Source organism: Gorilla gorilla, chromosome 9 (assembly GCF_029281585.2).
Source record: "Gorilla gorilla gorilla isolate KB3781 chromosome 9, NHGRI_mGorGor1-v2.1_pri, whole genome shotgun sequence".
Lineage (NCBI taxonomy): Eukaryota > Metazoa > Chordata > Mammalia > Primates > Hominidae > Gorilla > Gorilla gorilla.
The window spans coordinates 66,373,399-66,475,638 of NC_073233.2; the positions used below are offsets into that span (position 1 = coordinate 66,373,399).

Genomic DNA, 102,240 nt, shown 5'->3' on the forward strand with positions numbered 1-102,240 from the left:
GAAAAGTGGGAAAGGGTAAGATACTGCAGAGTAAAAAAAGATATTTGGAGCAGGGACTAGCATGAATAAAGGCACAAGGAATGAGCAAGCTTAAAGGGCATATAAAGTGGAGTTGAACACCTGGAAACAACCAAAATGCCCATCAGTAGCAGAGTGAGTTAATTTTATATGTCAACCTGACTGGATCACAGGGTGCCTAGATGTTCAGTGAAACATTCTGGATGTGTCTGTGAAGGTGCTTCTGGATAAGATTGACATTTTAATCAGCAGACTGAGTAAAGCGGATTGCTCTCCCGAATGTGGGTGGACCTCATTCCGTCAACTGAACGTCTGAATAGAGCAAAAAGGCTAAGTAAGAGGGAAACTTCTCCTGCCTCACAGCTTGAGCTGGGACATCAATCTTCTCAGGACCTTGGATTGGAGCTTACACCATTGGCTTTCCTTGTTTGGCTTTCCTGTTTCCAGCTTGCTAACTGCAGATCTTGGAAATTTTCAGCTTCCATAGTTACATGAGCCAATTCTTTATTATGAATCTATACAAAACTACATCTATATCTTTATGATGATATAAATAAAGACATAGATGTAGGTATGTATAGATTTATAATAAAGAATTATCTTTCTTCTATTGCTTTTTTTCCTTTGGGGAATCCTAATACAATAGATAACTGGTTGAATAAATTCTGGCACATACTTATGATGGGATATAAAAAGAAAAGGAAATGAGAAATATGTTTACTGTTAAGACATATTTCAGGGATGTATGTTTCAGGAACAAAACAAGTACAGAGCAGCGTGTATATTTTGCTTCATCTTAGCATCATATTAAAAAGTGGAAGGATAAGCCAAAACTCATAAAAATGCTTAATATAGGGGGAGAGAGAATAAGGATAAAAGCGATAGGTATAAGCGCTAGATTTCTTTGGCTATACCTTGTCTTATAGATTTGACTTTGAAACAATATAAATGTTTTTCTTAAATATAAAATAAAATTAGATGAGATATTAATGGGTATAAAAATACCATTAGAAAGAACAAGATCTAGTGTTCAGAGGCACAATAGGGTAACTATAGTTAACAACAATTCATTGTATATTTTAAAACACGTAAGAAAAGTAGAACTCGGATGTTCCTAACACAAAGAAATGATAAATGGTTGAGGTGATGGATATCCCAATTACCCTAATATGATCATTACATATGGTATGCTTGTATCAAAATATCACATGTACCCTGTAAATATATACAACTATCAGGTTTCCATTATAATTAAAAATTAAGAATAATAAATTAAAAATCAATCTCTTCAAGTCTAAAACAAAATGAAACATAAATAAATTGTGTTTTAATACAGAAGGAGCAGGATTAAAAAATTGTTTTAAGTTGATGACTGAATGATACAGAAATAAATTATTACAATTGAATTTAAAGCACAAAAATTTAATATATGTCACTAGTGTGATATATCTTAAGGATAAAAATAAATAAAAAGAAAACTAAAATATTATTGTCAGTAATAACACTTAATAATAATTTTGTTATTGTTGTTTGGAAATACTCTCTGTATAATACTATGTATTTATACACATGATTAGGTAATTAAGCAAAAATGTTAATAATTTAAACAATTGTATTAATGTCATTAGGAACCAAGATTTTTACTGTAAAATAGAAAAATTATACATAAAAAACAAAGAAATTAAGTAAAAGTTATATAATCTGAAACTTGAATTAAAAAGATCAGTATATAAACTCATTATGAATTTTTTTTTCTTTTTTTAAATTTTATTATTATTATACTTTAAGTTTTAGGGTACATGTGCACAATGTGCAGGTTAGTTACATATGTATACATGTGCCATGCTGGTGTGCTGCACCCATTAACTCGTCATTTAGCATTAGGTATATCTCCTAATGCTATCCCTCCTCACTCCCCCCACCCCACAACAGTCCCAAAAGTGTGATGTTCCCCTTCCTGTGTCCATGTGTTCGCATTGTTCAATTCCCACCTATGAGTGAGAACATGCGGTGTTTGGTTTTTTGTCCTTGTGATAGTTTACTGAGAATGATGATTTCCAATTTCATCCATGTCCCTACAAAGGACATGAACTCACCATTTTTTATGGCTGCATAGTATTCCATGGTGTATATGTGCCACATTTTCTTAATCCAGTCTATCATTGTTGGACATTTGGGTTGGTTCCAAGTCTTTGCTATTGTGAATAGTGCCGCAATAAACATATGTGTGCATGTGTCTTTATAGCAGTATGATTTATAGTCCTTTGGGTATATACCCAGTAATGGGATGGCTGGGTCAAATGGTATTTCTAGTTCTAGATCCCTGAGGAATCGCCACACTGACTTCCACAATGGTTGAACTAGTTTACAGTCCCACCAACAGTGTAAAAGTGTTCCTATTTCTCCACATCCTCTCCAGCACCTGTTGTTTCCTGACTTTTTAATGATTTCCATTCTAACTGGTGTGAGATGCTATCTCATAGTGGTTTTGATTTGCATTTCTCTGATGGCCAGTGATGGTGAGCATTTTTTCATGTGTTTTTTTGGCTGTATAAATGTCTTCTTTTGAGAAGTGTCTGTTCATGTCCTTCACCCACTTTTTGATGGGGTTGTTTGTTTTTTTCTTGTAAATTTGTTTGAGTTCATTGTAGATTCTGGATATTAGCCCTTTGTCACATGAGTAGGTTGTGAAAATTTTCTCCCATTTTGTAGGTTGCCTGTTCACTCTGATGGTAGTTTCTTTTGCTGTGCAGAAGCTCTTTAGTTTAATTAGATCCCATTTGTCAATTTTGTCTTTTGTTTCCATTGCTTTTGGTGTTTTAGACATGAAGTCCTTGCCCATGCCTATGTCCTGAATGGTAACGCCTAGGTTTTCTTCTAGGGTTTTTATCATTTTAGGTCTAACGTTTAAGTCTTGAATCCATCTTGAATTAATTTTTGTATAAGGTGTAAGGAAGGGATCCAGTTTCAGCTTTCCACATATGGCTAGCCAGTTTTCCCAGCACCATTTATTAAATAGGGAATTCTTTCCCCATTGCTTGTTCTCGTCAGGTTTGTCAAAGATCAGATAGTTGTAGATATGCGTCATTATTTCTGAGGGCTCTGTTCTGTTCCATTGATCTATATCTCTGTTTTGGTACGAGTACCATGCTGTTTTGGTTACTGTAGCCTTGTAGTTTAGTTTGAAGTCAGGTAGCGTGATGCCTCCAGCTTTGTTCTTTTGGCTTAGGATTGACTTGGCCATACGGGCTCTTTTTTGGTTCCATATGAACTTTCAAGTAGTTTTTTCCAATTCTGTTAAGAAAGGCATTGGTAGCTTGATGGGGATGTCATTGAATCTATAAATTACCTTGGGCAGTATGGCCATTTTCACGATATTGATTCTTCCTACCCATGAGCATGGAATGTTCTTCCATTTGTTTGTATCCTCTTTTATTTCATTGAGTAGTGGTTTGTAGTTCTCCTTGAAGAGGTCCTTCACATCCCTTGTAAGTTGGATTCCTTGGTATTTAATTCTCTTTGAAGCAATTGTGAATGGGAGTTCACTCATGATTTGGCTCTCTGTCTGTTATTGGTGTATAAGAATGCTTGTGATTTTTGTACATTGATTTTGTATCCTGAGACTTTGCTGAATTTGCTTATCAGCTTAAGGAGATTTTGGGCTGAGACAATGGGGTTTTCTAGATATACAATCATGTCATCTGCAAACAGGGACAATTTGACTTCCTCTTTTCCTAATTGAATACCCTTTATTTCCTTCTCTTGCCTAATTGCCCTGGCCAGAACTTCCAACACTATGTTGAATAGGAGTGGTGAGAGAGGGCATCCCTGTCTTGTGCCAGTTTTCAAAGGGAATGCTTCCAGTTTTTGCCCATTCAGTATGATATTGGCTGTGGGTTTGTCATAGATAGCTCTTATTATTTTGAGATACATCCCATCAATACCTAATTTATTGAGAGTTTTTAGCATGAAGGGCTGTTGAATTTTGTCAAAGGCCTTTTCTGCATCTATTGAGATAACCATGTGGTTTTTTGTCTTTGGTTCTCTTTATATGCTGGATTACATTTATTGATTTGTGTACATTGAACCAGCCTTGCATCCCAGGGATGAAGCCCACTTGATCATGGTGGATAAGCTTTTTGATGTGCTGCTGGATTCGGTTTGCCAGTATTTTATTGAGGATTTTTGCATCAATGTTCATCAAAAATATTGGTCTAAAATTCTCTTTTTTGGTTGTGTCTCTGCCAGGCTTTGGTATCGGGATGATGCTGGCCTCACAAAATGAGTTAGGGAGGATTCCCTCTTTTTCTATTGATTGGAATAGTTTCAGAAGGAATGGTACCAGTTCCTCCTTGTACCTCTGGTAGAAATCGGCTGTGAATCCATCTGGTCCTGGACTCTTTTTGGTTGGTAAGCTATTGATTATTGCCACAATTTCAGAGTCTGTTATTGGTCTATTCAGAGAATCAACTTCTTCCTGGTTTAGTCTTGGGAGAGTGTATGTGTTGGGGAATTTATCCATTTCTTCTAGATTTTCTAGTTTATTTGCGTAGAGGTGTTTGTAGTATTCTCTGATGGTAGTTTGTATTTCTGTGGGATCGGTGGTGATATCCCCTTTATCATTTTTGATTGCGTCTATTTGATTCTTCTCTCCTTTTTTCTTTATTAGTCTTGCTAGCGGTCTATCAATTTTGTTGATCCTTTCAAAAAACCAGCTCCTGGATTCATTAATTTTTTGAAGGGTTTTTTGTGTCTCTATTTCCTTCAGTTCTGCTCTGATTTTAGTTATTCCTTGCCTTCTGCTAGCTTTTGAATGTGTTTGCTCTTGCTTTTCTAGTTCTTTTAATTGTGATGTTAGGGTGTCAATTTTGGATCTTTCCTGCTTTCTCTTGTGGGCATTTAGTGCTATAAATTTCCCTCTACATGCTGCTTTGAATGTGTCCCAGAGATTCTGGTATGTTGTGTCTTTGTTCTCATTGGTTTCAAAGAACATCTTTATTTCTGCCTTCATTTCGTTATGAACCCGGTAGTCATTCAGGAGCAGGTTGTTCAGTTTCCATGTAGTTGAGCAGTTTTGAGTGAGTTTCTTAATCCTGAGTTCTAGTTTAATTGCACTGTTGTCTGAGAGACAGTTTGTTATAATTTCTTTTCTTTTACATTTGCTGAGGCGAGCTTTACTTCCAATTATGTGGTCAATTTTGGAATAGGTGTGGTGTGGTGCTGAAGAAAATGTATATTCTGTTGATTTGAGGTGGAGAGTTCTGTAGATTTCTATTAGGTCTACTTGGTGCAAAGCTGAGTTCAATTCCTGGGTATCCTTTTTAACTTTCTGTCTCGTTGATCTGCCTAATGTTGACAGTGGGGTGTTAAAGTCTCCCATTATTATTGTGTGGGAGTCTAAGTCTCTTTGTAGGTCACTCAGGACTTGCTTTATGAATCTGGGTGCTCCTGTATTGGGTGCATATATATTTAGGATAGTTAGCTCTTCTTGTGAATTGATCCCTTTACCATTATGTAATGGCCTTCTTTATCTCTTTTGATCTTTGTTGGTTTAAAGTCTGTTTTGTCAGAGACTAGGATTGCAACCCGTGCCTTTTTTTGTTTTCCATTTGCCTGGTAGATCTTCCTCCATCCTTTTATTTTGAGCCTATGTGTGTCTCTGCACGTGAGATGGGTTTCCTGAATACAGCACACTGATGGGACTTGACTCTTTATCCAATTTGCCAGTCTGTGTCTTTTAATTGGAGCATTTAGTCCATTTACATTTAAAGTTAATATTGTTCTGTGTGAATTTGATCCTATCGTTATGATGTTAGCTGGTTATTTTGCTCGTTAGTTGATGCAGTTTCTTCCTAGTCTCGATGGTCTTTACATTTTGGCATGATTTTGCAGTGGCTGGTACTGGTTTTTCCTTTCCATGTTTAGTGCTTCCTTCAGGAGCTCTTTTAGGGCGGGCCTGGTGGTGACAAAATCTCTCAGCATTTGTTTGTCTGTAAAGTATTTTATTTCTCCTTCACTTATGAAGCTTAGTTTGGCTGGATATGAAATTCTGGATTGAAAATTCTTTTCTTGAAGAATGTTGAATATTGGTCCCCACTCTCTTCTGTCTTGTAGAGTTTCTGCTGAGAGATCCGCTGTTAGTCTGATGGGCTTCACTTTGAGGCTAACCTGACCTTTCTCTCTGGCTGCCCTTAACATTTTTTCCTTCATTTCAACTTTGGTCAATCTGACAATTATGTGTGTTGGAGTTGCTCTTCTCGAGGAGTATCTTTGTGGCATTGTCTGTATTTCCTTAATCTGGATGTTGGCCTGCCTTGCTAGATTGGGGAAGTTCTCCTGGATAATATCCTGAAGAGTGTTTTCCAACTTGGTTCCATTCTCCCTGTCACTTTCAGGTTCACCAAACAGATGTAGATTTGGTCTTTTCACATAGTCCCATATTTCTGGGAGGCTTTGTTTTTTTCTTTTTATTCTTTTTTCTCTAAACTCCCCTTCTCACTGCATTTCATTCATTTCATCTTCCATCACTGATATCCTTTCTTCCAGTTGATCGCATTGGCTCCTGAGGCTTCTGCATTCTTCACGTAGTTCTCGAGCCTTGGCTTTCAGCTCCATCAGCTCCTTTAAGCACTTCTCTGTATTGGTTATTCTAGTTATACATTCGTCTAAATTTTTTTCAAAGTTTTTAACTTCTTTGCCTTTGGTTTGAATTTCCTCCTGTAGTTCGGAGTAGTTTGATCGTCTGAAGCCTTCTTCTCTCAACTCGTCAAAGTCATTCTCCGTCCAGCTTTGTTCTGTTGCTGTGAGGAACTGCGTTCCTTTGGAGGAGGAGAGGCTCTCTGCTTTTTAGAGTTTCCAGTTTTTCTGCTCTGTTTTTTCCCCATCTTTGTGGTTTTATCTACTTTTGGTCTTTGATGATGGTGATGTACAGATGGGTTTTTGGTGTGGATGTCCTTTCTGTTTGTTAGTTTTCCTTCTAACAGACAGGACCCTCAGCTGCAGGTCTGTTGGAGTTTGCTAGAGGTCCACTCCAGACCCTGTTTGCCTGGGTGTCAGGAGCGGTGGCTCAGATGGAATGCAGAAATCACCCGTCTTCTCCGTCGGTCATGCTGGGAGCTGTAGACTGGAGCTGTTCCTATTCGGCCATCTTGGCTCCACCCCCGGGAATAAAGCACTTTTTAAAAAGTTTCCTCTTTTAAAAGTGTGGGTATTGGGTTGTATTTTATCTATCTTAGATACAGATTGTTCCAACTTACCACTGGTGTTAATCCAGGTACATTACGATGTGTTTGCAATTGCTCAGATTTCCAGCACTTGGCTGAAGAAAATGCAAGACTGCTACATAATGACCAAATGTGCAAGTCAAAGAATATAACCTGGTTTGATGTGGCTATGCAACTTGAAGTATGTTATTTATTGTGGTAGCCAATATGAAGGACAATGAGACATGACCATCTTGTGGTGTCCAATTTCAGTTCTCAGGAGGTATTCTATTGGCTACCAGGTATAACTCCAGGTGTAGAAGACACTTTCCGACTTTGAAAGGACACATAGTCCACTGAGGGAGTTGGAGAATACCACTGGAATGGCCTAAGTAAGAGCCGTATGGTTCTGGTTGGTGAAGAAGAACCTGCTCCCCTCATAGCATAGGAAGCCTGGAGCTTCTCATGAGGTGTACCTAAATTTACTGATGCTGTAGGTTCTTTATATGTGGTCTTGTCATGAAAAACAATTCTTGATTCCCAGGAATATTTGCATCTCTACCATTACAGAACAAGGACAGTTTTCTTCTTTGATTTAGTGTCTAGAAAAAATATTATTTATTGGTAAGATCAGTGTAAAACCACTTTGATACCACCCCTGCTTTTCTCTATGCCTAAGATTTTTGGATCATATACAATTTTATTGGAATAACTTGAGGTTTGAAATGTCTGAGACTTTGGGATTTGATTTGTAGTATTATAAAGGATATACCTCTGAATACTGACAAAGTGCTAGAGAATCACTGAGAGTTGGAGTGATTTGTAGGATTAGGTTGAGTGATAAGATTTTACATCAAATTCAGTCAATTCTCATTAACAAGGCACTACAAAAGTATTGTTTCATCAAATACTTCATGTGTATTTACCACAATAATATCCAGTTTTCCTAAAAGCCAGTTGTTGAGAAAATATCATTGTTCGCAATTAACTTTAATAGCATCAATTAAATGTGTGACCGTTATTTCTGTTTCCCCCCTGCCCAGGAGTTGACACAACCAGAAATTCTGTATATTGGCTGCACTAGTAATAGCTTGGAAAAAGTAAATTATAGAAGTAAGGTAGAATTATCCCTAGAACCTAAACAAGTTATTGGAAATATTTTATGAAAAGTCAGAATTGTATAATCTTAAACTGGAAAAAAGAATAATACAATCAAAGCAATAAAAACAAAAACGTGTAAAAGAGAATGTGACCATTGTTAGTTGGAAATACCGGGAGAATCTTGTTTCGATATTCCTTAGTGGAAGCTAACTGATTTATGCAGGTTTTTTGTTTTTGTTTTATTTGTTTATTTTGAGGCAGTCAACCTCTGTGGACTCTCTATATTTAGAAATTTTCTGAAAACTGACTTTTAAGTTTTTTTATGGGTATCTTGTCTTCTAGGGCTAAGTCTGCAAGTTTACACCTGTTCTGGCAGTGAGGAGTACCTGGTAGGATCCTTTCCAGCATGGCTCCTGAGCAATCTGTCTCAGATTTCTTTCCTAGAATTACCTACTTTTAGGTTATGTGGGAACTAATCCTCTGTCTGATGGGACAAGACAGGCTGTACTTAATGAAAAATAATAGAGTGCAGTGGGTTAGTCTTTTACAATATTTATCTACATCAGATTATAAGATGTTGGAATACAGCATTGGTGGAGCTGTCACTTGTGATGTGGGCCTGCTGGTGAGCAGATCACAGGTGTATTCATGTAATGGCATAAGACTCAGAAAAAAATTGAATGAAAGACTGATATATATTGAACAGCATGGATGTGTTTCACAGGTATTTTAATGAATAGAAATATCAGACACTAAAAAGAATACCCACTATAAGATGCTAATCACAAAATAAATCTTAACTGTTGTAGGGATGTGAATTGATTGAAGTAAGTTTCAGAGATTATGTTGTTGTAATTTTTAGAGTAATGCAAATTACATAAATGCAAGCTTGTTTTAATCCCATGGAACTGTAAATTAAGATCTCTGTGTCTATAAAATATATCTCATTAAAGAGAGAAAGAAAAAGAAAGATTCTCACCGGGCACGTTGGCTCACACTTGTAATCCCAGCCCTTTGGGAGGCCGAGGCGGGCTGATCACTTGAGGCCAGGAGTTCAAGATGAGCCTGGCCACCACAGTGAAACCCCATCTCTACTAAAAATACAAAAAAATTAGCCGGGCGTGGTAGCGAGCACCTGTAATTCCAGCTACTTGGGAGGCTGAGGCAGGAGAATCACTTGAACCTGGGAGGCGGAGGTTGCAGTGAGCTAAGATTGCACCATTGCACTCTAGCCTGGGCAACAAGAGTGAAACTCTCTCAAAAAGGAAAAAAAAAAAAAGAAAGAAAAGAAAAAGATTCTCTATGAAACTTTTGAGTTATTGGATGTCCACAAATTTATTTAATTTGTCCTTCTAATTAAAGGCTATTTTACTATGCTTGTTATTCTAGATCCAAGAACACTTCTCGCACCTCTAGTACATTACTTCTCTGTCTGCTAAGTATGTGAGGTTGCTAATGAGAAGCTTGAATCAATGTGGTTCTTAGTTTTCTGGTCAAAACCAGTGACTCTGAAACCTTGTAAATGCTTGTCTTCACCATTGGTGGTCTAAAATTTCAACATGAAATATTGAATGAGTGATTTCTCCATTCAGTCTTAAGTTGGTTTTTTGAAGCATAAGTCACTCTTCAGATCTACTGTTTCCTTCACCTCTTTTTTCTTTTCCTTCCTTTAAATTGTTTTCATCTCTCTGCTTGCCCTGTTCTCCTATTTTTGGAATGCCATTTAAATGGGCATTCAACCTTGTCAATCTGTTACTCATTTATCTTATCTTTTCCGTCATATTTTCCAACCTTTCTTCATTTTGTGTTGTGTTCACAGCATACTTTCTGCTAGATCTTCTAGCTTTCTTTTCTTTTTTTTCTTTGTTTGAGACGGAGTCTTGCAGTCTTGCTCTAACACCAGGCTGGAGTGCAGTGGCACAATCTCGGCTCACTGCAACCTCCGCCTCCTGCGTTCAAGCAATTCCCCTACCTCAGCCTCCCGAGTAGCTAGGACTACAGTCATGTGCCACCACACCCGGCTAATTTTTTGTATTTTAGTAGAGATGGGGTTTCACCATGTTGGCCAGGATTGACCTTGTGATCTTCCTGCCTCGGCCTCCCAAAGTGCTGGGATTACAGGTGTGAGCCATGGCACTCTGCCTCTAGCTTTCTAATTATCTATGAGCTGTGTCCACTTGGCTATTCAGTTCATATATTAAGATTTTAATTCAGAGTTCTAATATTTAATTTTTAGAATCTCTGTTTGATTCATTTTTATTCAGGTAACACAGGATATCACAGTTATACATATTGAAAGTCTTCTGATTGCTCTCTTCTTTTCAGCAGGTATAAATTCATTCATAAGGCAGGTACAGTGGCTCATGTCTATAATCCCACTACTTTGGGAGACTGAGGTGGGAGGATTTTTTGAGGACAGGAGTTTGACACCAGCCTGAGCAATGTAGCCAGACCTTGTCTCTACAAAAAAATTATTTTTAATTAGCCACTTTTTTTTTCCTTCAAGATGGCTGTCTAGGGACATCACAAGCAAGTTTTCCTCAGAAGGAAGATAAAGTTACCACTGAATCATTAAGATTTGAATGGAAAACAGAGAAAAAGAGAGCCAGGACCAGTCAGGAAGAAGCTGGGATACACAGAAAAAAAAGCAGCAAACGTCTGGATGAGATCAACCTAAAGGAACTCAGAGCCCAGTGGAAAGTATAGATGGGAGGGCTTTTCTGCTCCCCAAACCCCTCTGACAATCTGCTAAATGCTAAATGGTCAGGGAGCTTTTCTCACCTCCCAATACAGGACAACAATATCACTGGTGATTGATGAATTGTGTGGGAATAGAGAACAGGGTGGCCAGCTCACAGAGCCATACCACACCCCACTCAGACACAGGCTGAGACAGTGGGTACCATATGAGTTGTGCACTTGTGGTACCACCCCCTGCCTGGGGATGCTTTGCTTTTGAGCCTCCGCACCACCAGATGACCTGCAGACATTCTCTACAATCCACTCTGACTTTGGCAAGCACAGGGGACTGGTGGGTCCCCTGGGAATTGTGGTACCCTGGAAATGTAACCTTCAGCCCAGATCTCCCCTAAGGGAGGGCGGAGCATGGCCTCCACTTGGGATAAAGAAAACATAGGCATGGTGCCAACTGCTGATGGAACCACTGCCAAAGCCAGAAACAGATGTGGAGAGAGGAGTCATCTCTCTGCCCCTGTCCCTGTACCCAAGTGCACTCTTGTGAATGCAGCAGCAGTTCTTCTCATTGGGGCCTGGTGAGCGTTTGCAGGAAGAACACCATTTTCTGGCAGATCTACTCCCACTGAAAGTGAGCCTGTGCCTACTCAAGCATTCATGAAGGGTAGGATCCAGCTTCCTCTCCCTGTACAGAGCAGCAGCACACTGGCAATGGAGGGAAGTCTATGGAGTTGCCTCACCTGGACTGTGGGAAGAAGCTCTGCCCCAGCCCCCATCCTAGTGGTAGCCATCGGAGAGACAGATCTGTGACCAACGGCTACACATGAGACTTATAAAAATCTCATGACCTTTATAAACAGAAGGTCATGAGACCCAAGACAGGGGTGTAATAAGGAAATGGAGCACAATCCTGTTGGCTTAGGATAAGGAGAGGGTGACCACCCCCTTCCCCTTCCCCTGAGACTTCAGCACTTGCCCATCACAATTTCTTCCTGCTACCCTCAGCAGGGCTGGTGCATACACTGGGCACCAGGCTACCTGCTGGCTCACTATTAAAGAGTGTAGCCTGAATTGCATAAACAAACAAAAAAACATTGCTATTACAAACAACATCTGTGATAGTCACCTCATGAATTTATTTGCCACTGAGGAACATGTACAGAATATTGGCCCTCTGAAAGCCCCCAGAAACAAAGCCAATTGATTATATACAACATACACCAGAGTCATATCCTCAAGGGAAAAAATAAAAAAAAATCCCCATCCAAATGAAGCAAATTCAATAAAAGAAGCATCAGCTTCCTCGGTTAGGAAGGCAGCATAAGAACCCCAGTGGTACAGGAGACAAGAGTGTTCCATCACCTCCAATGGACTGCACTCACTTCCTAGCACTGGATCCTAACCAGATTGAAACGGCTGAGATGACAGATATAGAACTCAGAATATGGATGGCAAGGAAACTCAACAATCTGCCAGAGAAAGTTGAAATCAAATACAAAGAAGACAGAAGAAAGATTCAGAGCATGAAAGACAACATAGCTATATATTAGGAAAGAACCACACAGAACTTCTGGAATAGAAAAATTTACTACAGAAATTTCCAAATACAGTTGTATACTTTAACCATAATGTAGACCAAGCAGAAGAAAGAATTTCAGAGCTTGAAAACAAGGGTTCTCAAGTAATCCAGTCAGACAAAAAATAAAAAATAAAAATGAAAAAGACTTCAAGAACTATGATATTATGTAAAGTGACCAAACCTATGACTTATTGACATTCCTAAGAGAAGAAAACTAGCAACCTGGAAAACATATATGAGGGTTTAATTCAGGAAAATTTCCCCAATCTTGCTGGACAGGTCAATATGCAGATACAAGAAGTTCAGAGAACACCTGTAAGATACTATACAAGACAATCATCCCCAAGGAATATAGTCATAAAGCTATCCAAGGTCAATAGAGCCAGAAGAGATTGGGAGCCTATTTTTAGTCTTCTTAAAGAAAAAAACATGCCAGATAAGAATTTCATTTTCATTTTCCACCAAACCAAGCCTCATAAAGGAAAGAGAAATAAAGCTATTCCAAGACCAGCAAATGTTAAGGGAATTTGTCACTACCAGACTGGACATATAAAGAAATGCTCAAAGGAGTTGTAAACATGGAAATGAATGAACAATACTTGCTACCAGGAAAGCACACATAAGTACAAAACTTACAAACTCAATAAAGCAACTATGCGATCAAGAAATGCAACACAGATAGCTAATAACCACACGGCAAGAAAAAAACCTAACATATCAATATTAATCTTGAATATAAACAGCCTAAACCCTCACTTAAAAGATACAGAATGGCAAGTTGGATAAAAAACAAGACCCAACATTCTCCTGTTTCAAGAAACTCATCTCATATGTAATGACACCCATGGGCTCAAAGTATAGGGATGGAGAATGATCTGTTACACAAATGGAAAACACAAAAGAGCTGGGGTCACTATTCTTGTAGCATATAAAGAGACTTTAAACCAATAACAATAAAAATGGATGATAATAATTAAAAAGGACATAATGATAAAAGGTTCACTTCAGCAAGATTTAACAACATCCTGCACATGTACCCCTGAACTTAAGATAAAAATTAAACATATACATATGTAAATATGTGTATATATATATGCACCCAACACCAGTGCATCCAGTTTTATAAAACAAATACCATTAGGCCTACAAAAAAGTAAGAAAACCATACAATAATAGTGAGGGGACTTCAATACCCCACTGACAGCATTAGACAGATCATTGAGGCAGAAAACTAACAAATTCTGGACTTAAATTGAACACTTGACCAAATGGACCTAATACACAGCTACAGAATACCCCACCCAACAACCACAGAATATACATTATTTTTATCTGCACATGGAATGTACTCTAAGATTGACCACATGTTTAGTCATAAAGTGAATTTAAAAAAACTGAAAGTCATACCAAGCATCTTCTTGGACCACACAGGAATATAAATAAAAATCAATACCAAGAGGAATTCTCAAACCACACAAATACACAGAAATGAAAGAAGTTGTTCCTAAAGAATTTTGGATAAACAATAAAATTAAGGCAGAAATCAAAATATTCTTTGAAACTAATGAAAATAGAGACAAAACATACCAAAACCTCTGGGATACAGCCAAAGCAGTGTTAAGAGGAAAGTTTATAGCACTGACTGCCTACAGCAAAAAGTTAGCAAGATCTCAAATTAACAACCTAGGAATTGAGATTAAGATGGCAGATAGGGGGCAGGACTAGCTTGCAGCTCCCACTCGGATGGACAGAGCCGTGTGTGAAGACTCACATCCTGAAATTCTGCTCCAAGAACTACCGTGGGTACATACCAGGAAAGCTGAGAGAATCCACAGACCATTTGAAGAAACTGGATTACCTCTGCAGGCTCCCTGAGACACTGAAAAACAGTGAGTCTGTTTGCTTTCTCAATGGGGAGGCTTGTGGTCTGAGGCAAGTTCTGAGTCCTGGTAACTGGCTACCTGGAAATAGACTCAGTGCTGTTGGGGGGCATGGTGGGAGTGAGACCAGCCTTTGGGACTGTGGGTTGCAGAGAGTGGGGTGAGGCCTATGACTGCTGGCTTCTTCCCTGGTGACCTGTATGATTCAACAGAGGCAGCCATAATCCTCTTGGTAATATAACTCCATTGGACTGAGAACTACACCTTCATCCCTAGTAGCAGTTACAGCAAGCCCTGCCCAAGGGGAGGCTGAGCTCAGACATGCCTATCCCTGCCTCCACCTGGTGGTCTTTCTCTAACCACACTGGTAGCCAAAGACAAGATTATGAGAGCTCTCATAATCTCTTGAGAGCTCTATGGCCTTGACCACCACTTGAGAAACCTGAATACTTAACCAGGTGTCCCTAGGGCAAGTTTGCATCCTCCCTATAGAACTGCAGCTAATGTGCTCTTGAAAGTGCCACCTCCTGGCTGGAGGCCAACCAACACAAAATGAGTGCACTAAACAAAAACAACCAAGGACCCTCACAGAGTCCACTTCACTACCCTGCTACCTCCACTGAAACAGGTGCTGGTATCTATAGCTGCAAGACTGGAAGACAGTTCACACCAGAGGACTCTTTGCAGACATTCCTCAGTACCAGGCTCGAGCCTGGAAGCTCCCCTGGGTGGCTAGACTCAGAAGAGCAAAAACAATCACTACAGTTTGGCTCTCAGGAAACCCCATTCCCAGGGGAAGGGGGAGAATGCTACATCAAAGGAGCACCCCATGGGACAAAAGAATATGAACAGCAGCTCTTGAATCCCAGATCTTCCCTCTGACATAGTCTACCCAAATGAGAAGGAACCAGAAAAATAATTCTGGTAATATGACAAAACAGGGTTCTTTAACACCCCCAAAAGATTATACCAGCTCACCAGCAATGGATCCAAAGAAAGGCAAAATCCCCAAATTTCCAGAAAAAGAATTCAGAGGTCAATAATTAAGCTAGTCAAGGAGACACCAGAGAAAGAAATAAAAAACACGATACATAATATGAAAGGAAAATTCTTCAGTGAAATAGATAGCATAAATAAAAAACAATCACAACTTCTGGAAATCAGGGACACACTTAGAGAAGTGCAAAATGCACTGGAAAATCTCAGCAATAGAATTGAACAAGCAGAAGAAAGAATTTCAGAGCTTGAAGACAAGGCTTTCGAATAACCCAATATGTCAAAGGCAAAGAACAAAGAATTTTTAACAATGAACAAAGCCTCCAAGATGTCTGGGAATAGGTTAAACATTCAGTGCTGGGTCTGTGGGACAGACAACTGATGGATGAAATGAGTACTCAGACACAGATATGCAGTGTAAGAGCAGCTAGGTAACTGCCTGGCTCAAGTGGCCAGAATGCAGCCCTGAGAAGCTGGAGCTGCTTGCTTTTATTCAGCACAAGCACAATGCCGAAAGCCTGGAGCAAACACAATCTGTAGGTGATTAACATTTATTGTTCTCCTTTCACAGGAGTTCTAGACCAGACTGGCCAACATGGTTAAACCCCATCTCTACTAAAAATACGAAAAATAGCTGGGTACAATAGCACATGCCTGTAATCCCAGCTACCCTGGAGGCTGAAACAGGAGAATCGCTGGAACCTGAGAGGTGGAAGCTGCAGTGAGCCAAAATCATGCCACTGCACTCCAGGCTGGGTGACAGCACGAAACTCTGTCTCAAAAAAAGAAAAAAAAATAGAAAACTGTCCTAACCTGTTGCAACCTGAAAGATTATCTCTCTTGTTCCCCCCAACTGACTCTTGTTTGAGACAATTATCTAAACTTTTAATAGAGTTCAGGCATTCTGAAGTAATGCTATAATTGGAATGTTTGTGTTTCCTCCAAAATTCATGTTGAAACTTAATCCTCAATGTAACAGTATTAAGAGATAGTCTTTAAGAGATAATTAGGCCACAAGAACTTCCACCCTTATGGATGGGATTTGTGCCTGAAGGAAAAAGGACTGGAGGAAATTAGCTGGGCTCCTTTTTGCTCTTCTGTCTTTCTGCCATGTGAGGACACAGTGTTCATCCCCTACAAAGAACACAGCAATAATGCACCACCTTGGAAGCAGGGACTGGATTCTCACAGACACCAAATCTGCTGGCACCATGATTTTAGACTTCTAGCCTCCAGAACTGTGATAAATAAATTTTTAATTATTTTATTATTATTTTAAATAAACAAATAAGTTCAGACTGTTATTTATGAATTACCCAGTCTCAGGTATTTTGTTACAGCAGGAACAAACTGAGATTAGTAATGTGCTGAGGCTAATTGGACAAGCAGGTGTTCATGCTGTCTCCTCTCCCTTCAACTCCTATCTCTCTTCAATAAACCGTCACATCCCTGGGTCAAGGTGCTCCCACCTTCCCCTTTTCATACACTCATTCCTTTCATGCTGTCACCATGATGAACCACTTAGCTTGAACAAACACAATAAAAATTGTATACAGTCAAACACAAAACTTTCTTTATTATTTAGGAGTTGTGGTGGGTTTTGGAAGCTCATTTTTAGAAAAAACATTGGATCTTTTTTCCTGGAATAGGAGCTTGGAGAGGATAGGATATCATCAGTTATTATTTCTTCTAGTAACATTCCCTGCTATACCATGTATACTGTATTTAGCCTAATATCCCATATATATTTGTGTCTAGTATATTTAATGTACCTATAAAGTAGCAATAACAGGAGAGGATAATCTCTAAAGACCTACTGAGGAGAGTCCACTTGTTGATCATAAGGGAAAGGCTTTAGAAAGGGAAAGAAAGAAGTCATAGTGCTCAGAAAATTTAATTCACCTCTTCCTAGCTCCCAGAAAAACTGGCAAGGGTCTTGCAACTGAGGAACCAGGGATTCCAGGAGAAGTAATTTGGAGCAATATGTATCTGATGAAGTGTCATAGAGGTCCTGGAAATGTGGGGAGGTAAATTGCTTATGTCAAATGTAAGAGGACCTGGGCCTGCTTCCCACTGAGAAAGCTGTGAATGCAGGGACCATGGCGATGCTGTTGAACATCACACTGCTTCCCCAGAGTCCAAACAGTGCCCACTCCTTTACTGCTGATTACAATTTATTATTTCTTTTCATCCACCATCCACTCCTCAAATTATATGCCCAGACGTGCCCAACACTGTCTTATGTTCAGGATTGGCATCACAGAGGCACACAGTTCCACTGGTTCCAGCTTCTGGGAATGGGAACATGTTGCAGTGTGTAACTCATTTTTTGCATAGCTTCATTGCTGTAGTCTACATGAGAATAGACAGGAAAGCCAAGTTTGCCCAATTGCTGGGCGTGGGAATAGATGACATACGTCACAAGGCCATGGAGCCGGTATTCAGGCAAGGTGCCTGCCATTCTCATCTCTCCAGTCTGGTCCATTATATCCCAGCACACAGGGGTCCCCTCAGGCCCCAGGAGACAGCAGGTGGGAAAGGTCTGAATGCAGCGCTCAATGAATCTCTGGCTCCTCTCATTACCACCAAAATGCCAGAATTTATTCACCAAGTGAGCATGGGTAACATCCATGGATGAGAGTTTAAACATCTCTTGGTTGCTATGGAGGGTCCAAGAAGAAAACAAAATCCATTAGTATAAAGGTTTGTATTTGCTGTGACCTCTATTGTCTTGAGAGACAGAGTAGACAGAAGAAATAACAAATGTGAAGTCCTGGAATATAGATGAGCTTGTGATGAAAGAGGAACAGAGTGAAGGTCAGAGCTGTTGGAGGAAGAAAGCGGGAAGGGCAATAAAGGTCCAAGTGGTAGCCAGAGGCCTGGTTTATTCTAGATGAGAAGGGAGATGGTGGAGTCTTTTAAGCAGGAGAGAAACATGTTCTGAGTTACATTTTTTAAAAATGTAATTTCTGATTTCTTTGTACAACATTGATTGTAGGAAAGCCAGAGTTAATGCAGGGAGAGAAGTTGGGAGGTTACTTGAGAGGTGTGAGTGGTATAGACTGGATTTTATCAAACTCACATGGCCTTGGGTTTGCCACCACTGGGAGATAAAATCTTTGATTTCAGCAGGAAAGGAGCCAGTTCCTTGGCTGTTTCAGCTGCCATATAGAGAATGCGTTGTGTTTGTTTGACTTTGAAGGACTTAATGGTTGCAAGATTTTGTATAGCCTCATTCAGGCTAGGCTGTGAACCTAGACGGTATAATAAACAGAGATGAAATGGTTTAGGTATATTCTAGAGTGAAGTTCTGCTGTGGAGTAAGAAGTGTCTGGGATTTAGTATCATAAAATCTTGGTCCTGGGCTTGGTGCTACCACTGTGTGACCCATGTCAACAGTAATTTAAAAAGTGAAGATTCCTCTTCAAAAAGACTTCCCTCCCCATCTAATTAAGAATCAATAGTAACTTCCCTCTTAGAAGCAAAATTTATTCAAAGACCTGTGCTAGCATTCTTAGATAACTGCTAGAAGATAATAAAGAAATCAATGTACTTTGTGTTCTTAGCTCCCACAATTTAGCCTAAATATTTACCCTGGCATGCTTATACTGGTCCAAGCAAGCATTAGGCCATAGCCTGTTCCTCTTCCTTACTTGGAGATGTTTTACCTTTCTCAGCATTCCACAAGTTACTTGCCCTTTCCTTTGTTCTCCTCTGCCTTTATCTCTTTTAAAAGGTTTTAAGTTGCTAGCCAGTTGGGACAAATGCAGAATGTGAGGTCCTGTTCCAGCCAATGGAAACCAGACACAACAGTAGGGAGGACATGTCAGGTTATAAATAACCCTGTCTCGTTTGTTCAGTTCTCATGGCAAAATTGCTGGTGAGTGTACCCTTTCTGCAGAAAGTAAAAATGGCCTTACTGAGGAAATTAAATTTATGTTCAAGTGCTATTTCTTTACAGCACTGGGGAAGAAGCATTTCAAACAGTAAGGATTTGTGTAATTTTTTCTGTTTTACCCAAGCAAAAACATGCTTAGGGATGGATTCAGTTATGATTGTGTTATTAACAGCCGTATCTGCACTGGAACCAAGTTTTCTGGGCTGCGTAATTATGTAGTTTTGATAATCCTAGTAGGTAAATTTAAAAAATGGTAGCTAACATCTACTAAGCTACATTCCTAGTGTAATAATATGAGGCAATGACCCATGATTTGCCCATATCTCCTGGAATCCATTCCCCAGGATAGTCCCCTCCTCTGGTGCAACTTACCTTGGCCACATTGACCATCTTTCATCAATGGAAAGAGCAAATTTAATGCAAGGAGAGGCTTAAAAGTGCCTGCCCCATTGGGGCTTTCCCTTTGTTTTTGCTCCTGGTTAAGACCAATTATGTTAAGACCAATACCATTAAGATAGGCCTGGGCCAGCCTGCTAGAGACACATGTTGCCATCATGCTGTCACCAGAGTCACCAGCTGTCATGAACTAACAGCAGAACTCTCATTCAGGCATGTGAGTGAGGCCATGTAAGAGCAATCAGCCATGGTCCACCCATCAACTACAGCTTCATGAGTAAACCCAGATAAGACCAGTGGAAGAACTGCCTTGCAAAGCTCAGCCCAAATGGTTGATTCACAGAATTATTAGGTTTGCTATGGAGCAAACGTTAACTAACATGTCAAAGTATTATGCTAAGCACTTCCTAGTCACTTTCATTTAATCTTTTCAGTGCCTTGTGTTTTAGGTAACATTATTTTCCTCATTTTTATATATGAGGAACATAATCTCAGAGAGATTAAATCACTTAACTAAGATTACACAGCAAGTAATAGGCAAATGCCATCCTAGGGAATCTCCAGAGAGCATAGTTGGAACCATGATAGTTGTTCTTGGTGACCTGGGAAGTATTCTATAGCCAAATAAGCTATCATTTTTATTACAGGAATAGAAGTCCAGAGGGAAGGCTCTTCTTCAGCATCCAATCACCCTAAAAGGTCTGGATACAGCTGCAAAATATGTCATAAATCCTTGGTACCAAGGAATTATACTATGGTTCCCTTTATGAAGCCCATTCTTTGCAAATTTTAGGGTTTCCCACGCTGTCCACCACCTTTTACAGGTATAGTTACCACACAGTAACAAAATTGACAGCAGGCTGGGAGTCTGGAGCTTGGAGGAAGGAGGTATAAGTCATATGAAAACTTGCTCAGGACACATAAGTGAATCAGCACACATCCGATTCCTCTTACTTACTTTGAATCTGTAAATGCTGTTTCCAATTGATGAGTTCTGGTGATCCAAGGAATTCCTGACAGTTTTGGGGATCTTTGGAGTAGATTTGGTAAGTATTGGTATAGTGATCAAGGTCATCTCTCATATCCTGTTATCATTAGGAAAAAGGAAATAAAACACATCCTTATATTTTATGATTACATATAATTTTATACTGTGATATTTCTAAGTAATAAAATATTGGTAGTTTTATTGGTATATCACAATTATTTCTTTTTTATTGATACATAATATTTGTAAAAATTTATGGGGTATGTGTAATATTTTGTTATGTGCATAGAATGTTTAATGATCAAGTCATAGTTTTCATCATCCAGAATATTTACTATTTCCATGTGTTGAGAACATTTCAAGTCCTCCTTCAATCTACTTTGAAATATACAATACATTGCTGTTAACTATAGTCATCCTATGTTAAACATTAGAACTTATTTCCTTTATCTAACTGTGGGTTTGTATGCATATAATTATTTCTGAATTATTTAAATAATGAGATAAAGATCAAAGATTCAAAGATTCAATTTATGTTGGAAAATTCCAGAACAATACTATTCATTATCCACACATCACGTTAAAATTTCAAATAAAAGACATAACCATTTAGAAAGCATTCTTCTTACCACCATCATCCTCAACAGGAAGAGAAAGGCAATTGACAAGGGAAAGCTTATGTCACAAGAATAAATTTTACTACAGTTCAAAGACTTGCAGAATACACAAACTATGACCATGGCAGTATGAAACTTGATATTGATACCAAAGAAGATTAAAAACTAATTCAAAATGCCTTCTTTAAAAAATATGTTGGTTAAAACAATTCCAGAGAAACAAACAATCCACTTAGGCAGAAAGAGCTTCTCAAATTAGTAAATGACAGATACAATTATTTACAGGAAGAAGGTGGATGAAAATATTACCACAACTATTATAGAATTAAAAAACTTTTTAAAAAGTTGGAAAATGTTGCACAAAAAACACACTCACAAGTCAGCAATGATACCACTGACACATTTTGTTGCTTAAGACCACATTTAATAAGATCAAATAATTTTATTTCAGTTTAGTTTTCATACCATAAATTTATTCATTTCATATATTATTTTTTATTTTGATTGGCAAATAAAAGATTGCATATGTTTATTAACAATATGTTGTGTTGAAATATGTATACATTTTGAAATGGCTAAATCAGGGTAATTAGCATACACATTGCTTCCCCTATGTGGAACCTGGAGGACATTATGCTTAGTGAAATAAGCCAAACACAGGCAGATACCTCATGATCTCCTTTGTATGTAGAATGTAAAAATGGTGAACTCATAGAAGTAGAGAGTAGAATGGTAGTTATCAGCAGGTAAGGTGGGGGAAAGTAGAGGAATTGGGTAGTTGTTAGTCAAAAGATATGAAACTTCAGTTATAATAGTTATAATAGGAGGAATAAGTTCAAGAGACATATTGTACAACTCGGTGACTATAGTTAATAACAATGTATTGTATTCTTGAAAATTGCTAAGAGAGTAGATTTTAAGTGTTCTCACAACAAAGTGATTTTTAAATAACCTTATTAGCATTAAAAGTATATTTGTGTTTTCTGATGTTTTGAAATAAGCTTATGCATTTTTATCTTGAAATGTGTTAATTGTTTAGTTTCAATAATTTTTAAGTGTTTCCTCAAGTGTGTTTAGAAGTTCTATCATTATAGTTTTGTTTTTCATAGTTGATATGGTTTGGCTGTGTCCCCACCCAAATCTCACCTTGAATTATAGTTCTCATAATCCCCACGTGTAATGAGAGGGACCAGATGGAGACAATTGAATCATTGGGGTGGTTTCCCCCACCCTGTCTTTGTGATAGTAAGTTTTCATGAGATCTGATGGTTTTATAAGGGGCTTCCCCATTTGTTCGGCTGTCATTCTTTCTCCTGCCACCATGTGAAGAAGGTCGTGTTTGCTTCCCCTTCTGTCAGGACTGTAAGTTTCCCGAGGCCTTCCTAGCCATGCTGAACTATGAGTCAATTAAACGTCTTTCCTTGATAAATTACCCTGTCTCACATATGTCTTTATTAGTAGCATGAGAACGGACTAATAACAATAGTCACTCTAACTCATTGTCCTTTTTTTACAACTTTATATCTGTGCTCTTGCTATTTTCTCTGGTTAGAATGTCCACTTTTCCTTGTAATCCTGACAAAAACATATTTTTCCTACAAAATCCAGTTCAGATGAAATCTCCACCAAGAAGTATACTGAACTTATCGGGTAGCCCCACCTTTGACTTCCATAGTTTAATCAAGTTTTATTTGGCCTATCTCTGTATCCTGTTTATCTTCTGTTCTTGTATACTTCACACTTTATTGGTTGATCTATCTTGTCTTCCAGACTCTGAGCTTCTTGAGGATGGGGACTTGTTGACTATTACTATGATTTACTTCTGCATGCCCTGGCTCTACCATATTGCTAAGAATGTAATAGGCACACAGCTAATATAAATATAGAAGAATATTCACACATGGAAACTTACCTGCTCCTGAGGGCAGACAACCACAGTATTAAAATCAGGCCACTTGTCCACCACAGCCTTCAGATTGAACGGATTTCCATGGTTTATGTGAAAGACAGTTCCATAAACCTGCAGGATCCCAAGAAATTGAGAGGGTTGGTTTATTCAAACAAAACAGTAAAATTTCTTGCTTGATTAGGACAAAAATTATTTCTATAAAATCATGATATTTTATGATACAAAGTAGCCAAATGGAGAATCTAAGTCAAAGAATCTCTGTGTGCTATTTTTTTAATCTGTACACAGAGGGCAGACAACCACTGTATTAAAATCAGGCCACTTGTCCATCAGAGCCTTTAGATTAAACAGATTTTTGTTCAATAATAAAATTACTGACATTTGCTATTTTTCATCATTGAACATATTGTGTACCTATTTCTCTATTCACAAGCATACAAAATAATTTTCAATTACTTTTAATGGCTGAATAAAATTTCATTACATGGATGCATCACAGTTAATTTATTCACTTGCCAGTTGATGACATCTCAGCTGTTTTCAACTTTTCACTCAGATAAATAATTCTTTATAGAATGTTCTTTCACAGGAATCTTTGCATGGGTACCTAACATTTTCTTACAATATCCAGAAGAGTAATTGCTGGTTTAAAGGCTATATACATGTTTAAAACTCTTTAGCATTGTTTCCATATAACTCTCTGGAGAGCTTAACTGAATTCTTATCAGTCAGCAGAGACTGATTGAGTCTATTGCTCAAGAGAATAAGCTTGGGGTCCCCTAGCCTGGGTACAGTCTTAGATCCCCACCCTTGCCCTGTTGGACAAACTAATGAGAGAGAGGGGTGAAAGAGAGGGTAGGAGGTGAGAATGAGTGAGAGTAAACCCCACAGACAGTAAGTGTCCTTATGATTTTGGGGTTGTGGTATGCAGTAGTGGATGTCAGCATAGATCTCGTGACCATTGTGAACACGAAGCTTCAGCTGATACCAGCATGGAAATACACCAAAAAGGTGCTGTGCACTTGAATGCTTTCCATCAAGGATAGATGATAGAACTATACCAATATATTTCCCTCCTGCTGCCCCCTACCCCACATGAAATACTGATGTTAGACTAGGGAATGAAGGTGAAAAAAACTCTAAATTGACTAAGTCTGAGTTTATCTGAATTAATTCTGTTTTCAGCCATGAGTGGAGGCTTAATATAGAAATTTAGTACAGTTTTGGCAAAATATAGTGGTTACATTTTTACACATTTGTACCTGGGGCCTGTTAAAATGTATTTACACTATAATATTATCCATTGCAAAAATGAAAATATGTGAAACTCTTATTTTTTCTTATTGTTGTGGCCTAATTTATTAAAATCCTTTTTAGTCCCACTGAACCCCAAACCTAGTGTGAACCCAGAAAACCTAAGACAGGTCTCAGTTAATTTAGAAAGTTTATTTTGCCAAGATTGAGTGCACACCCGTGAAACAGCCTTGGGAAGTCCTGACGACACATGCCGAAGGTGGCTGGGCACAGCTTGGTTTTCTACATTTTAGGGAGATATGATACCTCAATCAATATATGTAAGAAGCACACTGGTTCAGTTTGGAAAAGTGGGACATCTTGAAGCAAGGGCATGAATACTTGAAGTGGGGAAGAAGCTTTCAGGACACAGATAGGTGAGACACAAATGGTTGCATTCTTTTGAGTTTCTGATTAGCCTTTCCAAAGGAGGCAATCAGATATACATCTATCTTAGTAACTTTGAATAGAATGGGAGACAAGTTTGCCCAAAGCAGTTTCCAGGTTGGGTTTTCTTTAGGGATTTGGGGGGGCCCAAGATATTTTCCTTTCATATGCCCCCCATCCATTTTGTAAAATCTTTTGGAGAAAGCATTTAACAGTAAAATGAGTCTCTGGTCTCAGGTTTCATTTAATGTCTTACGGCTAGTACAGTTTATTTCTAGATGGGTAGGTCCCAAAAGCTCATTTTTAGCATGTTGTGAAGTCTCATGTCCTATGAAGAGAAAATAGGGGTGAAAGGGAGAAAAAACAACAACAAACAAAAGAACAATCCTGGAAAAATAGATATAGGCCACATTACTCTAAAATCCATACATTAATAGGCAGGTATGAAAGTGGCTTATGTATGTAAACAGGTTGCTGTTATTTTTTTCTGAAGTTTAAGTTGTTTGGCTTCAGTTTGCAGGGTTTTAAGAAAGCACAGCTTAGTTTTCAGTTATTTCAAATTAGGAAAAATGAAAAAACAGAAGAAAAATAAATTTAAAACATTATTTTGAAGACTTGTAGCCAAGAAAAATAGAATTCAGTTCAAATTGTAGAAAATAATAAAAATTGAAAAACAACATTAGGCAAGACTAGAATCTAACAACAGGTGTACTATAGTCTTGAAATATAGTTTTTTTCTTTCTCCAGTTTCCCATTTTTACTAAAAACAAATTATGGTAGGACTGGTTTGCTTTATTATACTTGGCCTAATTATTTGTATACAGTGCAGCAAGAATAATTATTTTTTAAATAGGCTTTTAAATTGGCTTTGATGAAACTTTGTTCCATAGGAGGAGTCTCAAATAAGACTTTTTATAGCAAAGCCTAGCCATGAATTTGTGCCATCAAATACCTATGAGTTGGATGAATTTCTTCTCCTCTTGAGGTTCCATGTTAAACCTGGGGCTTCTGTGTCTGTTAGAAAGTTACATTCTTTACTTACCACAGTCAGAAACCCTGTACAGGGACTGTGTACACAAAATATATGGACATTTTTTTTCAAGGGCTTTATTGGCTCCAGAAGTCAAGTTTGATTTCTTAAAGGAAAGCAGTTAAAGGCTTAGTAAAATAACCAGTTTCTCCAATTGTTTCCTGTTCCAAATGAAAACAGATTCTTATTGCACTTATGCAAATAAATGTATTATCATAAGTTAAGAATACTCACAATTTCCAAATTCTGGAGAAGTGAGGTAGAGAGAAACAAATATGCTCCAAAGTTTGTTCATAGGAGTATACTAAATTGTTAAAAGCTGTCAATAGCTCAAAAGAAAAGTTTTAAGACTGAAAAACAAAGGATCAGCAAACATTTTAAGTAAAATGTGAAAGATTGGTTCAGTCCATATAGTTAATTTCTATTTTGCTTGATACTCATTAACATTTTATCTCTCTATGAGTCCTGAAAGTTTTTTCTCTATTCTGATATCACAATCTCCAAAGTTATCAGAAACCTGCATTTAAGAGTACCTGTTGGAGTTTTATAGCTGATTATAAAACCACCTTCTAAAGAGGACCAACACAAGGCAACAATTTTCCATGGATGAAAAAAAGGTTTAAGGCAACCATAGTCAAAAGACACAATTGACAAGAAAATTTATTACTTCTGTGGCACACAGTATCAGAAACCCACATTTAAGAGCACCTGTTGGAGTTTTATAGCTGATTATAAAATCACCTTCTAAAGATGACCAAAACAAGACAATAATTTTCCATGGATGAAAAAAAGGTTTAAGGCAGCCATTGTCAAAAGATACAATTGACAAGAAAATTTATTACCTCTGTGGCACACAATATGATTATTATTGATAATGTATACTAAATTATATTATAATTACAGGAGTTTCCCATAATTTTGGAACACATACCAATAACATAGTTATACAAAGACAGCCCAAAGAAAACCAAACACCAATTCATATTTGGCAATGCCTTCTGTATAATTTTTATACCAAATAAGCCAAATTGTGTCATTTTTGTACTTAGGGGAACCTACTGTCTTAAAGAATTAATCAGGTCAGAAAAAGACATAATTTATAATTCAATTTTGGAAAGTTGTCAAATGTAAGTTTAAAACACTTGAAATTACAAAATAGGATTATAGGTCATTTTAAAGTCATTTATTTAACTAAAGTGAAAGTCAAAGACTTCAAAAAACAGTGAAAACCTTCATTTTTTGAGAAAGGAAATTTAATTTTCTAAACAAGAAGCCCCAATAAAAACAGCATGAAGCCAATTACATTTGTTTTTCAAAATTTGTAAACAATCTATAAAATTTAATCTATATTATAAAATGTAACTTCCTTAAGCCTCTTATAACCTTTATTAAAGAGTTGGTTAATGCTTCAAGAGAGCCTTGTTAATCTGACACAAGGGTCTATATGCTGGTTTTTCATCAGTGTTCCTTTGACATTAATGATTAATTTACGGAGAAACTAAACTTATTTTATCTTTCAAAATCAGGCATTACACTCTTACATGCCCAGCTCCTCCATGATAGTCCCTGGGCCTTGAGGAGTTGAATAGCTTTAATTTATTGCCCTGTGTCTCAGGAAGGCAGTTTATTTTTATTGGCATTTTCTACAGGACCTGAAGATGAGGCTTTAATTGCTGTCAGTGTTTAAAATTTAGCAGGACTTGGTATGCTTTATAGATGCAGGAGTTACAGCTCTGTGATTCAATGTTACAAGGACTTTAAAAGCATATACAGGAAGATACATGGGTGTAATAATCTTAATTAAAAAATTTTATCTCAGTTTTTTTCTAAGCAAATGAAAACTTAATAATATGATAACTTGATTATATAAACTTTTTAAATATAGAAATCCTCTTATTGTGACTTACACCGACTGTTCATGACATGCTTGGAATTTCTGGTTTGTCCTGAACATCCCTCTTTTTTGAACAACCACTTATTTTATTTTAGGATTAAATTTACCACACAAGATTCTGTCTTATATAAAATTATTTCTCTTTAAGCCTTTTTACCTAAAAAAACCTTTGTTAAAAATAGCTTTTTCATGTCTTTTTTTAGTCCTAGTCCCTTTTACCTTGTTTTATACATAACCTTTAAATAAGCTTTGAATTGGAAAAAAACTTGCTCACCTCTTTAAAAAAAACACAAACACTTTTGTTTATTTTTTAGCAAGAATATTTTCCTACAATATATTTTTATGGGAAGATACCCAAATAATGAAATGCCTATTACTTAATTTAATATAATTTCATACTCTAAATTATGACCAATTTGCCTACAAATATTTATCCAATTACATTACCCCAATTATTTAAATTGTTTACCTGGATTATTTATGAAAACTGTGATATTCATGATTTAAAGTTATAAAACTGACATTGCAAGATTATAACTGAGACAGTGAAAACGGATTTGACCTAACTGACTCCATCTTGCTTTTAACGTCCAAGCTGTCCTCATTCATTCCTGGACGTAGGCCTAACTAACTTTGGGAGGAACTTGGTTTATAGTTTAGCTTTGAGACAAAGAGGATAACAGTCTTTTCCCCAAACAAACCTCCTTATTGACTGTGGACCAGACTGCCTAAACCCACAGGATTAGAAGTTATGGTGATCTTACTAAATTAAAGATGCAGCTATTTTCATTAAACCCATATCAATGCCTTATTTATTAAAAATTACACAAGCAATGATTATCCTGTTTGGGGCTGGGTTCATAGTTATGTAACTTGTATGCCAAACATTGACACCTTATAGTATTTGGCAGGGATAAGTATGAAATTTGCTTGATTAATAAATGCAAACAAAATGTATGCTGGTAATTCTTAAGACATTTCTACTACTACTTTACCAAAAATTTTAAAGCTAGCTTATTTATTAAAGATTTTATTTAAGTTACATAAACTTGAAAAAGGATTTGAATAGTCTTTTCTTTTTTAGTATCGCATTTAAGCACTTTTGTTTTTTCTTTAAGTCAATTAATTAGAACACTTTATATATTTTTAGTAGTGAAATATTTTGTATACAATACATAAATACATATAAAGATGAATTAGGCATGCCAACGGAAGTACATTTTATAGATTTATAAAGATCACCCCACTTTTTTTTTCTATCTTAGAATTTCAGATTCTTGGTAACCCATTTCAAAACCCTAGGCAGTTGTCAGAAAAATAGCCTTAAATTTGCACATTAAAGGAAACAACTCAGGTGAAAATCAAATAGTAAAATTTACAACATAAAGTACAGAGAGAAAAAGTCTGGTGATGCTAGAAGGAGATGTTTTTATTTTTCTTTTAGCCAAATTAAAAATAAAATTAAACTTCATTTTTTCTTAAATACTCGAGTAGCCTTTGTTGCAATAACTATTTTAGTTAAAAAAAAATCAGGTGAAAACAGAATTCAGTCAACTGAGAAGGATAACAAAACAAAACAAAAAAACTTTTGCTCGAAAATAGACAAGGTCTTAGGAGAGAAAAAGAAACAAAAATAAAAACATGAAGGCCTTCAAATACAAACATGCACACATGAACACATACACACATACATCTTGGATGTTAGCCTTTTAATTAAGCTGACTTTTAACAATTGAGCTCCTTAAATTTTTTAAAAAAATCTTATTACCATATTTCAGTTAGGACCAAATGCTGCTTTTTCAGAAGTACAGCCATTGCTCTTTCAGTTTGTTCTGGCTGGCAAAAAGGTGGCCTTATAATGTAAATAAAGCCCCTTTAGTAGTTAAAATTCAAAATCTTTTTTTTTCTCTTTTGCTAGCCATTTTCCTCCCACATCAGAGGTCTTGTTCCTCATAATTTAGAGTTCTCCTTTCAATTTGACCAAGAAAAATACAAAGAACAAAAAAGTTAAGCAAAACTATCAATGATCACCCAAATTACATGATTTCTGAGCACCGTAAGTGTAAGCAGAAATTAACACCAGGTAGTTGTTAAATGCTAACTTTAGTTGTGTAAAAAGTAAAGTAGAGGTTCCTCTTCAAAGAGACCTTCCTCCCCATCTAATTAGGAATAAATAAACTTAATAATTTGATCAAATTTGGGGAGATCAGGGATTCTCTGGAGGGGATGCTCACAGACCTCAGCAAATTGTCCTATTAGTTTCAGCCATAAAGTTAGCCATTCTGGTACCAAGCACTGATAGGAGATTTGTCAAAGGTCAGGGGCATCTCCACTCAGAATGCTCCCATGGATACCAAAATCTAAACCCCGAAAATCAGAGACAGGTCTCAGTTAATTTAGAAAGTTCACTTTGCCAAGGTTGAGGATGTGCCACTGACACAGCCTCAGGAAGTTCTGATGCCATGTGCCCAAGGTGGTCAGGGCACACTTGGTTTTATATATTTAAGGGAGACATGAGGCCTCAATCAATATATGTAAGAAGTACTTTGGTTCGGTTTGGAAAGGTGGGACATACTGAAGAAGGGACATTTTGAAGCAATGGCAGGAAGACTTGAAGCAGGGAGAAAGCTTTCAGGTCACAGATACGTGAGACAAACAATTCATTCTTTTGAGTTTCTGATTAGCCTTTCCAAAGAGGCAATCAGATATGCATCTATCTTAGCAACTTTGAATAAATAGAATGGGAGGCAAGTTTGCCCTAAGCGGTTTCCAGCTTGAGTTGTCTTTAGTGATTTTGGGGGCCCAAGATATTTTCCTTTCACACTAGTGAACAGAACATAGTGAGGTAGCTGTTATCAGTTGAATCAGTTGTAGTGGACATCTTTATGCATTTTATATCTAACACTCAGAAGAATGGATGGACATTTTCTTAACTAGGCCTCAAGTAATTGTTGAGTAACAGTGAATTCTAGGTTAGACACCTCCATTAAAAGCAACTGGCATAAAAAATTTTAGAGTTCCATTAGGGAAAATGTATGTCTTTTAGTATGCAACAAAAGAGGAGGAATGCTATTTCCTCATGAAAGGGAGGAGTCATGAGGGCCTCCTTATCTCACCATAGGGGGATTCCAAGAAGGAATCCTTGGGAAACACCTAGAGTTTTCTCAAAATGTTTAGGATCCACTTAACACAAGGAATAAGGAGAAATTTGAAGCACAAAATTCTACATCACAGAGTGTTGAAAAAAATGTTTAGCCTAGAGAATTTTTAAGAAGTTAAACATACCTCAACTAATTATACATACAGTGTCTAACTAATATGCCTTCCAAAAAAATGTTCTGTCTCTCTGGGAGGTTATTTATATCTTAAGGATTGTCATGTGAAGCCACTTAAATATTAGGTAATTTTGATTAATGTTAGTAGGAGCTTCAAGGTGGGTAACTTTAGATTTGGATTAGTTTACTTGAAGCTATAGTGTGTTGTTAATAAATAAAGAATAAAGCTTGTTGTCTCATTAATGCATCTCTGATGAATGAAAATAAAACTATATAATCACAAATAAAAGAATGCTAATATTTTCTCCTTTATACTGAAAGAAGGGAATAACAAATCATTTAGGGAATGGGTAATTTGAATGTATTTACGTGAAATGTATGCACTATATAGGAATGTCTTCTAAAACAATACAAATGTAAAAATAATTGTCCACTAAAGAGATACACACACACATATACATGAACAATTGTACTTGGGTTCCATTGGAGTGAGCCATATCCATTTGGTTGCTAAATATATATATACAGACAAGAATCTGACGCTATCATTGGAAGTGCTCTTGCATAGTTCTGGAAGTAGGCATTTATATATATCCATTTATATATATATTTATATACGTTTTATTTAATTCTTAGACCTCTAATTATTAATACCAGGTTAAGAGAGATACTGGGAGCTAGCCCTAAAGTAACTCGACCTGCCTTAAATTCAGAGCAATTGGGAAATTTACATTAAAATAGAAATTGATCTGTTATTAATTTCAAAGAAGACTCATTCTAGTTAACCTCTCACTGGCAAGTGTCCTTTTGTAATAAACAAGTTAAACATTAATATGCAGCCTCAGCCAACTTTGTAGAACTCTGGGCAAATTTCAAATGTTATTATAAAATGCTTCTTGGAAAGGAGCAAGGAAGTAATTTTTTGAGTTAGCACAGAGCAAAAGGCAGTGTTTAGACTAAGGCATAACTATGTTCATATCATAGCATTGCAACTCAGTATTTGTGATATATTGAGAAAATCAGTTAACTGAGTCTTCATTTTCTTAACAGCAACATAGACATGACAGTAAACATCTTGTAGAGAGGTAAGGCATACTAAATGAGAGAAAACACGAAATAGTGCCTGGCTGAAAATAGGTGCATCATAAATACCAGTCCCTTTCCCTCCTCTTTCACATCAAGTTTGTCTTCTTTACTCCTCTCAGAATTTTCCATTATCACCTTTAAGGATGCTGGGAGGCTCTTCCTCAAGGATTTCTCCAGCATCTGCAGCATCTGGGCACCTTGTAATGGTAACATCATGGAGGATACCTTAGCCTAGAAAGACAACCAAGGAACATACAGGAGTGAGAAAAGCTAGAGGAGATTCTGAAACAAGAGTAGCAAGTTCTTTATTAATGACCAGGTTTTTTTTTTTAGTGCCTTTCAACTGCAGTCCTCAGCAAATCCAAGAGAAAATGAGACTTGTAGAAAACACAAGGAGCTTTCTCTGAGTTTTTCAGCTCTTTTTTCTTACCCTTTGATGAATTCCAGCCATTAATTTCATTTTAGATTTAAAAAGTACATTTTTAAATACACATAATATCTTTTGAATTTTAGTTGCTATTAGTGATTCTCCTGACTCCTCTGAGAATGAGCTGTGTAACCTTGGGAAAGTTATTTAGTCTCTCTGTACCTTGGTTTCCTCAAAGGTAGTTGGGATAATAGCACTATGTCACTCAGAATTTTTGTCAGGATTAAAGGAATGAACACCTGCAATGTGCTTAGTAGATTGTCGGTCTTATAGTAAGCACTGAACATTTGTTATTTATTTGATTACTACCACCACTCCTCTTTTCCTACTCTTCCTTTTCTTCTTTCTCCCCACTTGAGCCAAAGTCCTATATATTGCATGATGTTTTGATATAGGCATTTTAATAAAGGGCATTCTGACATGGTCTAAATATAAACAATTAACCTTTCAAAAATTATTACTGCATCATATTCAAAACTTGTACTCTCACCAAGCCTCACACTTTGAGGCTAATTCCATCTTTAAGCCTTATACTAGGATCTGTGGTACATTTTGTAGAAATTACTAAGTAATACAAAAATAGCATTTTTATATATTTGACTAGCTGCATCAAATTGGGATTACCTAAACACTTCATAACATCACAACTACCTGAAAAATGAAGAAAGATGTTGTGTCACTGTGTTCTATTTTGGAACTGTGATGTTTGGAAGAGAGCAAAGTAACTTCTAAGTGAAGGTAGGGCTATGAGAGAGTGTTGCATTAAAACTGGTCTGATGCAAGATTCCATAACTAGGTAACCTTGTGATTTTAGAACATCAGTGAAAAGACCATTGCCTTTACTGGTGGTGCATCTGTACAGGTCTGTAGCATCCTCAATTCTTGCCTCCTCAACAGAAAGAATTTGACTGAGGGGCAGAAGGCAGACGGAGAGACCAAGGCAAGTTTTGGAGTAGCAGTAAATGTTTGTTAAAAAGCATCAGAGCAGGAAGGAAAAGAAGTAAAGTGCATTTGGAAGGGGGCCAAGTGGGCGACCTGAGAGATCAAGTGTGCAGTTGGACCTTTTGACTGAGTTTTATATGTAGGCATAATTTTGGGGTCTTGTGTCCATTCTCCCCTGGTTCTTCCCATGGGGGTGGGATGTCCACATGTTCAGCAGCCTGCTAGCATGTGGGAGGTGAGCATGTGTAGTGTGAGCATGGAGTTGTATGCATGCTAACTTAAGGCATTCTCCCTTACCAGTCAAATGTCCCTAGAAGTTCATATCGTAATTAAACTCTGTCATTTTGCCTCTGAATGCACATGCTTAAGCCTGCTTGCCCAACTCCTGAGGTCTTGTCAGGAAGCTGCTGATCACCATTTTCAGGTTTGTTTTTTTTTTTGTATTCGGAGACTGAATCTGGCTGGCACTGGCTGTGACCAATTATTATTTTAGAGAGACAGTTAACAACCACTGGACCATCACCTGATGGTTGCCTGACATATCTGGGTGTGGGGTGTGGGGCATGGAGCCTTCTCCCGCCCTACTCATGCCTGACTATCTACCTTGTGTAACATTTCCCCCACCATGAGTTCAAGACCCCAATTATTTGGGGAAAATAGACAAAGGTCAGTCTTCTATAACTGCTTCCTGCTGACAGAGGGGTAGTAGTGGTTGTTCTGTGGATTTGGCCTCTTGCTAGCTGTCAGGGCAGTAGTAGCCAGCCAGGTTCAAGGGGGACAGGGGGAGGATTTCAATTCTGTCATGTCTCACTGATGGGCAGCCTAGGGGTCCCCTGTAGAAGGGTGACTCTTGAGTATTGAGAGGACAATATACCTGCCTCTGGTCCCTGCATTTCTCCTTTTTCTTAGCCCTGTCCTCCTTATTCTGTTCTTCATTATAAAAGACTGAGAAGGCTAATTTGAGAATTTCCTGCATAAGGGCACTGGGTTCCAAGACTGACTTTTGTAATTTTCTCTCATTCCATTCTTAGGCCAAGTATTACAAAGAAAATAACTGCCATAAGGGGGCTGGACTTCCCTCCCTTTAAATATGACCTTGAAGGTCTTGAAGCATATTGAAAAGAGAGTAGGAGTGATTAGAGAAATAGAGACTACAGGAGGAAGTAGGAGGAAGCGAGAAGAACACTCATGAAAAGCCTTCATATGCTTACAAAAACAGCAATGCTTGGATTTGAGAGAGCAATGTTTATTTGCCCTCGACATAAAGGAGGAACCTCTGGAGGCCTTGGGACTTAGGGCAAGAACTTGCTAATGGTAAAGGAAGAATTTCCCCTCCCCTTAAGAAGTGCTGACTCAAAAAAAAAAAAAAAAAAAAAAAAAAGCAAGTAGGTGAGATCCTTAAAGTGTCATAGCCCTATGCAGGAGGGCAAACTGTTTCAAAAACCCCAGAAAATCTTGGCCCTAGGTTGTGACAGGAACAAAAAGCATATGTTAAATCATAAATCACTGGCAGAGCTGGGGTTTCAATTAGTGTCTTTTTTGGCAATGTACCAACAGATAGGGAGAGGATTGGAGGTCATCCAAGCTTGTAGGATAAAAACACCTATAAATTTCGGGGGATGTCTGCAAGGGAGCTCTTATCTTTGCTGCTGCACAAATGCAATAAGAGCCATGGGTGCATGAATAACAGGAAGTGTGTGTTTAAGAAGTCACATGGCATGTGAAGTAAAAGAAGAGGCAGACTTGTCTTCAAGCCAGACAGTTTGGTAGGTGTGCAAGACAATTTCAGATCACACAGAGAAAACAGGAGATACAGGGTGCAGCTTCTTGTGAAAGAGCCATTTTTAGTTGAAAAAGCAGAGGAAATCCCAGGCATTGCAGTTTTAGGCTTTAGCCCTGTCACTCTCATAAACCTCCTGTTCAGGAGGGCCATTAGTTCATTACTTCTGCTTAGTGCAGACCCGAAGGTCCTTCCCACTCCCACAAGCCACCTATCAGGTAGTCTCTCAGTAGACAGAGAACCTAAAACTGGTGATCAGCAGCTTCCTGATAAGATCTCAGGAGCTGGGCAAGTGGGCTCAAGCATGTGCATTCAGAGACAAAAAGGTGAAGTTTAATTGGTATGTGACCTTCTAGGGATATTTGATTGGTAAGGGAAGAACACCTTAAGTGAGCATGCATACAATTCCAGTAAACACACTGCACATGCTCACCTCTCAAGTGCTAGCAGGCCACTGCACATGTGGACAACCCACCACAAGGGAAGAATCAGGGGAGAATGGACACAAGAGCCCAGAAATAAGCCAACATATAAAACCCCAAGGCAAAAGTTCAAACTACTCACTTGGTCTCTCAGGTCACCCACTTTGCCCTCTTCCAAGTGCACTTTAGTTCTTTACCTTCTTGCTCTAAAGCTTTTTTTTTTTTTTTTTTTTGAGTCACAGTCTTGCTCTGTCACCCACACTGGAGTGCAGTGGTGCAATCTCGGCTCACTGCAACCTCCACCTCCCAGGTTCAAGCAATTTTCCTGCCTCAGACTCCTGAGTAGCTGGGATTACAGGCACGCAACACCACACCCAAGTAATTTTTGTATTTTTAGTAGAAATGGGGTTTCACCATGTTTGTCAGGCTGGTCTCGAACCCTTGACCTTGTGATCTGCCCACCTGGGCCTCACAAAGTGCTGGGATTACAGGCGTGAGCCACTGCGCCTGGCTAAAGCTTTTTAAAAAACTTTCACTGTGGCTCTAAAACTTGCCTTGGTCTGTCCTTCCACCTTATGCCCCTCAGTTGAATTCTTTCTTCTAAGGAGAGAATTGAGGTTGCTGCAGACCCATAAGAATTCACTACCAGTAATATTGCTTCCAGCCAAGATAGGATAACAGAACTTGAATTTACCTTTCCACCTAAAACAATAACAATTTTCATATGTTGAACATCAGGATATGCAGAAAGAACTACGATCCCTGAGAAAAGGAAAACAGAAAAGGTGAGTCCTAGAATTGCACCAGCTTACTTACTGATGGAAGTTTTCAGGTTGAAGTTCAGGGATATGGAATCTAACCAGAGCACAAGGACTCTCACTGATTGAGCTTACGGAGGTTTTGGAGTTTAAGGAGGCCAAGGTGGAGCTTTGTTGAGAGAGTAAACAGAGAGATGAGAGAGAGAGAGAGAGAAAGAAAAAGAAAAAGAAAAAAAGGAAAGAAAGAAGAAAGAAAGAAAGAAAAAGAAAGAAAGAAAGAAAGAAAGAGAAAGAAAGAAGGAGAGAATAAAAGAAAAGAAAGGAAGGAAGGAAGAAAGGAAGGAAGGAAGTTCCTAGAGTCTGGCTAATTACTGATCTGAGCATATATAAAAAGAAACTACCTTAATACCTTAGCCCATGGATTCTACCTCTACCATCTGAGTCTAGTCTACCCTTCTAGCCTCTTCTGTTGCTACCATCCACCATGTAAGACCACAGTGGATTTCTTCAACACAGTGTCTGCTTAGCACCTCTGGTCTTTCTACATTTATTCTCAGTTTGAAATTTCCTACTTCAGTTCTGCCTTCTAAATTAAGCTTCCACTTACCCCTTCAAGTTTACCTGAATAGCCTATTATCCCTAGTGCTCTTTTCACTGTCTCTTATGTCCGTCTGAATAAGTCACTTCCTTTTCTGTGCTCTCATAAGTGTTTATGCATATTTCAATTATATAACTTGTTATGTTGGGTTAAAGTTTTCTTCTTTCAATTGATAAATATCGTATATATTTATGCTGTTCAACATGATGTTTTAAAGTTGAATTTCGTTTTCTTTTCTAGATGTTGAATTCTTCTGAGGCAGGATGCTCATATTACTTATTCTTTTATCAGTAATTCTTATCACAGTATTTGGCACAGAGTAGGCCCTCAATACATAAGTAACAAATGATTGAATACATGAAATGCTTGTATTAATTGTCTGTCTAATCACTCCACTTTCCAAAAGTATAGAGACATTAATATATTCATTCAATAAACACATATGTATTAAATGCATAATATATTCTGGACATGAGAAAAGTTTCCAGCTATTTTGTACTACATTATATCTTGAAGAAAACTCCAGACCATATCTCATATCTAAGGGTCTTAGGATGATAAAAGTATAACATTCCTAAAGGCTAATCTTGTCTTTTCTCTAGATGCAACTCAGAAGGAAGTAACAAAGTAGAGTTAAAGTAGAGCTTAATGTCAAGTCTGTGGGGTGTGATATTACTATATTTTCTGAAGAGTAGAGTTTGGAACCACCCTCTAAGGATGTACTTACAAACTAACAACGAGGTATGGCTCTCATGCTTGGTTGGGGTAAACTGAAAGCTACTGACACTGAGGTTCTTCCAAGAAATCTGACACAATCATGGTAGCTGGCAGCACTGCGCAATGAGTAGCATTCCCGGGCATAAACTTCAGAATCTTTGATCCTGGTCCAGTTATTACAGAAATGGAAATTAATCCAAAGAAAACAATTTAAAAGAACAAAACAACTCTAGGCTGAGCATGGTGGCTTGCACCTGTAATTCCAGCACTTTCAGAGGCCAAGGAGGGAGGATTAATTGAGGGCAAAAGCTTGAGACCAGCCTGGTCAACACAGCAAGACCCCAATCTCTACAAAAATAAAAATTAGTTGGGTATGGTGGCATACACCTGTAGCCCTAGCTACTCAGGAGGCTAAGGTGGGACGATTCTAATAGTTTTCATCATGCCATGCAAGTAATTTGCTGTTTTGTGTAAGCAGAAAAAAAGAATACATTCTGCAAATCAAACCTCATTCAGATCTTTCCCACTACCTTGCTTTTACTGCAGCTACTTGAATGGGAAGGAGAGGAAGATTATGCCTACATAATCTGACCACAGTCTCACAGAGTGAGTTTGTTACAACTCTTCCAGAAATTTCTGAGTTGCAGCTTGTAATGCAGACCTTGTACTAAGTTGGCAAAAAATTCTGATGTCAGTTCCAGTGGAATCTAACCCTGGACTCACTTGAGCCCACAGCAAGTTAAAGGTTACAATGAGTTATGTTCATACCACTGCACTCCAGTCTGGGTAACAGAGTGTCTCTAAATACAAAACAAAACAAAAACTCTAAACAGAATTTTATAAAGTCACATGAACATAAGCAAGTCTGAACAAAATCTCTATGTGCCTCAATAGGGGAAGATAACATAAAATATGATCCAACAGAGTGATGCAACCCTAAGGCATTAACATAATGCCTACAGACATAATATATAATATGTATAGACACATGGGAGAGTGTTCAAATAAAATGAGAAAATATAGTACACAAAACAGTTCACATACAACACATAAAGTTCAAATTTAAGAGAGAACAAAGGCAAACAGGAATAAATAAGTAAATGGTGGTAGTACTATTGTAGATTAAATCTTTAGAGTAAAATTTGTTTTCTGTATAATTTAAATAAACAAAAAATCTTGTCTGTAATCTTGTCTTATTGATCTACTTATTTCCTCTCTCACTTTCAGTGCAACAAACTTCTTAGTAGTAGTGTAAGGAAAAAACTGCCTCCCTTATAATGTGACCAGGATTAAAAATAGTATTTTTTCTGGTGTCTCCACACACTCAGTATTCTATTCATCCACCTGCTTCCAAGAAGCTCTCAGATCTTTCTTTATTCATTTATTAGTCCAGAGCACAAACTTCTAAGGATTTTCATGGTAGCTAGCAAATTGCCATTGACAAAATAGTTGTCAGATATGTGTTTCTTAAGTGGAAGTTACTCCTTTTCCTTGAGCATAGTTGTCTGCATATTCTGAGCATAACACAATACGGACACTTTAATTTGACTCACTTAAGTGGAAGAGGTGTCACAAAGCAATAATTACATTAAAAAAATTTTTTATTGTGGATATTTAAAGTATACAATATGATGTTATGAGAGCATACAGATAGTGAAAACATTACCATTATGAAGCAAATTAATATATCTATTACTTCACATAGTTACTTATTTTTTGTTGTTGTTTTTATGTAAAGAGCAGCTAAACTCCACTCATGTAGCATGGATCCCATATACAATGCAATTCTATTAACTATAGTTCTCATGTTGTACATTAGATCTCTAGACTTGTTCATCCTATGTATCTGATACTTTGTAATGAGTCCTCACCTGAAAAGCTAGTCTCTGCAGATGTTTCCGGGAAGAAACGATGAGCAACACCCTTCTGGGAGATGAAATTTCTCCCTGATGCAGCCAGTTCAGCAGAGTCTCGCAGAGTAAATTTTGATACACCACCTCCAGAAATTTCTGAGCTTTGGCTTGTAATGTGGACCTTGTACTAGGCTGGCAAAAGAATCTGGTGTCAGTTCTAGTGGAATTCAGCCCTGCCTCTCACGGGCCCATGTTGAAGTAATTGGCTCTGCATGGTTGAGAGGCTGGCTGTATGCCCCTGAGCTTCTCTTTTTAAAACATCACAATGCTTTTTGTCCTCACAGGTCATGGAAATACCATGAAAACCAAAGCTGTGTGAAACCAACAGGCCAGATACTGCAAGGAGGGTCAGATTATGCAGGCACTACCCTCACCTCTTTCCCATTCAAGTATCTGTAATAGAAGCAAGGCAGTGGGAAAGATATGAATGATATCTGATTTGCAGAATGCAATAAAATAGCAAATTACTTGCATGGAGTGATGAAAGCTGTTAGAATCTTCCTTTTTAAAGACAAGTTGTGCCCCCTCCCACGCCCATTTTGAAGCTGCAGTGAAACATTCTGACAATGATTCAATGTGAGCACTTCTTAGTCTCACTTTTATAGAGAAGGACCATTGAGATCTCAGCATGGTTGAACTGGTTAGATGTTAAGCCCAGAGCTTTTTCACTCCGAAGTCCTAATTACTATACTTTCCACTTGCTCAGAAAAGAAAGGAGGGTTCACAGCAAAGATAATTTGAGCCTCAATTTCACTGTGTAAAACAGCCAAGATGGGGAGTTTGACACTCTCCAGGTCCTTGTTCTCACCACCTCATTCCCAGGTTAGTAAATATCTTTATTGTAGAGGAAGCAACAGACACTCTAATCAGAGGAGCAGGGACACAAGAGGCTAGGTTGAGAAAGAGGGACAAAAAGTGTGTGTGTGTTCCTTCACTTAACGGATCAGCACAGAGCAAGTTTTCACATTTTTCTCTGTACTGTCTAGGAGCCCTGCCACTCCTAGAACATTAATTCTCCATCTTTTCCCCTGAGATTGAAGTCATTATAACCTTCCATTACTCTTTCTTCAAAGCCACTGAGATTGTTCTATCATTTATTAACCCAGTGGATCTCTTGACTCCAATAGGGTTCATATCTCACAAAGGATATATCTAACTGCAACAAAAGAGTGGGGTACTCCTTTATCCCAAGCCCAGAAACCAGACCCCTCCTATTCTGTCACTTTAGCTCCTACACTCACACAGCCAGGCAATAGACCAGGATTCAGTGGTGTCTCTCACCCTCAAATCTTTGACTAGAGTCTCTTAACCTCCCTGGGCTGTTGCCCTAGCTGTAAAAAGTGTGTTGTACTAGGTAACCAAGGATTTTTCTTGCTTTTGTTTGACTCTGTGGTTCTCATTCTTACTATGTTATATGTGATAACAGACATAAACTTCACACATTTTGGGATCAGATACAAGGGAAAAGGTTCGGGAGCTCCAGCATCAGTCTTAGTATTCTAAGTGGTTTTTCTCTGGGGTCTGAATTGAAGTGCTAGCAATGATGACAGAGGTAGCATAGCAGAGTGGCTTGCAGCAAGCATGACCACCCCCAAACTAACAGGCTGACATCTTGATTGTACGACTTACCTATTGTGTGACCTTGAGCAAATGATTTCACCTTTTCTTGCCTCCATTTCTGTATCAATAAAGGGAATTAAATAATTCCCCTTAGGAATCTTTGCAGGTTCTTAAAGAAAAATTAAGTGGTCCTCCTGTGTCCTTTCTTACCTAAGCAGGGCCTATGCTTAATTGGAATTCAGGATACTTGATTGCCCATGCCCTCAGATCCCTAATGAATTTCAGAACGTGAATGATTTTGTAGTTTATTCAGATTTTTCTCATCACTACTGTGGGAGCAATGCTTTTTCCAGCCTTATAAACCCTAAGTAGCATCAGAACTAAGATTGTCTTTTCTTAATTTAGATATGTATAGTCATAATTGCTTAGACAACTTCCCGATATATGGTAAGCACATAGAAATGCTTTATTTAGTAAAGAATTATTTAATACAGTGCATTATGCATATACAAATGCGTGCATGAAATATTTAGTGAATATTTTTTCCCTAAGGTTCTAGGTCAAGTCAGTTTTCATAAGACTCATGAGACAGTGGAGAGAAAAATTTATATTGCAGAAATATATGTACACTGCCCCCTGCCCCTTGCAAAAAGACTCTTAATAACTCCCTTAATTCATTACATGTCAAAAATCTATTTTGGACTTTTTAGACTAGTTTATTCTATATATTAGTGCACACATACTTGCATCACAGTGTCGGATAAGGTTTGCCTCCATATGGAACATCTGTTACTCAGAAATTATACCTGATAACACTATATTAAAATATAGTCAAATGAGCCAGGCATGGTACGGTGGTGCATGCCTGTTAGTCCCAGCCACTCAGGATGGTAAGCAGAAGGATTGCTTGAGCCTGGGAGTTTGAGACCAGGCTGGGCAACATAGCAAGACCCTGTCTCTAAAAATAAAAAATAAACATATAGCCACATAGCCAAATACTAACACATAACTTGATAACTGATCAAAGGAACTGAAGCAAATCACCTCCATCTTCTCAGAAGCTGATTTTGGAGTGTAAAAGAAGAACTTCTATTGTATGAGCTGGTAATCAACATGGAAGTTTCCAGAGATGAGAAAACCCCACCAGGCTTACTTCAAAATGTTCAAAAGTTGTTCCCCTCTTACCCTGGAGAGAAAGAGTTCTAAACTGTGAAAATAACAAAAAATCCCAAAATATATTATTTCTTGAAGACTTGTTGAAGGAAGTGACTGCAACTTAGTATCTAAAAGAGAAGTGCATTACTTAGTGCTTTTCAGGCTGATGGTGTGACAGAAGGGAAAATTCTCTCTTGTCCTGGTTAAACAGGCCCTGTATGCTTGAGGCGGGGCTTTCTCAGCATCCCTATTTCTGATCCCCATGACAACCAATCTCAGCCTTGTCTCTATGGCAGATATCACATAACAGAGTGTTATCTACCCATTTACACAATGCTTGTATAACCATTGCCTCTTGGACTAAATAATTTGTTTTTTATTTCAAAAGTTCGTAAGTGGAAATAGCTTGCCTTGAATCTCAGATGAGACTTTAGACCTTTAGACTTTTGAGTTGGTTCTGGAACAAGTTAGGACTTTTGGAAACTATTGGGATGGAATGATTATATTTTGCAATGTGAAAAGGACGTTTGACTTGGGAGGCCGGAGAAGGAATACTATGGATTAGATATGCTTTGTTTGCTCCCTCCAAATCTCACATTGAAATCTGATCCCCAGTGTTGGAGGTGGGGCCTGGTGAGAGGTGTCTGATCTTGGGGCAGATCCTTCATGAATGGCTTGGTGCCATTTTTGTGGTAACAGGTGAGTTCTCACTCTATTAGTTCCCACAGAACTGATTGTTAAAAACAGCCTGGCACCTCCCCCATCTCTATCTCTTGCTTCCTCACTCCCATGTGATCTCTGCACACACCAGTTCCCTTTCACCTTATGCCATGTGTGGAAGTAGCCTGATGCCCTCACCAGAAGAAGGTGCTGGCACCATACTTCTTGTACAGCCTGCATAACCATGAGACAAGTAAATCTCTTTTATTCCTAAATTATCCAGCCTCCAGCATTCCTTAATAGCAAAGCAAATCGTCTAAGACACTACCACACCCCCATGGTGGCATACACTTACTAATGTTAGAATAGGATCCTGAGCTGAGGACAATCTCCTGCCCCTATAGAGGTAGAAAACCTTTATGCATTTTACCCATCTCTAGCAATACTGGGTCTTTATTTGTGCCTTGAAGGTGGCAGGGTTTGTGGCCCATTCACCAGCAGACTAAGGGTTTTACTTTATAGGAGAAAAGAATCCAGGCAGGAGTTGGGCTTCATGTCTTTTTCTCATGACATTCCCTCCAGAACCAAGGGAGGCACTTTCTGGTTTTCTGCTTGTCTCTAATACTTAATGTTGGCACCTGGGGAAGGTCCATGCAAAAATACATGAGTAGGTGGAATTGCTCTTGTGTCTGAGGCTCCCAGAAGTTCTGTATTCTCATGGTAGCTAAGATTTGGCCTTCAGCAATTGAATAAAATTTTAACTAATTTTAAAAATTTACTTGCATGGAAGCCACCTTCTTCTTGTACTCTACCACAGTTGAGAAAGTACAGGTATCCTTTCTTATTTCAGAAATTCCTGCCTTTTTTTTTTTTGAAATTTAGAAACTTGGTTACCCTGTACCTTCTTATACCTAAAGAGTTTCAGAACATGTGTGGTTTTTGTAGTTTGTCCAGCCTTGTCTTATCATCAGGGTGAAAACAATGCTTTTTCCACCTTTTAAATCCTAGGAAGAAACAGTATTAAGGCTGTATTTTCTTAATTGAGATATGCATTCTTCCATCTTACTGGTGCCATTAATCCAGGTATGACATGAAGGGTTAGCAATGATTGGAAAAAATTGTTCAATTACTCATAACTGGTTAGACTATATAATTTACACTGATTATTCTGATCGGTAAGGGGACAGTTTATGGTCTCAGTTATTTATTTTGTCAACTAAATTAAAGGATAAAATAACATGACCATCCTACATGGGCACTTTCTATGTGTAGGATCATTCATTATCATGAATCCATTCTGCCAGTTATGCTGCATACTTAAAGGTTTTTTCACTTCAGGTTCTTTGTAAGGAGAAAAAATCTATTAAAGATATCGAACAGCCAAACACTCAGAATGGTCTGAGATGCTCAGAGGACAAATAATCATTATCCTTCATTGGCACAGAAGAGCCAGAGTCCCATGACTGTAAAGAAGATCTCAGATGCTTCACAAGAGAGTAATCAACTTTAGTGGGGCTGCAAGATTATTTTCTCTGGGTTTTGACATGACAAACACTCTCAGTTACATCCCAAGAATATTTGTATCTCATTTTCTCGCACAGGGACATTTCCTGTACTTATATTGTTTACAAAAGGTGCATTGTTGGTAAGGTTAATGTAATATACTATTGTCTTGGTCTGTTCAGGCTGCTGTAACAAAAATACTATAAACTGGGTGGCTTAGACAGCAAACATTTGTTTCTCACAGTTCTGGAAACTGAAAAGTTGAAAATCAAAAGGTCACAATACTGACTGTCTGGTGAGGGTTTGCTTCCTGGTTCATAGACTGCCATCCTCTTGATGTGTTCTCCCTTGACAGAAAGAATGAGAGAGAGAGAGAGAGCTCTGGGGTCTCTTTAATAAGTCCACTAATTCCATTCAGAAGGACTCCACCTTCATGACCTAATTACCTCATAAAAGTCCCACCTCCTAATACCAACTTATTGGGGTTTACGATTACAACATATAAATTTTAAGAAAAACAGATATTCAGTCCATAACAGCCATTATTTCATTCTCAGGGATTTCTATGCTTAATATGTTGCACTTCTATTTATTTTGTTAAAAATTATTAATGGTTCATATGTATGAGTTTCTTCATTATTTGACTTACAGTATCTTTAAAAACAAAAATATCATTAAAAACTGACAAAAGAAAAATATCTATTGAGGTTGAAGTGATTCATATGATGAGGTTGAGTCATGTTATTTGCATAAATAGAGTTGTAGCAACCTTACCCTAGATGTTTATCTATAGTTATATTAAGGCAATTTTTGATTAAAATATTCTTAATCAAAATTTATTTTAGAAGCGTCAATTGCAAATATGGCCATTAATTGTTTTTTCCCATTGTTGTCCTATTCCATAATTTTCTAAATTGGCTGTATTTACAATAGTTTGGGATATCTAAATTATAGACTGGTCATATTGAGGTCATTAATATTAGTATGTATAACATTGTAAAAAATAAAAATTGTATGACTTCAAATCAGTAAAAAGTTTAAAAGACTCAAAAAATTAAAAAAATAAACAACAAAGTATGTAAAGGAGAGTGTGACAATCAGTGTTTCTGCACAACTGGAATAATCTGATTCTGGGTGAAATCTGTCAGTTTCAATGAAGGTGTCTTTCTGTTGTTGGACATATTGGGTCTACAGTCAATTTCTATGAACTGTTCTCTTTCAGAGATTCTGTGGAGAATCTTATATTAAGATTTCTAGTTGATGTAACTTTCCAATTACTTTTCATGGAGGATAATGTCATTTTAGTTGAGAAACATGTATTTAGGGATTACTTAATTGCAGTTTAACAGCCATACTTACAGAAAAATTACCCTGATAAGGCCACTTCCATCAAAGCTCAAGGGCTGTCTTTTTCTAATGCATTTTCCACCTGATTTCAGGTGATGTCAGGGCTAAATAAATGGTTAACAAGAAAATCCATCTGATGCCTGTTGATGCTGGGGCCAAGTATATTGGGCTAGTTATCTTACATCAGTTTATGTCATGGGAATTAAGTATGGTTAGAGATATTTCTAGATAAATTGGTTTTTGGTGACTAGCTAATAAGTTGATACTATGTGACTTTGTGAAAGAGAGTAATGAAGGGCCATAGAGCTAAAGGTAGTAGTTTAGGTCAAGGAAATTTACAAATGTCTGATAATTTAATTCCTGTTCTAATATTCAAAAATTCTAAATAAAATAATAATAGACCCCAGCAACACATGAAATTATTTAATTAATATCATCAACATACAGATCCCAAGATATCAACAAATCTTAATCAGAATAAACACAAACCTAGAAATATGCTTTAATTAGCATATTTAATTATTTCTAAAAACCAAAGATAAAATGAAAATCTTAATAACAATCAGAGTTAGCAAGATAGCAGAATAGGATGTCTGTGTCCCCAACATCATAGCACCCAAATATCTGAAGCAAACATTGACAGAACTAAAGGGGGAAATAAATAGCAAAACAATAATAACGGGATTTCAATATCCCACTATCAATAATAAATAGAACATCCAGACAGAAGATTAATAAGAAAATGGAGAACTTCTGAAAACTCCTAGTTCCAAAATTGCAATGTAGAGGCAAGCTGGCTTCTCTACCCTACCCCCCGCCCCCCCACACACACACAAACAAACAAACAAATATACAGCACCAGAAACTACACTAGCAACAACCCAGAGCTCAAGTATGAGGATGAGACAGTTCCTGGGGCAACAGAGAAGTAGAAAGACTTTGAGAAGATGTTAGGAGAATCAGACTTGCACATCCACAATGCCCCTCCCCACCATTCTGCCAGGCACACAGAAAATCTCCTACCAACTCATGGTTTCAGCGCTGGAAATATTAAAACTGAGATGGTAAACCAGCTTCCTCACCTTCTTGGATTCCCTGGAAGCAGGCATGTCCTTCGTTTCAAGTGACAAGTGGCACCATAACTTCCTTAAGGGACAAATATCCATGAGGACAGGCAGAGATGAACAGGGGGTGTCTACCATCCATGGCCCTGGAAACTCTGCTCTGTAACTCAGCCAAAGGAGATGCCAAATCAGAGTGGCCGTAGGAGATTTGTTCCACAAGTCTCCTGAGAGCAAAAGCCTAGCCAGCCTTCCCATACTGCCAGATAATCCGTTTGGAAGGTCTTCTATTTGGGACAGGCAGTGCTTGGGCCAATTATTAATATTAGAGCTGAGGTAAACCTGGACTTAAGGCACCATGTAGAGTTGAAAAGGAGGCAGAGATCTAGTAGTGGAGATTCTGTAAACAAATACATTCAATAAAAACTAAACCAAGCCAGACAGAGAAAACTAATAAATAACTAGTCATTCAATGAAAAGACACAGACTTATAACCACAATAAACAACAGCAAACAAGGAATCATGACTTTCCCAAAAGGGCAGAGCAAAAATCTAGTGACTGACTCTAAGAAAACAGTGATTTGTGAACTCTTTGACTGCGAATTCAAAAGAGCAGTTTTAAAGAAACTCAGTGATCTCCAAGATAGTGATAGAGGCAGGAGGAAGACAAATGCCTAGGCAGATAAGGAGGGTTGCCTGGAGAATCTCCAACCTGCCCTACAAGTATTTACACCAGATGTTTTTGTGCAGATAAGGGAACCCACACAGGGTCTTGCCTGAACATTCCCACAAAAGACAGGAGGTCCACATGCAGTGGGGAAATGGGATGGAGCCACCAGAAATTCACACCTTATGCGGAGGAGGAGCCTGGCTCCTTCAGCTGTTGTGTGGTAGCCTGGTATTCAATTTGTGTGGTGGAAACCTGCATGCAGGACCCCTCTCTTTGCTGAGAGCTTTCCTTTCACTTAATAAATTCCACCCTCCTCACCTTTCAATGTGGCCACATGCCTAATTTTTCCTAGTCATGAGACAAGAACCTGAATTTAGCTGAACTCATGAGCAAAAAATCCTGCAACATTTTTGTGGCCAGTACAGGAATACATCAGAAGAGTGAAAAAAATGCAAACCCAAAAATCTCTTTCACTTTGTTTTCTGAGCTTTCTTGTCCTCAGACTTTTTCTGAAGTCAGGGGAAACTACCCCCACCCCAACCCCTGTCGCTCTCGGGGATCAGGATTGTCAGCCTCAGTGCAACCCAGTGTTTTCTAGGCATCTTCCTTCTGTTTTTCCAGGAGTGTAATGGCACCTATCTTTTCTTTTACAATATTGGGAGTGTTCCACCCCAACCCCAATGGCCACAGGTGCACATGGGAAGAACTGGTGAGTGGCAGCTTCCTGCCCCACTTCCCTTCTGGCTGGGGCACATGGCCATGTCTGCTGCATGTGCATGCGACATCCAACTGTTATGCAGGGCAGGACTGAGCCACAGCTGCTGCCAGAGCCCCAGAGTGGTCTCAGGGGCCAGAAGCCCTGAGCGACCAGCTGGCCATTATTCCCTGTCACGCATCCACAGGAGTCTTCTCCTCCCTGGCTGAGGGGTCCAGCTCAGTTGAAATTTTAATTGAAAGCAATTAAAAGTTTCTCTCCCTGTGGAGAAATCCATTTGCATAAGAATAATAGGCTTCTTCTCCCAGGCATCTTTATCTTTTCTCCAACTTGTCAGCAGTTAACACAGCCCTGCACTTAAGATTTTTTCCTCCGTTCTCTACCCTGCCAGCAGTTTTTTTTTTTTTTTAATTTTCTCCCCTAGGTCAAGAGTTAATGTGTTGGTGTGAAGGTAGTGCAGTTTTTGCCATTACTTAGAACAGTGGGGACCATGATTGCTTTTGCACCAACCTAGTAACACAGCCCTGTGAGTAGAGGAGGCTTCTCTATGCCAGTGTTTTTTGTTTTGTTTTTTTTTTCTTGAAAGGTTTTTTACCAGGTCAGACCCCAATTCACAAGTTTCCCATTTCATGGATAGAGGTCATGCTGGTATCCATGGCATAAATTAGGTTTAAGGACTTGAAGGTTATGGACAGCAGAAGGAAATGCAGTGCATGGGTAAGAGCCCATAATCCCACCTCCTAGGTTCCCTGTTAACATGGGTGAAAGTCACATTGGCACCCATGAGTGGCATCCTGTTGAGGTCACAGGGACTTAGTATATAAGGATGAAAGAAGGAAAGAGGACACGTTTTCCTTCTCTCCCTCACACACTCCAGGTATTTGCTAGGAAGAGTGAGGAATTATGGACAGATGGCTCCCCTCTTTCTAGATGAGTAGCCATTTATCTTCTGTCTGTACCCCTTTCAAATGCATCCTGAGTCCTGGGGCTCTTTTGAAAAAATGTCTTTTTTTTCCTTTTTCCCACTTGGTCCTGTCTTCCCAGATGGGTAATCGTGTTACTGTACTACAGGACATTCCCCTTGAATGCATCCCTCAAACTGGGAAAAGTTAATTTCCCAAATCTTAAACTGGTTGGGTTAGAATTAGGCTCAGAGGAAGGGAACCTAGAAGCCTGACATGCCAGCACAAGGGTAAAAGATTTTTTTACCAGTTGGAATTTTGGCCTGCCTCTTCCTGTGCAAACCAGCAAAAGGAATGGTAAGAATCACTGTTTATATTTGCTGTAAAGTTTTGATTAATGAAAATGGATTTATGAGGTTTGTCTTAAGCTGTAGCCAATCTGGTGTGCTTTGTATGTCCTTCTGTATAGTTCTGTCAGAAAGACTGGTATCTTAGGATAAGATGTGGGCCTAGGACCCTGTAAGCCCACTGCTCAAGTCAGCCTGGCAAAGTGGTCAGCAACAAATTTTGCTGCAGGCCTCCATCTTGTTTTACTTCCTTGGGAGCATGACCTGTAATGACATGGCAGTACTTTGTTTTAGCCTCTGCCATTTTGCAATAGTAGCCTGGGTTCATTCCCGGCTTAGGGAATGAGTACTTACTAGTTAATACCTGTGTGACTTTTGCCATTTGCTGATTCTATTCCCCTCCATGAACCATTTCTAGCTTCCTTTCTTGAATCTTTCCTTCTCTGAGCTACCTTTAAAGCTTCTAGATTTTGTAAAAACTGCTTGCCACCTCTTTGAGAATGTCTTACACACTCGCAGTTAAGTCATAATCTTAGTTGAGGTTTGTTGGTTTTGCCTCTGAGGTTACTTCTGGTAAAGTTCAAAAGCCAAAAATATCGGCTGCTTGGTGTGGCTAAAGTTGGGTAATAAGGAATTTAAAAGGGCTTTCTTAATGAGTGCTCAGTTTAACTAAAAGTGGATACCCAAGTTATGTAAAAATAATTATTCTTGCTGCACTTTATGCAAATAATCAGTCCAAGTATAAGACTAAAATCTCTTTTGCAAACAAGTCAGTCCTATCATAATTTGTTTTTAACAAAAATGAGGACTGGAGAGAGAGAAATTATGTTTCAAAACTTATCATACAGTTTTTATTAAATTCTAGACTCATTGGTTGTTTTTAAGTTCTTGCCCACATTTTAAACTAACCCTGCTTACTCCTGTGAACCAACCAGCAATCTCCAATTTCAGCCCAGAAGAAATGAAAAAGTATGGATAATGTAAAAATCTGGATATTCTAGTTCTGGACAATTATCCTGCAAATCTTGCCAGGTGATGGGAGTAAATAGAATGCCCATAACCCAGAGGTTTCTTTGTTTGGGAAAATAAGACCAAGAGAACTAACCAAAGCTGAGCCCCATGTACCCAAATCTTAGCAGGTGTAACTATAGCCACCAGTTATGTGGACATGTTGATAGCATTGGGATTTTTTAGCTGTCCTTACCCCCTCTCTTGTTTTGTTTTGATACATGTTTTATAATAACCAAGTTTGTTCCCTCTTGCTTCCAGGCCATGACTCCAAATAGTCATGCAACCAGAGCCTCAGATGATGGCCCCTTTTACTGGGGACTCTTAGACAGGTCTCTCAGGGAGATCTGACTGCCTTCTTCCTAAAACAGCGCCCCCTGTCAGCAGGAAGCAGTTAAGATTTGTCTTTATCCGTATTCCAGTAGCAGTTAGATGCACCTCTTTACAGCAGAGAGTGACAGAGGTGGGAAGCAGAAAAATGCTTAGACAGATAAGGAAGGTTCCCTGGAGAATCTCCAACCTGCCCCATATGTATTTACACTGATCCTTTGTGCAGATAAGGGAACCTGCACAGGTTCCTGCCCACATGCAGTGGGGAAATGGGATGCAGCCACCAGAAATTCATGCCTTATGCAGGGGAGAAGCCTGGCCTCTTAAGCTCATGTATGGTGGCCTGGTATTCAATTCGTGAGGTGGAAACCTGTGTGAAATACCCCAGTCTTTGCTAAGAGCTTTCCTTTCACTTAATAAATTCCACCTTTCAATGTGTCCTCATGCCTAATTTTAATTTTAATCTACATCTTTCAATGTGTTCTCATGCCTAATTTTAATTAATTAAATTAATTGAATTAATTAATTATTTAATTGATTATTTGATTATTAAATAATCAATTAAATTAATTAATTTTAATTTTAACTTCAATTTGTCCTCCTAATCTAATTTGTCCTCATGCCTAATTTTTCCTAGTTGTGAGACAAGAACTCAGATTTAGCTGAACCAAGGAGCAAAAAATCCTGCATCAATTACACAAAAAAGCCATTAAGAAATATATCAGATAAATTTGACAGATATTGAAATAATAAAAACAAAATCAAACAGAAATCTTGAAACTGAGAAATACATTTGCTGAACTGAAGAGGTATTTAGAGGCTTTCAACAACAGAATAAACCAAGCACAGGAAAGGATCACTGACCTCAAACACTGGCTATTTGAAAATACACAGTAAGAGAGAAGAAAGAACAAATAAAAAGTAATGAAGACCATCTACAAAATATAGAAATTGACTCAAAAGACCAAATGAAGAATTGCTGGTGTTCAAGAGGGAGTTGAGCAAGAGCAAGGGATAGAAAGCTTATTTAAAGAAATAATAACAAAAATCTTTCCAAAATTGGAGAAAGATATAAATATTTAGGTACAGGAAGATCTTAGAACACCGTATAGATTTAACCCAGATAACACTACCCCAAGTTATCTAGTATTCAAACTCTCAAAGAGCAAGGAAAAAGAGAAGATTCTAAAGCAGTGAAAGATAAGAAGAAAATAACATATTAAGGAACTCCAATTTGCCTGCCAACATAATTCTCAATGGAAATTATACCAGCCAGGATGGAGAGAAATGGCATTTTGAAATGCTCAAAGAAAAACAAACTGCACCCAAGAATATTGTACCTAGAATAACTGTCATTGAAATTTGAAATAGATAAAATTTTTCTCAGACAAACAAAAGCTGGGAGAATTTACCACCACCAGACCTATCTTGCAAGAAATGCTAAAGGGAGTTCTTCAGTCTGAAAGAAAAAAACACTAATATGCAAGAAATCTCTTTAGGGTAAAAAACCCACTGGTAAAATTAAGTACACGAAGAAACCCAGAATACTCAGCTATTTCATGTGTGGTGTGCAATCCACTCATAACTCTAGTATAAAGCCCAAAGGACAAATCTATCTAAAATAATAATAGCTACAGAAACCCATTCAGAAATAGGTAATATAAAAATATGTAAGTTGAAAGAACTAAAAGTTAAAATGTAGGGGAGACAAAGTTAATGTACAGAATTTTTATGTGTGTGTTTTGTCTTTATTTCTATTCTTTTATTTGTGATCTAAGATAAGTTATCTCTGTAAAATAACTTGTTATATCTGTGTTTTCTGTAAGACTCATAGTAACAGCAGTTCAAAAACCTATAATAGATTCACTAAAATAAAAAGCAACAAATTAAAATACAGTATTGCACATAATCACTTAACCACAGAGGAAGACAGTAAGGAAGGAAGAAAAGAAGAGGATCCTCAAAAGCAACCAGAAAACAAGCAACAAAATGGCAACAGTAAGTCATTACTTATCAATAATAACATTAAATGTAAATGGCCTCAGTTCCCCAAATAAAAGTCACAGAGTGGCTGAATGGATAAAGATACAAGACCCAAATATACACTACCTTCATATAGTTGGGTATATATAGTTAAGTATATGAAATTAACATATAGTTGGGTCTTGTATCTTGTATCTTTAGCTATAAAAACACACATAGAATTTTTATTAAACAATGAGCTCGGTACCCAGTGTGCACAGAAGCCATCACTATGACACTGGCTTTTGAGAAAAGAAAGGCTTTATTACAAAGCCATCAATCAAGGAGATAGGAGGTGTGGCTCAAATCTGTCTTCCTGATTTGGGGTCTGGGCATGCTTTAAGGGATGAAAGGGTTTGGGGAATATTAGGAATGTTGGCTTGGCAGGGTCTGAGTGAAAGGCTTCAAATCTGACCATATATGGTAAGGTATGTTGAGGCAGATTTTTGCCCAAGCTTTCTGGCCAATGAACCTCTTGCTTCTTAAAGGCTTCCAGTATTCAGGTTCTGGTCATGTCCTGGTCTTTGTTCCACAGAGAGGAAACACTGGTTCCTGGTGTTGTTAGAGGTCACAGCTTTTTTTTTTTTTTTTTTTTTTCTCAGTTGTGCATGCCTCCTCCGTATGACTTGCAGTTTGGGCTCTGTCATACCTACAAGATAACCTGACATTCTGTTATCAATGGAGTAGGGCCAGTATGGGCTGGTTACAAATCCTTCATTTTTTAATTCATTCCTTAATCTTGAGGGATTTGGGCAACAACCACTGTAGTTATTTCCTGCTGAAAGGAGGTGTGGGTCTGGATCTAAGGAATGAAATTGTTTGCATATAATTGTAAATACTCATAGATCCCAGGTTATAGTCAAACAGATGGGTCAGATAACTCTTTTGCATATCATGCGATATGGTTTGGCTCTGTGTCTCCACTCAAATCTCGTCTCGAATTGTAATCCCCACATGTAGGGGGAGGAAAGTGATTGGGTCATGGGGGCAGTTTCCCCCACACTGTCCTAGTGATAGCGAGTGAATTCTTATGAGATCTGATGAGAAAATGGCAGTTTTTTTCCTGTGTTCTCACTTATCTCTCTGTGTTGCCTGCTGCCATGTAAGACATGACTACTTCCCCTTCCACAATGATTGTAAGTTTTCTGAAGCCTCCTCAGCTATGTGGAACTATGAGTCAATTAAATCTCCTTTGTTTATAAATTACCCAGTCTTGAGTACAATCTTCATAGCAGTGTGTGAAAATGAACTAATAGATCATATAATCATTCCATTAGCAGAGGAAATTGATTTAAAAGTACAAGATAGACAGCAGCTACAGACCTGAAAGAAAAGAAATTTCAATACACATAGAATTGTAATTCCTAGTTTAAGTAGACTCTCTCTATCCAGGTTTGTTATGGGACACTTCCTGGAACCAAGCAGCTTCTTGTCTAATTTTATCTAGATGGGTCTCAACTTCTGCAGAAGTATTAATGTAAACACAGCATGATGTATTAGCCATAACACAAATACTTCCTTGTTCAGCCAGGGTATAGTCTAGAGCAATTCAATTATCTAGTACTGCTCAAGCCAAAGAATCTATCACTCTCTGTTGAGCCACTATGACCAATGCAGTCTCATTGGCAAACCTTCTTAGGGTGATGGAAAGGTTCCTAATCATATGTTCATGCATGGCAAGTCCCCACAAGATAATTCACCACAGGACAAGATAATTCACCCAATGAAATATCCTACACCATATGGTAGGCTGCCTGATAAATATTTATCTTGGAAAAGACCTAATATCAATCTTTTTGTTCTAGCAAAAACTTCTAAAAATCTGGTTCTTTGCCAGGCATCACTAGAGTTATGGACACAGAAATGAGCAACTAAACGCCCAAGAAAACAAGTACTTCCTATGCACCAGCTGTCTATGCAGTTATAGGTTCATGGTTGGCCATTTGCCCCACAGACAAAGGTGTATCCTAAAGGTGGACCCAGAACACTGGATATGTTTTTGAATTTAGGTTTTCTGACTCCAGGATTACAGAACATATACAGCTGGTAGATGATAAATTGGTACAAGACTATTTTGAATCCGATTTGTAAATTATAATCTGGAAATCTTATAGCTTAGTTTGAATTTGTTGACTGCTCCTCTCACGGATACACTATGTAATAATCTTCACTTCATATTGCACCTGTCCTGATGTTTTATAACAAATATTTTAAGTAACATTTTTGGAATGTTTAACATGTGCCAGGCATTGTTGTAAGTTTTTATTTATATTTTCTCATTCATTTGATCCTTTCAATAAATAATACTTCATTTTATACATAAAGAAGCTATGAGCACAGTGATGTTAAATAATTTGCCCAACTTTATAGTTGATAAAAGGAGGATCTGGGATCTTCATCCGGGGAGTTTAGCTCCATCCTAATCACTGTAATATGCTGCCCCATGCCCTCAGTGTTTATATGATATTACTGGTATGTTTTATTTTTATATTAATAGGTGATCACTAGAATGTAAGCCCTGCAAGTGATCTATATTTTGTTCAGTATGTATCCAAAATGCCCAGAACAGTGCTTGGCAATCAGTTAATATTTATTGCTGTTATTGAAACAAGCAAATTGTTGAGAATTTGGTACATGTGTTTGATATTGCCAGTATGCAGAAAGGACATAAAAATGTCATGTCAATAAGCAGAATAATCATGGCTCATTTCAATGTCACTACTTCCAGTCCCTAGAATTTTCCTCAAGAAAATAAATTTTAAAAAAGAAATAACAGAGGATTGAATGAAAAGAAAGAAAAGAAACATAATTATACATAATAATATTTTATTGCATAATTCAAAATAGCTAGAAGAGAGGCATTGTAATGTTCCCAACACAAAGAAAAGATGAATGTTTGAAGTGATGGATATCCGAATTATTGTCATTTGATGATTTCACATTGTATACATTTACCAAATATCACATGTGCCCCCAAAATATATACATTAAATAAAGGTTGTATAAGTGGGCTATATTAGTCTAATTGAATACTTGTCACTAATGATACATATGTATCTCTCTCTTCCCACTATCCCATCTCCATGGCCTCTAACTGATGGACACTCAATCTTAACTTCCACAATCAAACATAAGATTTCTTTATAGTAAGGTGATCATGGGGCTGAAATTTCACCCAACTTTAGAAAGGTAATACCAGTCTCACTTTCCTGGGGTGGCAGTGAGAAAAAATCCTACCAACAGCTAGTCTTTCTCTGAATAACTTCCTCAGGTGTCATATACATCTAATGTCACATATTTTTCATACATGTTAATGTGATTATTAAGCAGATCAAAGGGCTAGCCATAAAATAATCACTTCAAAATACCTCTGAGAGACAAAGGACACACTCTGGCTACTAAATAAAGAGGTCATAGAAAAACAGGGAAAAATTATACTACCCAAAAGATAATACCATATCTCATCAAAACAGGCAAAATCTACTCATTATCAACAATCCACATGTAAGACATGAGTTCCAAGAGAGGCACCAGGGCAGCATGCAGCTGAATAAAAAGTGTCACGGAGATCTAGAGGTATAGGAAATTGAACAAAATCAGAGACCACTACAGGAAGATTTGGCCATACCATGTCTGCTAGATTGGAAGGAGAATTCAAGTGCAGGGACCAAGGAAGACCTATTGACCATTCACACTGCTTTCCCAGAGCCCAAATATCATCCACTCCTTTCCTGTTTATTAAAATTCATCCTTTCTCTCTGTCCACCATACACTCCTCCACTCGCATGCATATTCCACACAACACTGTCTTATGTTCAGGGCTAGCTTCACAGAGAAACACAGCTTCATTGGTTCCGGTCACAGGGCATGAGAATATGATGCAGAGCATGGCTTACACCCTGTACACATTTGTTGGCTCTGTCTGCATGGTAATATAGGGGGAAGCCAAGTTTGTCCAGAATCTGGAACTGGGACCAGATAAGATAGGACTTGAGGCCCTGGCCCTGGGACTCAGGCATGATGGCTGCCATCCACAGCTCTCCAGTATGGTCCATTACAAACCAGGACACCGTGGTCCTTTCAGGCCCCAGCAGACAGCAGAATGGGAGGTTCTGAATACAGCACTCAATGAATCTCTGGTTCCTCTCATTGCCACCAAAATGCCAGAATTTATTCATCAAGGAAGCATGGGTGGTTTTCAGAGATGAGAGTTTAAACATCTCTTGGTTACTATTGATAGAAGGGGAAAAGAAAAGCCCAAAATATCACACATACTGTGATGGATATTTGTATTCCCCTAAATTGCCTTGAAAGGCAAATAGGAACACAGATAAGGTTATAGTCTCTGCAGCCAGACTGCCTGGGTTCATAATCTGACTATCTGTGTGATCTTGAACAGGTAACTTAGTATCTCTCTGCCACCATTTCTTCTGACATAACATGGATATATTAATAACAACTCCATAGAGGTCTGTTTCAAGATGGCCGAATAGGAATATCTCCAGTCTGCAGCTCCCAGTGTGATCGACACAGAAGATGGGTGATTTTGGCATTTCCAACTGAAGTACCTGGTTCATCTCATTAGGGCTGGTTGGACAATGGGTGCAGCCCACAGAGGGCAAACTGAAGCTGGGGAGGGCATCGTCTCACCCTGGAAGCACAAGGTTTCAGGGGATTTCCCTTTCCTAGCCAAGGGAAGCCATGACAGACTCTACCTGAAAAAATGGGACACTTCTGCCCAAATAATGCACTTTTCCCACTGTCTTAGCAACTGTCAGATTCTCTCCTGTGCCTGGCTTAGCAGGTCCCACACCCATGGTGCCTTGTTCACTGCTAGCACAGCAGTCTGAGATCAACCAGTGAGGCTGAAGCCTGGTGGGGAGAGGGTTGTCTGCCATTGCTGAGTCTTGAGTAGATAAAGCAGCCAAGAAGCTCAAACTGGGCAGAGCCCACCACAGCTCAGCAAGGCCTACTGCCTCTATAGACACCACCTCTGTGGGTAGGGCATAGCTGAAAAAAAGGCAACAGAAACTTGTGCAGACTTAAACATCCCTGTCTGACAGCTCTGAAGAGAGCAATGGTTCTCCCAGCATGGAGTTTGAGCTCTGAGAATGGACGGATGGCCTCCTCAAGTGGGTCCCTGACCCCCATGTAGCCTAACTGGGAGACATCTCTCAGTAGGGGCCGACAGACACCTCATACAGGCAAGTGCCCCTCTGGGACAAATCTTCCTGAGGAAGGACCAGGCAGCAATATTTGTTGTTCTGTAATATTTGCTGTTCTGCAGCCTCCACTGGTGATACCCAGGCAAACAGAGCACAGAGTGGACATCCAGCAAACTCCAACAGACCTGCAGCTGAGGGACCTGACTGTTAGAAGGAAAACTAACACACAGAAAGGAAAAGCATCAACATCAACAGAAAGGACATCCACCCAAAAACCCCATCTGTAACAGTTCACCAACATCAAAGACCAAAGGTAGATAAAACCACAAAGACGGGGAGAAATCAGAGCAGAAAAGCTGAAAATTCTAAAAACCAGGGCTCCTCTTCTCCTCCAAAGGATCAAAGCTCCTCACCAGCAACAGAAAAAAGCTGGATGGAGAATGACTTTGATGAGTTGACAGAAGTAGGCTTCAGAAGGTCGGTAATAACAAACTTCTCCAAGCTAAAGGGTCATGTTCTAACCCATCACAAGGAAGCTAAAAGCCTTGAAAAAAGGTTAGGTGAATGGCTAAGTGGAATAAACAGTGTAGAGAAGACCTCAAATGATCATATGGAGCTGAAAACCGTGGCACGAGAACTTCGTGATGCATGCACAAGCTTCAATAGCTGTTTTGATCAAGTGGAAGAAAGAATATCAGTGATTGAAGATCAAATTAATGAAATAAAGCAAGAAGACAAGTTTAGAGAAAAAAGTGAAAAAAAAAATGAACAAAGCTTCCAAAAATATGGGACTATGTGAAAGACCAAATCTACGTTTCATTGGTGTACCTGAAAGTGACAAGGAGAATGGAACCAAGTTGGAAAACACTCTTCAGGATATGATCCAGGAGAACTTCCCCAACCTAGCAAGTCAGGCCAACATTCAAATTCAGGAAATACAGAGAACACCACAAAGATACTCCTTGAGAAGAGCAACCCCAAGGCACATAATTGTCAGATTCACCAAGGTTGAAATGAAGGAAAAAATGTTAAGGGCAGCCAGAGAGAAAGATCAGGTTACCCACAAAGGGAAGCCCATCAGACTAACAGTGGATCTCTCACCAGAAACCTTACTAGCCAGAAGAGAGTGGGAGCCAATATTCAACATTCTTAAAGAAAATAATTTTTAGCCCAGAATTGCATATCCAGCCAAAGTGAGCTTCATAAGTGAAGGAGGAATAAAATCCTTTACAGACAAGCAAATGCTGAGAGGTTTTGTCACCACCAGGTCTGCCTTACAAGAGCTCCTGAAGGAAGCACTAAACATGGAAAGGAACAACCGGGACCAGCCACTGCAAAAACATGCCAAATTGTAAAGACCATCAATGCTATGAAGAAACTGCATCAATTGATGACAAAATAACCAGCTAACCTCATAATGACAGGATCAAATTCACACATAACAATATTAACCTTAAATGTAAATGGGCTAAATGCCCCAATTAAAAGATACAGACTGGCAAATTGGATAGAGTCAAGACCCATCAGTGTGCTGTATTCAGGAGACACAGCTCATGTGCAGAGACACACATAGGCTCAAAATAAAGGGATGGAGGAAGATCTACCAAGCAAATGGAAAGCAAAAAAAAAGCAGAGGTTGCAATCCTAGTCTCTGATAAAACAGACTTTAAACCAACAAAGATCAAAAGAGACAAAGAAGGCCATTACATAATGGTAAAGGGATCAATTCAACGAGAAGAGCTAACTATCATATATATGTATATATACATGCACACAAAAATATGTGTGTATGTATATATACACATACATATATACATATATACACATATATGTTTATATATATACATATACACATATATATGTATGTATATGTATACATATACATACATATATACATATATACACATATATGATAGCTCTTCTTGTTGTACATATATATACATATATATATACACACACACACACACACACACATATATATATATATACCGAATATGGGAACACTCAGATTCATAAAGCAAGTCCTTAGAAACATACAAAGAGATTTAGACTCCCACGCAATAATAATGGGAGACTTTAACACCCCACTGTCAATATTAGACAGATCAATGAAACAGAAAGTTAACATGGATATCCAGGATTTGAACTCAGCTCTGCACCATGTGGACCTAATAGACCTCTACAGAACTCTCCACCCCAAATCAAGAGAATATACATTCTTCTCAGCACCACGTCACACATATTCTAAAATAGACCACATAATTGGAAATAAAACACTCCTCAGCAAATGTAAAAGAACAGAAATCACAACAAACTGTCTCTCAGACCACAATGCAATCAAATTAGAACTCATGATTAAGAAACTGACCCAAAACCAGACAACTACATGGAAACTGAGCGACCTGCTCCTGAATGACTCCTGGGTAAATAACAAAATGAAGGCAAAAATAAAGATGTTATTTGAAACCAATGAGAACAAAGACACAACATACCAATCTCTGGGACACATTTAAAGCAGTGTGTAGAAGGAAATTTATAGCACTAAATGCCCACAAGAGAAAGCAGGAAAGATCTAAAATTGACACCTAACATCACAATGAAAAGAACTAGAGAAGCAAGAGCAAACAAATTCAAATCTAGCAGAAGGCAAGAAATAACTAAGATCAGAGCATAACTGAAGGAGATAGAGACACAAAAAACCCTTTAAAAATCAACGAATCCAGGAGCTGGTGTATTGAAAATATCAACAAAATTGATAGACCACTAGCAAGACCAATAAAGAGAGAGAAGAATCAAATAGACACAATAAAAAATGACAACGTGGATATTACCACTGATCCCACAGAAATACAAACTACCATCAGAGAATACTATAAACACCTCTATGCAAATAAACTAGAAAATCTAGAAGAGATGGATAAATTCCTGGACACATACACCCTCCCAAGACTAAACCAGGAAGAAGTTGAATGTCTGAATAGACCCATAACAGGCTCTGAAATTGAGGCAATAATTTATAGTCTACCAACCAAAAAAGCTGAGGACCAGACAGATTCACAGCTAAATTCTACCAGAAGTACAAAGAGGAGCTGGTACTATTCCTTCTGAAACTATTCCAATCAATAGAAAAAGAGGTACTCCTCCCTAACACATTTTATGAGGCCGGCATCATCCTGACACCAAAGCCTCGCTGAGATACAACAAGAAAGGAGAATTTTAGACCAATATCCCTGATGAACATTGATGCAAAAATCCTCAATAAAATACTGGCAAACCTAATCCAGCAGCACATAAAAAAGCTTATCCACCACGATCAAGTTGGCTTCACCCCTGGGATGCAAGTCTTGTTCAACATATGCAAATAAATAAGCATAGTCCATCACATAAACAGAACCAATGACAAAAACCACATGATTATCTCAATGGATGCAGAAAAGGACTTTGACAAAATTTAACAGCGCTTCATGCTGAAAACTCTCAATAAAATAGGTATTGATAGAATGTATCTCAAAATAATCAGAGCTATTTATGACAAACCCACAGCTAATATTATACTGAATGGGCAAAAAGTTGAAACATTCCCTTTGAAAGCCGGCACAACACAAGGATGCCCTCTCTCACCACTCCTATCCAACATAATGTTGGAAGTTCCTGCCAGGGCAATCAGGCAATATAAAGAAATAAAGGGTATTCAATTAAGAAAAGAGGAATCAAGTTGCCCCTGTTTGTAGATGACATAATTGTATATTTAGAAAATCCCATCATCTCAGCCCAAAATCTCCTTAGGCTGATAAACAACTTCAGCAAAGTCTCAGGATACAAAATCAATATACAAAAATCACAAGCATTCCTATACACCAATAACAGACAAACAGAGAGCCAAATCATGAGTGAACACCCATTCACAATTGCTACAAAGATAATAAAATACCTAGGAATACAACTTACAAGGGATGTGAAGGACCTCTTCAAGGAGAACTACAAATCGCTGCTCAACAAAATAAAAGAGGACACAAAGAAATGGAAGAACATTCCATGCTCATGGATAGAAAGAATTAATATCATGAAAATGACCATACTGCCCAACGTAATGTATATATTCAATGCCATCCACATCAAGCTACCAAGGACTTTCTTCACAGAATTGGAAAAAAACTGCTTAAAAGTTCATATGGAACCAAAATAGAGCCCACATACCCAAGACAATCCTAAGCAAAAAGAACAAAGCTGGAGGCATCATGCTACCTGACTTCAAACTATACTACAAGGCTACAGTAACTGAAACAGCATGGTACTGGTACTGAAACAGATATATAGACAATGGAACAGAACAGAGGCCTCAGAAATAACACCACACATATACAACCAACTGATCTTTGAAAAACCTGATGAACACAAGAAATGGGGAAAAGATTCCCTATTTGATAAGTGGTGCTGGGAAAACTGGCTAGCCATATGTAGAAAGCTGAAACTGGATCCCTTCCTTACATCTTATACAAAAATTAATTCAAGATGGATTAAAGACTTAAATGGCAGACTTAAAACCATAAAAACCCTAGAAGAAAACCTAGGCAATACCATTCAGTACATAGGCATGGGCAAGGACTTCATGACTAAAACCCCAAAAGCAATGGCAACAAAAGCCAAAATTGACAAATGGGATCTAATTAAACTAAAGAGCTTCTGCACAGCAAAAGAAACTACCATCAGAGTGAACAGGCAACCTACAAAATGGGAGAAAATTTTCGCAACCTACTCATCTGACAAAGGGCTAATATCCAGAATCTACAATGAACTCAAACAAATTTACAAGAAAAAAACAAACAACCCCACCAAAAAGTGGGCGAAGGACATGAACAGACACTTCTCAAAAGAAGACATTTATGCAGCCAACAGACACATGAAAAAATGCTCATCACCACTGGTCATCAGAGAAATGCAAATCAAAACCACAATGAGATACCATCTCATGCTAATTAGAATGGCTGTCCTTAAAAAGTCAGAAAACAACAGATGCTGGAGAGGATGTGGAGAAATAGTAATGCTTTTACACTGTTGGTGGGAGTGTAAATTAGTTCAACCACTGCAGAAGACAGTGTGGCGATTCCTCAAGGATCTAGAACTAGAAATACCATTTGACCCAGCCATCCCATTACTGGGTATATACCCAAAGGATTATAAATCATGCTGCTATAAAGACACATGCACATGTGTGTTTATTGTGGCACTATTCACAATAGCAAAGACTTGGAACCAACCCAAATGTCCATCAATGATAGGCTGGATTAAGAAAATGTGGCACATAGACACCATGGAATACTATGCAGCCATAAAAAAGGATGATTTCATGTCCTTTGTAGGGACACAGATGAGGCTGGAAACCGTCATTCTCAGCAAACTATCACAAGGACAGAAAATCAAACACCGCATGTTCTCACTCATAGGTGGGAATTGAACGATGAGAAGACTTGGACACGGGGCGGGGAACATCACACACCAGGGCTTGTCATGGGGTGGGGGGCTTGGGGAGGCATAGCATTAGGAGAAATACCTAACGTAAATGATGAGTTGATGGGTGCAGCAAACAAACATGGCACATGTATACCTATGTAACAAACCAGCACATTGTGTACATGTACCCTATAACTTAAAGTATAATAATAAAAAAAACTCCATCAAAGACAGACATGGATATTATAAGAACTACTGCATGACAAGGAGCTATAACAGTGCCATAAAAATTAAAATTTTATAAAAGTTAAATATTGTTCTTCTTAATGTTTCTGTGGCCTGCTGTGTAAGATGGGGCAGATGATATCAGGCCCATTTTATAGATGAAAAAAATGGGTAAACAGAAAATAAATGATTCCTCAAAGTACATGCTAATAGGCAGTAAAGCCAGAGCTTAGAATCATGAAATCTTAGAATGTTGGTGTCAGAGCATCCTTGGCCACTGTGTTAAACAAGTGGGAAAGCTGAAGTATAGAGAAGGGCAACGATATGGAATGCAGATGACCCGTGTTAAAGAGGACTGAAGTCTGAAGGCTCCTGAAGTGGTGTAAAGGGGATTGGGAGTAGGATTGGGAGTCTTTCTGAAAATAGCCCAAGCTGTGGAACTGGATCTAGACTCAGGCCCCAGTTACACCCTTAATCAAGTACGTGGTTATCAAACCACTTCATCATCAGAGTCTGCTTTCTGTCAGGAAATGGAGAGAATGTCTCCTATCCTATCTATCTCATAGGATGGACAAGAGGATACAGTGATTCTGGATGTAGAGGTGCTTTTCGGGCTGTAAGGTGCTTTACAAAGTGAATAAAGCTCTTCTAGGCACATTAACACACAGAGGACCATGAGATTAATCATCTCTAAATGAAATCTTTGTCAGCAATTTGAAATTCTACTGAGTATTTGACTATAAATCAATGGGGAAAATATAGAATTGGTTTACATTATTTTTACTAAAAACACTTTTTGTTAAAATGAATGTATTAAGTGCATACTTATTAGGCACATACTATGTGTGAGGCACGGTTCTGGCTATGAGGATCTATCGGTAAACAGTATAGAGAGGATCTCTGCTCTCATGGGACTTGAAATATTGTGGAGGAGAATTTACACAACACACAGGTAGATAAATACACAAGTAAGCTGATTTCAGTAATTATAAGTGCAATAAAGAAAATAAAAATTGGGTTTATAATGGCGAATTATGGGAGGGGTAGTTTTAGATAGGGTGCTCTGAAAAGAACTGTCAAAGGAAATGATATTTTTATGAAAGGCAAAGAGAAAAGAAGATCAGAGGGAATAATTTTATAGGCAGATGAAAAACAAATCCAATGGCTCAAAGGTATGTGTGAGTGCATGAGAATCAAGTAGTAGAAAGAAGGTTCAAGCTGCTGGTGAGCATGAGCAATAAGGACAAGATGAAGTTCAAGAGGTGATGGGTGCAGTTCTTGTGGGGCCTTCAAGACCCACAATGGAGTTTGGATTTTATTCAAAGTGAGCTGAGAAACATTGGTGGCTTATAAGCAAGTGAATGACATAATCTACAATACATACTAAAGGAATCACCCTGGAAATGGAATTTAGGAAGGTAAGAGTGAACACAGGAAGAGAATCTTGGAGGCTACTTTAGTAGAAAAAGGTGTGAGTAGTGCAGAGCATCTTTTGTTAAACTTACATGGCCTTAAGTATTCCAGATTTATAACATAAGTTCTTTGTCTCTAGCAGAAAGGGAACCAGTTTCTTTGCTGTCTCAGGCATTTCATAAAGCTGGCATTGTGATCTTTTGACTTTGACCAATTTAGCAGCTACAAGACTCTGTATTACCTCATTCAGTCTGGACTGTGAGCCTAGACAGGAGTGAAGTAAATGCTCATTTAGAAGCTACAGGAAGTTGCCTGATGGAAGTAGATGGAATTTAGAGTGAGACAGTCTTGCTTTGGATGTTGCCACTAACTGTGTGACTATAAGCAAGTGACTCCCTGAGCAAATTTTCTTTTAGGCCAGAGATAGTACTAGAAACCCTGACCGTATCATTGTGAAATCAAAGGAAAAGTAGTATTTTTTAAAGAAAAAACAGTTGCCAACCTTGATTGTGCCCATACTACATGCCCAGGTACTGATCTAATACTTTTATTCCTTACATTGACCCTATGCATTAGGATCTTTTACTATCCTCATGTTTATATGTGAGGAAAGTGAGTAATAGTTAAGACACTTGCAAAGGATCACAAATGAAATAAGAAGAAGAGCAAGGATGCCACCCTGGGGAGTCTGACTCTAGGAGGCATGCTCATAACTGTAACCATCATCGTCCTTGCTGACCTGGGAGGTGCTGTGTGACACAATGAGCTATGGTCCTTACTCCAGCACTGCAAGACCAGAGAAGAAGCTCAGCTCTCAACATCTAATCTCCCTAAAAGATTCTGAATGTGTCTGCAAACTGTATCATGAGTCCTCAGCTAACAAGAAATTATATTAATCATAGTTCCTTATATCAACCCCAAAGTTTGCAATATTTGAATCCTGCTCTACTGAAGAGGTGGTGGCAGCTGATAAAAGGAATGAACATCAAGCTAAGAGTCTGGAGATTGGTAGAAGAAAGTAAAGTTTGTAAGAGAATTCTCTCCAGATGAAAGTGAACCTGCAATGTAGACACAGGTAGTCCCAGAAACCAGAATATATCTTAGTCATCTTACTTTGGATCTGCAAATGTTGTTTCCAGTTGATGATATCTGACATGTCGAGGCATTCTTGACAGTTCTTGGGATCTTTAGAATAGATATGGTAGCTGTCGGTGTAGTGATCAAAGTCATCTGTCATCTCCTGTTTGGGCAACATGGAATAAATCAAATTGCTTATACCAAATTGCTTATACCAAGTGATTGCAATATTTGTATTCAGTATTTTATTATACTTTGCTATTTGCAAACTTAAATATCAATTTTTGATGTGCAATCATTATTTCTGAATTATGTATGTCATGAAACTAAGTTGGGAGATCGATTATTCAACTTATGTGGAAAAAAATCCTGCTGAGTCAAATATTTATAAGTTGGATTACAATTTTAGGTCAACTAAATGTGCACTGGCTTACAAAACGTTATTCTCTAATTCTGTAATCTTCAGGACAAAGAAAAGTATTATTGTCGAAGTCATGCTTCTGTTGCAAGAATAAATTTTACTCTATTTCAAAGAGTTTCAGAACAAATGTATTATTAATGTGACAATATCAAAATTTTCATCTATATGTGATAAAGCTATACAAAAATGAATACACATGATGTCTTTAAAACGTAGACTACGATGCACTATTGTTAAAAAAAATTACATATCCAACAAAATCAAAACATAAAATTTGTTCAAAAAGGTCTTCTCAAAGTTAACAAATATAAGGTAGGATGATTTGAAGATGAAAGAAGACCCAGAGGACAACTACCCAGATAGGGTAGAATAGTGGAAAAATTTTGCACAGATAGGCACTCACGACTCAGCAAGAATACCAGTAACAATTTGTGTTTGTTAAGATCTAATATTATTCCATTTCTAGATTTTAATAATTAATTTGAAATATTTCATTTTTATATTGTTTTATTTGGTGATTTTTTAAAAAATAAATTGTATATATATTTAAGGTATATAACATGATATGGGACATATATGGATAGTAAAATGGTTATTATAGTGAAGTAAATTAATCTATCCATCATCTCACATAGTTAACTTTTGTTTTGTTTTGTTTTTGCGGCAAGAGCAGCTAAAATCTAGTCATTGAGCAGGAATCCCAAATACAGCACAATTTTATTATGCATAGTCTTCATTAGACTTCTAGACATATTTATCCTACATATCTGATACTATGTATCCTTTGACCCAGATTTCTCACATTTCTTCTCCCCTCCCCTACCCCTGGTAACCACTGTTTTATTCTCTATCTCTGTATATTTGACATTTAAAAAAAAAGATTTTACATATAAGTAAGATCACACACTATTTTTCTTTCTGTGTCTGGCTTATTTCACTTAGCATAATGTTCCCCAGTTTCATTTATATTGTGGCAAATGGTAACATCTCTCTTTTTAAGGCTGAAATAATATTCTATTTTTTTATACATATACCACAGTTTCTTTATCCATTCATCCATTGATGGATACTCAGATTGTTTCCATATCATGGCTATTTTTAATAATGCTGCAATAAATATGGGAGTGCAGATATCATTTGTAAGTAATGATTTCATTTTCTTTGCATATATATCCAGAAGAGGGATTGTTGGGTCATGTGGTATTTCTGTTTCTACTTTCTTTAGAAACTTCCATACTGTCTTACATAATGACTGCCCCACATACATTTGTTCCAACAAAGCTTCCATTTTCTTCACACTCTCATTAAACTGTATCTTTTGACTTTTTGATAATAGCCACGCTAATAGCTATGAAGTAGTATCTCATAGTAGGGTTAATTTTCATTGCTCTGAAGATTAATAATGTTGTGTACATTTTCATATACTTCTTGGCAATTTTTATGTCTTCTTTGGAGAAATGTCTGTTCAGGTCCTTTTTATATTTCTTGTTTGCTTTTTTTTTTACTACTAAGTTGTAAGATCATATGAGTACTTCATAACTTTTGGATATTAACCCCATATTAGATTTATAATTTGCAAATATTTTTCCCAATTCATAGGCTGCGGTCTCATTATGATGATTGTTGCAAATGCTGTGCAGATTTTCAGTTCAATATAGTCCCATTTATTTAAATTTTGCTTTTGTAGCCTAAACTTTTGGTGTGATATTCAAAATATCCTTGCCAAAGCCAATGTCCAGGAGGTTTTCTCCTGTGTTCTTTTCTAATAATTTTATAGTTTCAGGTATTAAATTTATATATTTAATTCATTTGAGTTGATTTCTGTATATGGTGTAAGATAAGCATCCAATTTTGTTCTTTTGGGTGTTAAAATCCAGAGTTCTCTCAATGTCATTCATTGAAGAGACTATTTTTTTTCTTTTTGTGTCCTCTTAGTATCCTTGTCAAAAATTTGTTGACAGTATATGTTTGGAATTCAGAATAGGTGCTCAGTGAATGCTTGTTCTCTTTCCCACATTTTTAATAGGTAGTTATTAGTCCTTTTTTCCCTAAAATTGTTCCACTCTCATCTTTAGGGATTCAGGGAGGCACTTCCTCATGGATTTCTCTAGCATCTGCAGTACATGGGGACTCTGCAAATGGAACATCTTGGCAGGTACCTTAACTAAACAGAGGATCAAAAAACATCAAGGAATGAGAAGAGCTGGAAGATACACAGGCACAATAGGCAGTTCTAGTGAATGGCCTGGCCTCCATTCCTACTATTTTATTGGTGCCCTATTCACTAAACTTCTCACAAACTCCAAGAAAAAATAAGACTGGTGGAAAGTACAGGTACCTCTTTCATAAATTATTTTAATATCATTTTTAAAACTTTTAAAAATACTTACAAAATGTTTATATTGCCCAGAATTCCAATAATCAAGGGTGCACTGAGATTAACAAATACATTCTCTATGCATGAGCATCTTTTGAATTAGGTTTCCATCCAAGACAAGTCTGACTGTGCCACTTAGAAGTTGTATGACATTGAGCAAGTTACTTACTTCCTCAGTGCCTTGGTTTCCTCATCTATAAATGGCAATGACTTTAGTATCTGTTGCATAGAGTAGTTGAGACAATTAAATAAATCAAGACCTATAAGGTGCTTGGAATAGCATCTGGGACATAGTAAGCATCCCATGAGTGATTATGATTATTAATACTCTTTATGTTATTGTCATTGGGAAAAGCAGCAGCTAACCCACACCCAAAAAGTCTATTGGGTGACTTTTCTTCTGCACAACAATTTGTTGTAGATTTGAAACAAACTGAAAAATATTAAGTAAGAGTAATCTTTGCAATCTGGCATATGGTAAAGGAGCTAATGTTTCAAGTATTCAGTAGAATGCCTGGCTTGAGTAGTACTCAATATGTGTCAGCTGTTTTAATTATTGTTAGCATTATCCCTTAAATAAATCATATATTTTATTGCTACTAGACTCCCATCCTGCAAGAAAGAAAAACAAAAAAACTTTTCTGATGAGCCCTTATATAGAAGACATTAAAATGATGTAGTGCAAAATTTTCAAATTTGATTATGTGTTAGAACAATCTGAGGATTAAAATATGTGTATTTGTGTGTGTGTATATATATATACACACACACATATGTATATATTTACATATATTTTATAGTTTACATGTATATATATGTGTGTATATATATATATACACACACACACATATATATGTATATATTTTAACCCTGCTTCTACTATTCTTTATTTAGAAGACTTGGTGAGAGGGTATGCAGTCTATAAATCTGTATTCTAAAAAAGCTCTGCAATTTTTTGTGTTATTGTTCAGATTTTTGAGTCATAATTTAGATACAATAAAATTCACTAATTTTAAGTGGATAATTTTATGCGATTTGATAAATGCATATATTTGTGTAACTAGCACCAAAATTATCATATAGACCATTTCCAACGCTCCAAAAACTGTGTGTCCCTTTGTAATCAATCCCCTTTTCTGACATCCAGCCCCGTCTGACTTAGGGCTCACAGACGTCCTCCTTGTTTACTTATGACAAGACCAGGCACAGAAGCTCCAAAATCCCAATTTTGCTTCATAAATGATTAGCTGAACTGCTTATCGCCACTGACAAATGAGAAGTTAAGAAATGTTAACTAAGTTTTGTTTAATTTGGTCAATTTTCTCTTCTTCCCCAAGGCCAAGTCAGCATAGAACCCTTCCTTAAGAGCCCCTACCAAGAATAGATTGAACTCAGGATAAAATATTCATCCCACATCCTCACATGGTGTTCTCTGTAGCCCTGTTTATTCCTCCCTTATAAATGATTAACTAAATTGTTCATCTTCACTGATCCATAAGAACAAAGTGCTTGTTAACCAACTTGACTAAACTTTAGTTAACCTTCTGTCCTCCCTATGGGACCCTGAACTTTGACCCACCCTCAGCCAGAGCCAGAGCCAACAATAGCATGCAGAAAGAGCCTCCTTACTCCAAACAAAAGACACTCCATAGACCTTGCTTACTCTTCACCATATAAGAACAGTTCTTTTCTTCCTGACCTTTTAGATGTTTGATCTTATGGTCTGAGTTCTCCCTGTTGAAATTGTCTCCCTCTTCCTATCGCAGAAGTCTTTTTCTCCCCTCTTGCAACACTCCTTTAAATAAAATTTCTCCTTACCTAAATCTGAAGTTGTTTTTATTTAAAAATACTTTGGTATAGCTTTGTTATAAGTTAAATTGACCTTTGTGACAAACCTGGAAACCTGAGTATCAATCTATTTACTCATGCAATCATATAATAAGTCTTGACTGAGAACTTACTGTGGTGACTTTGTAAGATGTCACCTTGCCAAGACTGAGCAACATTTCTTGAAATTCTCTTCCCTGCACACTTCCAGTTAGGGTGGGCCACAGGAGAGATTTTTATGGGAGATTTGGAGGGCAAAATTGAAGAAGCAGCCATTTTTTTTATAACTCACTTCTTGACATCAAGCAGTGACTGGGCTGGTAGGTGCTTTGGCCAATTTCTCCTGTTCGGAATGGCTGTGCCCCCATTGTATCTACAAAGTAACTAGCTTGCTTTTGATTTTACAAGCTCTCATAGGCAGAAGGGACCTGCCTTGCTTCAGATAAAACTTTGGACTGTGGACTTTTGAATTAAGGCTGAAATGAGTTAAAACTTTGGGGGACTGTTAGGAAGGCATGATTGGTTTTGAAATGTGAGGACATGAGATTTTAAAGGGGCTAGGGATGGAACAATATGGCTTGGCTGTGTCCCCACCCAAATCTCATCTTGAATTGTAACTTCCATAATTACCATGTGTTGTGGGAGAGATCCAGAGGGAGACAATTGAATCATGAGGGCGGTTCCCTCCATATTGTTCTCCTGGTAGTGAATAAATCTAACAAGATCTGATGGTTTTAAAAGGGAAACCTCTTTCACTTGGCTCTCTTATTCTCTCTTGTCTGCCACCATGTAAGACATGCCTTTTGGCTGTGAGCGGTGGCTCACACCTGTTATCCCAGCACTTTGGGAGGCTGAGGTGGGCGGACCACAAGGTCAGGAGATCGAGACCATCCTGGCTAACACGGTGAAACTCCGTCTCTACTAAAAAAAAATTTAAAAAAACTAGCCGGGTGTGGTGGCAAGCACCTGTAGTCCCAGCTACTAAGGAAGCTGAGGCAGGAGAATGGCGTGAACCTGGGAAGCGGAGCTCGCAAGTGAGCCAAGATCGTGCCACTGCACTCCAGCCTGGGCAACAGAGTGAGACTCCATCTCAAAAAACAAAAACAAAAACAAAAGACATGCCTTTCACCTTCTGCCATGATTGTAAGGCCTCCCCAACCAAATGGAATTGTGAGTCCACTAAACCTCTTTTTAAAAATAAATTACCCAGTCCTGTGCATGTCTTTATCAGCAGCATGAGAATAGAGTAACACAACTGGTTAAGTCTTTGTATTAGGAACTATGGGAAGAGGTGTTCTTGTTAGATTCAGATGGTGATTCAATTCAAATTTGGGATTTGCAAAATCCTGCCTATCAGAAAAAAAGTCACTGTTGTCCCAATTCATTTATCTCTTTGCTACTTTCTGCTTTTCTGATCATTTGTTTAAATCATGCCCCATTTATCTTAAGTGTCCATTGACTTAGCTTATCAACTAACTTGGCTGACTTATCTGCTGACTTTTGCTTCCCAACTGCAAAGTCACTGTGTTCAGGGCCTTTTTTCCTATATTTTGACCCTTTAGGAAAACTGGTCCTTCAGGATAATTAAATAGAATCTGTAATTGCAGAAATAGTACTAGTATTAGTTTGTTTCTATTGCCCCCAGATACCAAAGATACCACTATGTTTTTGATCCTGCTATTTTAACATGATGGGGAAGGCTTGGATTAATGAATGCTGTAATTTTTTTCATGCATCTTCCCCTTTGTCCAGGTTTTTTATCTGTCATTTAAGGGCAACAACAGACCTTTCACTTAACCTTGAGTTATCTTTGTGATTTTAGTGGAGGAGAGTCTTTCCCGGAACCACTGAGGCACTGGTTGTATTTTGATTGTAGTTGCTGGAGGGGGGAAGAAGCCTAGATTGGTAGGATTCACTTAGTTTCTACAGATGATTTTTTTTAACAATAAACGTTTGGTCTATCAGCCTCATCTGTCATCTCTCTCTTCCACACAAGATCACAGAACATTTCTTTAACTCAGTATTTGCCTTGGCATTTCTGGCTTTTGTTCATCATACTTATGCCCTACTTCTACACTACTTTCAAAATCCAGTTTTTACTCCTTTGCCAAAGTCTTTATCAAATGTCAGTATTTCTGCAACTGACTCCCTTTGTGATTTTTCGATCCAAGCAGAATTAATCATTCTCTTTTCTGCTCTGCCCTAGAATTGTGTACATATTGCAATCACAAAACCTGTTACAATGGATTACAGTTTGCCTTCTAGGCTGTGAATTCCTCTAGACAAAGCATTAAACTATTTATTCTTTCATTCTTAATGTTTACCACAGTCTGATACACATTAAGAACTCAATAAATATCTGTTTAATAATTGAGTACATGAAGTATTTTTATTAACATAACCATTTATTTAGTCATTCCACTTATTGATTGCAAGGGTTCATTAATTCATTCATTAAGGAAGTGATGGTCCCAATGTTTGTGTTCCTCCAAAATTTATATGTTGAAATTTTAACCCCCAAGGGTTTGGTATTACAAGGTGAAGCATTTGGGGATTAGGTCGTGAGGCTGCCTGTTCTATCATGGGAAGACACAGAAAGACCTAGTTTACGGTATTTTGTTATAGCAGCCCAAATGGACTAAGACAAAGTACCTATTGAAGGCCAATTATATGTTGAGCATGGAAATTTGTACCAGATGTTCCTTTGAAAAAAGGCTCAGACAAAAATACAGACACCCATGTCAAGTCTCAGACAGCCTCAAAATAGCATACATATAACATTTCTGAAGGCATATTTGGCACCTCAGCTAGGCACATCTCAGAAGATTAATGAAAATAAGAAAAGTAAGAGTTTAATGTCACACCAACATCTATTGTTTTTTTTTTTTTGACTTTTTAATTATAGATGTGGTGAAAAGGGAACATGTTTACACTGCTGGTGGGAATGTAAATTAGTACAACCACTATGGAAAACAGTATGGAGATTCCTTAAAGAAGTAAAAGTAGACCTACCATTCAATCCAGCGAACCTACTACTGGTTATCTATCCAAAGCAAAAGAAGTCATTATATGAAAAGGACATTGCACATGCATATTTATAGCAGCACAATTCACAAGTGAAAGGATATGGAACCATCCTAAGTGCCCATCAACCAACAAGTGGATACAGAAAATGTGGTATATATACACCATGAAATATTACTCAGCCATAAAAAAGAATGAAATAATGTCTTTTGCAGAAACTTGGATAGAACTGGAGGCCATTATTTTAAGTGAAGTAACTTGAGAATGGAAAACCAAATACCGTATGTTCTCACTTATAAGTGGTAGTTAATCTATGAGGAAGCAAAAACATACAGAGCAATATATTGGACTATGGGGACTTGTGGGAGAGGTTGGGAAGGCAGTGAGAAATACTGGTGGTGCACACTGGGTGTAGTGTACACTGTTCAGGTGATGGGTGCATGAAAATCTCAGAGTTCGCTACTAAAAAACTCATTCATGTAACCAAAAACCACATGTACTCCAAAAACTACTGAAATAAAAAAAAATAATAAAAATATAGGAAATGAAACAAAAAAATAGTTTAATGCCCAATTACTGGGAATATAATAGTAGTATATTGCCAAGTACATTTGGTACAACCTTCTGCATATGTACACGCACAGACTGAAAACACAAATATGATGTTCAACAAATGCAGTTGATTATAAAATGAGGAGGTTGAAAAAAGCTGGCACACTTTGGGGGATTGCAAACACTGGCAATGGGCAAAGTCTTATAGAGGGCATTTTGAAACCTTCAACACAGCCATTCCAGTACTTGGAGTTTATGCAAAAAAAAAATTTGCTGAAGAAACATGCTTTATAAAAAATTTTGCAAAGCAGTATTAACTATGGGTAAATACTGAACACAATTGCAATGTCTCTCTACAAAGATAATTTACCTAAATAATGATCTATAATTATTTTACTACATTAAACTCATTAATGTGAAAACTATGATATTATATTGACATATGAGAGAGTATTAAAATGAATATAAAGAAGGTGAGAGAAGATAAGACATAAATTTTAATTAGATATGTAGTCGTTTGTATGTCCCTTTATATATATTATATATATAAAGCAAAACTTTAGAAGGAAATACTAAATAATTTTCTGGTCTGTTACAATATTCTAAAATCTGTAATATAGATTAGATTCTTAAAATTATATTCTTATGGTTTTAAATTTATCATTAATTTTCTTTGTATTCTCGTCCCTATACTACAATCTGTGTACTCCCTTTGTGACTTTATGCAGGATACTTAATTTCCCTAAATATCAGTTTTCCAAGGAAAAATCTAACTACCTTAAAAATTTAGCAGAGGACAATGTAAAAGTTCCATAGTCTGTGTACACCTTGAATTGAGCAAATGTCACCTAAACCAGTATACTCCTTTCCAAGGGCAGTCACCCACCTACCAATGGCAAGCTCCCAAGTCTCTTCACATTTATTTATCAATTCAAAGCAAAACCGGGCTGTATTCAGTCAAAAATTTCTCACAGGTCTAGCATACTTCCCTGTATACAGTAGGTGTCTGATACAGGTTTTTCAAAAGCTTCCTTTTCTCCCAGTATAATTCTCAGCCTAAATGGGAATTCTTTTTTTTTTTTTTTTTGAGACGGAGTCTCGCTCTGTCGCCCAGGCTGGAGTGCAGTGGTGCGATCTTGGCTCACTGCAAGCTCCGCCTCCCGGGTTCACGCCATTCTCCTGCCTCAGCCTCCCGCGTAGCTGGGACTACAGGCGCCCGCCACCATGCCCGGCTAATTTTTTGTATTTTTTAGTAGAGACGGGGTTTCACTGTGTTAGCCAGGATGGTCTCGATCTCCTGACCTCGTGATCCGCCCGCCTCAGCCTCCCAGAGTGCTGGGATTACAGGCGTGAGCCACCGCGCCCGGCCAATGGGAATTCTTTAATAAATTCTTATTTACTGATGAAAATTCATGAATGCAAAGAAGGGAACAACAGATGCTGGGGCCTACTTGAGGATGGAGGGTGGGAAGAGGGAGAGAAACAGAAAAAAATGGTTATTGAGTACCAGGGTAATTACCTGCGTATGAAATAATCTGTACAACAAACACCCATGACACAAGTTTACCTATATAGCAAACCTGCACATGTACACCCAAACCTAAAATAAAAGTTTTTTAAAAGGAATTTTTATTTACATCCAACAGGAGTACTTTGATTTATTCTACTTCAGTGGGAGAGCAAAAGGAGATGAGGAGTCCCAGAGCAATAAGTCTCCTTTTTTCTCACCTATCAAGCTCTCTTCTCATGCACCCTCTGCAGAGGTCAAAGGAAAGAAAAGGGGCAGCAGACTATTCCAGAAGATGAAATGTACACTCTGAGTATAGTGGTCTTAAAGTATTTGCTTTGATTTGTTTTCTGCAGAGACTACTGAGCTCATGTTTTTAAGAGAACACATACACCAAGCTCAGAAAACTTCTGGCACAGAGGGAAAACTTCTCCCTCTGTGTCCCACATTCTGGGAGATGGCTCTGTAACATCAACAGCTTGGCAAGGTGCGTTTTGAGGCTCTTTGTCCGGAAGGCTGAACTGCTTTCTACTTCCAAAGGTCCTAACTTTAATCAGAAACTCTGAGCTGTGAAACCAACAGGTCAAGAGCTGGGCTGTGGATGGGTCTCTAAGGCAATATCAATTTTCTTCCCCCTGCTTTTACAGGCACCTGCAGCAGAAGCAAAAATCAGCTATTGTTAAGATTTGATGTTTAGAACTGCAATTCTTTTCTTAAACATTGGTTAAGTATCTATTTAGAGAGACTAAAAAATTGAGGATTCTAAACCTTTAGAATAAACTCAATGAACTCCAAGCAGAAATAAACAAAAAGAGGGTGTGCAGCCTAGGAGTTCCAAGCCAGGATCTATGGACAGCATTCAAGTGGAAGAGGAGTCCATACCTTCAGAGCACTAAGTGGGAGCATGGCTGCAAGCATGAGGAAGTACAGAGGAGACACCAGGCTAACAGCCTGTCTACCAGCCATTACACTTAAGCACATCTGCTAGATTACAGCCCAAACTAGAATACCAAATATACTTTGCTAATATACCCCTCTGTGAAACCAAGGTCAAGAATTCAGCCTCAAATAAGACCCTGCACAAAGCCTTAGCCTGCTGAAAACATTCAAAATCGAAACCAACTGATTACACTCAAATTATGCCACAGGTAAAGGAACTTTAGCCCACAAAAATGAGAAAAAATCAGTGCAAGAACTCTGGCAACTCTAAAAGCCAGAGTTCCTTTTTACTTTTAAATGATGACACTAGATCCCCATCAATGATTCTTAAGCAGAATAAAATAAATGGCTGACTCCAGGCACAGTGGCTCATGACTGTAATCCCAGCATTTTGGGAGGCTGAAGTGGATAGATTGCTTAAGACTAGGAGTTCAAGACCAGCCTGGCCAATATGACAAAACTCCTCTCTACAAAAAATACAAAAATTAGCCAGGTATGTTGTCATATGCCTGTAATCCCAGCTTTTTGGGAGGCTGAGGCACAAGAATTGCTTGAACCCAGGAGGCAAAGGTTGCAGTGAGTTGAGATTGCACCATTGCACCTGACAGAGCAAGACTCTGAAATGGTTAGGCTTTCTGTCCCCACCCAAATCTTACCTTGAATTGTAATCTCCATAATCCCAGTAATCCCCACGTGTCAAGGGAGGGACAAGGTGGAGGTAATTGATTCATGGGGGTGGTTTCCCCCACACTGTTCTCGTGATAGTAAGTGAGTTGTCATTAGTTCTGATGGTTTTATAAAGGACTCTTGCCCCTTCACTCAGCATTTTTCCTTCCTGCTACCTTGTGAAGAAGGTGCCTTGCTTCCCCTTCACCTCCCACCATGATTGCAAGTTTCCTGACACCTCCCAAGTGATGCTGAACTGTGAGTCAATTAAACCTCTTTCCTTTATAAATTACCAATTCTCAGGCAGTTCTTTATAGCAGTATGAAAATGGACTAATACACTCTGTCTCAAAAAAAATGAAAGAAAGAAATGGCTAAAATCACACACATAGAATTTACAATCTACATGGCAATGAAGATCATTGAGATTCAGGAGAAAGTTGAAACCTGATCCAAGGAATCTAAGGAATCCAGTAAAAGAATGCAAGAAATAAAAAATAAAATAGGCATTTTAAGATAAAAACAATTGATCCGATAGAGCTGAAAAACACTACAAGAATTTCATAATATAATTGGAAGTATTAATAGCAGAATTGACCAAGCTGAGGAAAGAATCTCAGAGCTCAAAGTGAAGAAAGAACTAATGAAATCAATTATAACCTAATAGTAGTAGTAATAGAAATTTTAAAATCCTCTGAAAGTTGCTGCAAAGTGTGACCCCCCACCTTACACTCAAGTTAAAAGGGATTATTAAAAGCCTGTCTTCTCTCTGTGGATAGTGGACCTTATCTATGCTCCCCAACTCCACATTCCTCAAAGTTTATTACAGGCCCAGTGAATTCCTGCATGACTGCAGGGTCACAAGACTGATAAGTTTAGGTTGCAAGTCATGTCTTTCTCAAAATGTAAGAAACAGTGCAACGCCACTTTTGTTTCTTGCTTCTGTAACTCGCTTCTTACCTCACATAATTCCTGCCTTAAAATGTTTAAAAGTAGGAAAAGCCCTTTGTTTGGGGCTCAGACTTTCTGGACATATGTCCAGCTGGGCCAGTGATGACCTTAATAGACTCTCCTGAACCTTTTTTGGTCTCTCCAGTCTTTGATTGTCCTGTAACATTTCTGGGGGCTTATCCGGGATTGGAGATGGCAGATTTTCTGTCTTCTTTGCCTGTGGGCTAGAGCCCCAGGATGTGGGAGATCTGGGGTCCTTGGCACCGCTGGGAGAGTTTCAGCCTGGAAGGAGAATGGCCCTCCCGCATTCCAGAGCCTTCCCCTGACAGCACCAAAGGAACCAGTGGAAAGGGTTGCAGGACAGTCACAGGAGCAGTGCACAGACATCTGAACCATGGTAAGGTTTGGGCCCTAAGGCAAGACCTATCCCAAAAGGATGAAAGGGGAGCCTGATCACCTCCCAGGGCGTGATGACTAGTCTGACCCATGAGGGTTGGGAACAACAGGAGAGGCCTGTTGACTCAGACGAATCTCACACCCTAACTGACACCAGACGTGGGTGGGGCTCATGAGTCAGTCAAAAAGGAAAACTGGTTTGGGACGGGGGAGGTATGTGAAAGTGTGTGAAAGAGATGGTCTTGGGAGAGACCAATGCAGGGCATGATGTGGGGAGGGACAGATCTCTTAGTGCGGACTGTGTGCTCCAAAGCAATTGTGGGAAAAACCAGACCTAGGATACTGCATAAAGCCCATAAGACCAACTCCAGGGCTGCAGCTAACTGTGACAGGAATTAAGGCACACTCCTGGCTAAGCAGTGTCTGAACCTCTCGCAACAGGACCCAGTTTGGTGGATGCAAGAGTGAAAGTGAGAGTAAAAGCGTGCCATGAGGGAGGAAACAGGAGGAAAAGCATCAAAGCCTACTCCACTGGAGTGCATGCTGAAAAACTTTTAAAAAGGTTTTAGTGGTGATTATGGGGTTAAGCTAACTCCACAAAAATTGAGAACCCTTTGTAAGATAGACTGGCCATCTTTTAATGTAGGGTGGCCCCACCTGAAGAGTTAGAAAGTCCACCCCCTTATGCACCAATTTATTCATCCCTGGCAAGGCTTAGACAGGAGGCTGCTCTGGCTGCCTCCGGAGGCTCAGACTCAGAAGAAAGCACTCCTCAGGCAATACCATGCAAAGAGGACCCAGAGCCAAAAAGCCAAGGGAGGAATTCCAGGGGAATGAGGTCAGCCACCTTAGCTCAGGCCATGCCTGAGCAATGCAGACGCCCCTCCAAGAAACATGGGGACAAATTTATTTGAATGCACAGAATGAAGTCGAAGGGGGAGAATGGCTCTTCTTTTATCAGCCCTTCTCTACTACTGATCTCTTAAATTGGAGGCAACATACTCCCTCCTATGCAGAGAAGCCTCAGGCTCTTATAGATCTAATGCAGTCCATTTTCCTAACTCACAATCCTACCTGGGCTGATTGCAAAGAACTTCTTCCGTCATTGTTTTATACAGAAGAGCACCATAGAGTTATACAAGCTGCTCTCCAGTGGCTGGAGGACAATGAGCCTGCAGGCACAGGAGATATCAGGCACTATGCACAACAAGCACTCCCAATAGAGGCTAACCCAGGCTGGGACCTTAACCAAGCTCAAGGGCTACAAAATTTGCAGCAGTATTGAGAGGTACTCCTACATGGAATAAAGGCTGGAGGGAAAAAGGCCACCAATATCAGAAATGTCTCAAGAGGTCTGCCAGAAGTCAGATGAAAGTCCCAGTGAATTTTGTGAGAGGCTCTGCAAGGCTTACCAACTTTATATGCCATTTGACCCTGAGGCTGCTGAAAAACAGTGCCTGGTAAATAGGGCATTTGTAGGTCAGGCCCAGGGAAATATCAGACATAAATTGCAGAAGTTAGAAGCTCTGCAGGTGTGAGTGCTACTCAGCTTATTGAAGTGGCTACCAAGGTGTACATTAACCAAGATCAGGAGACAAAGAAGGAAGCTAATCAGAAGCTTAAGGAAAGGCAGATTTGCTAGCAGCAGCCCTAATAGGAAGGGAAGCTGACTTTTCAAAGAGGCATGGGTGGGGTGGTGAAAGAGGCCAGTATGGACAGGGATTTAAGAGCTGGCTGAGTCTAGAAAAAGATTAATGTGTATGGCGCAAAAGGAAAGGACACTGAGAGGATGAATGTCAAGGGACTAAGGAAAATGGTCAGAATCATCGTATAAGAAAGCCACTGGCCAAGGGCTACTGCACCTGGGAAAAACCGAAAACCTTCTGCACCTGCTGTGGAAGGCAAGCTACAAAGTGTCAGGAAAAAGGCTCAAATCTGCTTTAAAAGTTTCCAGTATTTAGGCTTCTATGTAAGCCAAGGGAAAAGATGGCTTGGTGGAGAATGAAAGCAGGCTGTTTGTGCACTTCCTACTCCAACCACCCAGCACCAGATAAGAAAGTTCCTAGAGACAGCAGGGTTCTGCCACATTTGGACCCTAAGTGTCTTGCTCATGGCTAAGCCATTATATAAAGCCACAAAGTGGGGGGAAAGGAACCCCTCCTGTGGGGAAAAGAGCAGGTCATGGCCTTCAAAGAAATCAAGAAGGCTTTGATCCAGGCCCCGGCATTAGGACTGCCAGACACACAAAGCCTTTTTACTGTATGTCCATGCAAGAAAAGGAATAGCTACAGGTGACTTTTGGTACAAACACTAGGATCATGGTATCTGCCCGTGGCATATTTGTCCAAGCGACTAGACTTGGTGGCTATGGGATGGCCACCTGTTTCAAGGCATTGGCAGCCACTGTCACATGTTAGCAGAAGATGCTAACAAGCTCACATTTGGACAAAGGTTAATAATTTGGGTGCCTCACACGGTCATCACCCTGATGGAGCAGAGGGGGCATTGCTGGTTTTCTAACCCTAGGATGTAAAAATTTCAAGGGCTATTGTGTGAAAACCCCTACAGAACCCTGGAGACTGTGAACACTCTAAATCCAGCCATACTGCTGCCAGTAGAATGGGTGGAGCATGGAAAGCCCCCATTGTGAGGCCCAGGGTATCACTGTTGTGTGGAAACAGTGGATGAGGTTTTCTCAAGCCGAAAAGACTTAAAGGACTGGCCCTTAAGAGACCCAGATGTTGAATACCTTACTGATGAAAGCAGTTTCATATCTGAAGGTATCAGATGGGCTGGATATGCAGTGGTAACACTGAATTCAGTAGCTGCAGGCCTCCCTCTGCCAGTCAGAACTTTGGCCCAAAGAGCTGAGCTAATAGCTCTCACTAGAGCACTGCTCTTTGCCAAAGGAAAGTCAGTAAACATCTATACTGTCTCAAGGTATGCTTTTGCCACTTTGCCTGTTCATGGAGCCATATATAAGGAAAGAGCATTATTAACTACTGAAGGAAAGGAAATCAAAAATAAAAAGAAAATAGAGCAGCTCTTAGAAGCTATATGGGCTCCAAAAGAAGTAGCAGTCATCCATTGCAAAATGCATAAAACAGTAGGAGGTGATGAGACTAGAGGAAATGGAAAGGCAGATAGAGAAGCCAAAAGAACTGCAATGGCAGAGGTAACTAAGAAGGAAGAGAAAACACTTACCATGCCCTTACTGGAGCTTCCACTTACAGAACCCCCTAACTACTCCTCTAATGAAAAGGCTTAGTTTGAGAGGAGAGTGGAAGTTACCAGAAAGGAGGTTGGTGGAAGTTCTCAGATGGGAGGCCTGCCATCCCAGAAGCAATAGCCCTCTGGTTCATAAAGCAGTTTTATCAAGGAACACATATGGGAAAAATTGCATTAGAAACTCTTGTAGGATGGCATTTCTACGTGCCACACCTAACTGCCATCACTGGAGCTGTTTCTGAGCAATTCTTGGCTGGTGCCCAAAACAATCCATGGCAGGGGTCAACACGGCCCCCAAGGATTCAAGAAACTGGAGCTACACCCTGTGAAAACCTGCCTGTGGATTTTACCAAGCTGTCTCAAGCCAGAGGCTACCGGTACATGCTAGTATTTGTCTGCACTTTCTTATCAGACAATGGCTCAGCATTTGTGGCAGAAATAGTACAACAGCTAACGCAGATGTTAAAAATCAAATGGAAACTGCATACAGCTTATTGCCAACAGAGTTATGGAAAAGTTGAAAGAATGAACTGGGCACTGAAACAGCTGTTAAAGAAGTTTTGCAAAGAAACTCATCTAAAGTGGGATCAGGTGCTGCCTATGGTCCTTCTCCGAGTCAGGTGCACCCCTATTAAATTAACTGGGTATTCACCCTATGAAATAGTGTTCAGCTGACCCCAATCATAACTGATAAAAGGGGATTTTAAAAAATTGGGGAATTAACCTTAAGAAGGCAAATGCAAGCCTTAGGTGAGGCCATGCAGGAAATACAAGGGTGGGTTAGAGAAAGAATACCTGTTAGCCTCACAGATGCAGTCCATCCCTTCCAACCTGGAGACTCTGTCTGGATCAAACGATGGAACCCAACCACTTTTGGGCCTTTATGGGATGGTCCCCATATTGTGATCTTGCCTACCCCCGCTGCCTTTAAAGTTGCAGGTATCATACCTTGGGTTCTTCATAGCCAGCTGAAACCAACAGCAGCCACTGCCCAGGACCAGTGGACCAGTCAACAATACCCAGACCACCCAACACGGCTGATCCTACAGTGAAATCAAGCCACTGCTGACAAGAACAACTGAACAACTGCCCTGCTCCAACCACACCAGAGGCTGGGTCAGTCCACGCATGGCTGAAGCTTAAAGAAACATCGAGCCCTGTTCTAGTCACACAACTGGAAGCTGACTAGTCTACGCATGGCTGAAGCCTGAGAAAGTCAATGATAGATAAGTAAATGTGGGTTGAATTTACAAACATAGTTATACTCTTACTTGTACTGACTATTTTGCTGTCATGTTATCTTTGCAAATGCTGCCAAGCTTGTTGCCCAGAGGGGTGCCCATGCATAGTATAAGTTTAATCATATTAGTAATACTAAAGCCACTGACACTTTCACCTATGGTTATAAATTGGGACCAAGATGACTGTCATCACTGTATGATAGAAGCCTGGTCCGGAAAAGGTGTGACTAAAACTCTGTTACATCAGACCTACTATGAGTGTACAGGGACTCATACAGGAACTTGTGTCTATAACCAGACTTGTTACTCAGTCTGTGATCCTGGAAACAGGCAACCCTAAGTATGTTATGACCCAGAGTTCTTGCCCTGTGATTTCTCATTTGAAGTCCAAATTGGCAAATCCCTAATGCCATCATATACAAACCCCACAGAAACCGGGGTCAATAAACTTGTAAACAAAACAGAAGTATTCCCTTACTTGCATAAAGGGCCTGTCTCCATATATTTTGATGCCTGCCAAGCTGATGTATGTGGAGGTACTAATATAGAAGATCAATGGCCCTGGAAGCCAGAGAACTGATGCCACAGGACAGTTTTACCTTGCCTGAATTTGAGGAACACCTGCAGGATTATATTGGATCTGTGGAACAAGAGCTTATCAATTGCTATCTGATAAATGGATAGGGGCGAGTGTATTAGGAACAATAAGGCTATCCTTTTTCCTACTCCCACTGCAGCAAGGGAAAGATCTAAGGTATCTGGTCTACGATGAAGGCAGAAAAAGAGTCTGAAGAAATGTGTTTACAAAAATAAGTACTTGGAAAAAATAAATACTACCATTAAAAGGACATTGAAATAGGGAGCTGGAAAGAGAATGAATGGCCCCTTGAAAGAATTAACAAATACTATGTACCAGCCACCTGGGCACAAAATGGGTCATGGAGATACCATATTCCTATTTATATGTTAAATTGCATCACAAGGTTGCAAGCAGTTCTGGAAATTATAGTCATTGAAACAGCCTGAGCCTTAGACTTGCTAGCCATACAGGCGACCCAGATGAGAGATGCCATTTATCAGAACAGGTTAGCCCTGGATTATCTTTTAGCTTCAGAAGGAGGAGTGTGGAAAACTTAATTTAATGAATTGCTTTTTATAAATTGATGACAATGGAAAAGCTGTCATGAAAATCACTGCCAGGATGCTAAAGTTAGCTCATGTTCTGGCCCAGATGTGGTCTGGTTGGTACCCGAGTTCACTCTTTGGAGGATGGTTTTCATGGCTTGGAGGCTTTAAAACTTTAATAATAGGCTTTGTGGCCATAATAGGTGTATGCCTCCTGCTTTCTTGTCTCCTGCCACTTCTCATCAGAAGCATCCAATCCACCATAGAAGCAATAGTAGCCAGACATACCACCACATGAATAGTGGCTCTGCAAAAGTACCAACCAGTATCCCAAGATGAGTATGTACCCACTCAAGAAAAAATAGCTAACTGTGGTTCTCTTTACTAATCTACATTTGTGTCATGCACCAAAAGGGGGGAATGAAGAAGGAATTAATGAAATCAACTATAACCTAATAGTAGTAGTAATAGAAGTTTTAAAATCCTCTTAAAGTTGCTGCAAAGTGTGACCTCCCCTTACACTCAAGTTACAAGGGAATATTAACAGCCTGTCTTCTCTCTGTGGACAGTGGACCTTATCTATGCTCCCCAACTCCACATTCTTCAAAGTCTATTACAGGCCTAGCGAGTTCCTGCACGACTGCAGGGTCACAAGACCGATAAGTTTAGGTTGCAAGTCATGTCTTTCTCAAAATGTAAGAAATGTTGCAATGCCGCCGTTGTTTCTTGCTTCTGTAACTTGCTTCCTGCTTCACGTAGTTCCTGCCTTAAGATATTTAAAAGTAGTAGAAGCTCTTTCTTCGGGGCTCAGGCTTTCTGGACACATGTCCGTCTGGGCTGGTGATCACCTTAATAGACTCTCCTGAACATTTATCAATCTCTTTGGTCTTTGATTGTCTCACAACAAAGATTGGTTCTTTGATTTAACTTCGTCAGACAAAAATAAAAAAGAATGAACAAAACCTTGAGATATATGGGATTATATAAAGAGACCAAACCTATGACTCATTGGCATCCCTAAAAAAGAGAGTAAGCAAGTTGCAAAACATTGTCCATCAAAATCTCCTCAACCTAGTTAAACGGGTTGACAAACAAATTTAGGAAATTCACAGAACCCCTGCAAGATACTATACAAGATGATCATCCTTGAGACACATAGTCATCAGATTCTCCAAGGTCAATGCAAAAGAAAAAATATTAAAGGCAGCTAAAGAGAAGGGGCATGTCACCTACCCACAAGGGGAACATCATCATGCCAGCAGAAAACTTTTCAGCAGAAACTCTACAAGGCAGAAGAGATTGGGGGCCTATATTCAGCATTCTTGAAGAAAAGAAATTCCAATCAAGAAGTTCCTATACAGCTATACTAAACTTCATGAGCAAAAGAGAAATAAAATGCTTTTCAGACAAGCAAATGTTAAGGGAATTTATTACCAGACCTGACTTAAAAGGAGTCCTTAAGGGAGCACTACACATGGAATCAAAAGACCATTACTGGCCACTGCAAAAACGCACTGAAGTACACAGCCCATTGACACTATAAAGGAACTACACAATCAAGCCTACATAACAACTAGTTAACAACACAATAACAGAATCAAATCCACACATATCAGTACTAACCTTGAATACAAACAAGTTAAATGATTCCACTTAAAGGGTGCAGAGTGGCAAATTAGATAAAGAAGTAAGACCCAACTATATGCTCTCTTCAGGAGATCCATGTCACATACAATGACAATCATAGGCTCAAAGTAAAGGGATGGAAGAAGATCTATCAAGCAAACAGAAAACAAAAAAAGGGTTACTATTCTTATCTCAAAGTACATTTTAAACAAACCATGATGAAAAGGATAAAGAAGGACATTACATCATGATAAAGGGTTCAATTCAACAAGAAGACTTAAATAGTATACATATTACATATTATTTATTATTTAAATATATTTAATATTATATACTAAATATTATATATAGATGTATATCTATTCTCTATACATATATATATATATCTAACACTGGAGCACCCAGATTTATGAAACAAGTTCTTAGAGACCTGTGAAGAAACTTAGATAACCACAAAATAATAGTGGGAGATTTCAACACCCCACTGACAGTATTAGACAAATAATTGAGGCAGAAAACTAACAAGAATATTCAGAATCTAAATTCAATGGTTGACCAAATAGACTTCACAGACATCTACAGTACATACCGCTTACCACTCCAAACAAGAGAATATACATTCTCCTACTCTGCACATGGCACATACTCTAAAATCAACCACATTCTCAGCCATAAAGCAATTCTCAACAAATTCAAAAATAACAAAATCATACCAACCACAGTATTAGATCACAGCACAATAAAAATAGAAGTCAATACCAATGAGATATCTCAAAACCATATATTTAAATGCAAATTAAATAACCTGCTCCTGAATGACTTTTGGGTAAACAATAAAATTTAGGCATAAAGCAATTTTTTTGAAACTAATGAAAACAAAGATACAACATATCAGAATCTCTGAGATATAGACAAAGCTGTGGTAAGAGAAATGTTCATAGCACTAATTATCCACATCAAAAAGTCAGAAATGTCTCAAAATAACAGCCTAACATCACACCCAGAGGAACTAGAAAAACAAGGGCAAACCAAACCAAAAGCTAGCAGAAGAAAAGAAATGAACAAAATCCAAGCTGAACTGAACAAAATTGAGATGTGAACAAAATATACAAAAAGATCAGTAAAACCAAAAGTTGGCTCATTGAAAGAATAATAAGATCGATACACCACTATCTAGGATAATAAAAAAAGAGATAAGATCCAAATAAATGCAAGCAGAAATGATGAAGGAGGACATTAGCACTGCTCCCATAGAAACACAAAAACCCTCATAGACTATTATGAACACTTCTATGCATACAGACTAGAAAACATAAAGAAAAAAAAAAGGATAAATTCCTGGAAACATACAACCTCCCAAGATTGTATTAGAAAGAAGTTGAAACCCTTAACCAACCATTAATAAGTTCCCAAACTGAATCAGTAATAAAAAATCTACTGCATTAGTCTGTTCTCATGCTGCTAATAAAGACATACCCAAAACTGCGTAATTTATAAAGAAATTGAGGTCTAATGGACTCACAGTTTCACGTGGCTGAGAGGCCTCACAATCATGGCAGAAAGTGAAGGAGGAGAAAAAAACGTGTCTTACATGGTGGCAGACATGAGTGCATGTGCAGAAGAACTGTCCTGTATAAAACCGTCCCATATCATGAGACTTATTCACTGTCATGAGAACACACATAAGAAACCCACTGCCATGATTCAATTACCTCCTACCAGGTCCCTCCCAGGACAAATCAGGATTATGGGAGCTACAAATCAAGATGAGATTTGGGTGGGTACACAGCCAAACCATATTATTCTGCCCCTGGCCCCTCTCAAATCTCATGTCCTCACATTTCAAAACCAATCATGCCTTCCCAACAGTCCCCCAAAGTCTTAACTCATTTCAGCATTAACTCAAAGTCTGCAGTCCAAAGTCTTATCTGAGACAAGGCAAGAACTTTCTGCCTATGAGCCTATAAAATTGCAAGCAAGTTATTTTCTTTCTACATACAATGGGGACTACAGGCATTGGTTAAATACACCCATTCAAAATGGGAGAAATTGGCCAAAACAAAGGGCCTCAGGCCTCATGCAAGTTCAAAATCCGATAGGGTACTCATTAAACCTTCAAGTTCCAAAATGATCTCCTTTGACACCATGTCTCACATCCAGGTCATGCTGATGCAAGAGGTAGGCTCCCATGGCCTTGGGCAGCTCTGACCCTGTGGCTTTGCAGGGTACAGCTCCCTATCTGCCTCCTTTTACGGGCTGGAGTTGAGTGTCTGCAGCTTTTCCAGGTGTGGGTGCAAGCTGTCAGTGGACCTACCATTTTGGAGTCTGGAGGACAGTGGCCCTCTTCTCACAGCTCCACTAGGCAGTGCCCCAGTGGGAACTCTGTGTGGGGGCTCCAATCTCACATCTCCTCTGCCCTAGCTAAGGTTCTCTATGAGGGCTCTACCCCTGCAGCACGCCTCTGCCTGGACATGCAGGCATTTCCATGAAATCTAGGCAGAGGTTCCTAAACCTCCATCCTTGTCTTCTGTGCACCCACAGGACCAACAACACATGAAAGCTGTTAAGGCTTGGGACTTGCACCCTCTGAAGTCATGGCCCGAGTTGTACATTGGCCCCTTTTAGTCACAGCTGGAGTGGCTGGGATGCAGGGCACCAAGTCCCAAGGCTGCACACAGCAGGGGAGCCATGGACTTGGCCCAGAAACCATTTTCCCTCCTAGGCCTCCGGGCCTGTTGTGGGAGGGGCTGCCATGAAGTTCTCTGACATGCGCTGGAGACATTTTCCCCATTGTCTTGGTGATTAACATTTGGATCCTCATTACTTATGCAAATTTCTGCTGTGGACTTGAATTATTCCCAGAAAATGGGCTCTTCTTTTCTACTGCATCATCAGATTGCACATTTTTCAAACTTGTGTGATCTGCTTCATTTTGAACACTTTACCACTTAGAAATTTCTTCTGCCAGATACCCTAAATTAACTCTCTCAAGTTTAAAGTTTCACTTATCTCTAGGGCAGGGGAAAATGCTACCAGTTTCTTTGCATAGCAAGCGTGACATTTACTCCAGTTCCCAACAAGTTTCTCATCTCCATCTGATACCACCTCAGCCTGAACTTTATTATCCATATCACTTCAGCATTTTTGTCAAAGCCATTCAACAAGCCTCTAGGAAGTTCCAACTTTATCACTTTTTTTTATATTCTTCCACATCCTCTAAATTGTTTCATCCTCTGCCTCTTACCCAGTTTCAAAGTCACTTCCACATTTTCAGGTATCTTTACAGCAGCACTACACTCTACTGCTACCAATTTATTGTATTATTCTGTTTTCATGCTGCTTATAAGGACATACCCAAGACTTGGAAACTTATAAAGAAAAAGAGGTTTCATTGACTTACAATTTTACATGGCTGGGGAGGCCTCACAGGCCTCACAATTATAGCAGAAGGTGAAGGAGCAAAGGCACATCTTACATGGTGGCAGGCAAGAGAGCATGTGCAGGAAAACTGCCTTTTAGAAATCAATCAGGTGTCATGACACTTATTCACTCTCATGAGAACAGCACAGGAAAAACCTGCCCCCATGATTCAATTACCTCCTACTTGGTCCCTCCCATGACACATGGAAATTATGGGAGCTACAATTCAAGATAAAATTTTGGTAGGGACACAGCAAAACCATACCAACTACCATTCAGAAAAAGCCCTGATTCAGATGGATTAATAGCCAAATTTTACCAGACATATGAAGAAGAGCTATAACAACTTAATTGAAATTATTACTGAAAATTTAGTAGGAGGGACTGCTCCCTAAGTCATTCTATGAGGCCAGCATCATTCTGTAACAAAATCTGGCAGAGACATGACAAAAGAGAAAACTAAAGGCTAATATCCCTGATGAACATAGATGAAAAATTCTCAACAAAATACTAGCAAACTGAATCCAGCGGCACATCAAAATATAATCCATCACAATCAAGTATGCTTTATCCCTGTGACTCAAAGTTGGTTCAACATATGCAGATCAAAAGACATAATTTATCACATAAACAGACCTAAAAACAAAAACCACATGACTATCTCAATAGACACAATAGACACAAAAGAGTGTCAATAAAATTTAACATCCTTCATGTTAAATACCCTCAACAAACAAGGCATTGAAGGAACATACTTCTAAATAATAGGAGCTATTTATGACCAACTGACAGCTGAGATCATACTAAATGGGCAAACGCTAGACACATTCCCCTTGAGAACCAGAACAAGACAAGGATGCCCACTCTCACTAATCCTATTCAACATTGTACTGGAATTCCTAGCCAGAGAAATCAGGCCATAGAGAAAGAAATAAAAGGAGGCTGGGTGCAGTGGCTTATACTTGCAATCCCAGCACTTTGGGAGGCTGAAGTGGGAGGATCACTTGAGGTCAGGAGTTTGAGACCAGCCTGGTCAACATGGTGAAAGACCATCTCTCCTGAAAAAATAAAAAAATTATCTGGACATAGTGTACATCTGTAGTCCTAGCTACTCAGGAGGCTGAGGCATAAGAATTACTTGAACCCAGGAGGTGGAGGTTGCAGTGAGCTGAGAATATGCCACTGCACTCCAGCCTGGAGAACAGAGTGAGACTCCATCTCAAAAAAAATTAAAAATTACAAGAAATAAAAGGGGTCCCAATAGGAAAAGAGGAAGTCAAAATATGTCTCTTTAAATATGATATGATTTTATACCTAGAAAACCCCATAGTCCCTGCACAAAACTTCCTAGAACTGATAAACAACTTCAGCAAAGTTTTAGGATAAAAAATCAATGTAAAAAAATAAGTAGCATTTTTGAAAACACCAAAAATGTCCAAGCTGACAGCCAAATCGAGAATGCAATTCCATTCATAATAGCCACAAGAGAACAAAATACCTAGTAATACAGATAACTAGAGAGGTGAAACATCTCTACAATAACAATTACAGAACACTGCTGAAAGAAATCAGAGATGACAAAAAGAACTGCAAAAACATTCCATGATCATGGATAGAAAGAATTAACATTGTTGCAATGGCCGTACTGCCCAAAGCAATTTGCAGATTCAATGCTATTTATATCAAACTACCAATGACACTTTTCACGTGAAGTACCCAGACATATAAGGCAAATGTTACTAGAGTCAAAGAAAGAGATGGACCTCAATACAAAAAAAGTGTTTGTGGACTTTAGTTACCCAAACTTCAGAATTGAATTGATCATCCAGACAGAAAATCAACAGACACATTTGATTTAACCTGCAATATAGACCAAGTGGACCTAATGGTTATTTGTAGATTATTTTATTTAACACTGCAGAATATACATTCTGCTCATTAGCACATGGAACATCCTCCAGGATAGACTATATGTTAGCCTGCAAAACAAGCATCAACAAATTTTTAAAAATAGAAACAGAGGAACAAAATGGAATAAAACTAGAAATTCATAAAAATAGGGACTTTGAAAAGTATACAAAGACATGAAAATTAAACAACATGCTCCTGAATGTCATTTGGGTCAATGAAGAAATTAAGATAAAAACAAAAACATTTGTTGAAACGAATGCAAATGGAATCATAACATACCAAAACCTAGGAATACAGCAGAAGTAGTGCTAAGAGGAAAATTTACAGCAACAAACAATTAGATACAAAAAGCAGAAAGATTTCAAATAAAGAACATGATAATGCACCTTAAAGAATTAGAAAAGCAAGAACAAAGCAAACCCAATAATGAGCAGATTTTTTTTTAAATCAGTTTAAGAACAATACAAAGAATCACCAAAACAAAAATTTGTGTTTTTTGAAAGGATAAACAAAATTTTAAAACTTTTAGCTGGATTAATTTGAAAAACAGAGAAAAAACCAAATAAATACAATCATAAATTTAAAAGGAAGCGTAACAACTGGCACCACAGAGTTACAAAGGATTTTAAAGACTACTATATGCCAGTAAGTTGGAAAACCTGGAGTAAATAGATGAATTTCTGGATGTATACAAGGTACGAAGATTAAACCATTAAGATATAGGATACCTGGAACATACAGGCAACAAATAACAAGATAGAAGCAGTAATAAAAAGTTTCTCATCAAAGAAAAGACCAGGACCTTATGGATTCACTACTAAGTTCTACCAAAAAATTTTAAAATACTAATTTTTAAAATTAGTAATACTACTCAAACTATTCTAAAAAATTGATGGGAAAGAAATACTTCTAAACTCATTCTATGAGGCCAGCATTAACCTGATACAAAAACCACATGAAGAAACACACAAAAAAGAAAACTACAGGCCAATATCCTCATTAATATATATTCAAAAATCTTCAACAAAATACTAGCTAACTGAATTCACTGATACATCGACAAGATTATTCACCATGATCAAGAAGGATTTATCTCAGGGGTGCAAGGATGATTTGACATATAGAAATCACTAAAAGTGATCCATTACATTAATAGAATCAAGAACATAAGCCACATGATCATTTCAATAGATGCCAAAAAATAAATCAAGTTCGACATTTCTTCATGATAAAAACTCAACACGATAGGTATAAAAAGGGACTTCAAAACAGTCCTAGAAATAATGAAATTAAAAGATAAAAATAAAAGTATAAATATCATTTCTCAAAGGTTCTATCAAGTTCAAGACACTTTTATAAGTGATGATGCCAACCATTTTGTTCACCATAAAAGACTGAGAATTTAACCATGTCAATGCAGTCCTTTTTTACATCATTGACTGAAGAAAAATGGGTGTCCTTTAAAGATTTAAGATTAGGAAACAAAAAGAAGTCAGAAGAAGCCAAATCAGGATTGTAAGGTGGATGCCTAATAATATTTCATCAAAACTCTCAGAAAATCGTCTTTGTTAATAAGAAGCATGAGTAGCAATATTGTTGTGTTGTAGAAGGACTCTCTTTCCTGGGCATTTGTTTTATGCTAAAGGTTTGGCTAACTTTCTTAAAACACTCTCATAACAGGCAGATGTTATGATTCTTTGGCCCCCCAGAAATAGAACAAGCAAAATCCCTTAAGCATCCCCCAAACAATTGCCATAACATTTACCCTTGACCAATCTACTTTTGCTTTGACTGGACTACTTCCCCCTGCTGGTAGCCATTGCTTGATTGTACTTTGTCTTTGGGATTGTACTTTGTCTTTGGGATTGTACTTGTAAAGCCATGTTTCATCTTCTATTACAGTTCTTTGAAGAAATGCCTCAGGATGTTGATCCCACTTGTTTAAAATTTCCATTGGAAGCTCTGCTGTTGTCTGCAGCTGAACTGGGAGCAATAATTTTGGCATTCTTGAAGAGAAAAATTTACTCAACTTTAATTTTTCAGTCAGAATCATGAAAGTTGAATCAATTGAGATGTCTATGGTGTTGGCTACTGTTTCTGCTGTGAATTGTTGGTCCTTTTTAGTTCAGGCATGAACAAGATTACTTTTTCCTCACAAATTTATGTGGATGGTCTGCCAGTGTGGGCTTCATCTTTTACATCATCTAATACCTTCTTAAAACAAGTTACCCATTTATAAACTGCTAATTTTGGGATGTCATTATTCTATAAACTTTTCATAAAGCATGAATGATTTAATCATTCTTCCACTCAAGCATCATTTTAAATTTGGTTTTTGTTTTTGCTTCAAATTTACCAAAGTGCATGTTGCTCTGATAGGGGCTGTTTCCAAACTGATGTTTCATCCTACTTAGTGCGTCAAAGTAGATCCTTTTCATACATGTTATAACAAGTTAGTGTAAGTTGATTTTAGTGCCAAGAAAATGTAAGTTCCATGCTTACTTTTTGTTATGTTATGTTTTGTTTTTGAGACAAGGTCTCTCTCTGTCACCCAGGCTGGAGGGCAGTGGCGTGATCACAGTTTACTGCAGCCTCAACCTCCTGGGCTTAAGCAATCCTCCCACTTCAGCCTCCCAAGCAACTGGGGCTACAGGTGCGCACAACCATGCTCAGCTAATTTTCGTATTTTTAGTTCAGATGGGGTTTGGCCATGTTACCTAGGCTGGTCTTGAACTCCTGGGCTCAAGCAATCCTCCAGCCTCAGCTTCCCAAAGTGGGCCACCATACCTGGCCCTGTCATAGTTTTGTTTTTTTGTGTGTGTGTGTATATAACATGCATTTTCTGTGAACTTTTTTGAAGCCCTCCAGTAGAAGGAACAGTGGAGGCAATGTATGACAAGCACAGAGCTAGCATAATCCTGAATAGAAAAAGATTGAAAACCTTTTCTCTAATATCAGGAACCAGACAAGAATGCTACTTTTACCACTTTTTATTTGGCATAGTATAGGAAGTCCCAGCCAGAGCAATTAGGCAAGAAAAAGAACTAAAAGAGGTGGTTTGTTGTTGTTGTTTTTTCCCCCAAGATGGTGAATTAGAAGTTTCTAGCATGCCTCAGCCACTTGGTAATAACAAGATAGTGAATAAAGATAAACTCTGTGAGCTTTAATTCAAGAAGGAATGTGGGACTCCACCAGAATTATGAAGAACACCCCAGATCCTGGAGAGAAGAATGTGGGTGAACAGCCCTTGTTGTGGTGTCCAGCTGAGAAAAGTGAGTAAAGCTTTAGGACATGAGAGAGGTAGAGAGCTTCCCTCCGTGACTCACTACTCTACTGGGACCAAGCAACGCAGGCTGAGGGAGAGCACTTTATTTCTCCCAAGCCCTGGAGATAACTTGGGGAGAAGCTTAGACACAGAGTGAAAGAGACACCAAGAAAAGCTACAGGACTTTTCTCAGACCAAGGACAAAGAGCAGGATGCCATTTTTAACATGGGCGCTTATAAAGTCAGCCATTCTTTGGTGACTCAGCAGTATAGCCACACAGGCATTTTCATTTCTGTCCAGAGATTTAAGAGCCTGCTCTGGAGTGGGTTAGAGGCCTCTACAGCCAGAACTGTGAAAAGTGCCTTAGCAGTAGGCCCTGGAGTTGTGTTCTTCCCCATTGCAGGCCTGGTTTCGCAGGAGAGCTGTCTCATCTGCAGTTTTTCTTGGGTGATGAGATTTGCAGCCAGGGCCAGCTTGGTGACCAGGTGCTGGTCAGCATTTGTCATTCCTTGGTGTCCCAGTCTACTGCCCTGAGATCATGGTGCAGTGAGGCCCTTGCCACCCCATCCCCAGGCAGAAATCTAGGCATTCAGAGCCCCTGTGTTGTGGTCAATACTGAGTGTCAATTTGATTGGATCAGAGGATAGAAAGTATTGATCCTGGGTGTGTCTGTGAGGGTGTTGCCAAAGGAGATTAACATTTGAGTCAGTGGGCTGGGAAATGTAAGAAAGGCAGACCCACCCTTAATGTGGGTGGGCACCTTCTAACCAGCTGCCAGCATGGCCAGGGTAAAGCAGCCAGAGAAAAGTGAAGAGGTTAGCCTGGCCTAGCCTCCCAGCCTACATCTTTCTCCTGTGCTGGACCCTTCCAGTCCTCAAACAATGGACTCTAAGTTCTTCAGTTTTGGGACTCCGACTGGCTTTTTCTTACTCCTCAGCTTGCAGATGGCCTATTGTGGGACCTTGTGATCATGTAATTAATACTTAATAAACTCCTCATTATAAATATAAAGAACAGGTTATTAATTATATAGTCAATATATATAGAGTTTATTATATATAAAATACTATATATATAATTGGATATATATATCTCCAATTAGTTCTATCTATATAGAGAACCCAAATACAACCTGATTGCATGGACCCACAGCCTGAGCCACCACACTCTTCATGAATATAGATCGTGGGTCAGTGGGGTTATTTCTGCTCCACACTCAGGCAGATCTCCAGGAATTCAAAACACCTCCTTGCCTGAATCAGCAGCCTGAGTCAGCCAACTCTTTCTGTGCATAGATCATGGTACAGTGGGTCCCTCTTTCCTGTACATGTAAACAGATCTTTAGGCATTTGGATCACCCACTGACATGGAGCCTGAGTCATCACCTTTCTGTGAAGAGATGTGGGTGCAGGAGGGCCCTCTCTATGCCATGCTCAGGGAGATCTCCAGACATTTGGAGCACCTGCTCACCCATAACAGAAGTCTGAGTCAGCCTACCCTTCCTGTGCAGAGAGCCTGGTGCAGGGAGGCCCTCTCCACTCCTTGCCCAGGCAGATCTTCAGGCATTTGGAGCACCCACTTGCATGGACTAGCAGCTGGAATTTCCCTACCCTCCTTGTGTGGAGAACTGGGGTTGAAAGTGTTTCCTAGCTCCACATCCAGGCACAACTTTTGGGTGCTTAGTGGCTGCCCACTGAAGTCTCTCTTGATGCTGGTACTCTTGTCTGCAATTGGAGGACCTGTAGGTAGACCAAGATGGTCAGGCCCTACTCACCTTGGCCCCTCCCCCACACAGGGCTGAGCAAGGAACTAAGCTCAGACCCTGTGCACTCCATGAATCAGCCTATTGCCTGAGGTAATAGAGAACTTCTCCCAGCAGACAAGGACCAAGTGTAAGGTACACCCAGCCAATTTCCCCGCAGCTGGTTCTTATCCATAAGCGCCATCTACTGGCTTGCCTGTCAAATTGCACAGCCCAATACAAAACCTGTGGACAGAAGTACATAGGGCTATAGAAGCAAAGTGAAAAGATCCTCCTATCCAGCATTCTCCAGTCATAACCCCTGGGTTGGGGACGGAAGGAAGATACAATGATTTTAGGTCCCACATCCAGAGCACAGTAGTATGAGGGATGGGCTCCCAAGGCCTTGGGAAGCTCCACCCTTGTGACTTTGAAGGGTGTAGCCTCCATGGCTGCTCTCATGGGCTGGAGTCAAAAGTTTGGGCTGCAAGCCTGAAGCCTTCTGAGTTTGTAAGCTGATAGTGAGTTCACCATCTTTGAGTCTGGAGGGTAGCAGCACCCTTCCCACAGCTACTCTAGGCAGTACCCTGATGGGGACTCTGCATGGAGTCTCCAGTCCCACATATCCCCTTGGTACTGCCCTAGAAGAGTTTCTCTGTGAAGGCTCTGCCCCTGTGGCAGACTTCTGTCTGAATACCCAGGCTTTCCCATACATCCTCTGGAAACTATGTGGGAGCTATCAAGCCTCTTTCATTTTTGCATTTTGTGCACCTGCAGGCTTAACACCATGTGGAAGCCGCCACTGCCTATGAATTGTGCTCTCCAGAGCAGCAGCCTGAGCTGTATCTAGGACCCTTTGAGCCTTGACTGTGGCTGGAGTAGCCAGGATTTAGAGAGAACTGTCCCAAGGCAACACAGGGCAGCTGCACCAGAGGCCTGGCCATTGAAATGATTCTTTCCTCCTAGTCCTCTGGGCCTGTGATAAGGGGGGCTGCCTTGGTGATTTCTGAAATGTCTTAAAGGCCTTTTTGCCATTGTCTTGGATGTTAGCACCTGGCTCTCTTTTGTAATACTAATCTCTCTAGTAAGTGGTTGTTCTGCCCACTGCTTGGATTCTTTCTCTGCCAAGGAACCAAGCTGCAAATTTTCCAAACTTTAATGCTCTGCTTCCTTTTAAAATAAAAGTTTCGGCTGGGCACTATGGCTCACACCTGTAATCCCAGCACTTTGGGAGGCCGAGGCAGGCAGATCACGAGGTCAATCCTGGCCAACATGGTGAAACCCTGTCTCTACTAAAAATACAAAAATTAGCCAGGCATGGTGGCAGGCACCTGTAATCCCAGCTACTTGGGAGGCTGAGGCAGGAGAATCACTTGAACCCAGGAGGCGGACATTGCAGTGAGCCATGATCACACCATTGCACTCCAGCTTGGGCAACAAGAATGAAACTCCACCTCAAAAAAATATATATACATATATGTAAATATATGTTCAAATTTTAAGTCATTCCTTTGCTTCTGCATCTGATCATAGGCAATTAAAAGTAGCCACACCAATTCTTCAATGTTTTGCTGCTTTAAAATTTCTTCTACTAGATACCATAGGTCATCACTCTTAACTTCAACCTTCTGTAACACTTAACGTTCTTGCCTAGCCATGCCAAAGAATTGGGGTTGTGGCTGACCATAGTGAGTGATAGAGACTCGGACTGAGAGAGAGTGAGCAGTAGGTTTTATTGAGCAGAGCAAGAGTACAAAGCTTCCACAGCATGGAAGGGGTCCCGAATGGGTAGCCACTGCTGGTTTTGGGTGATTGCCTTTTAAACTCTTTAAGGTGGGAAATACAAGTGGCGGGAAGATGTTACCAGAGCAAGAAACAAAGGCAGTAAATTATTTTGTGCCATGTCTTAGATTTTGAGGAAAACTGGAATTGCAACTTAGGTTTTATCTAAGTGGACCTTTTATCTTATCTTATGACCTTACAGCAGCCTGGCAAAGGAGACAGGATCTTACAGGACTTTACAAAGTATGTTTACAAGGAATTGGAATTGGGAATATAGATAAGGTCCCCTGGTCACAGAAAAACAGGCAGTTAACATTTCTTTTACTTTAGTTTCGAGGGAGGGGGAAGGGGGAGAGGGAGAGACGACAGAGAAACTTACAGCAAAATTTTCTCTGTTTATAGCTTTCTTGGGGAAGAAAACACATGCACAAATCCTGGTGTTAGGAATATTTTAAGCATAAATTTTCAAGATTATTCATCCAGGACTGAAGTAAGTCTTGATGCAGGAAATGAGTGTGTTTCATAGCTTTCTGAACCCCTACTCGACCCAGAAAGCTCAGCTGGCACCTCCTCTCACTTCCAAAGGTCCTTAGGATGTGACACAATGCATCCAAGAATTTTGCTAGGGCATAACATGGGGGATCCTTTACTCTACTTCCTAATAACTTTCTTATTTTCATCTGAGATCTCATCATTTTGGACTGCACTGTCCATGTCCCTATGAGCATCTTGGTCCCAACCTTTTATCAGGGCTCTAAGACGTTCCAAACTTTTCTGCCATTTCCTATCTCTTCTGAACCCTGCAAACTCTTCTAATTTCTGCCTGTTACCTATCTCCAAAGTTGCTTTTACATTTTCAAATGTCTTTATAGCAACACCCTATTCTCAGTACCAATTTTCTTTGTCAATACATTCTGATATTGCTATTAAAAAAAAACACGAGGCTGGATAACTTATAAAGAGAAGAGGTTTAATTAGTTCATGGTTCTACAGGCAGTACAAGCATGGCCCCAGCATCTCCTTCTGGCAAAGGCCTCAGGAAGATTACAACTATGGTGAAAGAAAAGAGAAGGTGACATACCACATGGTGAGAGTGGAAGCAAGAGAGAGAATGGAGTGGTCCCAGACTCTTTTAAACAAGCAGATCTCACATGAACTAACTGAGTAAGTCACAGGACTTGGCACTAAAAAATTTATGAGGAATGTGAATCCCAAAAACCTGAGACAGGTCTCAGGCAATTTAAGAAGTTTATTTTGCCAAGGTTGAGGAGGCACACCTGTGACACAGCCACAGGAGGTCCGGACAACATGTGTTCAAGGTGGTCAGAGCACAGTTTGGTTTTATAGGTTCTAGGGAGACATGAGACATATGCAAGATGAACATTGGTTCAGTCTGGAAAGGTGGGACAACTCAAAGCAGAGGCAGAAAGACTCAAAGTGAGGAGGGTGCTTTCACGTCATAGGCAAATAAGAGACAAATTTTTGCATTCTTTTGAGTTGCTGATTAGCCTCCCCAAAATAGATAATCAAATATGTATTTATCTCAGTGAGCAGAGGGGTGACTTTGAGTAGAACAAGAGGCAGGTTGGCCCCAAGCAGTTCCCAGCTGGACTTTTTCCTTTAGATTAGTAACTTGGGGGCCCCAAGATTTATTTTTCTTTCACATTTTCCTTTTTTTCTTTTTTAAAAATCTTTTGGAGTTTCTTTTAGAAGAAAATGAGTCTCTGGTTTCAGGTTTCAACTGATCCATCATGGCTAGGATGGTTTACTCCTAGGCAGGTAAGTCTTGAGGCATTAGAAAAGGTCATTTTTAGAAGATTGTGAAGTCTCATGTCCTGTGAAGAGAAAATAGGGGAAGAAAAAAGAAAAACAACAAAAAAAACAAAAGAACAATCCTAGAAAATCTATATAGGCCACATTACTCTGAAGTCCATACATCAGGAGGCAGATATGAAAGTGGCTTATTTATGTAAATAAGTTGCTATTATTTTCTTCTGAATATTAAGTTGTCTAGCTTCAGTTTGCAGGGCTTTGCAAAATCACAGCTTAGTTTTCAGTGACTCCAAATTAGAAAAAATAGGAAAAAAAGTAAGGGAAAAAAATTGAAAACATTATTTTGAAAACTTGTAGCCAACAAAAATTAGAATTCAGTCCAAACTGTAGAAAATAATAAAAATGGAAAAATATTGGGCAAGACCAGAATCTAACAGCAGGTGTACTATAGTTTTTAAAACATAATTTTTCTCTCTCTACTTTCTCATATTTACTGAAGACAAATCACGGTAAGGCTGGTTTGCTTTATTGTACTTGGCCTAATTATTTGTATGCAGTACAGCAAGAATAAGTATTTTTTACATAGGCTTTTAAATTGGCTTTGATGGAACTTTGTTTCATAGAAGAAACTTCAGATAAGTCTTTTTTAAAGCTGAGCCCAGCCATGGATTTGTGCCACCAAATACCTATGAGTTGGGTGATCCTCCCCAAATGAGGTTCTTAGATATACTTGGGGCTCCTGGGTCTGTCAGAAAATGATATTCTTTACTCATCACAGGTCAGGAACCCTGTACAGGTGCTGTATAGAAAAAGATATGAGGCCAGTTTTTCTAAGGGGCTTTTTTATGGACCCAATTGGCTCCATAAGTCAAGTTTGATTCCTTAAAGGAAAGTATACCATTCCGGTCAAAGCCTTGGGAAAATAACCAGTTTCTCTAATTGTGTCCTGTTACAAAAGAAAACAAATTCTTATTGCACTTATGCAAATAACTGTATTGTCATAAGTTAAGAATTCTCAAAAATAGTTTCCAAATTCTAGAGAAATCAGGTAGAGAGAAACAAATATGCTCCAAATTTTATTCATAGGAGTGTACTTTACTCAATTGATAAAAGCTGCAAATAGCTTAAAAGTTTTCTTGACTCTGAAAAACAAAGTTAAAAAGGTTACTTTAGTCTTCTATTAGTTAAGTTCACACAGTTAACTCCTGTTCTCATTGATATTCATGAATATTTCAGCTCTCCATGAGAGTCCTGAAAGTTTTTTCCTTTATTCTAATGTTATAATCTTCAAAGTTATCAGAAACCTGCATACAAGAACACCTGTTGTATTTCTGTAGTTGATTATAAAATCACCTTCTAAAGAAGATCAAAGCAAGACAAAAATCGTCCATGGATGACAAAAGGTTTTAGGGCAGCCATAGTCAAAGACACAATTGACAAGGAAATCTGTTATCTTTGTGGCACACAACAATTTAACATAATTATAATTATTGCTGATAATGTATAGTAAGTCATAGCAGAATTATATGTGTCTCCCGTGATTTTGGAACACATTTCAATAACATATTTATACAAATATACCATTAAAAACTCAAACACTAATTCATAATTGACAATGTTTCCTGTATAATTTTTATGGCAAATTAGCCAAATTATTTCATTTTTGGACTTTAGGAAACCTAATATCTCAAAGGATTAATTAAATCAGAAGAAAACAATTTATAATCTGATTTTAGAAAGTTCATCAAATATCAAAGGTTTAAAACACTTGATATCATAGATCATTGTAAAATAAGTCATTCATTTGACCAAAGTGATAACTCAAGGGTTTCATAAAAAAGGTGAAAACCTTTATTCTTTTAGAGAGGAGACTTAATTTTCCAAATAATAAGCCCTAATAAAAACATCATAAAGCCAATTAAATTTGTTTTTCAAAATTATGTAAACAATCTATAAAATTTTAATCTTGCCCATAAGATATAACTTCTATGAGCCCTTTATAACCTTTACAACCCTTATTTATGAGTCACTTACTGCTTCAAGAAAACCCTGTTTA

The 102,240-nt window shown here is 38.6% G+C and overlaps 1 protein-coding gene across 3 annotated transcripts; it reads right to left on the minus strand.

The window, feature by feature from the left end:
- Nucleotides 1-17,029: 17,029 nt before the first annotated feature.
- GLYAT (glycine-N-acyltransferase) lies at nucleotides 17,030-83,320 on the minus strand. 3 transcript variants are annotated; one of them, XM_019037624.4, is made up of 7 exons: nucleotides 83,248-83,320; nucleotides 66,449-66,575; nucleotides 32,379-32,474; nucleotides 23,282-23,389; nucleotides 20,723-20,849; nucleotides 18,553-18,724; nucleotides 17,030-18,130 (listed from the first exon to the last, which is right to left on the minus strand). In XM_019037624.4, exons 2-7 carry the CDS (start codon nucleotides 66,563-66,565, stop codon nucleotides 17,728-17,730), a joined length of 1,023 nt encoding a protein of 340 aa, XP_018893169.3. In that variant the 5' UTR covers nucleotides 66,566-66,575; nucleotides 83,248-83,320; the 3' UTR covers nucleotides 17,030-17,727. The 3 variants fall into 3 exon arrangements, with proteins under 3 accessions (XP_018893169.3, XP_018893170.3, XP_004051276.4); XM_019037625.4 differs by lacking the exon at nucleotides 83,248-83,320 and adding an exon at nucleotides 83,095-83,211; XM_004051228.5 differs by lacking the exons at nucleotides 66,449-66,575; nucleotides 83,248-83,320 and adding an exon at nucleotides 39,759-40,030.
- Nucleotides 83,321-102,240: the final 18,920 nt, after the last annotated feature.

What these genes read in the sequence shown, in the direction of transcription:
- GLYAT (XM_019037624.4), bottom strand. Translation starts at nt 66,565, where the DNA reads ATGACTTTGATCACTACACCGACAGCTACCATATCTATTCTAAAGATC. An exon ending in ACAACATTTGCAGATCCAAA is followed by an intron (nt 32,475 to 66,448) that starts GTAAGATGACTA and finishes TTGTCTTTCTAG; the next exon opens with GCTAAGGTATCCTCCATGAT. An exon ending in ACAGCATTTACAGATTCAAA is followed by an intron (nt 18,725 to 20,722) that starts GTAAGTAAGAGG and finishes TATACCGTCTAG; the next exon opens with GTTCACAGCCTAGCCTGAAT.